General features: G+C 43.3%; 6 protein-coding genes and 1 pseudogene across 15 annotated transcripts in view; 4 read left to right on the top strand and 3 right to left on the bottom strand.

Moving 5' to 3' along the window:
* ppp2r2bb (protein phosphatase 2, regulatory subunit B, beta b) overlaps positions 1–7,953 on the bottom strand; it is a 93,682-nt gene extending 85,729 nt beyond the window's left edge. The window contains exon 1 of the mRNA XM_084170980.1: positions 7,643–7,953. Coding sequence (XP_084027106.1) covers positions 7,643–7,721 — 79 coding nt within the window. The 5' untranslated portion in view covers positions 7,722–7,953. The remainder of the gene's footprint in view (positions 1–7,642) is intronic.
* Positions 7,954–55,148: 47,195 nt separating this feature from the next.
* pcyox1l (prenylcysteine oxidase 1 like) lies at positions 55,149–59,829 on the top strand. Its single transcript, XM_084170979.1, has 6 exons — positions 55,149–55,651; positions 55,934–56,140; positions 56,402–56,576; positions 56,739–56,950; positions 57,339–57,479; positions 57,583–59,829. Exons 1-6 carry the CDS (start codon positions 55,543–55,545, stop codon positions 58,242–58,244), a joined length of 1,506 nt encoding a protein of 501 aa, XP_084027105.1. The 5' UTR covers positions 55,149–55,542; the 3' UTR covers positions 58,245–59,829.
* LOC311136382 (V-type proton ATPase subunit e 1-like) lies at positions 59,281–62,418 on the top strand (annotated as a pseudogene). The gene is made up of 2 exons: positions 59,281–59,340; positions 62,308–62,418. The product of its transcript is annotated as a V-type proton ATPase subunit e 1-like (transcript).
* A 3,710-nt stretch (positions 62,419–66,128) lies between these two features.
* Positions 66,129–93,461, top strand: LOC311136717 (CREB3 regulatory factor-like). Of its 8 annotated transcripts, none has more exons than XM_084170970.1 (11): positions 66,155–66,260; positions 73,172–73,222; positions 73,310–73,481; positions 74,623–74,818; positions 77,031–77,156; positions 77,414–78,668; positions 78,910–79,104; positions 80,692–80,881; positions 83,379–83,452; positions 85,162–85,284; positions 85,700–93,461. In XM_084170970.1, the coding sequence occupies exons 4-11, from the start codon at positions 74,810–74,812 to the stop codon at positions 85,816–85,818; spliced, it is 2,091 nt and encodes a 696-aa protein (XP_084027096.1). In that variant the 5' UTR covers positions 66,155–66,260; positions 73,172–73,222; positions 73,310–73,481; positions 74,623–74,809; the 3' UTR covers positions 85,819–93,461. The 8 variants fall into 8 exon arrangements, with proteins under 8 accessions (XP_084027097.1, XP_084027094.1, XP_084027096.1 ...); XM_084170969.1 differs by lacking the exon at positions 66,155–66,260 and adding an exon at positions 69,651–71,708; XM_084170971.1 differs by lacking the exon at positions 73,310–73,481 and having other exon boundaries at positions 66,129–66,260.
* Positions 93,462–97,640: 4,179 nt separating this feature from the next.
* On the top strand, positions 97,641–104,438 carry LOC311136723 (vesicle transport protein SEC20-like). The gene is made up of 6 exons (XM_084170984.1): positions 97,641–97,746; positions 97,990–98,082; positions 98,186–98,277; positions 98,374–98,478; positions 98,708–98,826; positions 102,575–104,438. Exons 1-6 carry the CDS (start codon positions 97,663–97,665, stop codon positions 102,769–102,771), a joined length of 690 nt encoding a protein of 229 aa, XP_084027110.1. The 5' UTR covers positions 97,641–97,662; the 3' UTR covers positions 102,772–104,438.
* A 100-nt stretch (positions 104,439–104,538) lies between these two features.
* Positions 104,539–109,180, bottom strand: LOC311136722 (stanniocalcin-2-like). 2 transcript variants are annotated; one of them, XM_084170983.1, is made up of 4 exons: positions 108,852–109,180; positions 107,705–107,844; positions 107,055–107,266; positions 104,539–106,908 (listed from the first exon to the last, which is right to left on the bottom strand). In XM_084170983.1, the coding sequence occupies exons 1-4, from the start codon at positions 109,030–109,032 to the stop codon at positions 106,548–106,550; spliced, it is 894 nt and encodes a 297-aa protein (XP_084027109.1). In that variant the 5' UTR covers positions 109,033–109,180; the 3' UTR covers positions 104,539–106,547. The 2 variants fall into 2 exon arrangements, with proteins under 2 accessions (XP_084027109.1, XP_084027108.1); XM_084170982.1 differs by having other exon boundaries at positions 107,705–107,847; positions 108,852–109,179.
* Positions 109,181–135,128: 25,948 nt separating this feature from the next.
* LOC311136724 (biorientation of chromosomes in cell division protein 1-like) lies at positions 135,129–136,855 on the bottom strand. Its single transcript, XM_084170985.1, has 4 exons — positions 136,511–136,855; positions 136,168–136,292; positions 135,729–135,931; positions 135,129–135,590 (listed from the first exon to the last, which is right to left on the bottom strand). Exons 1-3 carry the CDS (start codon positions 136,646–136,648, stop codon positions 135,730–135,732), a joined length of 465 nt encoding a protein of 154 aa, XP_084027111.1. The 5' UTR covers positions 136,649–136,855; the 3' UTR covers positions 135,129–135,590; position 135,729.
* Between the last annotated feature and the right edge of the window lie 7,324 nt (positions 136,856–144,179).

Here is a 144,179-nt window from a genome sequence, read left to right as displayed (position 1 = left end):
ATGTATGACAACCTTGTGTGACTACACTGTCAAAACAGTCTGATTATGACTTATCATAGAAAACAGAAAACCAATTAAACTTTTCTCTGATCATAGCTAGCTACGCCAACTAACATTTCCCATGCTCATCATCTAGGGAACAGAACGTATTGTAATAATATTCAAAAACTCTGATATGGGCTATCACTCACTCCACCAGAATAACTTAAACACTCAAGGCTAAATACATTATGGGAAGTAGAAAAATAAATGAGATGTCATATATGATGAAATTAAACCGAAAAATGATAAGAGCCTGGAACAGACAGGCTGCCAATGAGAGAGACGGATGGAGCTGAGACAGAAAAGCAAGGGTAAACAAGCCTGCATTAAGCCAACGGTCACTTCTTGTAAAGCTATCGATCATGGTGTGGTTACACAGTTTGTTTCCACAGCAGTTTCCCCTGTCTGTCTCTTCTTCTCACAGTGTAGTGTGATTAAAGGGTGCTGTCTCTACTTCTACCTCTTCAAATTCAAATTCAAATTCAGCTTTATTGGCATGAAAAACATTGCGTAAAGATTGCCAAAGCACAATGTATACAATATACATTACATTGTAATAAACTGATAAATAAAAGTGATCAAAAGTAAATCATAAAAATAAATAAATAATAGAAATAACAGCAATAGAATGACAACAGTGGATAGTAATAGAAAAATGTAATAATAAAATGGAGAATTGCAGCAAACAGATGGAAAAGGGTTCTTAGAAAACATCAAAAAACAATCATGTTGAAGTAAAGACCCCTGCCAACTAATATTTAAAGAAAATCTGCCTTCTGTAAGTTTAAGAAACATTGCCTTATCCCTTGAAATTCCATTACCAAAAACCAAAATCTTTAAGATATTTTCTAATGTCTTTCCCTCATGAGGGAGGATAATGAAAGTTCACAGAAGTAACCAGTAAAGGTAGACCTATCAATTAGTTATTCATTTTTACTGATATCAATTTTGTTTATGAATTAATAAGTGATTAAAACCTTTACCGAATCGGTAACGGAATTTCTGCAATTGAATTGGCTACAATAGGAAATCATAGTAGTCACAAACCACAGTTGGGTCACCTGCTAGTGTCCTCCTTTCCACTGGCATACTGTTATGTTATGCTCTCTCTCCCTCTCTCTCTCTCTCATTAATGTCACCTCTCCCAGCTCTTACTGACACCTACCCATGAGCCCCCTGTAACCAACACCCTCACCCACTGAGCACCGACCGACACCGGACGTCCAGCTCAGTACAGTACAGTAGAGCACAATAAAGTACAGTACAGAATAGTAAAGAAAAGCATAGTTCTGTAGAGTAGAATGGAGTATAGTTCCGTACAGTACACAGTAGAGCACACTAGAGTGGAGTACACTATAATGTACTGTGCTGTACTGAACTCATTAACAGAGTTAAGAGTTTTGGGAAAGCATGGTCACCTAAAAAACGGAGGGAGATTTTACCTAGATTTTGTTACCAAACTTTGCATCTGCACAGTTCTTCCAGTAAATGTGTTTTTGTAAAATGTTTAGTGTAAATTGTTAAAAGTTGTCCAAGGCCCAAATATGGCAATATTTCTCTAGAATGTTCAGGTTCTGTTCAAGGCCTTCTTTGATTGGTGATAGAAGAACCAAATCATCAGCACTTCTTCATCTCTCTGGTTTCTCACTAATTTTCTCCTCTTTCAACATGACCTCAGCCTGCTCTCAGACTTGACTTCAGTTTAGTTTACTTAAAACTATACAATGTAATTATACGGAAATGTTTCAATAGATATAATGCATGCAAAACAGCATCTAGAGGGCTTCATGTCCACATATGACAGCCAGTTTATGTTCCACATCTACTCTCCACCTTACTGGATCCACCAACCATATACAGCTGTAGAAAAAATTAAGAGACCACTGCAAATGTTTCTTAAATCAGCATCTCTACATGTTTGACAGCCATTCCATTCCAGTGTCTGTTGAATTCCAACACAGGCACACCTCATTCTACTGAATTAGGTACTGTTTAGGTGATCACATGAACCAAATCTTATTTAATGAGGAAAAGTATAAAAACCACTGCTGTGGTCATCACTATCCTCTTGCAATAGGACCAGCTGGATGGCAAAAACAGTGCTAATAGTACCTCAAAAGTAATATTAATCAAAAAATAACTATTGACCATGCCAAAAGAGTTGAAAAGGAAAGTTTTGAGTGAGGAAAAGAAGGGTTCAATTCTGGCTTTACTGGCAGAGGGATACAGTGAGCGTCAGGTTGCTTCCATCCTTAAAATTTCAAAGACGGCGGTTCATAAGAACAAGGTCAAGCAGCAGATATTGGGGACAACAAAGCTACAGACCGGCAGAGGGCAAAAACGACTCTCTACTGACCGGGATGACCGCCAACTCATTCGAATGTCACTCAACAACCGTAGGATGACATCAAGTGACCTACAAAAAGAATGGCAAACGGCAGCTGGGGTGAAGTGCATGGCAAGGACGGTTCGAAACAGGCTCCTAGGGGCAGGGCTGAAGTCGTGCAAAGCTAGAAAAAAGCCCTTCATCAATGAGAAGCAAAGAAGAGCCAGGCTGAGGTTTTCAAAAGACCATAAGGATTGGACCGTAGAGGACTGGAGTAAGGTAATCTTCTCTGATGAGTCCAATTTTCAGCTTTACCCAACACCTGGTCGTCTAATGGTTAGACGGAGACCTGGAGAGGCCTACAAGCCACAGTGTCTCGCACCCACTGTGAAATTTGGTGGAGGATCGGTGATGATCTGGGGGTGCTTTAGCAAGGCTGAAATCGGGCAGATTTGTCTTTGTGAAGGACGCATGAATCAAGCCACGTACAAGGTTGTCCTGGAAGAAAACTTGCTTCCTTTTGCTCTGACATTGTTCCCCAACTCTGAGGATTGGTTTTTCCAGCAGGACAATGTGCCATGCCACACAGCCAGGTCAATCAAGGTGTGGATGAAGGACCACCAGATCAATACCCTGTCATGGCCAGCCCAATCTCCAGACCTGAACCCCATTGAAAACTTCTGGAATGTGATCAAGAGGAAGATGGATGGTCACAAGCCATCAAAAAAAGCCGAGCTGCTTGAATTTTTGCGCCAGGAGTGGCATAAAGTCACCCAACATCAATGTGAAAGACTGGTGGAGAGCATGCCAAGACGCATGAAAGCTGTGATTGAAAATCAGGGTTATTCCACCAAATATTGATTTCTGAACTCTTCCTAAGTTAAAACATTACTATTGTGTTGTTTATAAATGAACAAGAACTTATTTTCTTTGCATTATTCGAGGTCTGACAACACTGCATCTTTTTTGTTATTTTGACCAGTTGTCATTTTCTGCAAATAAATGCTCTAAATTACAATATTGTCAGAGTGTGCTGATGTGGATGCGGTGGTAGAGTCAAGCGCAGGACACAGAGGATTAGTCAAAACGACTTTAGTATCACTTGAAAATAGAATACAAAATAAACGGCCTCAAAACACTGGAGGCGAACAATTACGCGCAGTGCGTAAACAACTACGTAGAGCCAAGGCACCGAACCTATCTAAACACGACAGGTGGAACAATAACACACAAGATACAAACATAACATAGGGGAACTTATAGGTGACACAATCAATACAGAATACGAAACAGGTGCACTAACTAGACATGACAAAACAAACATCGAAAACATCAAACGGTAGTAGCTAGTACTCCGGGGACGACGAACGCCGAAGCCTGCCCGAGCAAGGAGGAGGAGCAGCCTCGGCGGCATCCGTGACAAATATTTTTATTTGGAATTTGGGAGAAATGTTGTCAGTAGTTTATAGAATAAAACAAAAAAAATATTTTTACCCAAACACATACCTATAAATAGTAAAACCAGAGAAACTGATAATTTTGCAGTGGTCTCTTAATTTTTTCCGCAGCTGTATACGATCATACATACAGTATACTGTATATCAGATCCCCCCTGACTGCTCAGTCTGTCCTCTACTGGGTGAGTCCATATGGGCCCTGCTAAAAAATAGTGCATTATGTAGGAAATAGGGTGCCATTTGGGATGCGCACGTGGTCTCTCCTCATGCTGCCCCACACAGCTTATCTCTGTGGGACTGTCAACACCAGGCACCAGCCCTCCCTGTCCCTGTCTCCTTCGACCAAATCCCAATCGAAAGATCAATCTGTGACGCAGAGCTCTCCTACGTGGCGTTTACCCCTCTATTACAGTATGTCCGACTGAGACCCGGGTGGCTGGGCCGCTGGACCCAGGGGAAAGAGGGGCTGCCAATATCACCATCACCCAATAGCCAGAGGTTGAAGAGTGGCTCATCATGGCTCATAGGAGCAGGCCGCAACACACAGGCTGACAACAGAGGGACTGGTAGAGGTCGAAAGGGGGAGATGAGGCAAAGAGATGTAGCGAAATACATAGAGGAAGACAGAGGCAGAGAGGGAGAGAGAGGCAGAGAGGGAGAGAGAGGCGGAGAGGGAGAGGAGGCCTACAGATGGGACTCAGAATCAAGGATGAGAGATGGCACCCTGCTGAGGCAATCTGAATTGACAAAGGCTCTGAAATATTCACCCCATCCCGCTTTATCCGACCAGAGCAACCACATCGATCCTAGAGAGAGAGCGAGAGAGAGAGAGAGAGAGAGAGAGAGAGAGAGAGAGAGAGAGAGAGAGAGAGAGAGAGAGAGAGAGAGAGAGAGAGAGAGAGAGAGAAAGAGAGAGAGAGAGAGAGAGAGATAGCGAGAAAGAAAGAAAGAAAGAAAGAAAGAAAGAAAGAAAGAAAGAAAGAAAGAAAGAAAGAAAGAAAGAAAGAAAGAAAGAAAGAAAGAAAGAAAGAAATATAATCGCTTCAGGTACCCCATGATATTATACCCCATGATGTTATACCTCCTGCTCTCCCAGACCTCCCACCTTGGCACTAATTAAGGCCCTATTGATGACCGACCCTAGAGGGTTATCTGTGTCCATTACCCCCATCCCCCAGATACGCTGTGATGGCCACAAGAGAAATCTTTCCTCCCTCAAAGCTATAGGGTCCAGTTACAGTGTGATGTGGCAAACTGGAGCTTAGCAAGAGTGCTCTCCTTTTCTCATTGTCTGCTGATGGAGACCTGGGGGTACATTGTGTGTGTGTGTGTGTGTGTGTGCACTGCTCCCTCCCACCCAGGGGGAAATGGGCAAAATGGCCCAGCTGCACTCCTCTCTACAGGGGGAGGGGGTTACACAACTGATATCACCACCTGGTTCCACAAAAGCTAGATGTGATCACGTCAGCCCCCTGGGAGAGGCAGTCCAGACCCACACTATTACACAATGTGCCCATGGAAATCACAACAAACTCCTTTCCGAGCCTTTGCTAAAATTGAGAATACTTTCAGCACAACCTTTGTTGAGAGCCTCTGGTGAATAATTAAATGCAAATAGCCGATAGTCCTGTAGGGTGCCTAATATACAAGTGATGAGCTGTTTTACAATGAGGCTGAACACATTTTCTAGTCACACGGAAAGATCCCCTCAATAGATCAACAACAACAGCAAGACTACTAGACAACCTCCAGCCCCCATCCATGGCTACCAACCACAACACATCTGCCATTCTGAGGCACCCCTTCAATAAGCTATTTGCAATATTGCCACTGGAATTAAAGCCAGCCTAAGTCAGTGGCACAGATGGAACTATCCAAGCATTAGATCTCCTTCAAATGTTGATATTAGGTTGCGTTGACAACCAAACACAATTCCATATCCAGTTTGTCTACAAATTCATAATTGATATGTTGGATTCACGTCTCCATCTCAACCAAAAAGTTAAAGAATAGCACTATATCTAATCTTATCAAACTTTAAATGCACTTTAAATAAAGTTTGCTTTGATTTAGTCCTATTCTTTAACTAAGATCTTTGGTTGAGAAGGACACATGAATCCAACATACAGTATTAATGATTAACTTGAAGATTACATTTGAAATCAACCAAAGCATGAAACCCTAGGTCTATATGTATTGTCTATTTTTTTTGTTGAACCCTTGGATGACTTTGCAAATGCTATGTAGGCCTAAATAGTATCATTGATGATATATGACTTATAAAGTATGGTTACATTTAATTTGCGTTGTTAAACCTGCCCTTTAGAATGACTTCGATACAACAGTGAATATATTTAGTTATTAAGACATCTCTTAATAATAATTCCCACGATAGCACATTGGTAGTAGTCAGTGACAAATATAAAAGCTAAGCAGGGCTTGGTTAAAACCCTGGACCTAATAAATAAATAGTTGTAGATCAACTCTCCAGTAGGAAGTGCTGCCCAGCCTATTGTTTGTTTTATCTGATAGTGCATATAATGTTGAAGATCCGAAGTTGTTTCAAAAGTACAAATTCAACTGTATTTTATACAAGGTTTGTCTATGATGACAGTTGGTTACAATGATGACATAATCCTGAGAAATTGCACTCAAAACAACAGTTTAAGTTGATGAGTTCAACCATTTTGTGCCCTGTGGGATGTTATTGAGACATTCTATGTCAATAAACGTAATTACTTAATAATAATAACTTAATAATAATACATTAAGTTAATCATAAACTTAACCTAATGGGCTCTTATGAAGCCTTACATAACGTTGTTTTGGTTGTTATGGACAGGTGACATGTCCTTGGTCAGCAGCATACCACCCTGCATCCCACTGCTGGTTTACCACTGAAGCTAAACAGGGTCAGTCCTTGGATGGGAGACCAGATGCTGCTGGAAGTGGTGTTGGGAGGCCAGTAGGAAGCACTCTTTCCTCTGGTCTAGAAAAAGATCCCAATGTCACAGCGCAGTGAGTGGGGACAGAGCCTTGTTTAGTGTGCTGTCTTTTGGATGGGATGTTAAACGGGTGTCCTGAGTCTTTGTGGTCACTAAAAGATCTCATGGCACTTTTTGTAAGAGTAGGGGTGTTAACCCCGGTGTCCTGGCTAAATTCCCAATCGGGCCCCATGGCCACCTAATCATACCCAGCTTCCAATTGGCTCATTTATCCCCCATCCTTAAATATTCCCCAGGTCGTTGCTGTAAATGAGAACGTGTTCTCAGTCAACTTACTTGGTAAAATAATCAAAACAATTGACCACCGTGGTTGAACTGACAGAAAGGCTGACACACTTTTCTCTCTTTTCTTTTGAACAGCATACAGTGTTGCAGGCAGCTTATAATTGTCACCAGAGTAGTCTATTCTATTCAGCTTTGGCTGAGGGAAAAGGTTGTATGTCCTGTCTTGAAAGTTCCTACAATTTACACCGACAGGTGCAGACATTAATTATGCAAATAGGCCTACAAAGGAAACCCAGCCAAGTTGAGCCAACTCCAGAGTGGTCCCTCCCGACACCGTCTGAAATGTCAAACCTGACTATGGCTGTTTCGCCTTAGAAACGGGAGGAGAGCAGGGTGATGTGAGTGAGACGAGCCAGTCCGCTGTTCTGTTCCGTTCCATTACATTTCCAGACTCCTCTCTCTCTATAAATAGATGTCTCCCGACCGGACCTAACCTGCTGCTGGCTGCCCAGTGCCCACAAACACACACACAGATACATACGTACGCATACGCGCGCGCGCAATAACATCATAAGTCCGTAGCCTACCTTCAGTGTGACAGCTGGAGGAGAGGATGGTGCTTGAGGGTCTGAAGAGGTAAGGAAGGTACCGGGAGAAGCATTTCATATTTTTTGTTGTTGTTGGCTGCGCATCACTATCAAGTCCACATCGTCTACACCCACTGCATTGACAGAACGGAAAGAAACAGAGCGCTGGAGACAGAGCCCATAGTCTTCGGCATCACTTTTACTCGATTTATATAAACGGGAATCCTTCCTTCGGGGCTATCGTAGCAGGAAGAGAAGAGAGGTCTCCACGCGCAATGGTACTCTCGTAAACCATTCTTCTTCCCCTAGTCGCCAGCAGGACACGAGAATACGTTATTTTGAGTCGGCTGCGAGGGAGGGAGGGGGTTGACGGAGGGAGGAGGACCGAAGCATCAGGGTTATTTCAGGGGAGGCTGGGGAGCACCTGCTCTGTCTGCGGATGGCCGCATGCTGCCTCTGTTGGTCGCTCGAGAATTGATTGGTATGCCTGTGAGTGTCTATTAGTCTCGACAGGAAAGTTTCGAAGTCCCTTTTGAAGAGAGAATATAGCCTACGTGGGTCTGATAAATAAAGGTAGACTATTTATCGGAACCATATCAGTTATCACACCTTATTGAGACGAGACGACATTTAATGATACTGATGATGATGGGTTTATAGAATAATTAGCCTGTGGCGCTTTTACTTTAAGCATATTCTCCATGTAAAACATTTACATTTTACATTACATTTACGTCATTTAGCAGACGCTCTTATCCAGAGCGACTTACAAATTGGTGCATTCACCTTATAGCCAGTGGGATAACCACTTTACAATATGTTTTTATTTATTTTATTTTTTGGGGGTGGGGTAAGGGGGGGTAGAAGGATTACTTTATCCTATCCCAGGTATTCCTTAAAGAGGTGGGGTTTCAAGTGTCTCCGGAAGGTGGTGAGTGACTCCGCTGTCCTGGCGTCGTGGGGGAGCTTGTTCCACCATTGGGGTGCCAGAGCAGTGAACAGTTTTGACTGGGCTGAGCGGGAACTGTGCTTCCGCAGAGGTAGGGGGGCCAGCAGGCCAGAGGTGGATGAACGCAATGCCCTCGTTTGGGTGTAGGGACTGATCAGAGCCTGAAGGTACGGAGGTGCCGTTCCCCTCACAGCTCCGTCGGCAAGCACCATGGTCTTGTAGCAGATGCGAGCTTCAACTGGAAGCCAGTGGAGTGTGCGGAGGAGCGGGGTGACGTGAGAGAACTTGGGAAGGTTGAACACCAGACGGGCTGCGTCATTCTGGATGAGTTGTAGGGGTTTAATGGCACAGGCAGGGAGCCCAGCCAACAGCGAGTTGCAGTAATCCAGACGGGAGATGACAAGTGCCTGGATTAGGACCTGTGCCGCTTCCTGTGTAAGGCAGGGTCGTACTCTCCGAATGGTGTAGAGCATGAACCTACAGGATCGGGTCACCGCCTTGATGTTAGCGGAGAACGATAGGGTGTTGTCCAGGGTCACGCCAAGGCTCTTCGCACTCTGGGAGGAGGACACAACAGAGTTGTCATCCGTGATGGCGAGATCATGGAATGGGCAGTCCTTCCCCGGGAGGAAGAGCAGCTCCGTCTTGCAGAGGTTCAGCTTGAGGTGGTGATCCGTCATCCACACTGATCTGTCTGCCAGACATGCAGAGATGCGATTCGCCACCTGGTTATCAGAAGGGGGAAAGGAGAAGATTAGTTGTGTGTCGTCTGCGTAGCAATGATAGGAGAGGCCATGTGAGGATATGAGAGAGCCAAGTGACTTGGTGTATAGCGAGAATAGGAGAGGGCCTAGAACTGAGCCCTGGGGGACACCAGTGGTGAGAGCACGTGGTGCGGAGACAGATTCTCGCCACGCCACTTGGTAGGAGCGACCGGTCAGGTAGGACGCAATCCAAGAGTGAGCCGCACCGGAGATGCCCAGCTCGGAGAGGGTGGAGAGGAGGATCTGATGGTTCACAGTATCAAAGGCAGCAGACAGGTCTAGAAGGACAAGAGCAGAGGAGAGAGAGTTAGCTTTAGCAGTGCGGAGAGCCTCCGTGACACAGAGAAGAGCAGTCTCAGTTGAATGACCAGTCTTGAAACCTGACTGGTTTGGATCAAGAAGGTCATTCTGAGAGAGATAGCAAGAGAGTTGGCTAAAGACGGCACGCTCAAGAGTTTTGGAGAGAAAAGAAAGAAGGGATACTGGTCTGTAGTTGTTGACATCAGAGGGATCGAGTGTTGGTTTGGGGTGCAACTCTCGCTCTCTTGAAGACGGAAGGGACATAGCCAGCGGTCAAGGATGAGTTGATGAGCGAGGTGAGGTAAGGGAGAAGGTCACCGGAGATGGTCTGGAGAAGAGAGGAGGGGATAGGGTCAAGCGGGCAGGTTGTTGGGCGGCCGGCCGTCACAAGTCGCAAGATTTTATCTGGAGAGAGAGGGGAGAAAGAAGTCAAAGCATAGGGTAGGGCAGTGTGAGCAGGACCAGCAGTGTAATTTGGCTTAACAAACGAGGATCGGATGTCGTCAACCTTCTTTTCAAAATGGTTGACGAAGTCATCCACAGAGAGGGAGGATGGGGGGGAGGGGGAGGAGGATTCAGCAGGGAGGAGAAGGTGGCAAAGAGCTTCCTAGGGTTAGAGACAGATGCTTGGAATTTAGAGTGGTAGAAAGTGGCTTTAGCAGCAGAAACAGATGAAGAAAATGTAGATAGGAGTGAGTGAAAAGATGCCAGGTCCGCAGGGAGTCTAGTTTTCCTCCATTTCCGCTCGGCTGCCCGGAGCCCTGTTCTGTGAGTTCGCAATGAGTCATCAAGCCACGGAGCAGGAGGGGAGGACCGAGCCGGCCGGGAGGATAGGGGACATAGAGAGTCAAAGGATGCAGAAAGGGAGGAGAGGAGGGTTGAGGAGGCAGAATCAGGAGATTGGAGGGAGAAGGATTGAGCAGAGAGAAGAGATGATAAGATGGAAGAGGAGAGAGTAGCAGGAGAGAGAGAGCGAAGGTTGCGATGGCGCATTACCATCTGAGTAGGGGCAGAGTGAGTAGTGTTGGAGGAGAGCGAGAGAGAAAAGGATACAAAGTAGTGGTCGGAGACTTGGAGGGTAGTTGCAGTGAGATTAGTAGAAGAACAGCATCTAGTAAAGATGAGGTCAAGCGTATTGCCTGCCTTGTGAGTAGGGGGGACGGGGGGGGGGACGGTGAGAGGGTGAGGTCAAAAGAGGAGAGGAGTGGAAAGAAGGAGGCAGAGAGAAATGAGTCAAAGGTAGACGTAGGGAGGTTGAAGTCATTAGGGCACTTATAGTGTCTGGGTCTGTGCTCTTGGTAATCCCTGGATAACTGGTGATATTTCCAGTCTGTAGGCTAATGAACTGGGTCACAAAGCATCAGGACTGCCAAGGCCATATAACAGTCCTTCAGTTCACTTAACTCAGGGGTGTCAAACTCATTCCAAGGAGGGCCGAGTGTCTGCAGGTTGTAGTTGTTTCTTTACAATTAAGACCTAGATAGTGGTTCCCAACCAGGGGTACTAGGAGCCCTGGGGGTACTTGGCCTATCCATAGGGGTACTTGAGAAGACTCATGAGACCATAGGCTTACTGATACAAATGCACATGAGGGGGTACTTAAGGGGTACTGCGGGCAGAACAGAATACAGTTGGTGGTACAGTAGCCGAAAAAGTTTGGGAACCACTGACCTAGACAACCAAGTAAGGGTAGTGCCTTACTAATTAGTGACCATTATTCATCAATCAAGTACAAGGGTGGAGTGGGATTAAGATGTCAGTAGCGCGCAAAGGGTGATGGTGGGTTGCACAGGGAGAAATGTTTGGAGAACGGGAGCGATTGGAGAAGATGGCGGAAAAAGAAATAAGAAAGACAGTGGAGCATATTATGAATAAACATGGAGTGGGGAGAGAACAGTGGAAATGGTTATGAGGGAATATGGAATTTCACAGAACCTTTAGAAGAATTTGAGGAAATTGAGAATGATGAGAGTGAGGATGAATTAGATGTGGTGGCAGGTGCAGTGATGATTGTTGAGAAGAAGTTGAGTGTAGAGGGAAGCGATCACTGCCTCATTGCCTGCGTCCGTAATGGGTCCGCGGTCAAACGACCACCCCTCATCACTGTCAAACGCTCCCTAAAACACTTCAGCGAGCAGGCCTTTCTAATTGACCTGGCCCTGGTATCCTGGATGGATATTGACCTCATTCCGTCAGTAGAGGATGCCTGGATGTTCTTCAAAAGTGCTTTCCTCTCCATCTTAAATAAGCATGCTCCATTCAAAAAATTCAGAACTAAGAACAGATATAGCCCCTGGTTCACCCCAGATTTGACTGCCCTTGACCAGCACAAAAACATCCTGTGGCGTACTGCATTAGCATCGAACAGCCCCCGCGATATGCAACTTTTCAGGGAAGTCAGGAACCAATATACACAATCAGTTAGGAAAGCAAAGGCTAGCTTTTTCAAACAGAAATGTGCATCCTGTAGCACTAACTACAAAAAAAGTTTTGGGACACTGTAAAGTCCATGGAGAATAAGAGCACTTCCTCCCAGCTACCCACTGCACTGAGGCTAGGAAACACTGTCACCACCGATAAATCTACGATAATCAAGAATTTCAATAAGCATTTTGCTACGGCTGGCCATACTTTCCACCTGGCTTCCCCTACCCCGGCCACCAGCTCTGCACCCTCCGCTGCAACTTGCCCATGCACCCCCCCCCTTAACCCCCCCCCCCCCCGCTTCTCCTTCACCCAAATTCAGATAGCTGATGTCCTGAAAGAGCTGCTAAATCTGGACCCCTACAAATCAGCTGGGCTAGACAATCTGGACCCTTTCTTTCTAAAAATTTGCTGCTGAAATTGTCGCAACACCTATTACTAGCCTGTTCAACCTCTCTTTCGTATCGTCTGAGATCCCTAGAGATTGGAAAGCTGCCGCGGTCATCCCCCTCTTCAAAGGGGGTGACACTCTAGATCCAAACTGTTACAGTACTATATCCATCCTGCCCTGCCTTTGGAAAGTATTTGAAAGCCAAGTTAACAAACAGATCACCGACCATTTCGATTCCCACCGTACCTTCTCCGCTATGCAATCTGGTTTCCGAGCTGGTCATGGGTGCACCTCAGCCACGCTCAAGGTCCTAAACGATATAATAACCGCGATTGATAAAAGACAGTACTGTGCAGCCGTCTTCATCGACCTGGCCAAGGCTTTTGACTCTGTCAATCACCGCATTCTTATTGGCAGACTAAATAGCCTTGGTTTCTCAAATGACTGCCTCGCCTGGTTCACCAACTACTTCTCAGATAGAGTTCAATGTGTCAAATCGGAGGGCCTGTTGTCTGGACCTCTGACAGTCTCTATGGGGGTGCCACAGGGTTCAATTCTTGGGCCGACTCTATTCTCTGTGTATATCAATGATGTCGCTCTTGCTGCTGTTGACTCTCAGATCCACCTCTACGCAGACGACACCATTTTGTATACATCTGGCCCTTCATTGGACACTGTGTTAACAAACCTCCAAACAAGCTTCAATGCCATACAACACTCCTTCCGTGGCCTCCAACTGATCTTAAACGCTAGTCAAACTAAATGCATGCTCTTCAATTGAACGCTGCTTGCACCCGACTAGAATCACCACTCTCGGCGGGTCTGACTTAGAATATGTGGACAACTACAAATACCTAGGTGTCTGGTTAGACCGTAAACTCTCCTTCCAGACTCACATTAAGCATCTCCAATCCAAAGTTAAATCTAGAATCGGCTTCCTATTTCGCAACAAAGCCTCCTTCACTCATGCTGCTAAACATGCCCTCGTAAAACGGACTATTCTACCGATCCTTGACTTCGGCGATGTAATTTACAAAATAGCTTCCAACACTCTACTCAGCAAATTGGATGTAGTCTATCACAGTGCCATCCGTTTTGTCACCAAAGCCCCATATACTACCCACCATTGTGACCTGTACGCTCTCGTTGGCTGGCCCTCATTACATATTCGTCGCCAAACCCACATGCTCCAGGTCATCTATAAATCACTTCTAGGCAAATCCCCGCCTTATCTTAGATCATTGGTCACCATAGCAACACCCACCCGTAGTATGCGTTCTAGCAGGTATATCTCACTGGTCATCCCCAAAGCCAACACCTCCTTTGGCCGCCATTCCTTCCAGTTCTCTGCTGCAAATGAATGGAACGAACTTCATAAATCTCTGAAGCTGGAGACACTTATCTCCCTCACTAACTTTAAGCATCAGTTGTCAGAACAGCTTACCGATCACTGCACCTGTACACAGCCCATCTGTAATTAGCCCACCCAACTACCTCATCCCCATATAGTTATTTACATTGTTATTTATTTTGCTCATTTGCACCCCAGTATCTGTATTTGCACATCATCTTCTGCACATCTATCACTCCAGTGTTAATACTAAATTGTAATTATTTTGCACTATGGCCTATTTATTGCCTTACCTCCATAACTTACTACATTTGCACACACTGTATATAGATTTTCTATTGTGTTATTGACTGTACGTTTTGTTTATTCCATATGTAACTCTGTGTTGTTGTTGTTTTTATCGCACTGCTTTGCTTTATCTTGGCCAGGTCGCAGTTGTAAATGAGAACTTGTTCTCAACTGGCTTACCTGGTTAAATAAAGGTGAAATAAATTTAAAAATATGTGGTGAATGGATCCTTGCATTTATGCTGACCCATATGTGGTGGTAGGTTGGGTAGAGAAGAGGTTGGGGACTATTGAGTTGGTGAAAGTAACTAGGAGTGGACTAGTGATGATTTATTGTGTTTCTTCGGCCCAAAGGGAGCGGGCGCTGCGGATCACGCGATTAGGGACAATAACTGTGACTTGCTTTGCTCTCCGGAGCAGGGCACTGTTGAAAGGACTGATAACAGGGATGGCATTAAATGTTGAGGAAGTTAAAAGTGAAGATTCCCGGTGTCTGTGATCGCCGTTTGGTGCGACGCAGATCCGGTGGAGAGCATGGAGAAACGGAGAAGACGTTGGCTGTCCTCTCACAGCTGCAGAATGGCATTGAGAGGCCCTTCGCCTCAAGGGCCCTGAGCCCCACTGAACAACGGTACTCTATGGGCGAACGAGAAGCACTGGCCTGTGTCTGGGCGTGTTGTTCACGCTCCAAACCGACCACCAGTCCCTCACGATGCTACTGTCGGCATCAGGAACTGGCCACAAGCCACTTCGGCTGCACAGATGGGCTGACCACCTCAGATAGTATGACTATCAGCTGAAGTTCACTCCGGGGAGGGATAACGTGGTGGCAGACCTCCTCTCACACTCCTTTGACGCTCCTACTCCGACCGTCTTGCCAGATGACAACGAAACAGAGATCGTATAAATGCTCTACGCTCCCCTTCAGTCAGTCGTCTCACTGGAGGAGCTGAAGCAAGCATCGGAACAGGATCCCACACTGTCTACCCTGTGCACCTACATACGCACTGGATGGCCAGCACATGTGCCGGAAGAGTTGGCAACTTTCGTCAGGGTGAAGAACAAACTTTCTTGCTGGGGAGAAGTCTGTGTCTCTCGAGGGTTTTGCACTGTGGTCCCGAGTGGCCTGCGTGCGAGTGTTCTATCCATGGCGCACGAAGTTCACTTGACATAGTGAAGGTCAAACAGCGATGTCGAGACCTTGTGTGGTGGCCAGGCATCGACCACGACAGTGAAGCCCTGGTCAGGGATTGTGCTGCATGCCTCCTCAGTGGGAAAACAAGACAGTCCGCCCCACCCCCCCTGCAGCCTCTCGCATGGCCGTCCCGCCCCTGGGAGCACATCCAGCTGGACATCTGTGGTGAGATCCATGGACACGCAGTCCCTCACCATCAGCGCTTCCTGGTGGTGGCGTATGACCTCCACTCTAAGTGGCCAGAAGTGGTTCCTGTCGGAACTGTCACAGCACAGGCCATCGTGGACATCCTAGACAGCCTGTTCACAAGGTGGGGCCTACCCCTCATCCTTACCACGGACAATGGGCCCCAGCTAACCTCTGCCGAGTTCTCCTCATATCTCAGCAACAAGGGAATCAAACACATCCGCACGGCCTACTACAACCCACAAGCTAACGGAGGGGTGAAACGCTTCTACCAAACGCTGAAGAACGGCATCAGAGCGCACCTGGTCCAGGGGTGCACGTTCCAAACTGCTTTGAATCAAACGCTAATGCACTACAGAGCAAGCAAACACACAACAACACAGGTCTCCCCGGCATCTCTCATGCTAGGTCGTGAGATGGAACTGCCACTGGACAGACTCAGAACACAGAGAGTAGCAGAACCGGCGACTAGGCGCACCCAAGAAAAGCAGGCAGTGACCAGGCACCAAAGAGCAATGAAACAGCGTTTCGACAAGGCACACAGGGTGAAGAAGTCGATCATCCAAGTGTCAGACTGGGTCCGAGCCCGACGGCCTCAGTGGTGCAACAAAATGGCCTCATTCTGGTCGGACCCCTTGCAGGTCAGTCGACAACTGGGGCCCGCCACCTTCATGATGAGCAATGGATCACGCTGGCCCGCCAGCCTCCTCAGAAAAGTCCCTGCCCCTCAAGGAATACGAATGCCCACAAAACGGACATGCAAGCCAGAGACGCCACCTGATAGACCTCCTCCACCACTACCACCCAAGCTCAGCCTCTGTGGGCTCTCCAAGGGCCAGAGCCACAAGCGGTGGCGGTTGAAGAAAGGCCTGGTTCCTGGAGTATCCTTTAGGTGTTCTTCAAATTGAAACTGTGGGGGAACCCTTATAAGTTCTTCAAAGAACCCTTTAAAAGGGTTCTTCAAAGAACCCCTTTTAATGGATCCTCGAATAACCTTTTGAATAACCTTTTGGGGTTGATTTTTGAACTACCCCCCCTCCCCTATTATTAGTAGTAGTAGTAATAATATGCATAAAAATAACACAACATTTTAGTTCTCAGTGTTTATTATGATTTTAGTGGAAAAGCTGAATAAAAAAATCTAAATATGAGGTCAACTCCCAGCAGAGCCCCAAGTCCAATGGGTATATCCTCTGGCATCCTCTGGCAAATAACCTTTTGAAGACCCCCCCCCCCCCCCCCCCATTATTACTACTACTAATAGTAATAATAATACGCATAACCATAGCAACAATAACAAGTTCTCAGTGTTCATTATGATTTTAGTGGAAAAGCTGAATAAAAAAATCAAAATATGAGGTAAACTCCCAGCAGAGCCCCAAGTCCAATGGATATATCCTCTGGCCTGTTGATGTTGATGTGTTGATGTTCTCCGTATCCATAGCCAGAATGATTTAGCAGTGCATGGTGATCGAACAGGTTTCCTGTTATATTCATCAGAGGTGTAGGGAGGGTGAAGTCTGTGAATCCAAAAAATAGTACTTATACAGATGATTAACAAAACATGCACACGACAGAATACATACCTTGGTTTTTGTGAATGAAAAAATATATATATATTTGATAATGGTTTTCTTACACATACCTTGTCCATAATGTAGAGGCCTATGGGATATTCATTGTAGAGGTAAGGGAGGAGGATGGTAAATGTGATCTGCATAACATACCAATGCCAATTGACATACCTTTGTATGCCTCCTCGTCTGTATACCTGCAGACACAGACACAAAAGTGAGCAGATCAGTCATCTGCATCCTTACAGCTAGCCTTCAACATATTCTTATAGCCTACATATTCTTACCTCTTTGTTGATTGATATCCATTGAATTGTGTCCATTTTCTGTTTTAGAAAGATTTGCACAAATATGAAAAGATAGATGGTATCATCATAAAACAATATCAATTAGATAATATAATGGACAAACCCTACCTTAAATTGAGGAGATCTTTACATTTTTCAGTTAAGTGCCTGTACCTGCTGTCCTTTCAAATCGAAATGTTTCAGTTGGGCAGTTAGGTTCCTGCAAGAACCCCCTCCAACTAAGGAGGTTCCTCGATTAACCCCACCTCCTATGGGGTTCTTGGAAGAATCTTTTGGGGGCCATTTTCAGTGCCAAGAACCCTAAGGTTCTTCAAAGAACTTTGAGGATCTTAGAAGAACCCTAGTTGAACTACTCATTTTTAGAGTGTAGAGAAAGAGAGGTGAAGTCAAACTAGCCCGGTTAATTGGAAAAGGTAGATTGCTAATATTTTGTGGTAGCCAGGCTCAGTAAGGGAAGATTCTGCAAATGTGACAGCTTAATGGGAAGGAGATTTAAAAGCCATGTCCCTGGTGCTTATGCTAGGTTGAGGGGAGTCATCACTGGGGTCCCAATATCTATGTCCATAGATGATATTAAAGAGGTATTGAGGTAAAGGGAGGCAGAGGTATTGAGGCCAAAAGGTTGATCAGTAGGAAAGAGGGTCAAAGAAGTGAAAGCTTATCAGTGCTGCTGTCACAGATTCTGCCGAGGCTGCCCCTCCTCTTTGCTCGGGCAGGCTTCGGCGTTCGCCGTCACCGGAATACTAGCTGCTGCCGATCTATGTTCTATGTTTCTATGTTGCACCTGTTGTCTATAGTTACACACCTGTTGCCCATTATGTGATCACTCCTTCCCTATTTAACCCAGTGGCTCCCAATGTGTTTTGTGCGTGTTTGTTTTTCGTTCCGTGCGTCGTTGGTGAGCGGGTTTGTTCCTCCCTGTGTGGAGGTATTCTGTATTGTTGTCTTTACTTATTTCAGTAAAGTACGTTTCATAGAGTTATTTGTCCTGCGCCTGACTTCGATCCACCGCATTACACTGACAGTCGTGACAGCTGCTGATGTTTGAGAAGGTTTTGCCTGGAAAAGTACAGATATGATTCCTTAGTTTCAATGTCAGACAATTTGTCCCATCACCATTGCGGTGTTTTAAATGCCAAAGAATGGGACATGTAGATGTTCAATGTAAAGGAAAGAAAAGATGTGGAGGGGAACATGATTATGGTGAATGTGGGAGCAATGTGAAGGTTAAATGTTGTAATTGTGGAGGGGAACATAGTGCAGCTTTTGGTGGATGCCAGGTGCAGAGAGAGCCTAGAGAGGCTCAGAGATATAGAATCATTCATGATGTACAGTATCATATGCATAGGCTGTAAGACAGATTGGTGGAACTACCATGCGGACTGATGGAGCTTCCATGAAGGAATGTATCCAACGAAGCATATAATAAGGTGTTTAACGCTCTCCTCAGAGATGAATAGTCATCACCATCATTAGCAGCTTGACACCACCACACACACCCTGGCGGGGATCCATCTACTCTCATGACTGGGTTTCCCCTACTGATTAGCAGGCAGATCCAGTCCCCCTCACTACTAACATACCTGTTTTTTTTATATTCTCCAGGTTGTGGAGAATCCGTCTGTTGCTCATGTATATCATCATCATATGAAAGGCCTGAAATCCTGCTGCCTCTGTCAACATAATAACATAATGAACTGGAAGAATGTGTGTGTGTGTGTAATACATTACTTGCATTCTTTGGTTAAGTAATCTACAGAGTGTCAGCTTGGAAGCCAAACTAGAGGGGAGAGGGGAGATACATTGTGGCTGCCCATATGGACACATGCTCTGCTTTACAGTGCATGCAGTCGATAGTTGGGGCAGAAGTTAGGACATGTTTGTTTCTTTGTGCTGGGTGAGTAGTGGTTAGTTAACGGATATTTTTACATGTTTCATGAAAGGATGGTGAGGAAGTTGCACAATGAGTTGTCCATTTCCTCTTCAGCTGTGCAACATAAAAAATATATTTGATAATATGAAAAGTAATTTTACACTGTTACTATTTCTTTGTTAATTTGCACAATCTCATATTAGCTCTCCATGAAAAAAGGCTGACATTGAGCAGAATTAACCGCAACGGTCTTAAGCTCTGAGGAAACCAAAGATAAGATATGTTTGGCTGAAATTGCAGTCTGTCTATTTAGATTAAATGTATGTTTAATCTGCAATATATACTATACTCACTAGAGGGAGCCATGTAACCCATACAGAGACATTAGTCTAGCACAGGGATGGGCAACTTTGATTGGGGTGGGGGCCACAAAAAATCAGAACTCATCATGAGGGGCCGCAGTGGCTTGTGGGTCTGCATACCCACATCCATACCCACACATGCCTTTTGGGGGTCCTAAGCTAAATTTAGTTGCCCCCCCTTGCGAGCAAAACATATTCACCATTCATTCAGGAATCATGGTAGCATCCACATTAATGTAGAAGTGTTTAGAAACCTATTCTATTCTTATTTACAATAAAAGTTACTCCAAAATGACACATTATTTTCTATTGGGCACAAAATACACAATCAAAATACACAACCAAAACGAATTGCAAATGCATCCAACAAGTTTGTAGAGTCACTTTTGACTACATTATTTATATTTTGACCCATAGCTTTTTGAGAAAAAAAGTATTACTTGTTAAACAAAATATCTTTCTCTGAGCAATTGTATTATTATAAAATAATATAATTTCCCAATTTTTTGGTGCATACAATATAGCTCAGTATTTTAATAATTTATTTTAAACAGTCATTATTGCTCATCTTTATCAAGGGTGTCAATAATTTCAGACCCCTGTATATCTGTCTCTGCAAGAGTAGGGAGCATCCAAGTTTAAGAACTGAGCCCCATGGGCTGACTTCAGAAATACAACCCTTGGAATTCAGTTCTCAAAGCCAAGAACTCAGGGTGTGTTCAATGCGCTGTTTTACAGATGGATGCACAGCTCATCCTGCCTGTAAAGTGATAAAAGCAAACTTAACCTTTTACTGCAGCGGGCTAAATCAGGGTGTCTCTTGGTAGTCTTAAACAAATCTATACTTTGAAACAAAAGTATACATCTCACACACATGGTTACGGTCTTAAAAAAGGAATAAAGCAGGAATAAAGTGACAGATAATAAACAGTAGCAGCAGCGTATGTGATGAGTCAAAGTTACTGCAAAAAGGGAGCTATTTGGTTAACTATTTAATTAACTATTTAGCAGTCTTATGGCTTGGGGAAGAAGCTGTTCAGGGTCCTGTTCGTTGCAGACTTGGTTAATCAGTACCACTTGCCGAGTGGTAGCAGAGAGAACAGTCTATGACTTGGGAGTCTTTGACTATTTTTAGGGTCTTCTTCTGACACCACATGGTATAGAGGTACTGGAAGGCAGGGAGCTTGGCCCCAGGGATGTACTGTACGCACTACCCTCTATAGCGCCTTGCGGTCGAATGCCAAGCAGTTGCCATACCAAGCTATGATGCAGCCAGTCAAGATGCTCTCAATGGTGCAGCTGTATAACCTTTTGAAGATCTGAGGGCCCATGCCAAATCTTTTCAGCCTCCTGAGGGGGAAGAGGCGTTGTTGTGCCCTCTTCACGACTGTGTTGGTGTGTTTGGATCATGATAGATCCTTAGTGATGTGGACACCAAGGAACTTGAAGCTCTTGACCTTCTCCACTTCAGCCCCGGCGATGTGAATGGGGGCGTGCTCGGCCCTCCATTTCCTGTAGTCCACGATCAGCTCCAGGTCTCTGACCTCCTCCCTATATGCTGTCTCATCGTCGTCGGTGATCAAGCCTACCACCGTCGTGTCATCAGCAAACTTAATGATAGTGTTGGAGTCATGCTTGACCACATAGTCGTGGGTGAACAGGGAGTACAGGAGGGTACTAAACACGCACCCCTGATGGGCCCCTGTGTTGAGGGTCAGCGTGGGGGATGTGTTGTTGCCTACCCTCACCACCTGGAGGCATCCTGTCAAGGATTCCAGGTTCCAGTTGTAGAGGGAGGTGTTCCGTCCCAGGATCCTTAGCTTAGTGATGAGCTTGGAGGGAACTATGGGGTTGAACGCTGAGCTGTAGTCAATGAACAGCATGTAGGTGTTCCGATTGTCCAAGTGGGAAAAGACAGTGTGGAGTGCAATAGAGATTGCGTCATCTGTGGATCTGTTGGGGCGGTATGCGAATTGGAGTGGTTCCAGGTTGTCTGGGATGATGGTGTTGATGTGAGCCATGACCAGCCTTTCAAAGCATTTCATGGCTACAGATGTGAGCGCTACGGGGCGAGAACTCAAACAGTTTTAAATGAAAAAGGAGACCTTAGTTGTAGCACAGACCATTCATCACAATATTTAAGCAAGCTAGTTACAGTACCTCCTAAAGATATGATTGACATCGGGAAAAGAGGGTGGGCTATCAGCTGATCATTGCTGTTGATGATTGATGTACTGTAAATCTGATAGTTAGGTAGCTTGATGTTTTTTTTACTGATTGTGATTTATCTTCAATGCTCTTAAATAGTAACTTCATAGTATAATATTTATAATCTTCTAACTCATAATATATGGCTGGCTGGCTAGTGGCTTGTGTGGATAATCTACAATGAACAAAAATATAAACGCAACATGTAAAGTGTTGGTCCCATGTTTCATGAGCTGAAATAAAAGCTTATTTCTCAAATGTTGTGCACATATTTGTTTACATCCCTGTTAGTGAGCATTTCTCCTTTGCCAAGATAATCCATCCACCTGACAGGTGTGACATATCAAGACGCTGATTAAACAGCATTATCATTACACAGGTGCACCTTGTGCTGGGGATAATAAAAGGCCACTCTAAAATGTACAGTTTTGTCACACAACACAATGCCACCGATGTCTCAAGTTTTGAGGGAGCATGCAAATGGCATGCTGACTGCAGGAATGTCCACCAGAGCTGTTGCCAGAGAATTGAATGTTCATTTCTCTACCATAAGCCACCTCCAATGTCGTTTTAGAGAATTTGGCAGTACGTCCAACCGGCCTCACAACCGCAGACCATGTGTAACCACGCCAGCCCAGGACCTCCGCATCCGGCTTCTTCACCTGCGGGATTGTGTGAGACCAGCCACCTGGATAGCTAATGAAACTGGGTTTGCACAACTTAAGAATTTCTGCACAAACTGTCAGAAACTGTCTCAGGGAAGTTCATCTGTGTGCTCGTCGTCCTCACCAGGGTCTTGACCTGACTGCAGTTTGGCATTGTAATCGACTTCAGTGGGCAAATGCTCACCTTCGATGGCCACTGGCACACTGGAGAAGTGTGCTCTTCATGGATGAATCCCGGTTTCAACTGTACCGGGTAGATGGCAGACAGTGTGTATGGAGTCGTGTGGGCGAGCGGTTTGCTGATGTCAACATTGTGAACAGAGTGCTCCATGGTGGCAGTGGGGTTATGGTATGGGCAGGCATAAGCTACGGACAGTGAACACAATTGCATTTTATCGATGGCAATTTGAATGCACAGAGATACCGTGACGAGATCCTGAGGCCCAATGTCGTGCCATTCAACCGCCACCATCACCTCAATGTTTCAGCATGATAATGCACGGCTCCATGTTGCAAGGATCTGTAAACAATTCCTGGAAGCTGAAAATGTCCCAGTTCATCCATGGCCTGCATACTCACCAGACATGTCACCCATTGAGCATGTTTGGGATGCTCTGGATCGACGTGTACAAAAGCATGTTCCAGTTCCCACCAATATCCACCAACTTCACACAGGTTTTCAGGTTGCTTAATGAGGCTTAATACACTCAGTGGCCAGTTTATTAGGTTTAACGAAAATAATTCCTCCTACAGACAGTGAGTCACGTGGCCATGGCTTGCTATATAAAGCAGGCAGACAGGCATTGAGGCATTCAGTTACTGTTCGATTGAATGTTAGAATGGGCAAAATCAGCAACTTTGAGCGTGGTATGATCGTCAGTGCAAGGTGTGCCGGTTCCAGTATCTCAGAAACAGCCAGCCTCCTGGGCTTTTCACGCATGACAGTGTCTGGGGTTTACTGATAATGGTGGGACTAGGGCTGTTGCGGTGACCGTATGACCGCCACACCTGCGGTCATGAGTCACGGTAATTAGGCTTCTCCAAGGTCTGATGCTGCTGATGGTAATTAGGCTTCTCCAAGCTCTGATGCTGCTGATGGTCATTAGTAGTCTACCAAACTTGCTAACTGCCTGGTACTCAGCACTCTATTGTCCCTCTAATCACTCTGACATCAATGCAAATGTCATCAAAAATCTAATCATACACTTCATGAGAGCCCATGAGCTCATGTTACGCAACATTTCTATAGGCTATGAAATTGCACGAGAAAACAGAGTGATGGCCTCTATTAAAAAGAGGAGGATCCCATCAGCTTTCTATAGGCTAGGCCTACTATATTTATTTATCAACTTTCCTAATATTAAGCAAATATTAAGCACATTGCTTATCTTTACAACAGGAGTATAGCCTACCTGGCTGGCATGAAAATGAACCACAGGAAAAGCGTCCTCCATTCGCTATTTAAGTGCAGAGATGACATGTATTTTTTTCCCTGCCCCTGTTTCGAGACAGGTGCATGATAATGGTCCATTCTAAATCAAAACGAATTTCACACATATATTATTTAGTATATGTAAAGACAAGATAAATCAAGAATAGTCTGATGGGTGACAATATTAGCTTATCACTTGTGAATTATATATTATCACTTGTGAATGAAGCCCAGCTTAGGGCAAGAAACAATGCCTTTTTTTTTACTTTTTCAAATCATAGTCGCACACCTCATGTAGCCTAGCCCATAGGCCTATACAGTGGGGGAAAAAAGTATTTAGTCAGCCACCAATTGTGCAAGTTCTCCCACTTAAAAAGATGAGAGAGGCCTGTAATTTTCATCATAGGTACACGTCAACTATGACAGACAAATTGAGGGGAAAAAATCCAGAAAATCACATTGTAGGATTTTTTATGAATTTATTTGCAAATTATGGTGGAAAATAAGTATTTGGTCACCTACAAACAAGCAAGATTTCTGGCTCTCACAGACCTGTAACTTCTTCTTTAAGAGGCTCCTCTGTTCTCCACTCGTTACCTGTATTAAAGGCACCTGTTAGAACTTGTTATCAGTATAAAAGACACCTGTCCACAACCTCAAACAGTCACACTCCAAACTCCACTATGGCCAAGACCAAAGAGCTGTCAAAGGACACCAGAAACAAAATTGTAGACCTGCACCAGGCTGGGAAGACTGAATCTGCAATAGGTAAGCAGCTTGGTTTGAAGAAATCAACTGTGGGAGCAATTATTAGGAAATGGAAGACATACAAGACCACTGATAATCTCCCTCGATCTGGGGCTCCACGTAAGATCTCACCCCGTGGGGTCAAAATTATCACAAGAACGGTGAGCAAAAATCCCAGAACCACACGGGGGGACCTAGTGAATGACCTGCAGAGAGCTGGGACCAAAGTAACAAAGCCTACCATCAGTAACACACTACGCCGCCAGGGACTCAAATCCTGCAGTGCCAGACGTGTCCCCCTGCTTAAGCCAGTACATGTCCAGGCCCGTCTGAAGTTTGCTAGAGTGCATTTGGATGATCCAGAAGAGGATTGGGAGAATGTCATATGGTCAGATGAAACCAAAATAGAACCTTTTGGTAAAAACTCAACTCGTCGTGTTTGGAGGACAAAGAATGCTGAGTTGCATCCAAAGAACACCATACCTACTGTGAAGCATGGGGGTGGAAACATCATGCTTTGGGGCTGTTTTTCTGCAAAGGGACCAGGACGACTGATCCGTGTAAAGGAAAGAATGAATGGGGCCATGTATCGTGAGATTTTGAGTGAAAACCTCCTTCCATCAGCAAGGGCATTGAAGATGAAACGTGGCTGGGTCTTTCAGCATGACAATGATCCCAAACACACCGCCCGGGCAACGAAGGAGTGGCTTCGTAAGAAGCATTTCAAGGTCCTGGAGTGGCCTAGCCAGTCTCCAGATCTCAACCCCATAGAAAATCTTTGGAGGGAGTTGAAAGTCCGTGTTGCCCAGCGACTGCTCTAGAGGAGATCTGCATGGAGGAATGGGTCAAAATACCAGCAACAGTGTGTGAAAACCTTGTGAAGACTTACAGAAAACGTTTGACCTGTGTCATTGCCAACAAAGGGTATATAACAAAGTATTGAGAAACTTTTGTTATTGACCAAATACTTATTTTCCACCATAATTTGCAAATCAATTAATAAAAATCCTACAATGTGATTTTCTGGAGAAAAAAAATCTCATTTTGTCTGTCATAGTTGACGTGTACCTATGATGAAAATTACAGGCCTCTCTCATCTTTTTAAGTGGGAGAACTTGCACAATTGGTGGCTGACTAAATACTTTTTTTCCCCACTGTATGTTTTCATTAGGTTTGTATTACAACTAAAGTGGCCAAATAACTTCTTACAATTAAGCACATTAATCCGCTTTACAAGGGGTGTAGAGCCTAATTGGCATACATAAGCAGCGCGTGAGTTTCAAGTTTGGGGAAGATCATTCTCACCATAAAAATGCACCTTTATAATAAAAGCATTACGTGCATAATCGCATTTGTGGTCACTTTTGATAATCGTGTTTTCCCGCTAATGGAACATTCGCGCTTATGGCCTACTGCCATGTGCGCATTGCTGCGCTTATAATGTGAAGAAATAGCCTAATAGTTTATCAACATTTTAGCTAAACGTTCTGATCTGTTGCGTCAGCCTCATTGCATACATTTTTTTTTGATGCTAGTGGTTGTATTAATTTGGGATCTATCACATCCCACAACTATCCCAGACTATGTTTGGAATATTTATTTCTCGCACAGAATATAATAGGTCAACTTTTGTACTATGGGGATAGTAGATTGACATAGGCTAGTGCTTTTGCTGTTCGTTAGGCCTACTCATCTTGTTGGCTGACGAAAAGTAAATGTGGACAGTTCTTCCAATATCTTCAATATGCATCTTGGAATTGGATAAGAACGCGCGCAGTTGAGTCCCCGATGTGTCTGTCTTCACTTGTAGCCTGTGAGAAAGACCAGATCATGTGATGGAGAGCCGTGTGAGTGAGAAGTGCTTCGGAGCAGCCAGCACTCACGGAGAAGGGCTGCAAAAGGCATGGATTGTTTTAGGGTGCATTATGGCCACAAAAAGGGGATGCCGCCAGGAAATTCGAAGCATTATCAAGTGCTTCTCAAATTGTGAATGAGAGACTGACGAAGTGTGTACAGCCTGCGGCAAAAAAAACTAAGCAGAGCTCATGCCTTTCAAGCAACTTTTTAAAAATCATAATTAGAGTCGCATCATGTATCATGCATTGTAGAACAACTAAAGTTACATTAATAACAGTAAATAAAGCATATAGGAGTACCTATTTCTTTGTTAACTGTTCAACACAGAATAGCCGCATGTGCGCACTCCCTCAAATGTTTGGAGAAAATATATTTATATTTTATTCAGCTTTGTTCAATTGTATTCTTCATACTATAAAATAATATAAAATAATGCCACGGAATTCTAAGCCAATCTTGTCTGCTAAATGAACTAGTGTAGCCCACAGCCATATGGCATTGCCAGATCATGACCTAACATAAGGACAACTCAGAGTATGCTATTCTGTTCTTCTGAAATAGACTACATTTTCTTCATATCCAGTTTCTTTAGACCTGTCTAAAATAAATAATGGATGTATTGTGACGGTGTAGTCTATATTACATGGATTTATTAGACTTTTTAAAATGTAGATGTTCCAAAGATCTGCATCAGTGGCGTGTAGGCTGTGTGGAAGCCAGGAGATGCTAAATGTGTTTATGTTAATCAACAGTCAATTACCGTGGGACCGAAAGTTATTTGCTTGACAATCACCAGCTGACGAAATTTCGTGACCGCCACAGTCGGTCAGCGGCAGTCCTGTGGGCGAAAACAGTTTGTTGATGAGAGAGGTCGAAGGCGATTGGCAAGAATCGTGCAAGCCAACAGGCAAATAACGGCACAGTACAACATTGGTGTGCAGAGCGGCAACTCGGAACGCACAACTTGTCAGTCCTTGACACAGATAGGCTATTGCAGCCACACCGGGTTCCACTCCTGGTGGCGGTGGTGTAATGGTGTGGGGAATGTTTTCCTGGCACACGTTAGGTCCCTTGATACCAATTGAGCAACGTTTGAACTACACACCTTGTAGAATCCATGCCTTGAAGAATTCAGGTTGTTATTGAAGCAAAGTGGGGTCCGACCCGGTACTAGATGGGTGTACCTAATAAACTGGTCACTGAGTGTATGTGATTATCCTTTAATTACATTATTGTAGTCTATGCATATTATAGGGTATCACGTGTTGCACTTCAACATTTTAGGGAGATGGGTCCTAATGTTAGAATAGTCTAAACTCTTAAATGCTGTAAACTCACCTCTTAATGCATTCTGCACAAATTAATCTGTTGATTTAAATAGAGGCCCATAGAATAAAATAACAATACATTTTAATCATTACAGTTACAAATGTGCCAACTTAGACCATTCTAATTTATGTCTATAGCCCAGGGCTTTCTCATTAGTTAGTCACTTTCCTTTTGTACTTACCATGGGTTTTTCTTTCGTTTTTCTTTCTTTGGCTTCATCATCATCAGTATGAATCATTTGTGTACCTGTGCTGTCAGCAACACGACCGTGCCACTGCTGAATCATCCCGCGGTGCTGTTTGGGTAAAGAGGAGCACTAGGAGATCTTTAGCCGCCAACTCAAACCTCACAGCTTTCATGATGGGCCTCACATAGCCGTATATAAGAGAAGCAGTTTTGCTCATTTGCATAGGCGTATATTCCATTTAACAGGCAGTGCACACATATAGTCACGGAAAGTCCCTTTTTTTTTCATCCCACTGCACATAGAGAGATTGCAAAATTCTGTGACAATGCAACATGACGCAAGCATGGGCATATCCAAACAGAACACAATGTGTTAGTTAATTGCAAACATTCTCAATAAATGGCAACATCGGACAAATAACAATGTATCTTTTTTAATTTTCATGTTTATGCAGACATACACGACCGTGAGTTTCAACCAATGACGCATTGGTTTCAACCGACATCTGTTGAGGAAAACCCCAACCCAGAGCAGACACAGCGCTTCCGCTCTGTAAACTCCGTGGGTTGCGACGGGGAAATCCTAAATCCTGGTAGGCCTACTAACCACCATAAACCATGATCTATTTAGATCTCGTCTTCACGGATGTTGTTGTTCTTTGGATTTGATCATTTCTAATCAAGGTTAGTCTTGATCAACACATTTCCAACCAAATAAATACATTTAGCACAACTACAATAATTATTGCTTTCTTGTGTGAAACTTATAGTCTTGATCAACATATTTCCAACCAAATTAATTAATTTAGCACAGCAATAATCATTGTGGGTGTGTGTGCATGCGCGTGGAGGTGTAGGTGTGTAAAGTATTGCCGGTATCGAAGCCGAAACTTTTATTTCCACCAAACGACCTAGTAATAATTTCGGTAAAGTTCTTCCTACCGCTTAGTATGAAATGTAGCCGTAATGCTGAGGCGGCTAGGCAGCGCCCGTTAACCATCCTGCTTGATGGTTGCTAGGCAGCGCCCATTAACCATCCTTCTACCAGTTCTCAATCCTTCTACCAGTTCTAAACTTTGCAAGGCATGTCACTTAGCCCATCTCTTCGCTATGCACTGTTTTCTTAACCACAACTGGATGGATCCATAAAGAATTACTGTGGGAATAAATATCACTGAATGACCAAAACATTGGAATAAACTAGGCTAATGCAATTGAAGGCATGTATCAAATTGTTGCTTACTGAAACTCCCAAAGTCATCCAATCCTTATAATAAATGTGAAGCAATAGGATTTCACACTTAAGTGATAATGCCAAAGAAGCCGGTGTTTGGAGGATATATTGGCACGGGTGTTGTTAGGCCCGAGATGAAGTTGAGGGCCGGCAAACCGTGCCAATTTTTATATCCTCCAAACACCAGCTTCACTGATCAGAAACATTTAGCATGCAATAATGTAGCCGAAATCAAGAGTAGGCCTATTATTTTGCTTAATCGCATATAGGCAATTCCAGAAGCCCGCGGAGGTTGTGAAATATGAACGAGACTCGCATGCTTTTGAAAATAGGATTGCTATTAGGCCTATTTCCTATCGGTATCATGATGAAGGTAAGACCCTATGCCTGCTTCCTAACAAAGCAGAGTGAGGTTAGGAAAGAGATGAAATGTGGATCAAAAAAGCATGGGCTTGGGCTCCGTTTCAAAATATAACTTCTTTACAGTGAGGGAAAAAAAGTATTTGATCCCCTGCTGATTTTGTACGTTTGCCCACTGACAAAGACATGATCAGTCTATAATTTTAATGGTAGGTTTATTTGAACAGTGAGAGACAGAATAACAACAAAAAAATCCAGAAAAACGCATGTCAAAAATGTTATAAATTGATTTGCATTTTAATGAGGGAAATAAGTATTTGACCCCTCTGCAAAACATGACTTAGTACTTGGTGGCAAAACCCTTGTTGGCAATCACAGAGGTCAAACGTTTCTTGGAGGGATTTTGGTCCACTCCTCTTTACAGATCTTCTCCAAGTCATTAAGGTTTCGAGGCTGACGTTTGGCAACTCGAACCTTCAGCTCCCTCCACAGATTTTCTATGGGATTAAGGTCTGGAGACTGGCTAGGCCACTCCAGGACCTTAATGTGCTTCTTCTTGAGCCACTCCTTTGTTGCCTTGGATGTGTGTTTTGGGTCATTGTCATGCTGGAATAACCATCCACGACCCATTTTCAATGCCCTGGCTGAGGGAAGGAGGTTCTCACCCAAGATTTGACGGTAAATGGCCCCGTCCATCGTCCCTTTGATGCGGTGAAGTTGTCCTGTCCCCTTAGCAGAAAAACACCCCCAAAGCATAATGTTTCCACCTCCATGTTTGACGGTGGAGATGGTGTTCTTGGGGTCATAGGCAGCATTCCTCCTCCTCCAAACACGGCGAGTTGAGTTGATGCCAATGAGCTCGATTTTGGTCTCATCTGACCACAACACTTTCACCCAGTTCTCCTCTGAATCATTCAGATGTTCATTGACAAACTTCAGACGGCCCTGTATATGTGCTTTCTTGAGCAGTGGGACCTTGTGGGTGCTGCAGGATTTCAGTCCTTCACGGCGTAGTGTGTTACCAATTGTTTTCTTGGTGACTATCGTCCCAGCTGCCTTGACATCATTGACAAGATCCTCCCATGTAGTTCTGGGCTGATTCCTCACCGTTCTCATGATCATTGCAACTCCACAAGGTGAGATCTTGCATGGAGCCCCAGGCCGAGGGAGATTGACAGTTATTTTGTGTTTCTTCCATTTGCGAATAATCTCACCAACTGTTGTCACCTTCTCACCAAGCTGCTTGGCGATGGTCTTGTAGCCCATTCCAGCCTTGTGTAGGTCTACAATCTTGTCCCTGACATCCTTGGAGAGCTCTTTGGTCTTGGCCATGGTGGAGAGTTTGGAATCTGATTGATTGATTGCTTCTGTGGACAGGTGTCTTTTATACAGGTAACTAGCTCCCTTTAAGAGTGTGCTCCTAATCTCAGCTCGTTACCTGTATAAAAGACACCTGGGAGCCAGAAATCTTTCTGATTGAGAGGGGGTCAAATACTTATTTCCCTCATTAAAATGCAAAACAATTTAAACAATGCGTTTTTCAGGATTTTTTTGTTGTTATTCTGTCTCTCACTGTTCAAATAAACCTACCATTAAAATTATAGACTGATAATTTATTTGTCAGTGGGCAAACGTACAAAATCAGCAGGGGATCAAATACTTTTTTTCCTCACTGTATATGACAGCGGTTCCGCACGTTCTCGTGACACAACTTGTGTGGGAAAAATATTTGTTGTATTTTATTGTTGTATTCCATTCTATTCTTACTATAAAATATATGTATGTTGACTGTGATCGGGTAGGTGTGTCATTTGGATGGCGCAGTCATGGCTGCACAGACCCGTAACATAGGCGTAATTAAACTCAAAATATGCTATTTTATTCTTTAGAAGATACATTTTATTCGTTTTATATTGTTTCCTAGGACCTTCCTAAACTAATTAATAATGGATTTATTTTTGATGGTGTAAATTCTCAATGTATTTATTCAAATAGACTACTTGTTCCCGGCATGCTGGCATGCGCACAGGAGGTATACAGTGGTGGAAAAAGTACACAATAGTCATACTTGAGTAAAAGTAAAGATACTTTAATAGTGTCATGTTTTTTCACACAATGTTATGCAAATTAGTTGCTGTATGTGAGGATGCTGGGGCATGCTGAGGGAGAGTTTTTTGGGAAGGCGTTTTGTGCGGCGGGTCAGTGCTGGGGTGCACTGTCTGTGTTCATCCAAATAAAATACAATTTGATTATTTCATGGGAAATCAGTGTCCTAGACTGTTTACGCTAGTCAACAAACTACGTGTGAGTTTCGGTGGCCTTACAGGTTCGTTTTATTAATAGAAAATGACTCAAGTAAAATTGAAAGTCACCCAGTAAAATAATGCTTGAGTAAAAGTCTAAAAGTATTTGATTTTAAATATAGCCTACTTAAGTATCAAAAGTAAAAGTAGAAGTATAAATCATTTCACATTCCTTATATTAAGCAAACCTGATGGCACCATTTTCTTGTTTTTTTAATTTACGGATTGCCAGGGGCACACTCCAACGCTCAGACATCACTTACAAACGAAGCACGTGTTTAGTTAGTCCGGGAGATCAGAGGCAGTAGGGATGGATGACCAGGGATGTTCTCTTGATAAGTGCGTGAATTGGACAATTTTCCTGATACTACGCATTCAAAATGTAGCGAGTACTTTTGGATGTCAGGGAAAATGTATGGAGTAAAAAGTACATAATTTTCTTTAGGAATGTACATTTTACATTTTACATTTTAGTCATTTAGCAGACGCTCTTATCCAGAGCGACTTACAGGAGCAATTAGGGTTAAGTGCCTTGCTCAAGGGCACATTAACGTCATTTAGCAGACGCTCTTAGCCAGAGCGACTCACAAATTGGTGCGTTCACCCTATAGCCAGTGGGATAACCACTTTACAAAATGGGGCGGGGGGGGGGGGGGGGGGTTAGAAGGAATACTTTATCCTATCCCAGGTATTCCTTAAAGAGGTGGGGTTTCAAATGTCTCCGGAAGGTGGTGAGTGACTCCGCTGTCCTGGCGTCGTGAGGGAGCTTGTTCCACCATTGGGGTGCCAGAGCAGCGAACAGTTTTGACTGGGCTGAGCGGGAGCTATGCTTCCGCAGAGGAAGGGGAGCCAGCAGGCCAGAGGTGGATGAACGCAATGCCCTCGTTTGGGTGTAGGGACTGATCAGAGCCTGAAGGTACAGAGGTGCCGTTCCCCTCACTGCTCCATAGGCAAGCACCATGGTCTTGTAGCGGATGCGAGCTTCAACTGGAAGCCAGTGGAGTGTGCGGAGGAGGGGGGTGACGTGAGAGAACTTGGGAAGGTTGAACACCAGACGGGCTGCGGCATTCTGGATGAGTTGTAGGGGTTTAATGGCACAGGCAGGGAGGCCAGCCAACAGCGAGTTGCAGTAGTCCAGACGGGAGATGACAAGTGCCTGGATTAGGACCTGTGCCGCTTCCTGTGTAAGGCAGGGTCGTACTCTCCGAATGTTGTAGAGCATGAACCTGCAGGAGCGGGTCACCGCCTTGATGTTGGTGGAGAACGACAGGGTGTTGTCCAGGGTCACGCCTAGGCTCTTCGCACTCTGGGAGGAGGACACAGCGGAGTTGTCAACCGTGATGGCGAGATCATGGAACGGGCAGTCCTTCCCCGGGAGGAAGAGCAGCTCCGTCTTGCCAGGGTTCAGCTTGAGGTGGTGATCCGTCATCCATACTGATATGTCTGCCAGACATGCAGAGATGCGATTCGCCACCTGGTTATCAGAAGGGGGAAAGGAGAAGATTAGTTGTGTATCGTCAGCGTAGCAATGATAGGAAAGGCCATGTGAGGATATGACAGAGCCAAGTGACTTGGTGTATAGGGAGAAAAGGAGAGGGCCTAGAACTGAGCCCTGGGGGACACCAGTGGTGAGAGCACGTGGTGCGGAGACAGCTTCTCGCCACGCCACTTGGTAGGAGCGACCGGTCAGGTAGGACGCCATCCAGGAGTGAGCCGCGCCGGAGATGCCCAGCTCGGAGAGGGTGGAGAGGAGGATCTGATGGTTCACAGTATCAAAGGCAGCAGACAGGTCTAGAAGGACAAGAGCAGAGGAGAGAGAGTTAGCTTTAGCAGTGCGGAGAGTCTCCGTGACATAGAGAAGAGCAGTCTCAGTTGAATGACCAGTCCTGAAACCTGATTGGTTTGGATCAAGAAGGTCATTCTGAGAGAGATAGCAAGAGAGTTGGCTAAAGATGGCACGCTCAATAGTTTTGGAAAGAAAAGAAAGAAGGGATACTGGTCTGTAGTTGTTGACATCAGTGGGGTCGAGTGTTGGTTTTTTGAGAAGGGGAGCAACTCTCGCTCTCTTGAAGACGGAAGGGACATGGCCAGCGGTCAAGGATGAGTTGATCAGCGAGGTGAGGTAGGGGAGAAGGTCACCGGAGATGGTCTGGAGAAGGGAGGAGGGGATGGGGTCAAGCGGGCAGGTTGTTGGGCGGCCTGCAGTCACAAGTCGCAGGATTTTATCTGGAGAGAGAGGGGAGAAAGAAGTCAAAGCATAGGGTAGGGCAGTGTGAGCAGGACCAGCAGTGTCATTAGACTTAACAAACGAGGATCGGATGTCGTCAACCTTCTTTTCAAAGTGGTTGACGAAGTCATCCACAGAGAGAGAGGAGGGGGGGGGGGGGGGGGGGAGGATTCAGGAGGGAGGAGTGTAGTGAAGTAAAAGTAAAAAGTTGTCAAAAATATAAATAGTAAAGTACAGATACCCCCAAAAACGATTTAAGTAGTACTTTAAAGTATTTTTACGTAAGTACTTTACACCACTGGAGGTATAAAAGGTGTATGCAGGCAAGAATGTGGTAAAAATGGGCCTGCTTGCAAGGGGGTCATATAAACATTGCCCAATTTTTTTTAAAGCCTAAATACCCTAAACCCTATGTGAAAGCAGTAACATACTGTGAGAGCGAGAGAGAGAGAGTGGGGGAGAGTAAACTCTGTGTCACGTTCGTCGATAGATGAAGCGGACCAAGGCGCAGCGTGATAAACGTACATCTTTTATTGAAGTACACCACACGAACAAAACAACAAACGAAACGTGAAGTCCTAGGTTAACACAAACCTTTCGGAACAAGATCCCACAATGACTAGTGAAAACAGGCTGCCTAAGTATGGTTCCCAATCAGAGACAACGAGCTACAGCTGCCTCTGATTGGGAACCACCCTGGCCAACATAGATCTAACCGATCTAGAACGAAAACCATAGCAAACAAAACATAGAAAATCCACACCCTGGCTCAACAATTAAGAGTCCCCAGAGCCAGGGCGTGACAGTACCCCCCCCCAAAGGCGCGGACTGCGACCGCGCCAACCAAACACAAGAGGGTAGGGGCCGGGTGGGCATTCCGCCTCGGAGGCGGATCCGGCTCCGGGCGTGACCACCACACTCTCTCTACCCCCCCGTTGTGCCCCTGGTCTGGTCTGGCCCCGCTGGCCGGAGCTGGACTGAACACCGGTGGAGCGGATTGCTCTGGCTCCGGCGTGGAGCAGCTGACCGGTGCCGGACCAGGCACCGGTGGAACAGGCACGGACCGTGCCGGACTGACGACGCGCACCACTGGCTTGGTGCGGGGAGCAGGAACGGGCCGGACCGGGCTGACGACGCGCACCACTGGCTTGGTGCGGGGAGAAGGAACGGGCCGGACCGGGCTGACGACGCGCACCACTGGCTTGGTGCGGGGAGAAGGAACGGGCCGGACCGGGCTGACGACGCGCACCATTGGCTTGGTGCGGGGAGCAGGAACAGGCCGGACCGGGCTGGCGACGCGCACCACTGGCTTGGTGCGGGGAGCAGGAACGGGCCGGACCGGGCTGACGACACGCACCACTGTCTTGGTGCGGGGAGCAGGAATGGGCCGGACTGGGCTGACGACGCGCACCATTGGCTTGGTGCGGGGAGCAGGTACAGGCCGGACCGGGCTGGCGACGCGCACCACAGGCTTAGTGCGGGGAGCAGGAACGGGCCTGACCGTACTGGGAACACACACCACTGGCCTTGTGCGGGAATCAGGAACGGGCCGGACCGGACTGGTGACACACACCACTTGCTTGGTGCGAGGAGCGGGACTGGGTTTCCTCATAAACCTCCGCTCCCTCTGCTGCCTAACCAGTTCCTCTCGCCGTGCCTCCACACTCTCCTTCTCCCTCGTGACCAATAGCCCCCGTAACCTGGCGGCCTCCTCTGCTAACCGGCTGAACCGCTCTATCGCGGCCTCCTGCTGCTTGCAACAGAAATGTTATTATTACATGCACTTATATTAGCTTTTTCAAAAGCTTTAAAACTGGCAGCGATAATGTTCAAAGTAGTCCAACCTACAGCATAAACCAACAGATCACTTCCAACTACAATAACATTCTCAGTAACGGTTACAGATCTGATTTTCTTGCTATGACTGTGATATATTGGTGTTTGTCTACCTTAATTCAATGCACTGACTGTAAGTCCCTCTAGATAAGAGCATCTGCTGAATGACCAAATGTAAATGTGGAAACAAACACTTGCAAAGCATGCTCGGTATTATTCTAATGAGCTCCGCCCCCAAACAAGTAAACATTTGATTACATTTACATTTTACATTTTAGTCATTTAGCAGACGCTCTTATCCAGAGCAACTTACAGTTAGTGAGTGCATACATTATTTATTATTTATTTTTCATACCGTGGGAATCGAACCCACAACCCTGGCGTTGCAAACGGCATGCTCTACCAACTGAGCTACATCCCTGCCGGCCATTCCCTCCCCTACACGACGCTGGGCCAATTGTGCGCCGCCCCATGGGTCTCCCGGTCGCGGCCGGCTACGACAGAGCCTAAGTGTGGACCAGATCCAAATCATAGTCATTTAGGCGATGTTTCACAAGTTTGAACATCACAGTACAGTACGGCACAGTTTAATTCAGTAGAGTACAGTACATGCTTCATTCTATAGCTAGAGGACTCCTGATATCTCCAGGAGTAATCTGTTGTCGTCTAGTACTGTCTAAGTGCTGCCTGTCTTCCCAGTGGCCTGCTTGGTGTGTGAACTGCTGACTGCTCATAATTTGCAGATAGTTGTTGACACATCAACCAGTGATATGATGTTTTTATGGTATAATGAGGTCATGCCATAGGATTGTGGGGACAGAGTTAGAGTTAATAGATAATTAGTCTGGTGCCAGGAAGTCTACATTCCTTATGTCAAAGTAGATTAGTGATGGTTAGGGTAGTGTGAGTGATGGACAGGATGTAGTGACCTGGGGTAAAGGGTAATAAGAACAGAGACAGGGAGGCCTATGATGGTTTCCAGATGTATGTGAAAGGAGTAAGAACCAAGGCTATATAAGGTAGAGTGTCTTCTTTGTTAAGTTAGTTCAACTGACGAAGGGCAAAGCCATGTCCGTTTGTTAGATGAACCCACGAGCTCGTGATTCAATAAATACTTGGTATGAAATCTCAACAGAATGTCTAAGTATATCCTTGCATTCTTGATTCTTTGATACCTGAGAAACTCATCATAACAACCAGGATCAAGGGGCAGGGCAATTTGTGACTTGTGTTGGGAATCAGTGGCTGTATTGGAGGGGGAGTGGTTTCACCTCTCCTAGGCAATCAGCAATTAGTACAGGGAGGTGTGCTCTCCACCTCTGCTAGGCAATTAGCAATTAGTGTTAGTTCTTCAGTCTCCCCTAGTTTCTCAGGAAGAGAGGAAGGCTCCACACCGCTCTCTCACTTGAGTATCTTACCTAGTTATTTACAGATTCTCATTTTGCGCTTTTGTAGCTTTGTCAACTATGTGTGTGTTTTCTATACTTGTTCACACCTCTCCCTGTAGGCTTTATAGACACTCCCCACCCCTTGGCTGCAACCCTTCTAATTTAGTGTACCCTGCGCACACAACCCATGTTGAATTCCGGGTCTCTGGCAGCGTTTGGAACTGCCGATCTGCGGTCAAGAACGCAGAGTTCATCTCAGCCTATGCTGCCCTTCAGTCCCTTGACATTTTGGCCCTAACGGAGACATGGATCACCCCAGAGAACATTGCTACTCCAGCTGCTCTTTCTTCATCTTGACAAACTCATTTTCTGACGATGGCTCACCGTTCTTCATGCTTGGCGACTTCAACTTCACAACGTCTGCCTTCGATACATTTCTTTCCAACTCTCTTTCCCCTCCTTGGCTCTTTTGATCTCACCATTTCCCAATCCCCTCCAACTCACAAGGCAGGCAATAAGCTCAACTTCATCTTTACTAGAGGCTGCTGGCCTACTAATATCACTACAACCCCCTCCAGGTCTTTGATCACTACTTTGTTTCCTTTTCTGCCTCCCTTTCCTCCAACCCTAACCACTCAGCCTCTACCCAGATGGTCATGCACCATTGCAATCTTTGCTCTCTCGCTCTTCTATCCTCCCTTCTGCTATATCCTTCTCCCTCCTGTCTTCTGATTCTGCCTCTTCGACCATACTTTCCTCCCTTTCTACATCCTATGACTTGCACTGTCCCCTTTCTGCTCGGCCCTCCCCTCCTGCTCCGTGGCTGAGTGACTCATTGTGAGCTTACAGAACAGGGCTGTAGGCAGCTGAGCGGAAATGAGGGAAAACTAAACTTCCGGAGGACCTATCATCCTTTCACTCCCTCCTCTCTACCTTCTCTTCCTCTGTATCCGCTGCTAAAGCCACCTTCTACCACTCTAAATGTCAAGCTTCTGCCTCTAACCCTAGGAAACTAATTTCCACCTTCTCCTCCCTCCTTAATCCTCCAACCCCTCCCTCTCTGCGGATGACTTTGTCAACCACTTTGAAAAAAAGGTTGACATCCATTATTCATTCACTCAGCCTATTGAGTCCACTGGTCTCACTCACACAGAACTACCCTACGCCTTGACCTCTTTCTCCCCTCTCTCTCCAGATGACATCCTGCGACTAGTGAGGTCTGGCTGCCTGCTCGACCACATCCCTCCTCCCTTCTCCAGACCATCTCTGGAGAACTTCTCCCATTCCTCACTTCCCTGACCACTCGCTGCGTCCCCTCGGACTTCAAAATGGCCCGAGTTGCTCCCCTCCTCAAGAAACCAACACTCGACTCATCTGACGTCAAAAACTATAGACCTGTATCCCTTCTAAAACACTTGAGCGCGCTGTCTCTGGTCAACTTTCTCGTTATCTCTCTCAGAATGATCTTCTTGACCCTGTTGGGTTCTACTTTGAAATACTTGCTATACTAGAAGTTAATGGGTACACGTATGAGGAATGTATATTGTGGGGTCAATGGAGGTTGGATATGAGCCAGGGACTTCGAGAGTTACTAAGTAAGGGAAAAGGCAATCACATGGTTGCGGTCACTGATAAGGGTGGATAGCTGTGGATTAGTGAGGAATGTGGGCCGAGGTCAGGTCAGGTCACATGAAGGGAGAAGGAACAGTTTATTACCCAAATCACTTAACTTCCTGCCTAGCAACAAAGATGTAGTGTTTAGAGAAAAGGAGGAGACTCCGCCTAAAGGGGGGTATAAATACTTGTGCTGGTGGAAACATGTCTTTGTCTTATGCAGCTGTGTGACCCAGTGGGTGAATAAACTTGGTTTGAGCTTTACTAGTCGTCCGGGAGTTTTACTCTGTTTATTTAGAATCTAACAGTTGGCGCTGCTAGCAGGGTTCACCACGCTTTACAGTCGAACTAAAGAGTCCGAATCAGTGAAACAGGAGCCGGCACCAAAAACAAGGTAGGCACAGTTCCTACACCTGTTACCACTCATTCTGACATCTTGGGGAGATGAGAGTCGTAGGCTGAACCAATTATAGGATACGGACCTAGAAAGCCTGAGCTTATTCAGTAGTCCCATTGTATTACGACCGGTCGTAGATTTATGGTATATGGTAAGTCCCGGAAGGTAAGCCCGAGCAGGCTGGTACCTGCAGAGGGTAAGTCCTAGGGGGTAAATCCCGAGTGGGATTGGTTCCCTACTAGACCAGTAAAGGGAGGGTGAAAGCCCAGCCGCGGTGGCCGTGAGACCGTAGAGTGTGTGTGTATGGATAAATTGTTATGCTTGTGTACTAGTACGGTAGGTTGTAAAGAAGTAGTCCATGGAGAAGGACAACAGGAGGGAATGTGGATGGTAATAAGAAGGTTGCCTATATGTTCTGGAGGAAAGCCACATTCATGGTTAAAAAAAAGCAAGACGATATTCTAACGTTGTGTGAACATAATATGTGTGTATTAGCAGTAGCAATCAGGAGAGTGGTTGGTTTATGCCCTATTGGGAGGGGGAACCGTGACATGTGGAAATAAGAAGACAACTGTGAAGAATTTGTGTTACTTGTGTTGTCAACAACAGTGATATTTGAGGCGTAACACGGTTATAAGACATCAGGTCACCCGTATTCTCCTGTATTAAATTGGCAGACCTTTAGTATTGGTTCCAATACAAGGTATCAGGTGCCGTGACCAATTAATAGACACAAATACCATAACTACTCTCTGGGGAAGTGGGTATCACTACCTTGGAAAATAGTTAATAGAAGGCGTGTATTAGAGCCGTGGTGGAGGAAATCTAAACACTCTGGACACTGTCGGGAGAGGCTTCGGAATAATAGCTATTGAAATGGCGACCGGCGACCCCGATTCTCCCTGTAAAGGGGGGCTAGAAGAAGAAAAGTTTAACAAAGCCATAGAGGCGCTGAAAGAGGCGCACAAGCATTCTGCCAATTCGGCTCTGAAATTGCGCAAACTGGATAAAATTGGTCAGCATTTCCCTGCTGACGGAAAATTCCAATCAAATAAAGAACTCAGAGGTGCTGTTGTGGTATGGCACAATGACAATATACAAGCGTTTTATCAACAGAAAAGCACAACCGATGGAACCAAAATGTATAGATATACTCAGCATCAAAAGGACTGGGTATGTGAGTATCTTGATAGAAGTTGTACGTCTGATTTGATGGCAGGTTTGAAACCTGTTATCAAAACGACTATTGCGGGGGTAGTGGACCAACATTTTCATTGGGATGAAACAGAGCAGGAGGCTTTGAAAGTGGAATCTAATTCCGATCACTTCGCAGCCGTGCAAGTGGTTAATACAGCCACAGTGAAAGACACAGTGGTTTCAATGGCCAAGGTAAGACAAAGAAACAGGGAGGGAAAAGTAACGAAAAAACATAAAAGCTTAGGGCGACAGATCCCTGTTTTAGATGTGGGGCCATTGGTCATTGGAAGAATGCGTGTAGGGTAGTACTGGAACATTCGGAGGGAATGCTGCGATGCAAGCGTTTGCATCTTTGACAAAAGAACAGCAGCAAACACTCTTGAAAGCAGCGTGGCAGAAAACTTTCACATAGCGGTGTATGGCCTCGGTTCGATCGATAGTGGTTCATAGAGATGACAGTTTCTATGTGAAGGGAGACGTAGGAGGCCACGTCTCACACAACTTTCTAATAGATGCCGGCAATCAAATATCACTGATTCCTTATGATGAGAAATAGGCTACATTTACGACAGGGAAAAGTATTATTCAGCAAGGTAACGGGCAGAATCGAAAGCGATACGACTACTACCCATGTCTCTGACCATAGGACCTGTAACAATACCCAGATATTGTTACATGGCGACGGGTGTGGAACCAATTTTGGGGTTGGAAGAATCTATGCGAAATGCCAGGGGAATGGATTCTAAAAAGGTAACAAATAAAAAATTACCAGGCCAAACACTCCTTGCAAACTCAGAAAACCTTGGGGGGTTTTAATCTCGTGAGACATTTTATTTTGTCTTATTCTGAAATAAATGTATAGAATTGATGAAAGTGAGGAGGGGTCACAAGAAATTAGAGGGGAGTTAATATTGTGAGTAATTGTTAGTAGAGTTTTGACAAATAAATTCTGTCAAGTGACAGCATTTGGGTTACCAAACCTAAAATTACCCTTTAAAATGTTTGTTCATGAACATGAAGGGCATGGTAGTGCGGTGGTTATGTAAAATCATGGGGGAAAGAGAGACCAGTCAAATAAGAGAGTAAATCGTTAGACTCGGTGGCGAGAGAAATGCCGCTGTGTCTAAGGGTTGTACATGCTAAATAAAGGGTACATAAACGTTGGGATGGATTAAAACAAACGATTAATGATTGGAGGGAGGACAGTGGACTTGTTTTATTTGTAATTTAAACTTTTGTGTTGCTGATTAAGATGTAGCATGGTGAGTACTAACGAAATGTACACATTCTCTTCCAGGGGAGGATGGGGTGTCCTTCTCTCTCTCTTTGAAATGTTTCCCGAGACTGTTGTCTTGGGAGAGCAGTTAGTGAAATTCTGCAATTTTATAAAGTATAAAGGTATCCGGATCGGGCCGTAGAGGGAGCTCCCAGATAAGTAAGGCCTGGCCATTTGTTTGTTTGTTTTTGCCCTACGTTTTACCACACACACAACTCACCGGTTATTACTATTTGTTAGTTATGTTAATACTGTCTTTGATTTATTGTGTGGGGTCTTTTTAATTTGGTTGTAAACTGTGTACGCAGAATGATGGAAATGTTTTTAAATGTTTTCTGAAGTATAGGGAAAGAAAAGGGAAAGAAAATACTTAATGGTTGAATGACCTTTGACCTGACTTTCTGGTGAGGCCTGATCAACCTCACTAGAAATGATAGACATTGGGTGAGACATAAGTATAATATGAAGAAGTCTATACACAAGTTTTTGAGCCGTTTCCGCTCTACTTCCTGAACTCCTCCCGTCGATGCAATCCACTTCCGTTCTGCCGGGCTGGGTTTGTTTTGCTAGCTAGCTCCGTTGTGCCGACAAAGCACTGATATCGCAGTGACAAAGAGGATATAAAAATTACAATTACAACATGAAGAAAAGTGGTTCGGGAACGACGTGTGCGGTAGTTGGTTGCAAAAACTCGAGAAAGCACCTGAACGAGTGGTTAGATAGAGAGTGCTACGACCACAAACCAGCTACGAAGAGGCAATGTCCATGCGCTCCATTGTTTACATTTTTTCGCAAGCCTGATACCGACTCGGAATCAAGGACCTGGCTGAAGGCATTGAATCTAAAGAAACCACCCCTCAACGTTTTTGTTTGTTCCTATCACTTTGTTGACCAAAAACCTACCAAGGATAATCCCTTCCCAGAGTTGTGGTTGGGATACAATCGCCCTCCCCAGCCAAAGAGGCGTCAACTCACCCAGCGGACCACTGCCTCCCCCCAGATAAAGAAACGCAGACTTGAATCTGAGGGTAAGTTCAGCAACTTTAGCTATGAAGCTGACAATACTGTTAATTATGAAGAAGTTGTCATACATTAACATTGCTACCGGTATTTTGCTAAGGCAGTTGATTGTTTTGGAGATGGGACAAACAATGCCCACGATAGCTACATCATTAATTGTGTGTGTGTGTGTGTGTGTGTGTGTGCCTGCCTGCGTGTGCCTTAGTCTACATCATAAATACAATGCAAGGTGGCAGGCTGTTGTGATGATGATTGTGTGTGTACGTGTGAGTGCAATGTTGTAGTACACATTTTTCCATTGTGATGTTTGTAGTGAGAGGACTCTATGCCTGCATTAATTTTGGTCCATCCATGTTTTCTCTTCCCCTTTTTAGATGCTCCAGAAACCTGTCAGCCTGTCTGTGAGGCCGAGCCTGCTACACCAAAATTTCGAGATGCCCAGACCCAATGGGAGGATCTGTCACATATTGATCACATTTACTGTTCAACAACACAGTCTGTTAAAGTAGACAAGGCCACACAGTGCGAGGCAGAAATGGGTCCTACTGTGACCAGCACCACGGTCATTGATGATGCTAGGTCCCGGCTGTATACAGGAGTGCTTATGGTTCAATTCTTCACCCTGGTGACGGTGTTGTTGCCTTTCAGTAAGCCATCAATTACCCTTCCTGTTGTTGACCAAATACTTATGACGTTGATGAAACTAAAACTAAACCTAATATTAGGAGATATTGCTCACCGCTTCAATGTGTCTACATCCATGGCAAGCATTGTGATTAGTCACTGGATTGACGTGATGGGTGAACAGTTCAAAGTCCTGATCCCCTGGCTTCCAAGAGAGACCATTTGTGCCACCATGCCCTTGTCGTTTCAGAGGAACTACCCTCGAACCACCTGCATCATTGACTGTGCCGAAAGTGCCATGCAGAGAGCCACAAACCACGACTCAAGGAGTGACACTTTCAGCCAGTATAAATCACGCAACATTGTGAAATATCTCGTCGCTGTGGCCCCTAATGGGCTAATCATGTTTATATGTGATGCCTATGCTGGCAGAAGCAGCGATAAGTTTATCACCATGGACAGTGGGTTCCTAGACTATCTGGGGGCTGGTGATGAGGTCATGGCGGACCGTGGGTTCACCATTCGAGACTTGCTTGATGAGAGAAGGGTCAGTTTGAACATCCCTGCTTTCACCTACAGGCGCAATCAGTTGACCAATGAGGAGACGACACGCACCAGGCGAGTAGCCAATGTCCGCATACATGTGGAAAGAGCAATCCAGAGACTGAAGGTGTTTAAGATTTTATCCCAGAATGTTCCCATCAGCATGGCACCGAAACTGGACAACATCTTAACCATCTGTGCTGGCCTAGTTAACCTGAAGAGTCCACTGATCAGTGAGGTTTAGAATCTTGCCCTGTGTCCCTGTCTACCAACACCCAGCCATGTTGTTCATTAAATACAGATAAACACAACAAATACTGCGTGCATTGTATTTTTTAATATTATATATGAATATTTTCATAGTGATATAATTGTGTGGGCTGCTTTTGTATTTTACTTTTTAATACCTGTTAAGATTAAACACGCAATCTTTCTTGTTGAAGCCATTTTTTTAGTTTCCTCAAAACAATTAATGAATCCAGTGTTATTTATGTACAGTATGAGCTTACTATGAATTATGAACTGTGTTAAAATAAATTGTAGCACTCTAAGGATTGAAATTACATAACTTTATTTTCACTCAAACAGTAGGCACACTGATATATTGCACAGCATAAAGAGATCATGTAAACAATGGACATCTGTTGGCTCCTGTGGGCATGACCTAAATAAGGCAGTTTATTTTGGTTTTAAAATGCTGAGATATTTACTGCAGAACTGTAACCTTCCCTCAACAAAATCATCAACAATTTTCGGGAGCATGTGGGCAAAGTAGAATGTGCGCAGCCTTATGATATGCCCCTGGACAAAGCCTTGGTCGTAGGGTACTTCGATTTCTAGGTGCTCAGTTTTGTTCCAGATCACCAACTTGGAGTGCTGAAGCCCTGTGCAGTGCATCCCAATTTGTACCTGCATGTAGTAGCCTTTTGGACCATTGCAGGCAATATGGTAATCTACCCTATCTCCGTTTGCCACAGTTGTGATTTCGCAGTTCTTTGTTGCCAAAAATTCTGCAAGTGACTTGTTTCCCATCACAGGTGATTTGATCTCCAACAGAATGTTGTTGTTTATCACTCCATCGGGAGATGCTGCAAGCCACGGTTCCTTTTCGCACACCACTAAGCCTTTGGTTTCAATGCTGTTGCCCAGAGTTTCCAAATAGTCCCTTGCAAGTTCCTCCCCCTCCGCTCCTTGACGGGTTGCGGCATTGCCACGGAAGGATGGGTGTAAGTGTTCTGACAAAAACTTGTCAGGCGCCGCCGTAGCCAGTCAAAGTAGTAGAACCGTGTTCCCAAGCTAGCGTCGACATCGCTGTGTTTACACCAGCAGACGTTGTGCAAACAACTTCCGGCGGAAATGAAATGCATTTGTGTAGAGTTATGGCGCCACCCGGGATACAGCGCGTAAACTTGTGTATAGCTGTTGTTGTTTTGGTTCATGTTTTTGTCTTTGTTTCGATACAAATCTCACCAGATTGGATCTGCTGTATGGTCGGGGTTTCTCCCTGAGGGTTAGCTCTCTAACTCCTTGACCCGATAACTCTGCGGTGAGGTCGCCAGTATGATAAGGGAGTATAAGCCAATTTGGAAAATGTTTTCAACAGTGTGTTGGTATGCTCTTTTACATTTGTCTTAGGAATTTTGTATTAAGAAAATTGGGAAGGTAATTTGTCATACGGTAAATAGTTGTTTGGATTTTCTGAATCAGACATGACTCAAACTGTTGTTTTGGTCTGTCCTCTCTCGAAGTTATGGCGATAGTGACTACAGATGGTATCTAAATGCATGGAAGGAATAATATGATGAGAACAGTGTGAGCTTCACCCCCCTAACCGGCTGAAGTAATGGCGTTCACGACGGCCCTGTGCTGCACCACTTCTACTGAGACCTGAGTCCGAGCTAGCAACCTGTGTACGAGCGGCAGGAGTGCGGCATGAGTCCTGAAACCGGGCATGTGGAGTGAGCATGGAGAGGGATCACGTTCAAACTCCTCTCATGCTGCTGGTGCACTGGTGGGAAAATAGACCAGACAGAATGGACTGTACAGAATGGTGGTGGAGGCTCAGGTGAGAGATTCGTTACTGGGGAAAATCTGATTAATTCCCCAGATATTGAAATCGGGACATTATCAAGGGCCATCAACTGTGAAAGGCATGAGTTGCATATGTGCCGTTGGGAAGTTGAACTATAACGCTATCTGAAGAAGAAAATGAAGAATACGCCAGAAGATGAGTGCCGGGAAGGAGGGGGGTGGTCAACTGTGCCTGTAAATTGATTTAGGGTTGCCCTAAACTGTTTATTTGGGGTATCAGGTTGATTGTGGTCTGCACACTCGGAAATGTATGGTAATTTAGGTAAAAAATGCATTGAGAAACCAATCTGTCATTAACATGCCACTCGCTACAGTAAAACAGGGACAAACGAGGGCAGTGATGAGAAAAGTTAATCTTGGTAATATAAGTATTGCATTCTGTCTATATATTTTCCCTGTCTGTAAATGTACATACTAACAGTGTCGGTGTGTGCTAAGTTGAGGGTCTCGAATTCGAGTGATAGACTCAACGTGAAGCACTAAGGACTGTCATTCTAAATTTGAGTTGGATAATGTATCAAATGTTTTAATTATGATTCAGAAAGGAGAGAAAGAGAGAGCGAGCGCTGCCCCTAAGCTGTGAGGAGAGGGTGCACTCTCTAGGGAGGGTTTTCCTCCCTTTAAACCTTATCTTTTCATGTCCTCCGAGAGGGAGGTTATTAGAGAACCCACTAGATGATAGCTTGGGCTAACCAGGAAGGGGTTTCGTTTTACCATGTCATCAGAATCCTAATGTTAAAATGCATCAATACATATGGCTTGCTGGATGATACAGTACAATTTATTACGTACAAGGCTCATAGTCTGTGTCTTGCTTTGACACCCGAGAATGAGGATGAAGGGGACTGGCATGGAGACTAGCACCCCATTGGCATAGAACAGAACGGATGGACAGAGACGGGCATGGAGACTAGCACCCCATTGGCATAGAACAGAATGGATGGACAGAGACTTGCATGGAGACTAGCACCCCATTGGCATATAACAGAACGGATGGACAGAGACTGGCATGGAGACTAGCACCCCATTGGCATAGAACAGAACGGATGGACAGAGACTGGCATGGAGACTAGCATCCCATTGGCATAGAACAGAACGGATGGACAGAGACTGGCATGGAGACTAGCATCCCATTGGCATAGAACAGAATGGATGGACAGAGACTGGCATGGAGACTAGCATCCCATTGGCATAGAACAGAACGGATGGACAGAGACTGGCATGGAGACTAGCACCCCATTGGCATAGACCAGAACGGATGGACAGAGACTGGCATGGAGACTAGCATCCCATTGGCATAGAACAGAATGGATGGACGGTTCTTGCCCCAATCTCATTCGCATCAAGGGTGGTGTGAAATTATTAAACATGTATTTTCTCTCTTCCCTGTTCAAGTCAATATGTTTTCTATGTGTCATGGAACATGAGAATTATCATTGTTCCAGAGGAGGGATTGTTGAAAATTGGCTAATTGACTTGAGAATGTTTTAGTATGTTTATAACTATATAAGTGGATTAGCAGTAGTGACTAACGTGTTATGGGTTAGATGGAATGATTTATGTGCAAATGTTTTGGTGGCCGGAGGCAAGGTACATACGGGGCACGTGTTTGAGACAGAATGTTTGCATAAGGGTGTTAGTTGCAGAGTCTGGCAGGATCAACATCAGTGTATTCTGTAGAGTCCCAAAAACCAAGGCATTAACGTTACAGGGAATTGGGAGAGCGGAATGGAATGTGACTGGAGCGGAGATCTGTGTGGCTCATAAATTAAGGAAGGGGGTATTAGAGTCTGGGGAACGATACCACTCCTCAATGTATATTGTTACAGGGGATAGCTCGTGGGAGAGAAAGGAAAGCTAACTGTGCACAATCTAGAGACTACTATGAAGTTAAATTGAACTTCACACATACCCAGATCAGGGTGGGAGTAGCAGAGATAGTGTTGTCATTTCAGACACTATTGTCAACTTTCAGTGAGGGGTTCGTCAAAGAAGGTACAACGCTTTAAAGAATAGCCACAGATCCCTGTATACAGGAGGCCACATCACTGGAAGGGAAGTTGGAAGGGAAGTTTGCTGTAGTAGTAGCATCACATCTCCTGCAGAGTGTGATTAAGAAACATGTGACTCAGAGTTTTGTAAGGTTGGATACTCTTCCAATTCCACTAATCTCTCCCCCTTTCCTAACAGCCAGCAAACACTTGGCATATCTCCCAGAAGATTGGGGACGAGTGAAGGTAAACGGAAAGTGTCAGAAGGTGGCTGCTTATCAACCGTTGGGACCCAAAGTTTACGCTGTTACGAGGGTGTTCACAAAGGGCTGGGGTGTAGTTCGGCCTTGGGATGAGAGATGTGTACCTAACCTGAGCACAGGAAAGTATTTTCCACAGGTACCGACTGTAGCAGAACATAGGAGGTCATTGGAGATGTTGGTGGCTAGGGAACCGGGTATGAGTTGGGAGACAGGTAGAGGGTATCTGAAAGATTCAGTCCTAGATCTATCAGTGAACCATAAAGGCAATAGGAAATCAGGAGCAGGAGACAGATTCAATGCAATAGCTATTCTCACAGCAGTCACTGTAGGGACAGTAACTGAAGGAGCAGTAGTAGTGGTGAAGGATGCTATAGTAACAGCATGGAACTGGACTACGGAGCAAATGAGGAGTATTTTGAAGTATGCCTCATGGGCAGTGTTAGTGGTAGCATTGTTGGGATAAGTGGAGCGCGGTGGTGGTCGGGAGAGGTTGTGTTTTCTCTAGCAGGAGGTAAGCTTGGCTTCTTATATGATGTTGAGTAAAGCTTAAACCATGTATTTAGATTGTAGGTAGGTATTGTAGTCAGGTATTATAGGTAGTTTACTTAGGTAGTTATTGTAGGTTATTGTAGGTTATTGTAGGTAATTATTGTAGGTAAGTATTGTATTCGGCGGACCCCAGCGAAGCACGAGTGCTAGCTAACCCACTACTTGGACCAACAAAGCTAGCTAGCTAGCGGGTAGCTACTGGTAACTTTTAGCAACTGTGGTTAGTTGTTTCCAATGTTATTTCACGCTTAAGAGTACCTGTAATTGAGCCAGCTAGCTACCTACCATTCAGCTGTATTTCTAACCTCATTATCCGAGGCATTAACGTTAGGTGGTTGGTAGCTGCTGTACTTAATTACAGCTACTGATTGCAGTCTGCCACCCAGTTAGCTGGCGTTGGGTAAGTTTGGCTTTATACATAGCTTGGGCTTTGTCGAGTAAGGCTTAAACTATGTATTTAGATTGTAGTTAGGTATTATAGGTAGGCATCGTGGGCTGTATATTATTAGGTATTATAGGTAGGCATCGTGGGCTGTTGTGGGTAGTTGTTGTATGTAGTTATTGTAGGTTACTTTTGTATTCGGCGGTGCCGGGTGTAGCACGAAGCTAGCTAGCTAACTCACCTCCTGGACTAGCTGGCTAGTAGCTATTAGCAACGGTAGCAACTAAATACAATATCCTTTTAGCCAGCCACATTCGTTCGCAGCGACGCCGTTTTTCAAACAAAGTCAACACAGCAGCCATTGCTAGCTAGCCAACACTACCAGCTGGCTGTACTGTGGTAGCTAAATACAATATCTTTGTGCTAGCTAGCCAACGTTTAATCATTGCTGCGTTATGAAAGAACTAGACACGGACACGAATGATCTGTTTAGTGTGTTAACACACTATTGGTAGTTTGTTGTAACCAAGTATTGGTGCTAAACTGTGTGTTATTGGATGCTAGCATGCTAGTTAGCTATGGCGTCATAGTTAGCTAGCTGAATAAAGTAAGTTGAGTCTAGTCCTTGAAACGCTGTAGCTTACAACAATTCTAATTTCTAAAGTGGAAGTTGGGAGAGTTTTATTCGGGTGGTTCAGTGAAACAATTATAGTTTCTGAGGTGGAAGTTGGGAGAGTTATATTTTTTTGGTGAGGGAGGCCTTGCTCTCTCCTTTCCCAGATGTTTAGTTCATTTCATTCCGATCTCCTCTGCATTATTGTAGCCATCTGCTACAGCCTGTCAACTATGCCTCTGCCTATCCCTGTTCTCTCCTCTCCGCACAGGCTACACAAACGCCTCACACCGCGTGGCTGCTGCCTCTCTAACCTGGTGGTCCCTGCACGCACCACACACCTGGAGTTCCAGGTCTCAGGCAGCCTCTGGAACTGCCGTTCTGCTGCCAACAAGGCTGACTTCATCCCAGCCTATGCTACCCTCCAGTCCCTCGACTTCCTGGCGCTGACGGAAACATGGATTACCACTGAAAACACTGCTACTCCTACTGCTCTCTCCTCGTCTGACCATGTGTTCTCGCATACCCCGAAAGCATCTGGTCAGAGGGGTGGTGGCACAGGAATCCTCATCTCTCCCAAGTGGTCATTCTCAATTTTTCCCCTAACCCATCTGTCTATCTCCTCATTTGAATTCCACGCTGTCACAGTCACTAGCCCATTTAAGCTTAATATCCTTGTCATCTATCGCCCTCCAGGTTCCCTTGGAGAGTTCATCAATGAGCTTGACGCCTTGATAAGTTCCTTTCCTGAGGATGGCTCACCCTTCACAGTTTTGGGGGATTTCAACCTCCCTACGTCTACATTTGACTCATTTCTCTCTGCCTCCTTCTTTCCACTCCTCTCCTCTTTTGACCTCACCCTCTCACCGTCCCCCCCTACTCACAAGGCAGGCAATACGCTTGACTTCATCTTTACTAGATGTTGCTCTTCTACTAATCTCACTGCAACTCCCCTCCATGTCTCCGACCACTACTTTGTATCCTTTTCTCTCTCGCTCTCCTCCAACACTACTCACTCTGCCCCTACACAGATGGTAACGCGCCGCCGCAACCTTCGCTCTCTCTCTCCCACTACTCTCTCCTCTTCCATCCTATCATCTCTTCCCTCTGCTCAATCCTTCTCCCTCCAATCTCCTGATTCTGCCTCCTCAACCCTCCTCTCCTCCCTTTCTGCATCCTTTGACTCCCTGTGTCCCCTATCCTCCCGGCCGGCTCGGTCCTCCCCTCCAGCTCCGTGGCTTGACGACTCATTGCGAGCTCACAGATCAGAGCTCCGGGCAGCTGAGCGGAAATGGAAGAAAACTAAACTCCCTGCCGACCTGGCATCTTTTCACTCCCTCCTCTCTACATTTTCTTCATCTGTTTCTGCTGCTAAGGCCACTTTCTACCACTCTAAATTCCAAGCATCTGCCTCTAACCCTAGGAAGCTCTTTGCCACATTCTCCTCACTGCTGAATCCTCCCCCCCACCCCCCCCCTCCTCCCTCTCTGTGGATGACTTCGTCAACCACTTTGAAAAGAAGGTTGACGACATCCGATCCTCGTTTGTTAAGTCTAATGACACTGCTGGTCCTGCTCACACTGCCCTACCCTATGCTTTGACTTCTTTCTCCCCTCTCTCTCCAGATAAAATCTTGCGACTAGTGACTGCAGGCCGCCCAACAACCTGCCCGCTTGACCCCATCCCCTCCTCTCTTCTCCAGACCATCTCCGGTGACCTTCTCCCCTACCTCACCTCGCTGATCAACTCATCCTTGACCGCTGGCTATGTCCCTTCCGTCTTCAAGAGAGCGAGAGTTGCACCCCTTCTCAAAAAACCAACACTCGATCCCACTGATGTCAACAACTACAGACCAGTATCCCTTCTTTCTTTTCATTCCAAAACTATTGAGCGTGCCGTCTTTAGCCAACTCTCTTGCTATCTCTCTCAGAATGACCTTCTTGATCCAAACCAGTCAGGTTTCAGGACTGGTCATTCAACTGAGACTGCTCTTCTCTGTGTCACGGAGGCTCTCCGCACTGCTAAAGCTAACTCTCTCTCCTCTGCTCTTGTCCTTCTAGACCTGTCTGCTGCCTTTGATACTGTGAACCATCAGATCCTCCTCTCCACCCTCTCCGAGCTGGGCATCTCCGGCGCGGCTCACTCCTGGATTGCGTCCTACCTGACCGGTCGCTCCTACCAAGTGGCGTGGCGAGAAGCTGTCTCCGCACCACGTGCTCTCACCACTGGTGTCCCCCAGGGCTCAGTTCTAGGCCCTCTCCTTTTCTCCCTATACATCAAGTCACTTGGCTCTGTCATATCCTCACATGGCCTCTCCTATCATTGCTACGCTGACGATACACAACTAATCTTCTCCTTTCCCCCTTCTGATAACCAGGTGGCGAATCGCATCTCTGCATGTCTGGCAGACATATCAGTATGGATGACGGATCACCACCTCAAGCTGAACCCTGGCAAGACGGAGCTGCTCTTCCTCCCGGGGAAGGACTGCCCGTTCCATGATCTCGCCATCACGGTTGACAACTCCGTTGTGTCCTCCTCCCAGAGTGCGAAGAGCCTTGGCGTGACCCTGGACAACACCCTGTCGTTCTCCGCTAACATCAAGGCGGTGACCCGATCCTGCAGGTTCATGCTCTACAACATTCGGAGAGTACGATCCTGCCTTACACAGGAAGCGGCACAGGTCCTAATCCAGGCACTTGTCATCTCCCGTCTGGATTACTGCAACTCGCTGTTGGCTGGGCTCCCTGCCTGTGCCATGAAACCCCTACAACTCATCCAGAATGCCGCAGCCCGTCTGGTGTTCAACCTTCCCAAGTTCTCTCACGTCACCCCCCTCCTCCGCACACTCCACTGGCTTCCAGTTGAAGCTCGCATCCGTTACAAGACCATGGTGCTTGCCTATGGAGCAGTGAGGGGAACGGCACCTCCGTACCTTCAGGCTCTGATCAGTCCCTACACCCAAACGAGGGCATTGCGTTCATCCACCTCTGGCCTGCTGGCTCCCCTTCCTCTGCGGAAGCATAGTTCCCGCTCAGCCCAGTCAAAACTGTTCGCTGCTCTGGCACCCCAATGGTGGAACAAGCTCCCTCACGACGCCAGGACAGCGGAGTCACTCACCACCTTCCAGAGACATTTGAAACCCCACCTCTTTAAGGAATACCTGGGATAGGATAAAGTAATCCTTCTACCCCCCCCCCCCCCCCCCCAAAAAAAATAAAAATAAAAATAAAATAAAAAATTGGAAAGTGGTTATCCCACTGGCTATAGGGTGAATGCACCAATTTGTAAGTCGCTCTGGATAAGAGCGTCTGCTAAATGACGTAAATGTGCCCTTGAGCAAGGCACTTAACCCTAATTGCTCCTGTAAGTCGCTCTGGATAAGAGCGTCTGCTAAATGACTAAAATGTAAAAATGTAATCTTCTGAGGGCGTTGATGTTGAAACGTTTATACAGTGCTGATTTACCTCAGGACGTAAAGTTGATTAGGGCCACCGCACATGTATATCGGGTGGCCATGGAGAAAGGAGATGGGAAGCGAAGTGAAAAATGACATGGCTTGGGAACACCTGTGGCCTGACATGGGGAAGACTGGGTGAAAGCATGAGGAGGTTTTTTAGGTCCTTCATTTTTGTGGAACCGAGCAGAAAATTATCTTGAAGGCATAGAGTCAAGCGAGAGAGAGAGAGTGGGAATCGTCATGTTATCAAACTTCGGTTTCTCTCTGCATATATAATTATGAATAGCTTAACGCATTAATAATACTTATGTTTTGTGTATCTTTTTGCTTTTCAAGTCTTGTGCTATCACTCTCTTAGGAACCCGAAGGAGGAAATGGAGAAAGTCAAAAGCTCCAGCTGAAATTGAGGAAGTCAAAAGCTCCAGCTGAAATGTCATTATCAGTTGTACGATGAGAGAAGGATATAAGAGTGTACATAGTGGAATCATAGATCAGAGGCCATAAGTCTCTGAGGTGTAAATATACAAATCAACTGTGAATGTTAATCATGTTTTATTTTTTGTTCATTTCTAAGTCATTTCAAAGTTTGTGATGTTGAACAGTATGGAATTCCTATTCAAATAGGAGGGACTGTTGGGTTCTAGTTTGAAATACTTGCTATACTAGAAGTTAATGGGTACATGTATGAGGAATGAATATGGTGGGGTCAATGGAGGTTGGATAAGAGCCAGGGACTTGGAGAGTTACTAAGTAAGGGAAAAGGCAATCACATGGTTGCGGTCACTGATAAGGGTGGATAGCTGTGGATTAGTGAGGAATGTGGGCCGAGGTCAGGTCAGGTCACATGAAGGGAGAAGGAACTGTTTATTACCCACATCACTTAACTTCCTGCCTAGCAACAAAGATGTAGTGTTTAGAGAAAAGGAGGAGACTCTGCCTAAAGGGGGGTATAAATACTTGTGCTGGTGGAAACATGTCTTTGTCTTATGCAGCTGTGTGACCCAGTGGGTGAATAAACTTGGTTTGAGCTTTACTAGTGGTCCATGAGTTTTACTCTGTTTATTTAGAATCTAACAACCCTAACCAGTTAGGCTTCAAGACGAATGATTTATATATACACTAGATGACTAATAAGGGGTGCTATGTTGAAGCCACCGCACCTCCAGGTTGGCACGCCCCACGTTGTAAAACTATTTTGGAAGCTATAGAAATCCATTCATTAATGTCTACATTCGTTTTTGCTACATTTATTATATTACAGACATCTTAATGCATACTTTTAAATTATATTATGTGAGCTAAACATAATTTTAAAAAAATATATATAACATTTTCCTTAAAGTAAAACAATTTTAGATTACTAATGTTACTGTCCCCACTACAACTACAACACTTATTTTGTCCTTGAAACATTTAATTGAAATACTGTATAATTCCATTCTTTCCTATTGAGCTCCCGAGTGGCGCAGTGGTCTAAGGCACTGCATCTCAGTGCGATTCCAGGCTGTATCACAACCGGCCTGTGATTGGGAGTCCCATAGGGCGGTGCACAATTGGCCCAGCTTCGTCCCGGTTTGGCCCGGTGTAGGCCGTCATTGTAAATAATAATTTGTTCTTAACTGACTTGCCTAGTTAAATAAAAATAAATTGAGGACTGTGCCAATATGGCCGATCGTTGGCTTCAACGCCACTTAATGGCCAGTACATAGCATCCGCAATCCACGGTTTATATACATCACTGGTTACTAGCGCATCACAGTAAACTGAAAAGCAGATAAAGGATTTTGTCTTTCTCTCATGAAAACTGGTTCAAACACCAGCATTTGATTGATCATTTTAATTCAATGAGCACAATGGAAAACTCGGATTAGATTATACTCACAGCATTTTCCCGATCACGTGGTAATGTTGCCGGATATTGAGCCACATCTTGTCAGCGGTATAAATCATTCATAATCGTTTTTTTGTATTAATCTCCAAATTTGACATACTTTACATGTGTCGTTCTATTACGGGGAGAATCATATAGTGCCTCATTCGTTTACGATTGATAGCTAATTTCATTCGCAATTGCCATTGGCGTATTTGAGCGACAGACCACACATGCAGTGACTCGCTGGCTGTCGCATCGCAATTCTAGCATCATGCACTGGTGTCTTCCTTTCCGATTTCTTCTAACATTACTATCGTCAATCTTGGCATTAGGAGACTCAGGATTTGCACAACTTGATGGTGCTCCACCTTCAAAAATAGGTAAAGTAGCTAGCTGGCTAGCTCTATTCTGTGTAGCTAGTTGGCTATAGTTTTTGGGACGTGTGGCTTGCAATGCTGCTAACGTCGTTAGCTAGCTGGGTTTGCTAGCTAATGAGAAGTTAGCCTAGTAGCTGCCTATAGCTCTTTCAGAGGGCTATTCAGTCACAGAGAAATGGAATAACTACCAAAACTGCCATTTAAATTCCCTGGTTTGGGATGACTTGTATTTTTGACAGATCATTAAATTGTAGCCTACTGATGTGTTTCTTCTGATGTGCGCAGCCATTGTAGGCGCTGGGATTGGCGGTACGGCCACAGCACATTTTCTACGGCAGCACTTCGGGCCAGAAGTGCACATTGATGTGTTCGAGAAGGGGACAGTTGGAGGGCGCCTGGCCACAGTCACCGTCAACCATCAGGACTATGAGTCCGGGGGCTCCATTATCCATTCCCTAAACCTGCACATGCAAGACTTTGTCAAGCAACTGGGTGGGTCCATCTCTGTCCTATTCATTCATAGTACATTTTAGTACCACAGCTTTTTATCTGTCCAGTCAGATCCCTCTGAGATAGTACAAGTGAAGACCACAAAGACAAAAAGGTGTTCTGTTCATTGCCATTACATGCACATCAAAGCAGAGGAGAAACTGAGGGTTGTAGAATAATCTTCCATACCCGTAGGCTTACTGCTTTGCTGGTAACTACAGTATGCTATTCCACTCATCACACACTATTCTATTTTTCTTGCAGGACTTAAGTATCGTAAGAATGTGGCAGGGAAGACGGCTGTGTTTAACGGGGAGGAGTTCATCCTGGAGGAGACTGACTGGTACCTGCTGGATCTGTTCCGCCTGTGGTGGCGCTACGGCATCAGCTTCATCCGCCTGCAGATGTGGGTGGAGGAGATCATGGAGAAGTTCATGAGGTGAGCGGCAGCAGGGGAAGAGAGCTCAGACGAGACAGACAAGGAAAATCCTTCTCGCTGTAAATTGATTTACTATTGATTTCAGAGCACTGTCAAGCTATTCAACACACCTTACATCCCCTATACAATCTGTCCCTCTCCTTTCTGTGTCTATGTGTTAAGGATTTATAAGTACCAGGCCCATGGCTATGCCTTCAGTTCAGTGGAGGAGCTGCTGCACTCCCTGGGGGGGTCAGGGTTCCTGAATATGACCCACTGCTCTCTCTCTGAGTCTCTGCTGGAGCTGGGCGTGTCACAACGCTTCATTGACGAAGTCATCGCCCCCATCATGAGGGTCAACTACGGACAGAATATCAGCATCCCAGCTTTTGTTGGTAGGAACTAAGGCCGGGAGGATACCAGTATCACGATACTCGTTAGTATCGTGGCAAGGAAACAAAACACAAAGTGGATTGAACTTCTTTAGGAAAACAGCCCGAATGTTGGAATGTTGAAAACAAACATCCTTATGTTGTCATCCAAGCTATACCATACAATATTTTACATACAGCAGGTTTTTAAAGGACCAAAGAGTTAGGTCCGCTTTGTGTCTTCATTTTTGCCATGGAAAAAATATAACGATAATGGTATTGTCGCAGCCCTAGTAGGAACTGGAAGTACATTTGTAGTTGTGTGCCGTTCAGGTCATAACGTTCTGCCAGTCTACCACTGCAGTTGATCAGCATGATCAATCATGTTCACATGTTTTAATCTGTGTTATAGGTGCCGTGTCATTGGCAGGTGCACAGACCAACCTGTGGGCAGTGGAGGGAGGGAACAAGCTGGTTTGCTCTGGGCTGTTAAAACTGGCTAAGGCCAACCTTATCCAGGCCCAGGTCACAACCATCTCCCCCCATGCAGCTGGTAAGTGACTAAACAATTATGTTTATAACATAGTGTTAACCACAGTGGGCTGACATATCAATTTACTTGCACTAAGCCAATCATTTCTTTATGTGAATTGAAGGAGAGTCTACCCAGTACCAGCTCAACTATGCCACTCTGACTGAGAAAGGATCTGAGTTCTATGACATTGTGGTGGTGGCGACTCCCCTGCAGTCCAGTGTGGGCTCAGGTATCTCCTTCCAGGGCTTTGAGCCCCAGCTGCCTGATATTGCTGGTTCCTACCACCACACAGTGGCCTCCATCGTTCACGGCTACCTCAACTGCTCTTACTTTGGCTTCCCAGACCCCAAGCTCTTCCCCTTTGCTAGCGTTCTCACCACAGACTCACCAGGACTCTTCTTCAACAGTGCTGCTAGCATCTGTCCCGTCAACATCAGCACTGGCTTCCGCCGCAAGCAGCCTCAGGAGGCTGGTGTTTACAAGGTATTCTCCCCCCAACCCTTAGATAAGCCAGCGCTGAAGACATTGTTCAGGTCCTACTACTCTGTGCAGGTGACAGACTGGCAGGCTTACCCACATTATGGGAGCACCCAGAGCCTGCCGCCAGTTGTCCTTCATGACAGCCTGTACTACCTCAATGGCATTGAGTGGGCCGGCAGCGCCATGGAAATGAGCTCAGTGGCAGCTAAGAACATTGCTCTGCTGGCCTACCACCGCTGGAGCAGGCAGCTGGAGATGGTCGACCAGAAAGACCTGATGCACAAGATCAAGACTGAGCTGTGACACCCCAACTGCGCAGACTCAGGCTCCGTAGGCTAGCTGCAGGGATTGTTTCTATGGAACCTTGCTTATAGGTTGCCAGCAATACAATGATGTTGTAGCATGATGCCTAACCCTAAGGAGTTTTGTTTTATTAAGTTACTGCTGCTGGCTGCAATGGAAAATAAAACATGTTTTAATTTCATGCCACGTTGCATTCCATGGTTAAGGGAATTTTATATTGAGTGAAGATGGTGCATTAAGATTGTATAACAATTGTTATTAAAGTGGCTCATTCTCAGCTGTTTGACTTGATGTGCAAATAATATAGGCTTTATTCAAACTAAATGCTTACAGTCAAAAGGCTTACTACTGTATTCTGATAAACAAATACAATATGGTTCGAATTGATTTACTCAACTAAGCTACTTTTATTTCTGATCATCATGCACTGATTAAAGGCCAGTTTTAATATATTTTTTCATTTTCTTCATTAGTTCAAGTGATAACTAACTGATTGTACACGTGTTGTACCTGATAAGAAATGAAAACGGTTCTTTATCTTTTTGCTCTGTCATGTGTTATCCTTTTTAAACACTCAGTGTCATCTTTACTTCTGTTATTTCAATTCACTTTCTGATGCACGATATGGCGATTGTGTGTGTGCAATCTAGTCTTAAACTGAGTTTAAAAACTTAACTTCTCTCTGCAAAGCAGCTTCTGCTGTTGCTACAGTCATTTGCCTGTTGCATTGTTGTTACATAGTTGCGTCTCTGCTGCATAGTGACAAATTGTAACTCTAATGACAAACGTAATACTTCTAACCGCATTCTTTACACATTACTACAATGTATCAACAATAGGCTACATTACACATTGTGATTCTTGACGTAGGCACTTCATCATGTGACCTGACTTCCTGATTTGTCTGTAATTCTCACAGAGATACTGTAATTCTCGTGAAGTTAGTCTAATGCAGTTTTAAATCAACATTCTTAAATCAACAAACAAATCATAAGACGCAACATGGCTTTTCCATTCTTATGGTTGTACTGTATTTACACTGTTTTGGGAATTTGTTGAAGGGGTGGTACCATGGTTTATTCCCAAGGGACCGAGTGTCTAACCTCTAGCATGGCAGAATTACTTTTCTAGGGTGCAGGAAATGTGAAAGAGATGACAATGACAAATAATCTTGGTTAACTGTCGGATTTTATTGTATAATATCGATATTCTATCACAAAAAATTCATGACATGACCAAATGAAGTTATTGTTATTGACAACTTTTTGATGTGATTTTAATCTTTACAAAAATAACATGTTCCTTCCATTGCATTATTGTTTGAATGGCCATCTCTGCTTTTCACAGGGTCATCATTACCATGCTAGTATTGACTGCAGTTTTCTGATAAAAAATCTCTTTAGAAATTCATGGAGGTTTTGCTGTGTATCACAGGCTTCAACTTGTGTGTTTAAATATTTTAAAGACAGAGCAGTGACAGGCAAGCATACAGTGCCTTCAGAAAGTATTCATACCCCTTGACTTATTCCACATTTTGTTGTGTTACAGCCTGAATTCAAAATGGATTAAATATTTAAAAGATTCACCCCACCTACACACCCTGTACCCCAAAATGACAAAGTGAAAACATGTTTTTAGAAAGGTTTGCAAACTTATTGAAATTAAATACAGAAATATCTCATTTACAAATTGTATTCACACCTCTTTGCTATGACGCTCCAAATTGAGCTCAGGTGCATCCAATTTTCTTTGATCATCCTTGAGACGTCGCTACAACTTGATTGGAGTCCACCTGTGGCCAATTCAATTGTTTGGACATGATTTAGAAAGAAACACACCTGTCTATATAAGGTCCCACAGTTGACAGTGCATGTCAGAAAGTGTAATGTATTCATACTACAGAATAGTAGGCTGATACACAGTAGGTGGCGGCATGCACCTATAATATTTGTTTGCAGACTGCCATAATAAGAGACACATGTCAGAGCAGCAACTATGGTCAGGGAGGTGACCAAGAACCCGATGACCACTCTGACAGAATTACAGAGTTCCTTGGCTGAAATGGAGGAACCTGCCAGAAGAACAACAGTCTCTACAGCACTTCACCAATCTGGGCTTTATGGGAGAGTGGCCAGACGGAAGCCACTCCTGAGAAAAAGGCACATGACAGCATGCCTGGAGTTTGCAAAAAGGCATGTGAAAGACTCTGAGAGCATAAAGCAAAAGATTCTGTGGTCTGATTAGACAACAATTTAACTATTTGGCCTGAATGCAAAGTGCTATGTCTGGAGAAAACCAGGCACAGCTCATCACCCGTCTAACAATATCCCTACCATGAAGCAAAGTGGAGGCAGCATCATGCTACGGGGATGATTTTCAGTGGCAGGGACTGGGAGACTGGTAAGGATAGAGGGAACAATGAATGGAGCCAAATACAGGCAAATCCTAAATCCTGCTTCAGAGTGCAAACGACCTTAGACTGGAGTGGGGATTTAATGTACGTTCCAACAGGACAATGAGCCAAAGCATCACTGGAATGGCTACAGAACAAGAATGTGAAAGTCCTTGAGTGGCCCAGCCAAAGCCCAGACTTGAATCCCATTGAAAATCTGTGGAAAGACTTGAAGAATGCTGTTCACTGCCGCTTCCTATCTAACTTAACAGAGCTTGAGAAAATCTGCAAGGAAGAATGGGAGTAAATCCCAAAATCCAGATGTACATACCCAAGACGACTCAGAGCTGTAATCTCCCGCCAAAGGTGCTTCTACAAAGTATTGACTCAGGAGTGTGAATACCATTTCTGTATTTCATTTTCAATAAATTTGCTAACATTTCTAAACATGTTTTCACTTTTTCATTATGGGGTATTGTGTGTAGAGGGGGGAATCAATTTAATCAATTTTGAATTCAGGCTGTAACAACAAAATGTGGACTAAGTCAAGGGGTATGAATAGTTTCTGAAGGCGTGCAATATTGTTCCACCTGTATGCATTAGGGGGCAGTAAATACCAGATCTCATGTGTGTTCATTGGTTCACGTTTCAGGTCATTTAGCAGACGATCTTGTCCAGAGCGACTTACAGGAGCAATTGGGTTTAAGGGCCTTGCTCAAGGGCACATCAACAGATTTTTCACCTAGTCGGCTCTGGGATTTTAACAAGCAACCTTTCTGTTACTGGCCCAACACTAGTCTTCCTGCCACCCATAGCTCTGCCAAGAATGTGAAAGAAACAGAATAGTATTTTGTATATAAGTGTGTGAGAAACCAGTGTGATTCACAAGAGGATCAAACTGGGGATTTGCCCATGAGCTCAATAAGCCACATATTTGTTACAAATCCCCTGTCTTTAATTGGGGTCTGTTCAACTTGCGCAACAAGGCAGTACTTATGTGCCTGTTTGGCCTGTATTCATATTTTACAGAGATCACCACTTAAACCTTGTTGTAGCCTAATGAAACCACTCTTGCCAGTTATCAGGGTTTGATGGATAAGGTAAGGGTCTCTGTGCTTCAGAACAAATGCCAGAGAGTGGGCTTTTAGTTGCTCCCTCTCTCCCCTGGCAACTATGACAGCTGGACTGATTATAGTACAGGCAGATCAAGGAAACACAAGAAACAAACAGCAGCCAGTTCTCTTCACTTTGGATTGTCTGCATCTATTTACATAGCAACACTTTGATAAATATTGAGCTTGTGGAGCAGCCTATGTCTGTGTGTTACTGAGCCTTTGTGTTAATGAACCAGCTGACGACAGTAGCTGGCCACAACATTGAAAGCAAATGTACAAAACAAGCACAGTGCATTGTCTCCTCAATAACATTTGGGGAATTCATGAAGAAGAGAGGTTGGTTTGCTGAACAACACCCTATTTGTTCCCATTTTATTTATCACTCCACAGTACAAATTATAGCATGTTGCATCATTGGTTTTTAATCAATGGATCTAAAAAATTATCCACATTCTAGCTTTGGTCATATTAAAGATGAATTCAATGCAAAGAGAATAAGAGTGCTTGAAGCAGATCAGGAGAGTGCATTATGAATAAGATAATTGAATGGACTCAGAATGTGATCATAATCATGAATCATAATGTGTTTTTCTCATCCCTGAATCCACTGTTTGGACCTTAATTGAGTAATGACACCATTTGGTACCTGCAATTCCACTGGCCCTGACGCTGTCCTCGACTCTGCCCTCAATGACTAAGAAAGGCCTAGGAGGACCAAGAACAAAGGCATCATAAACCTGTCCATTTTGCGTTTTTGAACTTTAAGTCTGATACTTGGTTTACCTAAGATAATAAGGTAATGAATATACTGCAATAGCTTGCAAGATGGAAGTCTGCTCAGCCTGTAAGTCACTCAGTAGCATCTAGTGATGCTGTTTTGGAAGCTATATATGTGTAGGAATCTGAAAATGAGGGGGCAAGTACAGTGCCTTCGGAAAGTATTCAGACCCCTTGACTTTTTCCACATTTTGTTACGTTACAGCCTTATTCTAAAATTGATTTTAAAAAATGTTTTCATCATCAATCTACACCATATCTCCCGAGTGGCGCAGTGGTCTAAGGCACTGCATCGCAGTGCTAGCTGTGCCACTAGAGATCCTGGTTCGAATCCAGGCTCTGTCGTAGCCGGCCGCAACCGGGAGACCATTGGGGCGGCGCACAATTGGCCCAGCGTCGTCCAGGGTATGGGAGGGAATGGCCGGCAGGGATGTAGCTCAGTTGGTAGAGCATGGCGTTTGCAACGCCAGGGTTGTGGGTTCGATTCCCACGGGGGGCCAGTATGAAAAAAATATATATATAATAATGTATGCACTCACTAACTGTAAGTCGCTCTGGATAAGAGTGTCTGCTAAATGATGTAAATGTAATAATGACAAAGCAAAAACAAGTTTAGACATTTTTGCTAATTTATTACAAATACAAAACGGATATTACATTTACATAAGTATTCAGACCCTTTACTCAGTACTTGGTTGAAGCACGTTCGGCAGCAATTACAGCATCGAGTCTTCTTGGGTATGACGCTACAAGTTTGGCACACCTGTATTTGGGGAGTTTCTCCCATTCTTCGCTGCAGATCCTCTCAAGCTCTGTCAGGTTGGATGGGGAGCGTTGCTGCACAGCTATTTTCAGGTCTCTCCAGAGATGTTCGATTGGGTTAAAGTCCGGGCTCTGGCTGGGCCACTCAAGGACATTAAGAGACTTGTCCCGAAGCCACTCCTGCCTTGTCTTGGCTGTGTGCTTAGGGTCGTTGTCCTGTTGGAAGGTGAACCTTCGCCCCAGTTTGAGGACCTGAGCGCTCTGGAGCAGGTTTTCATCAAGGATCTCTGTACTTTGCTCCGTTCCTCTTTGCCTCGATCCTGACTGGTCTACCAGTCCCTGCTGCTGAAAAACCTCCCCACAGCATTATGCTGCCACCACCACGCTTCACCGTAGAGATGGTGCCAGGTTTCCTCCAGATGTGACGCTTGCCATTCAGGCCAAAGAGTTCAATCTTGGTTTCATCAGACCAGCAAATCTTGTTACTTGGTCTGAGAGTCTTTCGGTTCCTTTTGGCAAACTCCAAGCGGGCTGTCATGTGCCTTTTACTGAGGAGTGGCTTCTGTCTGGCCACTCTACCATAAAGGCCTGATTGGTGGAGTGGTCCAGAGATGGTTGTCCTTCTGGAAGGTTCTCCTATCTCCACAGAGGAACTCTGGAGCTCTGTCAGAGTGACCATCGGGTTCTTGGTCACCTCCCTGACCAAGGCCCTTCTCCCCCGATTGCTCAGTTTGGCCATGCAGACAGCTCTAGGAAGAGTCTTGGTTGTTCTAAACTTCTTCCATTTAAGAATGATGGAGGCCACTGTGTTCTTGGGGACCTTCATTGCTGCAGATATTTTTTTTTCCTGTTTTTGCTTTGTCATTATTGGATATTGTGTGTAGATCAATTTCAGAATAAGGCTGTAACGTAACCAAATGTGGAAAAAGTGAAGGGGTCTGAATACTTTCCGAAGGCACTGTAGTTGAGATACACAAAGTGTCATTCAAAGTGAAAGTGTATTCATTTTATTTCTTACTGCTGAGTAATAGTCTCTTAAATTGAGAGAGAGAGAGAGAGAGAGAGAGAGAGAGAGAGAGAGAGAGAGAGAGAGAGAGAGAGAGAGAGAGAGTGTGTGTGTGTGTGTGGCTGGCATGTGTCCCGGGAGCTCAGGAAGATCTAAGCAGGCTGTGCACTGCGGAGTCCTCCAGACTGGCCCTGAGTTCAGACCTCTTATGTAGAAACACAATGTTCCCAAGCAATTCCCGTTAAGGCAGTAGGGAAGACTGGGGTGAAATGTAAAACCTTTTACTTATTTATGAAAAGTTAGATTAAAAATATACATACAAACAACACACATGTGTCAGCTACCATTAGACACTGTAACTACGTTTCTAGGACATACTAGTTGCTTATAATTCAACCGAGAGTGGCGGCAGTGAAATGTTACTATTGTTAAATGTAACAGGCTGCAGGATTAAATGTAACACCGTCTTCAATTGTAAAAATTAGGGGTAATTAAAAAATTGTATGACTTGAAACAGATATTTGGATGAAAATACACCAAATTCACAACAACAACAAAAATATTAGATATTTTAGGCATGTCCTATTGACCTAAATGTAGCCAAAATGTAAATCTTTCACTTTAGGCCTAAAATGTATTTATGGGTACTCCTAAAACTTCTCAGCTATGTAGAGACACTAGCCAAGCATTTGCACATTGAATAACAGATTTCTAGGTGGTTTCTCATTTGAATTATTTAACTTTTACAACTGACCTGTTACAATATCCCGTTACAATATTCATTAATATGGTCAGGTGCAGCAAAGAAAGACCTAGCAAAGTTGCAGCTGGCTCAAAACAAAGCAGCACAATTGCCCTTAACTGCACACACAGAACTAACATCAACAACATGCATGATAGTCTTTCATGGTTGAGGGTTGAGGAGAAATGGACTACTTCTCTTCTAGTCTTTTTAAGAAACATTTGTGTGTTAAAAATGCCTAACCACTTGTATAATCTATTTGCATACACTTCAAACAGACATAAATACCCCAACAGACACACCACTATGGGTTTCTTCACTGTACCCAAACCAGAAACAGATGTAATGTGCCGCTCAGTTATATATAGAGCCATGTCATTGTGGAATACTCTGCCACCAGAGGTTACTCAGGCAAAAACCATGTTTAGCTTTAAAAAGCAGATTAAAAAACATATTGTATCACAGTGCCTCTCTCTCTAAAGATATAATTTAACTGTATATAAGACTATGAATATGCACATATGAATAGTGTGTAAATAGTATTCCAATATATAACTTTCCTTGTTTATAACTGTTTTGTACTTCTTTGTCATGTATTTGTATGTTTTATGTGGACCCCAGGAAGAGTAGCTGCTACATGTGCAGTAGCTAATGGGGATCCTAATAAATTAAACTAAACTAAACCCCATTTTACTTTTAGCCCTGGCCTCCCCTAATGTCCACTAATGAGTTAACCTAGTCTGTATGATTTTCCCCAAGAGGTAACAATAGTCAAAGCACAGTACATAAGAGATAGTATTATGGCAGATCTAATCAAATATTGTATTTATAGTCTTTAATTTGTAAACCTTTAGGAAACAAGACTTGGGTTTCTTGCTGAATAACTGTAACCTAGTGCTTTTGGAAAAATATAATACAAATGTCTGGATAACTGTATTAAAGCATCTGAAGCGTGTGCAATGCTATGCATGGTGTGCATGAGCCTACTGTAATGTAGGTGCAATGTTGTGGGTCAATCCTAAAGCTTTGCTGCAATTGGTCCGTGAAGGACCGCATGACTAGTAAGTCACGCGCGTTCCAGGAACCCGTCAGGAAGAAGATAAACAAAACAAATGCAAGAGGAAGGCAGCGTGGACTCCATTGAAATGGCTTTATTATTGCTCAGATAGGAATAAACACGAAGCGAAACACGACACAAAACTTTCACATGGGGTTTCTAACGGTGAGTTGAACGTTTTTAAAACCATTAGAAAACTTTGTGGATAATGTTTTTTCGCTGGATGCTTGTCACCTCTTGGTAAGCTAACGTTAGCTAGTTGTATCTGCTGCTGTGAGAGGGGCGGGACGGAGGCCATACTGTAGTTGGTAGGGAACAAGATTTAGCTTGTTTCGTGTGAAATCCTAGTGAACTGAAACAGTTTACCTATTTGAAAAAAAGATAATAATAATCACGCATAGGTACTGTATGTGCAGGAACACTGTAGCTCGTTACAAGAGCTTTCTTTTTTTGTGTTTTAGAAAATATTTTTTTTGTGTTTACAAGAATAAAAGTATAAACTTGATTAATTATGACGATGATGAAGCAAGGTGCTGCGAATCATGCATTCCCCAATTAATACATGTATTGGTCAACTAAAATCAACACACATCAAAATCCTCTCAGGGTACACGCCCCGCCTCCCCCTTCCCAACCAGTATGCTGCTAGGGAGAGATCGAGAACATTCTAGGTAAACTGAGCAGAGAATAAATACAACATTTGACCGAGTTTGTTGATAGGTTTGCATTTCGGTGATTGAAGCCCGTCAACTAGTCTGGACGGTCGTCAATGCTTAGCTAGCTACTTTTGTTCAGTCACGGAGATCTCCATGTCTTGTGTTTATAATATTGACTATATGACAAAGCTAGACATACGTGTTTTCTGTAAGATTATGATAAGAGGATAACATAGACGTCAGTAAAATTATCTCCTATGCGAATTCTGCGTGTCATGGGGTCATTTTGCATGTATTTAATTAGCTATTTAGGCCACAAAAACAAGCCTTTAAATTGTTTGTTGTTTTCCGTTTCAACCTAGTTACATTGAGATGGGCTGTGTTTTTCTCTGAAGGATCTCCTACGATTGACAGCAATGTCGACCATTTGCGCATATTTTAAGGCGGGCTATGACTGCGTTTTGACCAATAGGACTGTAGGATTGCGTGGGCGGTGGCCCAGGGTCGTAGTACGTTAGTTTGACGTTGCATTTGTTTGTGTCGGGGGTCCATATTGAGTTCAGAGTGTTGCGAAGTGTTAGTGGGTCAGACTAAAAAACTATATTAATTCAGTTGATTTAGTTATTGTAGTTCGGTTTATTTCTCTACAATCCTGTATATTAATATATGCATTTGGCCATATGCCTCTCCGAAAGTCAGATTTTGCCGAGGCGTTAATTATGTTGTGTAGCTAGGTCCTCATCGCATGTAAGGCCTAAACCTAGTTTATAGGTGATAGATCTGAAGACTTTTAGCCAATGTCTATGGAGGACTAAAAGTGCCACAATTAAATAAATAAATACACCATTAAATAATTACTTAAATGTGTCATTAATTAATTAAAATTAGAATTAAATACATAAATGTGTAATTAAATGTATCATTAATTAATTCAAATACCGATTCATTTTATGTAAAATACATATATAATTATTTCACTATTTACATTTACATTTCATGATCCTGCATTGCAGTGATTCATGAATTACTTAAAACTGTCAAACTGACCCATCAAAGTCAGTGGGCGGGGCTAACGCGAATCTAGTCTGATCCATTGCTTTGGTCTGAAGTAGAGTAGGCCAACCTGGATAGAGACAATGGAGGATCTCCGTGAACTTTCCAGGGAGTTGGTTAGAGACATTTTAAACTTAGCAGAGGATGTAGAAGCAGGACCTGCTGACATTATCCGGAATTGATTTGTCTTGGCTTGATGCAGAGGGTAACCAATCAGGCGTTAGGTTCCGCCTACCAACTTTTGATGGGTCAGTTTGACAGTTTTAAGTAATTCAGGAAGCACTCCAACGCAGGACCATGAAATGTAAATGTAAATAGTGAAATTATTATATATGTATTTTACATAAAATGAATCGGTATTTGAATTAATTAATGACACATTTAATAACACATTTATGTATTTAATTCTAATTTTAATTAATTAATGACACATTTAAGTAATTATTTAATGGTGTATTTATTTATTTAATTGTGGCACTTTTAGTCCTCCATAAATGTCTGCGGTATATTTTTGCGTATGTGATCGATTTGCCGCCGTAAACTTAGGGGTGGCCAGCCTTACAAATTTGATGCAGAATGCGATGCATGCTGAGAATACCACAACCATTTCTGTCTTGGCTCTTTGCGGACCTTTTAATATTACCTTCAATATTCGCAGAATAATATGGAAGTTGGACATATGTAGCAGTGCTAGTGATAGATTTTTAGTGCACGGCAAAGGGGCACAGGAGAGGACCCTGTGGTTCTACAATACTCCTATCCTAGCCTTTTTTAAAGCATATTTCAATATGCCTATATGATCAGTTCTTCCTGTTGACAAGCAAAGCCACAGAGTATGACCAGGTTTCACGTTGAGGCCACAGAGATGAGAACAGCCTGTCTGCTTTACAGTAAGATTCATCCTGTGGCGGGCCTCACACATTTTTTTAGAGGCCCTCTTCTTGAACAAAATGTTGCTGGTTTAAAGCTAATTTCCTTTAATTCTACACATTTTACCTTGGGGCTGAGAGAATGTGTTTGCGTGCGTGCAGTGCGACACATCTCCTTCACATAGAGTTGATCAGGCTGTTGATTGTGGCCTGTGGAATGTTGTCCCATTCCTCTTCAATGGCTGTGCGAAGTTCAAATCAAATTTTATTTGCCACATGCGCCAAATACAACAGATGTAGACATTACAGTGAAATGCTTACTTAGAAGCCCTTAACCAACAATGCATTAAAAAAAGACAAAAGTGTTAAGTAAAAAAAATAAAAGCAAATAACTAAAGAGCAGCAGTAAAATAAAATAACAGTAGGGAGGCTATATACAGGGGGGTACCGGTGCAGAGTCAATGTGCAGGGGCACCGGCTAGTCAAGGTAATTGAGGTAATATGTACATGTGGGTAGAGTTAAAGTGACTATGCATTAATAATAGACAGAGTAGCAGCAGCGTAAAAGAGGCGGGTGGGGGTGGGGGTGGCAGTGCAAATAGTCCAGGTAGCAATGATTAGCTGTTCAGGAGTCTTATGGCTTGGGGGTAGGAGGTGTTGAGAAGACTTTTGGACCTAGACTTGGCGCTCCGGTACCTAGGGTGGCTGGAGTCTTTGACAATTTTGAGGGCCTTCCTCTGACACCGCCTGGTATAGAGGTCCTGGATGGCAGGAAGCTTCGCCCCAGTGATGTACTGGGCCATACGCACTACCCTCTGTAGTGCCTTGCGGTCAGAGGCCGAGCAGTTGCCATACCAGGCGGTGATGCAACCAGTCAGGATGCTCTCGATGGTGCAGCTGTATAACTTTTTGAGGATCTGAGGACCCATGCCAAATCTTTTCAGTCTCCTGAGGGGGAATAGGCTTTGTCGTGCCCTCTTCACGACTGTCTTAGTGGGTTTGGACCATGATAGTTTGTTGGTGATGTGGACACCAAGGAACTTGAAGCTCTCAACCTGTTCCACTACAGCCCTGTCGATGAGAATGGGGGCGTGCGCAGTCCTCTTTTTTTTCCTGTAGTCCACAATCATCTCCTTTGTCTTGGTCACGTTGAGGAAGAGGTTGTTATCCTGGCACCACACGGCCAGGTCTCGGACCTCCTCCCTATAGGCTGTCTCATCGTTGTCGGTGATCAGGCCTACCACTGTTGTGTCGTCAGCAAACCTAATGATGGTGTTGGAGTCGTGCCTGGCCATGCAGTCATGGGTGAACAGGGAGTATAGGAGGGGACTGAGCACGCACCCCTGAGGGGCCCCCGTGTTGAGGATCAGCGTGGCAGATGTGTTGTTACCTACCCTTATCACCTGGGGGCGGCCCGTCAAGAAGTCCAGGATCCAGTTGCAGAGGGAGGTGTTTAGTCCCAAGATCCTTAGCTTAGTGATGAGCTTTGAGGGCACTATGGTTTTGAACGCTGAGCTGTAGTCAATGAACAGCATTCTCACGTAGGTGTTCCTCTTGTCCAGGTGAGAAAGGGCAGTGTGGAGTGCAATAGAGATTGCATCATCTGTGGATCTGTTGGGGAGGTATGCAAATTAAAGTGGGTCTAGGGTTTCTGGGATAATGGTGTTGATGTGAGCCATGACCAGCCTTTCAAAGCACTTCATGGCTACAGATGTGAGTGCTACGGATCGGTAGTCATTTAGGCAGGTTATCTTAGTGTCATTGGGCACAGGGACTATGGTGGTCTGCTTGAAACATGTTGGTATTACAGACTCAGTCAGGGACATGTTGAAAATGTCAGTGAAGACACTTACCAGTTGGTCAGCACCTGCTCGGAGTACACGTCCTGGTAATCCGTCTGGCCCTGCGGCCTTGTGAATGTTGACCTGCTTAAAAGTCTTACTCACATCGGCTACGGAGAGCGTGATCACATAGTAATCCGGAACAGCTGGTGCTCTCATGCATGCTTCAGTGTTGCTTGCCTTGAAGCAAGCATAGAAGTGATTTAGCTCGTCTGGTAGGCTTGTGTCACTGGGCAGCTCGCGGCTGTACTTCCTTTTTGTAGTCTGTAATAGTTTTCATGCCCTGCCACATCCGACGAGTGTCAGAGCCGGTGTAGTACGATTCAATCTTAGTCCGGTATTGACTCTTTGCCTGTTTGATGGTTCGTCGGAGGGCATAGCGGAAGTTCTTATAAGCGTCCGGGTTAGAGTCCCGCTCCTTGAAAGCGGCAGCTCTACCCTTTAGCTCAGTTCGGATGTTGCCTGTAATCCATGGCTTCTGGTTGGGGTATGTACGTACGGTCACTGTGGGGACGACGTCATCGATGCTCTTATTGATGAAGCCAGTGACTGATGTGGTGTACTCCTCAATGCTATCTGAAGAATCCCGGAACATATTCCAGTCTGTGCTAGCAAAACAGTCCTGTAGCTTAGCATCTGCATCATCTGACCACGTTTCTATTAACCGAGTCACTGGTCCTTCCTGCTTTAGTTTTTGCTTATAAGCAGGAATCAGGAGGATAGAGTTATGGTCAGATTTGCCAAATGGAGGGCGAGCGAGAGCTTTGTATGCGTCTCTGTGTGTGGAGTAAAGGTGGTCTAGAGTTTTTTTCCCCCTCTGGTTGCACATTTAACATGCTGGTAGAAAGTACGTAGAACGGAATTAAGTTTCCCTGCATTAAAGTCCCCAGCCACTAGGAGCGCTGCCTCTGGATGAGCATTTTCCTGTTTACTTATGGCCTTATACAGCTCATTGAGTGCAATCTTAATGCCAGCATCGGTTTGTGGTGGTAGATAGACAGCTACGAAAAATATAGATGAAAAGTCTCTTGGTATATAGTGTGGTCTACAGCTTATCATGAGATACTCTACCTCAGGCGAGCAAAATCTCGAGACTTCCTTAGTATTAGAAAATTAAGCTACAGACATTGGCGGGAACTGGAACACGCGGTCGATCCAGAGCATCCCAAACATGCTCAATGGGTGACATGTCTGGTGAGTATGCAGGCCATAGAAGAACTGGGACTTTTTCAGCTTCCAGGAATTGTGTACAGGTCCTTGCGACATGGGGCAGTGTATTATCATGCTGAAACATGAGGTGATGGCGGCGGATGATTGGCACGACTATGGGCCTCATGATCTCATCACAATTTCTCTGTGCATTCAAATTGCCATAGATAAAATGCAATTATGTTTGTTGTCCGTAGCTTATGCCTTCCAATACCTTAACCCCACCGCCACCATGGGGCACTCTTTTCACAACGTTGACATCAGCAAACCGCTCGCCAACACGACACCATACACGTGGTCTGCGGTTGCGAGACCGGTTGGACATACTGCTAAATTATCTAAAATGACTTTGGAGGTGGCTTATGGTAGAGAAATGAACATTCAGTTCAATGGCAATAGCTCTGGTGGACGTTCTTGCAGTCAGCAAGCCAAACGCACGCTCCCTCAACTTGAGGCATCTGTGGTATTGTGTTGTGTGACAACTTTACATTTTAGAGTGGCCTTTAATTTTCCCCAGCACAGGGTGCACCTGTGTAATGATCATGCTGTTTAATCCGTTTCTTGACATGCCACACCTGTCAGGTGGATGGATTATCTTGGCAAAGGAGAAATGCTCACAAACAGGGATGTAAAAAAAATGTGTGCTCAACATTTTTGAGAAATACGCTTATTGTGCGTATGGAAAATGTCTGGGATCTTTTATTTCAGCTTGTGAAACATGGGACCAACACTTTACATGTTGCGTTTATATTTTTGTTCAGTGTAGTTCACAAATATGATCTTATTTAAAAAGATATAGCTCCATTATCTTTTCTACATACTTTTTATCTGGTTTTAGTCATTTAAGTGTACATTGAAAACAGTTTTTATTTTTATTTTTTGCCTGCTGTTGCTAAATGAATATAGGGGAAACACTGATGTTGGTGTTCAGGGTGAATTATATCATTATGTCGTCCTCTTAAATTTTCCATTTGCTGGCAGGCTGGTTCAAATGTTTTTTATGTGCTTGTGAGTGATGTCCTCCCACCTTGTAGTTGGTACAGGAGTGTGGCTGTCTCTTTTATCCCACACAATCAGATTGTAAAGGTGGGCTCATGTTTCCTAATGCCTTTCCAATTGTGTTGAGAGACCTTTGAAGCCAGCCAATGCAGAGTGAAGTTGTGTTCATCAGGAACAGCTGGTGACATCCATTGTGACCCATATCTGTTTAGTGCCCATAGTAAACTGACTTAACCTGTCCGCCTGTGTGCATAGCATACTGAAGAACACATTGTGCTTTAGTCTCTGGTGCTATCCAGTTTCAAAATGTTAATTCATGCGCCAAAAAGGCTAAAACATGTAGCCTACCCTATTCTAGGTGGAATACAATGCTGTCTATACAGGGTGTGTGGCACATAGTTGTTTGTCTGAATTCTTCTATTATTTCTGCCCTTTCGCCTTCCTTTCAGTTCCTTATTCAGCCGTCAACAGAAACCGATCATCAGAAATCTGACTAGGAAGTGAGTGGTCAATCATAAACATAAGAGAGAGCCATGTTAGAAACGGTTGCAGAAGGCAATACATCATGCAGTGTCTTTCATTTCCAGGGGGATGTCTCTGTGTAGAGAGGACAAAGATATTAAAATGGCAGTGCAGTAGCCAGGCAGGCAGTTTTGCATGGCATCAGCACATTGCAGCAAGGGCTTCCCCACAGTGCCTTCCCAAAACACAATCACAGTGCCTCCCAAAACACAATCGCTGTCTGAGTTGCTCTAACAGGTGGGTGGATTTTCACACGACCAGGACTGCACTCATACAGATAGCACACAAGTTTTCCTTTGCATGGCATGTCACGACTGTTCGCTCCTAAAGTGTGCTAGCTGGCTTGGAGAGAGGGAGGGGGGAGAGGGAGAGTATTTTTTTATTATTTTTTCTTCTTCTGCGGGCTGAGCTGTATGCAAAAGCTGCTGTGTGCAACAGCAGACTGAGGTGATAAGCACACCAGGAGGAAATGACGTCATTCGCTAGGCTTGGGCGTTATACCGTTTATTCCAGGGTATTTTATGGGTTGGGGCACCTGTGTGCTACGCCACTGCTTAGAACTATAAGAAATCTAAGATATGTCAAATAAATTATATCCAGCTCATAGCTTCAGCTATGCATTTGGTTTGCTAACTTGCTAGCTGAGTGGCTAGATGTCAAGATCACGCTTCTTGGTTACAGCAGATTCATTCAATCTCCTGTTCTGTTGCCTAAATTGTGGTTTTGTGGTTATTTTTTTTTTTGAGGAGCTGGATTGTTTTCCTTGGTGTCGCAGCTGGCCAGCACAGTGCCCGCGCTCCCCAGCATATTTCTCATGATTTGTTTTGCAAACGGCGCCCAGCGACTCTGCTCCCTCTGTTTTTGACTCTTAGTAGGCAGTGGGAAAAGGTAGCTAGCTAGAGTCGTTTAAAAATAGCCTAGACCCAGTGTTCGTTCAACGCTCATTCTGTCTCGCATCAAACTAATTAGCTGCATGCATTTTCTGGATCTGAAATGCTGCAACTTCACTCTGCTTCGACTAGGTCTCTTTTACAGGAACAAACATGGAAGGCCCCCCAGTTTGCACTGAGCGTCACCAACGCAGTCGTGAATTAAGCTCTCCAACACTAGAGTTGATAGAATTAGGCTGTGTTCTGATTTTAAATGAACAGCCGGTCTTGACAGGCACTTTCAGAAGCAGTGTTTGACAATCTGCACAGAATCTCAGCATGTAGGCGAAGTGACAGTATTCTGTATTAGAGGCGTATCAGATTGTAGGCGTGCCATATGCTGTCAAGTCTACCTAGTATGAAGGTGAAGTAGCAAAATGTGCAAACATATGTAAAATCTTACCAATTTAACACTTCCATTCCCCCTGTGTTCTCTCATCTATCTCCAGACACCAGGGATCAGAAGAGAAGAAGGCGAGACTTACTGATGAGTCACTGAGTTTTACACAATAAAGAAGAAGACTCTTTGTTACTTAACTCATCTATTTTCTACTGGTGGTTGACATCATCCAAAGACGACTGGGACACGAGGTGGAAGAATAATTCACAATAAGGAACAGAGATCGGTGCTCGGCGATGCCTCAGGTAATGGAAGGGAGGGTTCTTTAGAAGTGGTTCAACTTTAGTCACTTGTCTCGCCATAATCTTACAATTGACCATCTTTCAGCACAAGCAACTTCTGAAGCAAAAACAACAAGGTTGCTGGACAGTTAATTACCATTATCCATAACAATGTATCTCAAATGTTCACACATTGTTTTCCTTAGTCTGTAGCTTAAAACGGACAGAACTCAGGCTAGTTGCAATTACACTGTGGATGATATACGCTACCGGTCAAGAGTTTTAGATCACCTACTCATTCAAGGGTTTTTCTTTATTTTTACTATTTTCTACATTGTAAAAAAAAACTATGAAATAACACGTATGGAGTCATGTAGTAACCAAAAAAGTGTTAAACAAATCAAAATATATTTTCTATTTGAGATTCTTCAAATAACCACCCTTTGCCTTGATGACAGCTTTGCACACTCTTGGCATTCTCTCAACCATCTTCACCTGGAATGCTTTTCCAACAGTCTTGAAGGAGTGCCCACATATGCAGAGCACTTGTTGGCTGCTTTTCCTTCTCTGTGCGGTCCGATGGTTGAGGTCGGGGGATTGTGGAGGCCAGGTCATCTGATGCAGCACTCCATCACTCTCCTTCTTGGTAAAATAGCCCTTACACAGCCTGGAGGTGTGTTTGGTCATTGTCCTGTTGAAAAGCAAATGATAGTCCCACTAAGCCCAAACCAGATGGGATGGAGTATCGCTGCAGAATGCTGTGGTAGCCATGCTGGTTAAGTGTGCCTTGAATTCTAAATAAATCACAGACAGTGTCACCAGCAAAGCACCATAACACCACCTCCTCCATGCTTTACGTGGGAAATACACATGCAGAGATCATCCGTTCACCCACACCGCGTCTCCCAAAGACATGGCGGTTGGAACCAAAAATCTCAAATTTGGACTCCAGACCAAAGGACACATTTCCAATGGTCCATTGCTTGTGTTTCTTGGCCCAAGCAGGTCTCTTCTTATTATTGGTGTCCTTTAATAGTGGTTTCTTTGCAGCAATTTGACCATGAAGGCCTGATTCACACAGTCTCCTCTGAACAGTTGATGTTGAGATGTGTCTGGGACTTGAACTTTGAAGCATTTATTTGGGCTGTAATTTCTGAGGCTGGTAACTCTAATGAACTTATCCTCTGCAACAGAGGTAACTCTAGGTCTTCCGTTCCTGTGGCGGTCCTCATGAGAGCCAGTTTCATCATAGCGCTTGATGGTTTTTGCGACTGCACTTGAAGAAACGTTCAAAGTTCTTGAAATGTTCCGTATTGACTGACCTTCATGTCTTAAAGTAATGATGGACTGTCGTTTCTCTTTGCTTATTTGAGCTGTTCTTGCCATAATATGGACTTGGTATTTTACCAAATAGGGCTATCTTCTGTATACCCCCCTACATTTTACATTTACATTTTAGTCATTTAGCAGATGCTCTTATCCAGAGCGACTTAGTTAGTGAGTGCATACATTTTTCATACTGGCCCCCCGTGGGAATCGAACCCACAACCTTGTCACAACACAACTGATTGGCTCAAATGCATAAATTAACATTTAAGAAGGCACACCTGTTAATTGAAATGCATTCCAGGTGACTACCTCATGAAGCTGGTTGAGAGAATGCCAAGCGTGTGCAAAGCTGTCATCAAGGCAAAGGCTGGCTATTTGAAGAATCTCAAGTATCAACATATATTTTGATTTGTTTAACACTTTTTTTGGTTACTACATGATTCCACATGTGTTATTTCATAGTTCTGATGTCTATTATTCTACAACCCTTGAATGAGTAGGTGTTCTAAAACTTTTGACCGGTAGTGTAGCTGTCAGTGGACTGACAGCCTACGGCGAGTTCCCACGTTGGTCATGGGAACGTCCATGGGAACATTCCCACATTCATCATGGCTCACACAACACCACAAATGTTGTATGTTCATAGTTACTGTTCATGCTTAACTAAATGTTTAAAGGGGCAATATAAATTATATATACCCACTGATTATTGAAGAATAGAAATTATAAATGCCGACTGTCATACCCCATCAGTACCTAAAATATAAGCTTGTGTTACTCCATTGTTTGTAAAGCCTAAAATCAGATTGCCTCTTTAAACCACACCTAATAATCTCTGTTCACTCTGAAATGGAATTGCAACAGGTTGAGACAGTTTCAGTAGTTTGGAATGTTTATTTCTCCTTAGCCCAGCATCAGTGGAATGGATCTTCCCTTTGGGGATTTCTTTCAAAATTATACTTTTGCTGACCAGGCACTAACCAGCACGGACCTGTTGGCGAGTAACACAGACCCAGACTTCATGTACGAACTGGTAAGTGTTCTCCATGCAAAGCGGTCTCCAGGCAGGATCACAGTTTACAGAGCTCACAGAGAATCAGGATAGACAGGTGGCCTAGCAGAGAACACATCCCGCTATGGCAATACAATTATAAAGTCTTTATTTACACACAAAATATTGTTGAGTGAAGATGGTTGCATACTTAGCCTTAAACAAATCTATCAAAGGATAGGGCAATAATATAAATGGAATGTACTTTTTAAATCTCTATACTCCCCTTTCCTCTCCAGGACAGAGATATGACTAATCGCCAAAGCCCTAAAGGTGATCACTTCACAGTGGGGGACTGCAAGGAGATGATGGAGTGTGGCGAGTACCTCTTGGAGCTGGTGGACAGCGACCCGGACTACAGCTCTAACTTTGAGCAGTGGGATACGTACTGGGAGGACCTGACCAAGTACACCCGCTTTACCAGCTGTGACATCTGGGGCACCAAGGAGGTAGGTCTGGATGACTTCTCTAGCCCCTACCAGGATGAGGAGGTGATTGGCCGGACCCCCACCCTGGCCCAGCTTAACAGCGAGGACTCGCAACCACCTGCGAGTGACACGCTTTACCACCCTGATCTGCTGATGGGTGGCCAGAAGCAGCACACCTCCCTCCCCCCACTCTCCCTGGGCAAGAAGACGGCAGCCTGCCCAGGCCCCTCGTTCTCCGCCTCCTGCTCCAACCTGGTCAGGGACCCCCTGGGCGACTTTGCAGAGGGTTCCCAGAGCGCCACTTGGCCTGTCCCCTCCAGCACAGAGACTATGTCCAAGGCCCAGGGGCCCAGCAAGATGGCTGCTCTGGGCCACCACTGCAACGACTACGTGCGCAAGGCCAAGGTTCGCGTCAGCATGCCTCGCCGGCCCCTAGTTGACATGCCCATGGCCACCCATCAGATTGAGGCTGAAGACAACTCCCTGTACCGCAGCAAGCCCCCTGATGTGGCCACCACGTCTGGTTGTGCTGCCCCTGTGGCTGCTCCTGCTACTGCAGCCTCTGCCTCTGCCAGCACCCTGGCCTATGAGAAGAGAGTAGAGCTGCCTCGCCGGGAGATGCCCCCTGCCTCAGTGGGCACGTCTGGAGCTGTGCCCCCCATCCTCCACTACCCTGTGGCTGGGGCCAAGGCCAGCGAGACCCTGCTGACTGCCAGTGGGAGTGCCCTGGGACCTGACCCAGTCTCTGACAAGAAGAAGGAAGAGGAGCACAACTACTCCCTGTTCCTAACCCGAGCCAGGCTGGCTGGGAAAACCCTCACTGAGATGGAGGAAGAGGAGGAGGAGGAAGAGGAGGAAGAGGAGGAAGAAGAAGAGGAGGTGGGAGAGATGGAGGATGAAGAAGATGCTGAGGGGGTAGAGCTGGATGAAGATCATGATGAGGGTTTCGGCAGCGAGCATGAGTTCTCTGAGAACGATGATGATGATGAGGAGGATGATGATTATGAGGGGGATAAAGATGACGACATGAGTGACACCTTCTCTGAGCCAGGGAGCCATATATCAGGTAGTCATTTATATTTTTTGACACCCACATTGGCCCCAAGGCCAAAGTCCATGCACCTTGAATTATAGTAACCATTTCGTTTTTCATGTGAAGTTAAGTAAGTCGCTGAAGGTGCCCACTTCACCCTCACCCTTATCTCCCTTTGTAATCTTTTATTTCTGATCCTCTTTCTCTCCATTTTATTGTGTTGTTCCCTCTCTTCTGTCTCTCCCTCATCCCTGTCCCTGTCTGATGTGTTCAGGATGTGACAATGACGCGGTGGAGGACGTGAAGGGGCTGACCGCAGGGATCTCCAGGAAGAGGGGCAAACGCCGCTACTTCTGGGAGTACAGCGAGCAGCTCACCTCCTCCAAGCAGGAACGCATGCTCAAGCCCTCCGAGTGGGACCGACAGACCCTGCCCAGCAACCTGTACCAGAGGAACGGCCCACACCACGGTGAGACACACACTTTATCTCTCTCATAAAGACACACACTCATACTGGTCAGTGGTCACATGTATACTGAACAAAAATATTAACGCAACAATTTCAAAGATTTTACTTAGTTACAGTTCATATAAGGAAAGCAGTCCATTGAAATAAATTCATTAGGCCCTAATCTGTGGATTTCTCATTACTGGGAATACAGATATGCAGCTGTTGGTCACAGATATTTACATTTGAGTAATTTAGCTAAAAAAAATAAAATAAAAAGGTAGGTGTGGATCAGAAAACAATTCAGTATCTGGTGTGACCACCATTTGCCTCATGGAAAGCGACACATCTCCTTCGTATAGAGTTGATCAAGGTGTTGATCAGGCTGTTGAATGTTGTCCCACTCCTCTTCAATGGCTGTGCGAAGTGGCTGGATATTGTCAGGAACTGGAACACGCTGTCGTACACATCGATCCAGAGCATCCCAAACATACTCAATGGGTGACATGTCTGGTGTGTATGCAGGCCATGGAAGAACTGGGACATTTTCAGCTTCCAGGAATAGTGTACAGATTCTTGCGACATGGGGCCATGGATTATGATGCTGAAACATTAGGTGATGAATGGCACAACAATGGACCTCAGGATCTTGTCACGGTATCTCTGTGCATTCAAATTGCAATCGATAAAATGCAATTGTGTTCGTTGTCCATAGCTGATGCCTGCCCATACCATAACCCCACCGCCACCATAGGGCACTCTGTTCACAATGTTGACATCAGTAAACCGATCTCCCACATGATGCCATTCACACTGTCTGCCATTTGCCCAGTACAGTTGAAACCGGGATGCATCTGTGAAGAGCACACTTCTCCAGCGTGCCAGTGGCCATCGAAGGTGAGCATTTGCCCACTGAAGTTGGTTACGATGCCGAACTGCAGTCAGGTCAAGACCCTGGTGAGGACAACGAGCACGCAGATGAGCTTCCCTGAGACGGTTTCTGACGGTGTGCAGAAATTCTTCAGTTGTGCAAACCCACAGTTTCATCAGCTGTCAAGGTGGCTGGTCTCAGGCCATCCCGCAGGTGAAGAAGCCGGATGTGGAGATCCTGGGCTGGCGTTGTTACAAGTGGTCTGCGGTTGTGGCCTGTTGGACGAACTGTCAAATTCTCTAAAAATGATGTTGGAGGCAGCTTATGGGAGAGACATGAACTCACAAAAAAAAAATGCGCGCACAAAATTTGAGAAATAAGCTTCATGCGTATCGAACATTTCTGGGATATTTTATTTCAGCTCATGAAACATCAGACCAACAGTTTACATGTTGCGCTTATGTTTTTGTTCAGTGTAGAAGCACACACCACAAACTACCTATTGAAGTATGAATTCTTACATTTACAGTTGTACCTGATCGAAGCCACATACTTCATAGTTAATTCATTACAGTAGATCACAGGTTATAAATGTAACATTGCTGTTCCATAGTTCATAATGTACATTTATGGGTTTTGGATCAGTCCATTTGGATACAAATGCATCTGACTGTCCCTGCTGACAAAGGGGAAATGTCTCAGTGGTTAACTGGCTCGGTGATTGGGTGTGTGAACAGGGAAGTACAATCTGAAGAAGTCTCGGCGGACAGACGTGGAGGACCTAACCCCTAACCCTCGGAAGCTGCTGCAGATCGGTAACGAGCTGCGGAAGCTCAACAAGGTGATCAGTGACCTGACCCCGGTCAGCGAGCTGCCCATCACAGCCCGCCCTCGCTCCCGCAAGGAGAAGAACAAACTGGCCTCCAGGTACTGGATACTCCCCTTTCAACCTCCATATGTTCAACACTCAGTAGTTACAGTGAGGTCCGAAATTATTGACAGCCTTGATAAAGATTAGCAAAAATGACTGTATAAAATGAATAATTCAACTACCGAGCTATATTGTATGTTAATTTTGGGGGGGAAGTTACATTATTTTATACTAATACAATTGCTTAGAGAAAGATTTTGTTTAACAAGTAAGATTATTATTAATTTTTTTCTCAAATGTAGGGGTAAAAATTGACACCCCTGTTTTCAATACCTTTCAATACCTCACCTCTCAAGCGTAATGCTTTATGAGTTGGAGAACACATTGGGAGGGATCTTAGACCATTCCACCATAAAGAATCTTTCCAGTTCTTCAATTGAAACCACAGGTTTTCAATGGGGTTCAAGTCCGGAGACTGAGGTGGCCATTGCAAATGTAGATTTCTTTGGCCTATTAACCATTTCTTTGTGGATTTTGATTATGCTTGGAGTTACTGTCTTGCTGGAAGATCCGATTACGGCCAAGTTTTAGCCTCCTGGCAGAGGCAACCAGGTTTTTGGCTAAAATATCCTGGTACAGGGTAAAGTTTAGCCTGAGACTTGGCCGCAAGTGGATATTCCAGCAAGACCATAACCCCAAACACACATCAAAATCCACAATAAATGGTTAATTGGCCACAACATCAACATTTTGCAATAGGGCTGCAACAAGGGGTTCCGGACGTGGATTCTCAATCCTTCAAACCCATTGGTGATATCAAATATTATCAATAGTGATATTACTGTGCAACCAAGACCACCTATTTTCTAACGAGATTGCAAAACATTCATATGTTGATGTAGTGCCCATCGGTTATGAACGTTTCAACCTCTGTGTTGAGAAATCGTGTTTTTATCATGTAGTATCATGTAGTAACCAAAAAAGTGTTAAACAAATCACACTTTGCCTTGAATTCAGCTTTGCACACTCTTGGTATTCTCTCAAACAGCTTCACCTGGAATGCTTTTCCAACAATCTTGGAGTTCCCACATGCTGAGCACTTGTTGGCTGCTTTTCCTTCACTCTGCGGTCCGACTCATCCCAAACCATCTCAATTTGGTTGAGGTCGGGTCATCTGATGCAGCATTCCATCACTCTCTTTCTTGGTAAAATAGCCCTTACACAGCCTGGAGGTGTCTTGGGTCATTGTCCTGTAGAAAAACAAATGATAGTCTCACTAAGCCCAAACAAGATGGGACAGTGTATCGCTGCAGAATGCTGTGGTAGCTATGCTGGTTAAGTGTGCCTTGAATTCTAATTAAATCACAGACAGTGTCATCAGCAAAGCACCCCTACACCATCACACCTCCATGCTTCACGGTGGGAAATACACATGCAGAGATCATCCGTTCACCCACACCGCGTCTCACAAAGACGTGGCGGTTGGAACCAAAAATCTCAAATTTGGACTCCAGACCAAAGGACACATTTCCACCTTTTCTTGGCCCAAGCAAGTCTCTTCTTCTTATTGGTGTCCTTTAGTAGTGGTTTCTTTGCAGCAATTTGACCATGAAGGCCTGATTCACACAGTCTCCTCTGAACAGTTGATGTTGAGATGTGTCTGTTACTTGAACTCTGAAGCATTTATTTGGGCTGCAATTTCTGAGGCTGGTAACTCTAATGAACTTATCCTCTGCAGCAGAGGTAACTCTAGGTCTTCCATTCCTGTGGCGGTCCTCATGAGAGCCAGTTTCATCATAGCACTTGATGGTTTTTGTGACTGCACTTGAAGAAACTTTCAAAGTTCTTGAAATGTTCCATATTGACTGACTTTCATGTCTTAAAGTAATGATGGACTGTCGTTTCTCTTTGCTTATTTGAGCTGTTCTTGCCATAATATGTACTTGGTCTTTTACCAAATAGGGCTATCTTCTGTATACCCCTCTACCTTGTCACAGCACAATTTATTGGCTCAAACGCATTAAGAAGGAAAGAAATTCCACAAATTATATTTTAAGAAGGCACACCTGTTAATTGAAATGCATTCCAGGTGACTACCTCATGAAGATGGTTGAGAGAATGCCAAGAGCGTGCAAAGCTGTCATCAAGGCAAAGGGTGGCTATTTGAAGAATCTCAAATATTTTTGGGGTTACTACATGATTCCATATGTGTTATTTCATAGTTTTGATGTCTTCACTATTATTCTACAATGTAGAACAGATTAAAAATAAAGAAAAACCCTTGAATGAGTAGGTGTTTTAAAACTTTTGACCAGTAGTGTACAGTCATTTTTGCTCATCTCTATGAAGGGTGGCAGTAATTTTCAATGCTCACTCTCAAGAACCGTCCCTTTCTGCTTTGTTACAGTTAACATTTTTGTTACACACCACTACTAGCACCACCACCACTACTACCACTACCACTAACTAGCACCACCACTACCACTAACTACCACTAACTAGCACCACCACTACTACTACGCCTTTAAACCACTTGTTTGTCTCTCTGTTCAGGGCCTGTCGACTGAAGAAGAAGGCTCAGTATGAGGCCAATAAAGTCAAGCTGTGGGGTCTGGGCACAGAATACGGTATGTTTTAGGGTGTTCATCCATAAAATGATTATTTCATTCAATGTTTATAAAAATATGTTCATTCAATAGAGAATTGCATCAGAAAACAATAGTCCAAACTCGATGTCTCTACCATATATAGTTCAAAAGTTGGACTATTTACTCCGAGAATTTAGCACAATTAGAGTGAATAGAATGTCATTACAGCCATGGTCAAAAAGTGGTCGCTGCTCCATAGAACTCAGTCACTGCTTCGTGGGCAGAACAGCACTAACTTCGAATGTCAACTGACAAGCTATCTAGTGGCTGCAGGTTCGTATGAGATAACATGGGCTTTTTCTAATTGAAATGCAAAACAAAATTAAGCCTATAGATAGATTGAGTGAGTGCATTCGGAAAGTATTCAAACATCCTGACTTTTTCCACATTTTGTTACGTTACAGAATTATTTTGGATTAAATTATTTATTTTTCTCATCAATCTACAGACAATACCCCATAATCACAAAGTAAAAACAGGTTTTTAGAAATGTTTGCAAATTTAAAAAATAAATAAAAACTGAAATTACATTTACATAAGTATTCAGACCCAGGACTTTGTTAAATCACCTTTGGCAGCGATTACAGCCTTGAGTCTTCTTGGGTATGACGCTACAAGCTTGGCACACCTGTATTTGGGGAGTTCCTCCCATTCTTCTCTGCAGATCCTCTCAAGCTCTGTCAGGTTGGATGGGGAGCGTTGCTGCACAGCTATGTTCAGGTCTTTCCAGAGATGTTCGATCATGTTTAAGTCTGGGCTCTGGCTGAGCCACTCAAGGACATTCAGAGACTTGTCCCGAAGCCACTCCTGCCTTGTCTTGGCTGTGTGCTTAGGGTCATTGTCCTGTTAGAAGGTGAGCCTTCGCCCCAGTCTGAGGTCCTGAGCGCTCTGGAGCAGGTTTTCATCAAGGATCTCTCTGTACTTTGCTGCGTTCATCTGTCCCTCGATCCTGACTAGTCTCCCAGTCCCTGCCGCTGAAAAACATCCCCACAGTGATGCTGCCACCATCATGCTTCGCCGTTGGGATGGTGCCAGGTTTCCTCCAGACGTGACGCTTGTCATTAAGGCCAAAGAGTTAAATCTTGGTTTCATCAGACCAGAGAATCTTGTTTCTCATGGTCTGAGAGTCCTTTAGGACACACCTACTCATGGCAGGGTTTTTCTTTAGTTTGACTATTTTCTAGTTGATTTTGATTGGTCCAAAGCGCGGAAACGCCTCCTAATCTTACCACCTCCCAATGCCGAAATATGGAAGAGATACAACAAAGAGCTGCGCGGTCTAAACTAGCAACGGTCACAACAAACTAATGTTCTTATTTCATCAACACTGTTAAGTACAAGCATATTAAGGTTGTAATATTGTAGAGAAATATCTAATGATTCATTGTGTGTGATTCATAATTACATAGGCTAAAGAAAATTAGGTTTAGACATTAATTTAGTTGCACCCACTTGAGTTTACCAGTTTTTCACTACATTCTAGAGCAGTGAGTGAACACCCTATAGGTTTACCAGTTATGTTGAATAATACACTTTTCTCACGGTCAATTTCCATCTTCATTTCAGTTTTGTACATTGTGTGATTGGTAGTCTGCCATATTTCCTTGAGGTTTAGGGAAGGAAGACTTTTTGCCAACCTCTATCTCTTTAAAAGGAAAAATATAATTGCTGTTTTTTGTTTGTTCCAGATCGGCTTCTGTTTGTCATCAACACCATAAAGGAAGAGATAGTGAACAGAGTGCAGGACCTCTGCGATGACAAGGGAACAAGCATGACTGAAACGCTGGACAAACTCATCGAAGAAACCCTTGGTAAGAAGATGATGATGATGATTTATATTTTGTAAGTAGCAACAGAAATAGTGTTCAGAAGATTATCTTCAGTAGATGGCCGTGAAATGAGGCACAGACAGTCCCGCTCCTGTCCTTAGCTAACCTGAGCATACTGAGTATATCTTTTTGAGTCAGCATTTGAAAGTGATCAAGGTTGCAGAGAGTTTTGAGCCCAAACACAGTTTACAACAGAGTTTTGAGCCCAAACACAGTTTTCAACTGTTTTGAGCCCAAACACAGTTTTCAACAGAGTTTTGAGCCCAAACACAGTTTTCAACAGAGTGTTGAGCCCAAACACAGTTTTCAACAGAGTTTTGAGTTCAAACACAGTTTTAACATGGCTGTTAAAAGCAGCAAAAAATAACCAGCACACTATAAATGTTTCTTTCTGCAGTGAAGTCACCAGTTGCCGGGGAGACTTCTGACTTTGTGAACCAGATCCTGGAGAACACTGGCAAGGGGGATCCCACCGGAGGTCTGGTCGGGCTGCGCGTACCCACATCTAGAGTGTAGACAGGCCCTGTAGAGAGGTCTGGTGATGGCACACTCAAAGCCATCCGCGCCATTCTCGTCCCACACTGTAACGGCACACCCTCTGCATGCCCATTCCATCCGGAAACGCATTCCCAATGCTGAGTGGGAAGACATACATACCATGCTTCAAATGTATGTATGTATGTATGTATTCACACAATGCGCATGTACGGAAATGAAACTAGTAGCTATCTCTGCACTTAGTAGTTTGTTACTTGCCATTTGTGCATGTGGCTAGTGACCTTCACGGGCCACAGCGTTGCGAATTCAAAGCCAATATATGAAACAATACCTCCTGAAATGTTTTATGTTGAGAAGTGAAGCAAAACAGAATGATCATCAGTTCTTGCTGTAGCCATTTCCTGTAGCGTTCAAACAACCCGTTTCATGCCTGCGTACTAGAGTGGGAACGCCAACACAGGATGGACTTCTATTTAGAGTGAGACGACGAGATGGCAGGAGATATTCAATATAAATATTCACTTGTCAAGCCCATGTCCTTTAATCAGCTGCCTTGTTATTATGTCACCTTACTGAACTGTGTTCCCAGTGAAGAACAGCCACTGGGTATTCCATAGTGTATACTGTTAGGAACACCTAATACCTATTGATGCCAGTTGTCTGCTTTCCCATTCTAGTACCACGGTATTTACATAGGAGGAGAAAATGTAACCCTATACATGTCAACCTGCAAACCACATCATAAGGCAACAAAAACACAGAACCACCTGAAATACTACTAATATTAAGAAAAACATTGTCTACTTTGACAGAATTATGCTAAAAAAATAGTAGATGTTTGGGGGATACACATTTAGGACAGGAATGCAGTGAGGAAGGTTTTTTTGCCTGATTGTTCTGTTCCATTGTCCTGTGTTTTTGCAGTTGAGAAGATATTTCAAATGGACTTGAGCAGAAGGCCACTATATTCCATGACTAAGATCCTAAGTCGTCTGACTATAAGCTAGATGATGTGATTATAACAATCAATTTTCTCTTTCGATATACACTTTGGTTGAAGTGTCTTCAAATGAAAATGCCATTGGCTTCTTCAAAAGTAGGGATGAGGGCTAAAAGTTAGAAATTCCTTAGTTTGGGGTGTTCATATTTGTATTGAATAAGAGTACTATTCATTGTGCCTTGTATTTAAAGTGAGATGATTACAAAAACTCCCAGAGGTTGAAGGATAGTGGACCATTTTACAATGAGGGAGAGCAGAACATGGTGCAGGGAAGGTGTGAGTTTGTAATGTATTTCTGCTCTTAAAAAATATTCTGAATGTACATATGAACATGGAACATGTAGATATATGCCACAGAGTCTGTGCATTGTATTATAAGATGGCTCTGACAAACATTTACTTTGGTTATCGGTACTTGGACTTTGGGGCAGGGGATGGGAATGGGAGGGTAAAAAAAAAAAGATTCGTATAGAATTTCAAAATATTTGCACACTATATTTTGATTGTTTTTTTGTACCAAAGACACATGACAATGACACACGCAACAAAAACGGTGACTAGCCAGATAAAGTAAGGTTTTGCACAGCTTACCTGACACCGTATTGAATGTAGGAAATGTGGTAGGGTCAGGGATTTTCATTGAACTGTGAAATTAGCTTGGGTCCAATTATGTACTGAAAGAAGCATTCATTACCATTTTCTAAAAGGCTCTTGCTCTGTCCGTTGGCTTCTCAAGTAGTTCAGTTGCTTTGGATACATTTGATAGATTCCTGAAGTTAATACTCCCACCTCTTTCTATTGTGCTTAGGCACAAAGTAGAAAAGGGAAGGAGCGCAATTGGATAATACGCTTTTATTTTGTCTGTTTGTCAAAACGTCAATCACAAATAACCAAAAGGTATATCACTTGTATAGTTTATGTAGGTGAGACAGATACACATACATCAATGACATATTATGTGATTTATGTTGTGTATTTATAGTACTGTCCATTCATGCATACAGTACACATATGTCTATCTATTGTGAATTGGCACTTTTTCAAATTGATACGTTAAAAAGCATGACATTTCTAAGGTCTATCCTCACATTCAGAGCAACTTTGGGGGGGGCGGAATGAAAAAAACAACATATTTTTGTACTATTTGCCTTGACCTTTTTCTGTTGGTGCGCAAGTATTTCATTTGAGAGATATTCAAAGATATTAATTTCTGGAGGGTGACTGCATGAGATAAGGAGGGGTTCCTCTGTTTTCTGTGAAGAGGGTATAGTTTTTTTAGTGGTTCTGAAAGTAAGGGATTGAATATCATGGATATCATTCTGGTTTCTTTGTGCGCTCAGCCTCAGTTCTTGACACAAAGCTGCTCTGTTGCACTGTCATGAGGAAGATTGGTAGAAAATGTATGGATGATGATTCTCAATTGAGTACTTGCAATTGTAGTCTTAACCTGTTCCAATCTCAGCCCAGACGAAATGAGACGAGCAGCTTTTAGAGAGAGAGAATGCTCTTAGCTAAAGCATCTCTTTGTTGCTGCAACTTGTCAATCTTGTCAATTTGAAAGACACGGTTTTCTAATTCCAAGAGAATATGGTGACTTAAGGCTGAATTTAATCAAACCGGCACAGCTGCAAACCCTCAATGCGGAACAGTAAAACATTGTCCCTATGCTGAAAAAAAGGCATGTTTTAATTGAAAATGTTTTATTTTATCCAGTGAGCATCTTCTTATTTCAGTACTTACAATATCTGAACATACCTTTTGTTTGCTGTAGAGGGACAATGTTATTGTTCTGCAAAGCAGGTTTCCCCGCACTGCATGCCATAGACTGATTTACTCATGTGTTTTTGATTGAATTAAAAAGGGAGAAAATATACTTTCTCTGAAACTAGAATGATACTTTATGTTTATAATAAGATATATTATTCTACTTACTTGGTTAGTGTAGTCAAGATTCTCTATATACCGTCCATGGTTTGTTTTTGTAGTGTTTCATTTTGTAAATAGATTAAGCTGAAATGTATCTTCTAAATGTTATATTTGTATAGTATATTCTATATTATGTGTATGGAAAAAGAAAGCACTTTGTTAAAAAAAAAGGAAAAAACTAACAAAAAGTAAATATTTTTTCCTTCCATTTGCTGCTAAACCGACCTTGTTTGAATGCTGCAGTGAGTGCTTGACTTCTGTAACCTGATCAGGACAGTGTGTTGGGGAGGTCTTAAGAGGGTGATCAACCTTTTGATTACAAGGCCCCTATGTTTTGAATGACTCTGAGTCTAATGTCATGAATTAATTTGCCTTCAGTAGAGATTTCCTATGGAAAAACAAATTCTGCTTTGGGTTTTTCTTCAGGTTGATGTACAGTGTAGACACATTTCTTCTGGGCATTTGCCAGAGTTATATTGTTATAATTTTTTTAGTAATTTGTACTTGTAACTTAATGGGAAGGGGGAGACTGAGGTAATCACAAAGGCCCATGTCCTTTTGTGAGTGCCTCAGAAGGAAAACTATATCACTGTACTGTATGGCAAGTCATTTGCGGTGGAGATTTAATCCGGATACTTTTTGCCTTTTCAAACACCCATCCATTCACATAAGATGGCCAATAGTGGGTTCAATTGCACAGCAGTGTTGCTGTGGCAACCGATCTCAGCCAATATTGTACTGTCTACAACCAAGATCTTCAACCTGGTGATATGCTCAAATCAACGATGGCCTCTCCATTGGGATCATTGATGGCAAGTGAGGTTGTGCTAGGGGAATTGATGTTATGTAAGACGCTAGTAAAACATCTATCTAGAAAGAGTGTTGTGAGGAGCTGATTCCAGCATCAGGGGTGTTTCTGCGCAGGTTTTCACATTTAACATGATGGGCGCAAGCTGTGCAACTTTACATTCTAACCAGGAGACTCTGTGGCATTTTAACAGTCAAGGAAGTGGTTGTCATTCAAAGCCAGTAAATATTCCTTCTGCTCTATTGACATCAAACATATAAACAGATATTAAGCTAATAGATTGTGTAATTATGTGCTACTCTTGTCTGATAATTGAATCCATTATGGTATTTTCTGCAGCGAATCAGGGTAACTACCATTCTTCTATCAGAAATATATGTAATGAAATATTAAATCAAAGGAAAATATATTTATGTAATCCAACTGTCGCGATTATTTCTGCAGTTCAATAATATTGTGTGCGTTAATGGAGAATCAATGTAAAACAAAATGGTGCGATACTCTCTACAGGATAAGAATAGACAAGGCCAATGGACTTGTAAGTAGAAATATTTTTACTAGATTTCCTTTTCGTTATACTCTAACATAACATACTTAAACATACCCCCCAAAAAAAAAATCAAAAGGGAAATTATTTTGCTTTATAGTTTTGATCCAACCTGGGTTTTACCATGCTGCTGGCCATGTATGGTTGGTAATTCATAAGTGTTTATTGTATGAAAAATATTATAGTTTATGATACATTACATAGACCTTTATTTTCTAACAAATGATCACATTTGAGTCAACCTTCTGCTATAGTCTATAGACGTCTAATGACAGCCAACACAGTTGGAGCACAATGCGAAAGTGACCGTACTCGATTTATTCCAAATGGCTACAGTAGACTAGAGAGGAGGAGGCAGGTGTGTTTTGCCCCCTTTTTTCAATTCCTGATATGATTTTGGCTTGCTTTGTATGTGGTGGTTTGTAGTGTGTGATGACATTGTTCTTAAATGGTGCACTATGCAGGTCTTACTCGTGTGAGTAAGACGGTGTTTCTTTAGTTTTCAGCTGTCTCGTGTCTGAGCAGAGCATTTTAATTTACGTTATACAAAGAAATGTACTATCTCCATAACCCTATGGAGTTGTTCCTAGTGGTGATGGGCAGGTGGGGATTGAGTGGAGGTATTTCCTCTGAAATGGAGGAGCAATGTAACGGAGAAAGGCCTGTCCTGTCGAACACTGCTAGATTGACATGTTTTTCTTCTTTTTTTTTACTGTCATTTTAAAGGACCTGTAAAATGCATATACCTTTTCACCTACACCCATAGTGTCTATAGAAACTGAAATACTTTCATAGCAAATTTTCATGGGCTGTATTTTAACATTGCTTCAATGCTTAAGTATTGCAGAAGCATTTCGAAAGCATTATTTCATGTCATGACTTGCTCAACTTCCCATGTTGCTTGTAGAAGTCCTCATACTCAAAGGTTCTATGCTCTAAATGTAGTATATCCATTTTTATGTAATATATTGTTTGATAAATACATGCAGCAAATATTCATAGGGAATGAACATTGTGCATGAAAATCTCACTCATCTATTATATTTGTAAAACATTTACTAGCAATGGGTGCATCTTCACCCTGAGTCCAAGGATTTTGTAAGTCTCAAGGACTATATTCAAGATATTTGAACATAAAAGAATGAGCGCCAAGAGATTTGTTTTGGATGTTGATCAATATATTCAGACCAAACTATTTTCCATTGCTTACCCACTGTTATGAGAACAAATAGTACAAACGGAAGCATACCCACATTGCACTTGGTTTTACAAAATGTCAAACATTATTTTTAATACAATGCCTGCTAAACCAGGTGCCTTACAAAAAAAAATGAATCCAAACTTGATCTACACCGTTCAAAGTCTTTAAGTTTTGTATGGATACAAGATTTACTATCTTTATGCCCACTATGCTAAGAATTCTGACATTTTACTCTGTCTGGTGTTTTAACAGTGTAGAGTGGTGATCTCATGTACATATGAAAATTGTTGCTGCTTTGCCTCAGACAGGTTTCTTATAAATTGAATGTATTCTTCCTTCAAAGGATTCAATTCAATATAAGGATGTGTTCATACTCAAAGATGTCCTAGTGTAACATTGGGTGAGAGAGACTATCCAAAGAGTGCTGCAATCATGAGTCCGAGGATCTTTGTATGGTTAATGTCCTTATTTCTGTGAACCTTTTTATTTCTTTTGTATTTATGCTCTAAATCTGTAAGTTGTTGCACATGTTTGAATTTGTAGATATTTTTTGGGGGTGCCTTTTGTACTTAGTCCTCACCTACTTGCCATACCATTTATTTTATTATTGTTACTTTGAACCTAAAGAAATGACTTTACCTAAAGCAAAGTGGCGCCACCACACAGTTCCCTTTATATGACCTAAGATTGAAGGGAGCACTAATTTGGAGAGTGAGTTTTCAAGAAGCAATGCAAACAGCTGATAGGAGTCGCCACTCACCAGCCATGGTGCTGAATCTCAAAGACGTGCTTGGGCTCACTCGAGCTGCCACTCGACTCCTGTTGCCATGTTTGCACACTGCTTGTGTGCGTTGCAACTCTTTACCAGTTCCCAGATAACTTCTTTGGACAGTGACTGACTGCTTTAAGACCTGCACTAGCCACTGAGGTGTCGGTGCCAATAAGGCCTTGTCCTCAGTAATGGTCACCGACGACCATGTTTGAATTTGATTGAAGTAGATTGTTCGGGAGTGGTGCTTTAATGTAGCTTTGATAGGATTATTTTTACTTCAGGAAAGGCAGAGAGATCAGTTAGGGTCGCTAGGGGTGGTGGGCAGAGATCTCTCATCCCTGAACTGAAGTGTTGAGGTATGTACTCCTGCATGTTACACATGCAGACCAATTCAATAATTACCAATGACGTTGAGAAAACGCATATAACCCTCTTTCCAAGCACCATAAACACATCATATTCACACTGCAATGATATACATTTCCTTCCAAACTTGCCAAATGCATGGAGTGAGAGGGAAATGAAACTAACATTATTTGTGGTTTTAGTAAGATTAACTACAAATTATGTTTGAAAATCCACACAACTCCCAATGAGTTCAATTAAAAACCCATTCTAAAAACTACACAATTCATGCCCTTGATGTAATGCTTCTGATGTTGTATGGTATTTAAATGGATAATTTAGCATGTAGTATTAGTGTGTGTACTCCCCAAGTGTAGAACATTTGTCAAAGTAGGAAGGCTGTATTTCATTGCTAAGTTCTCTGTAATAGATCTCTTGGTAATATTCATAAGAAAATCTGCAGAAGTATATCTTGCTGAAACTAACAGTAACTTGATCCTATTAGCAGCAATGTCTATTTGTAGTTCAAATGCCTGTTCAAATACAATATCTTGACAGTTGTTATATTTGTGTTTAAATGTTGTGCTGGGTTTATACTTTTGTCATTCTCTCTTTCTCTTATTTTTGTTTCAGTTTTTTGGAGGCACAATTAGTTGAACTGCTATGGATAATGAGCCTTGTAAATGTACAGATGTGATGTAGGCTCGGTTCAGTTGTGATTGATTGGGAAATGTGTCTGTGTAATTGTGCCTCTGTTTTTCTTATTTTTTAAAATCCTTTTTCTCACAGCATTGTATCAGCTTGGAGTTGGTACCACAGTTTTGCGGTTTTGGCTAGATGGAGTACAGCTACGGCCAGAAGTGACATTACGTAGCAGTTTTGGAGAATGATGGTAAGGTAAGGGTTAGCTAAAATGCTACAGTTGTCCCCGACGCGACTCGAACATGCCACTTTTGAGCCGTAGCTGTACTCAATCTAGCCACAACCCAGTTTTGCTTGTGACCATGAGTCTAATTCAATTATTGATTTTAATATCAAAATAATAAAAAAACAGAAACCACAGTTTGCCTCGTGTTTTACCATTGTATTTTTGTTTTGTTTAGGATATTAATGTATTTGTATGATTGACACAGACACACATTCATGACCTACAGTACGTCTTTCATAGTTGAAATTCAGTCCAGACATATCTGCCATAACATTGCATAAGCATTGATGTTAGAGGCTGAATCATAATCACATTCTAGTTCTGTGGGCTGACTGACCTACTGTACAGACAAACATGTTCAAATAGCCTGGCAGCTTCACTTTGCATTGTGATTCACACTTCCTTTTTCTGCCACTAACCGTTCTGTCACCTTAGTATATTTATTTTTCATATTTATTGTCTTGGATGGATGCCAGTATCATCTCAGATCTTTTTGGTCAGAGTCAGCATGACATGACACTTTTTTTAAACTCAAACGATAGCAAACAAACGCAATGGTCAAGTTGTTTATAATTATGTCACTCACACAAAGCGCTTACAATGGTTGAGATGCATGGGGACATGCCTATTAGCAAGGAGTCCTTAGGGCAGGGGTTCACACCCCTTGTTGGTGGAGAGAATTCTGCAGGTTTAAAGCTCATTTTCTTGCAATTCTATAAATCTTTCAGTGTATTCATGTAATATGAGTGACAAAGAAACTACAACAATATCTATGGCCTAAAAAAACTGCATAAAAAAAAACATGACCTGTCATAGGCTAGTTGATCTGGACATTTCTGACAAGTTATAAATAGCTCTCTAAGGTATGCAATGACTAACATGACGAGGAACTGATGATGCACTACCCAATTTCGAAATTGCACCTTGTGCATTCTACTATTAAACTTTCAAGAGTAAGTTTAAAGCCGGACTGAGTTCCCTAGGGTTCCATAGTTTGGGAACCACTGACTTAGGTAATTGTATTAGAGTTGATTTACTACAACTCTACATTTTCAATGAGTTTCATGGAATTACATAGATACACACGACGAGGCGTGGCTTAACGTGACCACGCCCCCGAGTGGGGTACTCCCGTTACTCCCATGTTAAATTGCCTACTTTACTCAACCAGACAATGGCTGGTATTCTTTTTTTTAAATTATGCTATAAACATTTGTTATGCTTGGTTGGTCGTTTTTAAAATACTTCCATGTCGTCTTAATCAACAAACGACATAATACCTAAAAACACTGATTCTAAACGTAGAAATGTTAGCATGAACAGAGACTGTCGCATGGAATGTAGCTAACGTTATGTCACTAATCAGTCAAAGTAATGTATTGCCATCGCACTGCCCTATCCCATCTGGACAAGAGGAATACCTATGTAAGAATGCTGTTCATTGACTACAGCTCAGCCTTCAACACCATAGTACCCTCCAAGCTCATCATTAAACTCTGGGCCCTGGGTTTGAACCCCACCCTGTGCAACTGGGTCCTGGACTTCCTGACGGGCCGCCCCCAGTTGGTGAAGGTAGGAAACAACACCACCACTACGCTCATCCTCAACACAGGGGGCCCACAAGGGTGCGTGCTCAGCCCCCTCCTGTACTCCCTGTTCACCCATGACTGCGTGGCCAAGCACACCTGCAACGCAATCATCAAGTTTGCAGATGACACAACAGTAGTCAGCCTAATTACCAACAATGACGAGACTGCCTACAGGGAGGAGGTGAGGGCACTGGCGGAGTGGTGCCAGGAAAATAACCTCTCCCTCAACAAAACGAAGGAGCTGATTGTGGACATCGGGAGACAGCAGAGGGAGCACGCCCACATCCACATCGACGGGACCGCAGTGGAGAAGGTGAGAAGCTTCAAGTTCCTCGGTGTACACATCACTGACAATCTGAAATGGTCCACCCACACAGTGTGGTGAAGAAGGTGCAATAGCGCCTCTTCAACCTCAGGAGGCTGAAGAAATTCAGCTTGGCCCCTAATACCCTCACAAACGTTTACAGATGCACAATTGAGAGCATCCTGTCGGGCTGTATCACTGCCTGGTACGGCAAATGCACCGCCCGCAACCGCAAGGCTCTCCAGAGGGTGGTGCGGTCTGCCCACCGCATCACCGGTGGCACACTGCCTGCACTCCAGGACACCTATAGCACAAGATGTCACAGGAACATCAACCACCCGAGCCACGGCCTGTTCACCCCCCTGTCATCCAGAAGGCGAGGTCAGTACAGGTGCATCAAAGCTGGGACCGAGAGACTGAAAAACAGCTTCTATCTCAAGGCCATCAGACTGTTAATAGCCATCACTAGCCGGCCTCCACCCAGTACCCTGCCCTGAATTTAGTCACTGTCACTAGCCGGCTACCACCCGCTGCCCTATGTACATAGACATGGAATCACTGGTCACTTTTTAATAATGGAACACTGGTCACTTTAATAATGTTTACATACTGTTTTACTCATTTCATATGTATATACTGTATTTTAGTAAATCCCACTGCGACATTGCTCATCCTAATATTTATATATTTCTTAATTTGATAATTTTTTCTTTGAGATTTCTGTGTATTGTTGTGAATTGTTAGCTACTACTGCATTGTTGGAGCTAGGAACACAAGCATTTTGCTACACCCGCAATAACATCAGCTAAATATGTCTATGTGACCAATACAATTGTATTTTATTTGAAGTAGGTATAGATATCGCCGTAGGCTACTTTGGGCCATTTGGTAGGGTTGTCTGCACAGCTGGTCTCCGACAAGTTGAAAGGACATATAGGCAAGCGAACAAGAGTCAACTTTTCTAAATACCTAGACAGTTCAAGGGTAGGCAAAGACTGGAAGTAGTTACGCGGCATATCTAAGACTAGCGAATTTATCTCGCTAGCCAGCCAGCGCACTAGGAAAAAACTAGAGGTTTACAAACAGTGAAGTAAGTATAATGCGACAGCTTTACTAGCTTTATGCCGCATTCGTAACAACTGGGAACTCGGAACTGGGAAATCTCAGACTTCCGTGCTTTCAAAACTGGAAACTCTGAAAAAACAAGCTCCGAATGGGAAAAATAGATTTGAACGGTCATCCAACTCGGGACTCTTTCTAGAGCTCCGACTTGAAGATCGCTTACGTCATGATTTGACCTAGTATTTTCCCAGTTGTTTTGAACGCAGCATTATTATCAGGGTTAGCAGGTCGGGTAACACATTAGTGGCAGAATATGTATCATGCAAATCATTTGTTGTTGTGAGAGTGAAGTATGTTAATAAAGACACGTGACGCTGCTGAAAACGTTTATTGAAACGACAGTGTCAGTAGTTTGTTTAGGACAGGGGTCATCAACTAGATTAAGCCGCAGGCAGATTTTTTCTTGAGTGGATAGTTGGGGGGCCGGAACATAATTACAAATAATTTGTAGACTGCAAATAAACCGCAAGAAGCCCAAACAGATATAATGTTTGACTAAAACATGATCATTTCAAACCTTGCTTACATTTGTACACAATCATGTCTTGTCTTTATTATTCGTGGGAATACTTGGGAAAATATTTCTTAAATTAAAAAACCACTTGGAGCTGATTTCATGTTGTTGTTTTTTTTACAGTCTTTTATGCCCAACAATGAAAATTACACACACATTTTATTTCTCCAATTTTTTTATTTATTTTTTTTGCTCAGAAAACTTGGGGGCCAAATAAAGCCGCCTGCGGGCCAAATTCGGCCCCTGGGCCGCCAGTTGGGGAACCCTGGTTAGGATGACGCCAAAGTTAGGCTAATTACATGGGAGTACCCTACGGCTGTACCCTACTCGGGGGCGTGGTCACGTTAAACCACGCCATGTGTATCTATAGGCCTATAGCAGTGTTTCCCAACCTTGGTCCTCGAGTACTTTCAATAGTACACATTTTTATTGTAACAAGCACACCTGATTCAACTATTCATCAAGCCCTCAATGAGTTGAATGAGGTGTGCTTGTCAAGGGCTACAACGAAACTGTGCACTGTTTGGGGTACTCGAGGACCAGGGATGGAAAACACTGGCCTATAGAACAATTTTAATAGGATCTCTATGTCTAGTTTGCTATTTATGATCACTCAAATAAGTACCTTTTCATATATAGACTATGCACTGGTGCGTATGTTATATATTATTTATTAGATGTGTCCTTTAGTTATTTCGTCCGATTTATATTGAATGAACACCGTCAACGTTTTCATAAAACAACGCGCTTCAAGTAGCGCGCGCTTTTTGGATTAATGGTTTAGTTGCCGTACAAAAACAACAGAAATGGCGTCTTCCCAGGATGTCCACGTCCGTATTTGTGGACAAGAAATAATCAAATATGATCTCGAAATTAAAGCTCTCATTCAGGTACCTACATCTTAACAACTTTTTACATATTTTATTTATCAGCGTTACTTTGTGTCATTTCAATTTGCAGTTGTGAGCCGAACTAGTGTATATTTGGCCAGCTAGCTAATCTAGCCTAGTTCATTTTGGCTGGTCAGCTAACTAGCTAATTGCGGAGAGCAAGCGATGCAATATAACCTGTTTACCGAATGTGGATTATATTGAATGGAAAGTTACATAAAACAACTATCTTATCTTGATTAGGATATTAGAGAATGTCCGGGGCCACAAAGTGTGCTGATGGATTTCAACTCTAAAGTAAAAGAGAAATTCAATCAACTGCGACAGAGAATCCAGGTAGTTATGTAAATCAATGCATTAGTTAAACTTATTTTAGATCGCATTTATTGTGATTAGCTAGCTATGTAAAACTCAACTGAACTATACATTAAATTCACAGAATATGGAACAAATGGCTAAGGAACAAGACAGAGAGACAGACAAACAAGACATCTTGAGTGAGACAGAGAGTCATCGCAGGCAGAATCTGAGGTGAGACTGGGATCCAGATTCCTATTTAACATGCCATTGACCTCACACCTTTTGGAATTCCCTGACTTAATATTTTAATAATATTCCCATCTACAGTAACCAGACAGCTTGGAGGAAGGCAAACCTGGCATGTAAACTGTCCATTGACAACCTTGAGAAAGAGGAACTTCTGAATGGTGAAGACTCTACTGTGAGACAGCGGTGAGTAGTGCTCTTCTCTTCTTCAGGCACAGCTGCTAGCTATTTTATTAATCCTCTATATGTCCAGTTTCTTATTCCTACAATCATTATTCTAAACAGCCCTCTACACTTTTACTCTGAAAAATCATATTTTCAACAAACCTAATGTACAGGGTGAAAGAGACCCCTCCAACAGGGTGACAGGGACAGAATTGCATTGAATTTAATTATAGTGTGTGTGTTCTCTCAGGAAGGCAACTAAGGAGAGTCTGGTCCAGACGTCTGGTGACATCACAGAGAGCCTGATGAGCATCAGTCGTATGATGGCCCAGTCGGTGTCTCAGAGCGAGGAGACCATCGGCACTCTGGGTAAGAGACTACACATTCAGGAAGGGAGAACAGTCACAAAATGGGTGCCAGTGGTTAGGGCTTGAAGACAAATATAAGATACGATAACTTTGTCCATTTACTTGAAAAAAAAAGTTTGCATACAAAGTACACAATCAATACACTAATACAAAAAATGCAATACAAAAATGGCTGTAAAGTGAGAACACATATTCACATAGCCTAGTCCCTTTGGTATACTGTCCTCAGTGTACCTGGGTGGTTCCAGACTTCGTCCACAAGGCTAGCACACTTTGCATTTCCAGCACCTATTCGAATTCACTCTCTTATTAATCTAGGATAAATTACTGTAAAACTTCAATTAAACGCTGAGTCTCAAATAGCCGCCTGTCCCTTTTAATATCCAGGCAACGGCACACATTTCAGCAAATAATCATCTGTTTCAAATAAATGCTGTCTAAATGAATTGTTAACGAGGTTACTATGAATTAACATCAATTGTTTCAGATGTTTAATCTTTGATTTGTTACATTAAATAATTCAGTAGGGACTCAGAAATTATGTAAATCATCAGTTTTTATCGCCAGTAAGAAACTGCTAGCCATTGGCTGCTAACAGCTGAGAACTGCTAGCTAAGTGTCAAGCACAAAAACAGATAGCAACTTCGGGAGTACAGACCCCCAGAAATCGGCTGATCGCCCTCTAGTGGCGAAAGTAATAATTACCGAAAATGCAGTCAAGGAGGAGAATAATTATTCTGTCAAGGAAACCGAAATAGAGGACTTTTTGAATTTATACAGATTACAACTCTTCATTTCCGACTAATTGAAAATGAAACTTTGTTTAAAGTATCGCCCTTTCTTAAACAAGCCATACAAAGCTGGTTACAACTTCAATTTTATCCTCCAAAAAAGATAGAACAAATATTATGGTTAAACTCAAATATACTGATTAATAAAAAAACACTCTTAATGGATTTAATTTTTTTAATGGTATTATATTTATTAATGATATTATGAATAGAAACGGTAGAGTTATGTCACATATGCAGCTATCGAAAATATATGGGAACGTCTGCTCAATCCAAAGTTACAACCAACTGATTGCAGCATTACCACGAAAATGGAGGAGGCAAGTGGAAAAGGGAGAAGGTAGGGAACTTATTTGTTTACCATATATTAAAGATACAAATTGGCTGAAAAGGATTGGCATCAATAGAAAAATATACCAGTTTCATTTGAGGACAAATGTTGACAGCTGCACCATACAGGTTGCAAAATAAATGGGAAGAGATTTTCAATGTACCGATTCCATGGCACATGGTATATGAACTGATACAAAAAACAACACTTGATTCAACACTGAGTTTTTCAATTTAAATTATTATACAAAATTATTGCCACCAACAGAATGCTATACTATATGGGGCATGCAACAATCTCAGCTATGTCGATTTTGCTGCGAAGAGACAGAATCACTAGATCATTTATTCTTGTATTGCCACCTATGTAGCTTGTTTCTGGTCACAGGTTCAGGAATGGCAAAAAAATTCACAACATTCACTTAAAATTAACCTTACAAATAGCAGTGTTGGGTGATTTGGAAAGCCTTAGTCAGTCAATAAATAATATAATAATACTCGTAGGAAAGGTTTTCATCTTTAGCTCACAATCTGTGGATACTATGTGATTAGAAAGGTTCAAAATTCATGTAAAACATCACAGCACATTTGAAAAATATATGGCACATGGAAACCAAACAAGGGTGGTCTATGGTGATAGGTGGGATGGGTGGAGAGTGGCTGAGGGGTGGGATTAAAGAGTTTGTTTGATAATGTATTATTGTTATGGGATTGCTTTGATTAAAAGTACCATGTATGTACACTACATACATGTACACTACCGGTCAAGTTTTAGAACACCTACTCATTCAAGGGTTTTTCTTTATTTTTACTATATTCTACTTTGTAGAATAATAGTGAAGACATCACAACTATGAAATAACACATATGGAATCATGTAGTAACCAAAAAAGTGTTAAACAAATCAAAATGTTATTTGTCATTCTTCAAAGTAGCTACCCTTTGCCTTGATGACAGCTTTGCACACTCTTGGCATTCTCTCAACCAGCTTCACCTGGAATGCTTTTCCAACAATCTTGAAGGAGTTCCCACGTATGCTGAGCACTTGTTGGCTGCTTTTCCTTCACTCTGTGGTCCGACTCATCCCAAACCATCTCAATTTGGTTGAGGTCTGGGGATTGTGGAGGCCAGGTCATCTGATGCAGCACTCCATCACTCTCCTTCTTGGTAAAATAGCCCTTATACAGCCTGAAGGTGTGTTGGGTCATTGTCCTGTTGGAAAAACAAATGATAGTCCCACTAAGCCCAAACCAGATGGAATGGCATATCGCTGCAGAATGCTGTGGTAGCCATGCTGGTTAGGTGTGCCTTGAATTCTAAATCAATCACAGTGTCACCAGCAAAGCACCACCACACCGTAACACCACCTCCTCCATGCTTTACGGCGGGAAATACACATGCGGAGATCATCCGTTCACCCACACCGTGTCTCACAAAGACACGGCGGTTGGAACCAAGAATCTCAAATTTGGACTCCAGACCAAAGGACACATTTCCACCGGTCTAATGTCCATTGCTTGTGTTTCTTGGCCCAAGCAAGTCTCTTCTTATTGGTGTCCTTAAGTAGTGGTTTCTTTGCAGCAATTCAACCATGATGGCCTGATTCATGCAGTCTCCTCTGAACAGTTGATGTTGAGATGTGTCTGTTACTTGAACTCTGAAGCATTTATTTGGGCTGCAATTTCTGAGGCTGGTTACTCTAATGAACTTATCCTCTGCAGCAGAGGTAACTCTGGGTCTTCCATTCCTGTGGCGGTCCTCATGAGAGCCAGTTTAATCATACCGCTTTATGGTTTTTGTGACTGCACTTGAAGAAACTTTCGAAGTTCTTGAAATGTTTCGTATTGAGTGACCTTCATGTCTTAAAGTAATGATGGACTGTCATTTCTTTGTTTATTTGAGCTGTTCTTGCCATAATATGGACTTGGTCTTTTACCAAAAAGGGCTATCTTCTGTATATCCCCCCTACCTTGTCACAACACAACTGATTGGCTCAAACGCATTAAGAAGGAAATACATTCCAAAATTAACTTTTAAGAAGGCACACCTGTTATTTGAAATGCATTCTAGGTGACTACCTCATGAAGCTGGTTGAGAGAATGCCAAGAGTGTGCAAAGCTGTCAAGGCAAAGGGTGGCTATTTGAAGAATCTCAAATATAAAATATATTTTGATTTGTTTAACACTTTTTTTGGTTACTACATGATTCCATATGTGTTATTTCATAGTTTTGATGTCTTCTACAATGTAGAAAATAGTAAAAAATAAAGAAAAACCCTTGAATGAGTAGGTGTTCTGAAAGATGTGTCCTCTGAAGAGGGGGGGGGGGTGAATGGATTAATAAAAAATAAACGTGACGCAGTGTGTAAATTAACACATTAGTGCAGGAAATGAAGAAATTGATTAATATGCTGGAAGTGAATGCTGGAATTAAACAATTAACTATGCAAATTAGCAAAAGCTGTGTGCACTAAGGAAATAGACACCTGGCTCGAATAGAAGCCTGTCTAATTAGCGCCTGTTGTGAATTAAGCAAATAAACGCCTGGGCTATTAATATACATTTTACAGTAGTCATTATGTTTTGTAGAAATGCACATTCACTCATACAGTACTTGTCCTCTATGTAGCTACATCTTCAAGAACAGTCCTGGAAACGGATGAGGAGTTCAAATCCATGACCGGAACCATACATTTGGGAAGGAAACTGATCTCGAAGTATAATCGACGAGAATTGACTGACAAACTACTCATCTTTCTAGCAGTAGCTTTGTTTTTAGCAACTGTCTTGTACATTTTGAAAAAAAGGCTGTTCCCATTCATTTAGAGGAAATTGTAAGCGATTGCCTGTTACTCATTTTCTTTTTCTTTATTACTCCCCAGAACTACGTCTGTAATGTCACTGCAGTCATGCTGCATTTCGAACCTTTCAATATGTCTTTCTTGCCCTACTACAGCCTTGTGCCCTACAGTCTTGTGCATGGCCATTTTGCATCTTCCCCAGACTGTCTACCTAACTGCCTCAGACTGACGTGTAGTATCTATCTATACCACAGAGGAATTACCTTGTTTAATGGTCGACTCAATGAGATGACATTGCACCGCAGATGTTGAGATGAGCGCGATGCAAGACTTTGCTCTCACACGAGTATCTGAGCATGTGCGCTTCACGCTGCTACATCGTGGTAGCTACGGGACCAAAACAGCAGAGAAGTTTAGCCTCGCGCTTCAACGCTCTTAGTTGAAAATGACCCACTGTGTTTACTTCGTGCATGCAATGTCATCTCGCTGAGTCTATCTTTTACTGGTAGGAATGCTTTCTTATTCCATTACCTTGCTTATTCTTACTGTACAGTATAGCTCAAATGTAGACCCAGGCGTTAGTCCATATAAGGAGGAAATGACAATGGTTACTGTGCATCTGAAACAGTATAATAAAGTTTGGAAGTAATGTCAGCAAATTGTTTTTGGATAGAAGTTTGGATAGGGCTAAACTCACCAAAGGAGAGAGTGTGTGTGATTTATTTTAGAATGCATTGTTTTAAATTCTAATGACCCAACTGATGCCGGGCAGGCGGGTTGTCTGCTTTGACGCCTCACTCAATTAGAACGTGTCTCTATTTTAACGTTTTATCGCTGGAGCTGTAGTCACACAAAACAATACAAATGTGGTAAATTATTCACTTTTGTGGAAGAGGTAGCTAAGGGTTGAGGCTTTACCATACATGCTAAATTAGACCAATTCATCAACTTGTGGAAACAACATCGCGATCAGCAAAGATGATTGGAGATATGGACTATCCTGCTAGCATACAGTCACTGCTCTGCCTGTCCTGTCCTTTCTACCCGCCTCCCTCTGCTCGCTCCACCTGCTTCTGGTGAGTTCTTCGCTTTAGTGTATAAAATAATCGACAGTTTACAGCATTTAAGTTGAAAAACAGAGTATTGAATAAACAACTATTTCCTATCTCTTTAATCATTGCTAGCTAGCTGAAATATCTTGCTTTCCTTCATACGACTTCGTTTGATAGTCTGAATAGTCTTTCCTCCAATATGTGTTCTAAATTACCAGTAGATGGCAGTAAGCAACCAAGGTATTATGGCCAGATTTTGGTCTATGTACAGTTAATGTGATTTTGACAAATTAGACATGAGCTATTACCAAAGGTTATAATGACGAGACGGGACTCAATGCCCTAACAATGTAAATATATTTCCACAAAGGCGGAAGGCAGGCGGGAACATTCTAGCCAACCTGACATCGTATCAACCTAAACATTACAAAACGTATATTCGATCAAATTAGCTTCACATAGCAAATTAGAAATACTATTTAGACATTCTCCCATTGACATCCATACAAAAAATCCCTACTTCCACTTTATTTCCGCGCTGACAGATTTTTGGGCGGAGTCTGCCCTACCGCTTCACCTCTTCCTCTGGTATTACGATGTGGTTGACACTATACAACTTTTGCGCAATCATAGTTTTGTTGACTGCTCTGCTTACGTCAAATTGTGTGCGTCTCTGTGTGAGAAAATGTTATTTAAGTCAACTAGTCTCAACTCAATTAGACTTATCATTTGCACTCAAACCAACTAGTAGCATTTTATTCAATTGCTTATAAAATGATTGCAATCAATGCACTATCATTATTATAAAATTGCAACAAAGTATCAAATGTTTAATGTCCAAAAGTACAAAATAACTCATGAAACAAGCGATTTGTATAAAATGGTAGTTTGCTTGTATCAAGGCCTAATGTCATGCGTAGCTTAAGAAAAGCATTCAAAATAAATAAAAAAGGTTTAAATACTTAAAATACAGACATTGAATCAGAGTACAAACAAACTTCATAAGAAATAAGTTGCCTTTTCAAGTACAGACCTTCATTTTCCGGTAGGTAATAAGAGTACGGGAAGGAAATCATCCACTTCATTATATGTAGGTGGATAGTACTGACACACAAGTTGTGTTGAGGGCAGTTGATGCTCTTCCTACACATGTACAACTGGACATACCGAAGAAAATCCATATCATACAAGCCAACTGTACAAAATGAGTGTAAAACTGAATGTGCGAGATAGCTGAGTGTCCGTTGTATTCATACCAGTTCAATGTCCTCTGAATGTGTCCATCATAAAACATGTCGAGCTGGCATGGCTGGTGAGGGGTGAGGTAGGTTCCTTGGAGTACTAATGATGAAGTTAGAACAATCATTCATGATGTACTGTAGCTAGCTATTTGCATCAAAAGCTAGTATAAAGTTGAACTGTCAGTGGCAAAATGTTCTGACAAGACACTGTAGTCATCCTGTGACAAACACTTTGTTGAAAAATACATTATAGTAGACCGTATTTGAGACATACATATTATCAAAGACCTCAGTGAGAATAGTCTAAGGCCCACAACAATATTCTAACCAATAAGTTATGATGGGTCTCATTGTTTGGTAATGAGACATGAGGTTTCCTGATGTTTGCCTTTCTGAGTGAACATGCATAACCATGTTGCAGAGTTGTTACTGTTGTGAGATTTGTTATGAGCTTTCCTGATTGTGGTAGGCCACTTGTTCATGGAGTTGATACTTGTAATTAGTAATCATGCACAATGCATCATATGTGCCAGAGATGGACTTCTCTTGACAGAGTTGATGTGCAATTACTGAGTTGAAAGAATGTAAGCCTGTCTTAGACGTACAAATGAAAATAATCCTTGTGCGGTTCATGTTTGTGCTGCAAATCAAACTAGAAAAATGTTTCCGCAGAAACGTTGAGTGCTTGCAAAAACACTAATCTCTATACAAGCATTTTTTTTAGGTAGTGATGGTAGTATAAATTGGTAAAGCAAATGCAGTATTTAAAACTATTTTACAGAACGTAAAGCATAGTATCACAATAAAGATAAATTATATTTACCTCATCTTCTGGATACCTAGAAATCTATGACCTGGAGTCAGCCATCCAAAATGTGGGTGTTTAAGTATATTAGGAAATTGTCTCTTAAAACTCTTAAAAGTTATAAATCGTAGTATCTAGAAAATCGATAGCTCACTGTCTCAATACATTGAGTGTGTACCAAGTTAGTGTCTAGCTAAAACTAGAATATTGCAGACACAATTTTGAGAAGAAATGGAAAACAACTTCCAACCTTCTGCAAGAGTCCTTGCTATTACAAGCACTCTTAAGTCTTTACTGAACTAATATTGATAATTGGATCTGTATAAAATGTTTATACTGTAAATTGGATATACCCATTCTTTACTTTTAAAAGGAATCCAATTAAATTAATGCTATTTTACAATACAATATTTTGCATTGCACCTGTAATTAAAACAATCAAAAGGAACTACTACTACTACTACTACTGAAAAACAAGTGCATGGCCTCAAATCTACATTTGACCACATATACCCTGTCACCTTTCCAATTTAGGAGAGTATGAATGGAGGAGCATGGTACAGGGCCGTTACTCTTCCTTTCTGTCCTTGTTTGTAACCACACTGAGATCATCAGTAGTAGGGCTGTTTGAGGGGAAAGGGGGTTAGAGGTTAGGGGCTGCTCTGTTGCATGTGTACATGCTAAAGACCTTGCACTCAGTGTTTCACCCCTGGACGGCGGTATTGGGTTCTCGACTGGCCACAGCGAGCCCAGGGTCTGTGGCGTTGTCCAGGGGCTCCTGACTGAGACTCACAGAGGGGTGGAGGCTCCCCCTGTCTAGCTGGCTTGTCTTGGGTTTCTCCTGTTCAGTGGCTGGGAGGAAGAGCTGTCCAGCAGGGGGCAGCGTGTTCCTTCCCTGCAGAGAGGCAGGAGGGACGGTGATGTGTTGGGGGTGGGAGCACAGGCTCAGGCTGCCACACAGGGCCCCCCAGTTCTGCTCACACTGCATCCTCACTCTCTGTGTCATGGCTGTCCTCACCTCCTCACCACAACCCAGCAGGATGTTCACCAGCTCCACATGAGGCCTGAGATTGGAGGAAGTGGAGGAGGACCAATTATATTTCTGAATGCAGACTACTACAGTAATTGAATTTCGGATCATGTGGAGTCTGGACTCTGGAAACATACTACACTGAGTTTAGTATGACATGGAAAAAGGCCTCATGCTCACCCTTTGGGGAAGAGGTCCTGGAAGTGGATCATCTCCACCATGACGTTGATGTTCTCCTGGACGGCGGAACAAAGGTTGTGTTTGACGTAGCACTCTCTCTGCAGCTGGAACACCATCTCCTTCACCGCCAGGCACTTCCTGCTCACACAGCTGAACCGGTGCCTCAGGCCGTGGGCCATGCACTTCAGGGCATCCTTGATGAAGGACTTCCCCTACAGAGTTCAACATAACAGCTGACACATCAGCTTAGGGCTGGCACAATAATTGTATAATCGTGTAACCTACAATTGTGGACAAAAACAGTTGTCATAATCGTTATAATACATTTTATTTTAGGAGGGGGGATTCAACTTTATTTTCAAGTAGCAGTTTTTCATTTTTACATGAAGATGGTAAAGTTGGTAATCATTTTACAAGCAGATAGGAGAACCCTTTGTTAAAGGTAGAGCCCTTTTTGGTCCAGGTAGAACCCTTTTGGGTTCCATGTAGAACCCTTTCTACAGCGGGTTCTACATGGAACCTAAAAGTTTTTTTCTTTTGGAACCCCTTTTTCTAAGAGTGGAGAGCATTTGTGGAATAGAGATACTGGCACTCTATGACAGCAGCACACTCCAGAAGGGTAGATCATAGGTATAGGAGAAGTGGAATACCTGGGAGTCAAATTTGCCGGCGTTGTGCAGAAATGTCATGCAGATCTCATGTAAGCCTCGTATTTCACAGGAGTTGTTGTTGAAGCACTCGAACATGCCACAGCCCACATCCCCAGCATTCACCAGACAGTGCTGGATCTCTGCTGATGTTGAGGGAGGGAACAGGTTACTTAACATGAGGGTGACACGAGGGAGGGAAGCATGTTAGTGGTCTCTTCAGAGGGGAACACTATTGGGGAACAATAGCTTTTTAATAATAATGCAACAGTCAATCTTGTGTCAATGTGCTGGTTCCTAGGGGATGATTGAAAAGTCCTCCAAATCCCACTGTTGCTTTTTCAGTAAAGAATGATCCTGTTATGAAATATACAGCCAACTGTGGAGATGAACCATTTTAAATCTATGTGATCCTTAGTAGCCAACTAAGCAAATACTTGTACAATTGCTTAAGAAATTGCAATATTATAGGGTTAGACCAGTGTTGTCAGGACTTGTCCTGTTCGTTCTGCTGCCCTAGAGGAGACAAAAAAAATGCATCCCTCCTATACCCCGCATAAACAAAAAACCACTGTTAATGACTAGGCACATGGAACGCTAGGACCATGATTTGCGAGTTTTTCACATTCCCGCGATCCTGCGTCCATGTGGCATTGCATTGATGATTGATTACATAAACCCAGGGCATTAAAAAAAGTTGTTGTTGTCAACATAATCCCGGTGGTGTGTGGCTGCGCCGGGGGGTTAGAACACTTTGCTGTCAGAGCTTGTGTTGGCATTTGAACCGGAATGTGCTAGGATAAGAGTTGGCCACTAGGAGCATTGAATTACAGTGAAGTGACAGAACTAGAGATCTCTGCGTACCTGCGTAGGACGACACTATAAAACCAAATTCGACCACAGGTCATTTCGGGGTCATAATTTTGTAAAAACTTTTTAATCCACAATGAAATAGTTTTATGTGGAATAGGCTAAGTGACCTAAGAAAACCTAAGCTAAAGTCACAAGGACATTTTGCAGACCATTTTATGACAACGTGTGTGAAACTCAGAAATAAAGCAGGGAATTTATTAGACTTTATCTGGTGAATGTATAATCCACATTCCTTTTCAGACATACAAGTATGAGGCAGTAACTATAGTCTACATACCTGTGTTTTGCAGTGAGAGTCGTCTTTTCTGCTGGTTCAATTGTTTCTCTTGAGGGGTTTCGTGAAGTTTGTTTGGATCTGTCGCCTTTACTTGCTGAAAGGCTATACAAAGAAAGACCGCTAAAGAAAATTTAAGTAGCATCTCCATTCGCACTATTAAACTCCAAAAAGAAAATAACATTTTGAAATTATTATTTTTTTGTATTAAATTAAACTACATGGATAACTTTCTAGTAGAGACGTGAATGGAAACGCGCATTAGTTTCGAGAGAGTATCGCGGGGGGATGGATGCTGCCTATATTTCCCTCAACTCTTGTGTCAGTTCTGATGAAGGAGCTAAACAGGTGCTGTCATTCGTGGCTGCCGACCAATCACATGTCAGGCATCCACGGCCAAAGTTTAAATGGCGTGCGTTCAATAAAAGTTTGCCATACTGTACTAAAGAATTGGAAGTATTGAAGTCAAAGGCTGTAATACATTTCATATTACAACAACGCAGTGATGAATTAATATAATAATGGTTTTTAATTATTCTATGTAAGACTACAAAGTAAGGGTAGGTTTTTCTTTATGTTCAGCTTCCGAGTTGTTGGTTATATACATGGAGTGTAGTAATTACTGCTGTTGAGGTGGCATTTGAAAAGTACAGAATAAAATGTTGAAATGTAGTTTCTTGAAAAGAGTGTGCATGCACATACAAATGGATAACAAAGGTTTATGGACTACTAGGACAAATAATATTGCCATTGCCTGAATGTATCAGGTGGTACAGGAAGAAAATGTCCCTTACCCCCAAAGAACCTAAGCACATGGTAAGAATGGTAAGTCAGTTACACTGAACTGATTGGATTATCACATCTAGCCTCAATTAACCAGGCAGCTAATGGGGGTGAGAGAATGTCAGTGTGCCGTGACAGCCAGTTTGGCGGTAGGCAGCTGCAAAGTAGTAGCCTTCATGAGGGACATGCTGGAGGGATCCGTTTTTCAATACCCCAGAAAAATGTCACTGTAGAAGTCATTTAGTTTTGAGTCTTTAAAGGAGACATAGTCATTGAGGGGGTGTGTACTGTGAAGTGGTGCTATTCAAAATAGTTGAGTGAAAGTCAGGAGCCTTAGTTCCCATAGCCCGGGCAGTGATTTGCGGGAAACATCCTGCTGTCATGCCTCAAGGTTACAACTGCATGAGAGGCATAGTACATACCATGGGAAAAAAGAATGTGTCAAAGTGGCTTATAGTGCCAAAGGAACATGAGGTGAGAGAGAATCTGATGCCTTTACCAGGGCTCAGTGCCAAGCCAAACATATCCCCTGTCATCCTTATGTTACCACTGTGTGTCAGAGGCACACTTCAGGAGGCCATCAGCGTGTGCTGAAACTTGACTAATGTGGATAATATGCCACAATGAAGGTAAATCACAGCCTCCTTGTGTACTCAGAGCAAGCAACCGAGATATACAGTGCCTTCAGAAGGTATTCACACCCCTTGACTTTTTCCACATTTTGTTGTGTTATAAAGTGAGATTAAAATGGATTTACACCAACAAAAATACTCTGTCAGTGGCAGAAAAATTCTAACATGTGTAGTTATTGTTCTGCTGAAAGGTGAATTAATCTCCCAGTATCTGGTGGAAAGCAGACTGAACCAGGTTTTCCTCTAGGATTTTGCCTGTGCTTAGCTGCATTCCGTTTTATTTTTTTATCCTGAAAAACGCCCCAGTCCTTAACAATTACAAGCATACCCATAACATGATTTAGCCACCACTATGCTTGAAAATATGGCGAATGGTACTCGGTAATGAGTTGTATTGGATTTGCCCCAAACATAACACTTTGTATTCAGGACAAAAAGTTAATTGCTTTGCAATTTTTCTTGCAGTATTAATTTAGTGCCTTGTTGCAAACAGGGTGCATGTTTTGGGTATATTTTTATTCTGTACAGGCTTCCTTCTTTTCACTCTGTCAATTAGGTTAGTATTGTGGAGTAACTACAATGTTGTTGATCCATCCTCAGTTTTCTCCTATCACAGCCATTAAACTGTTTTAATGTCACCATTGGCCTCATGGTGAAATCCCTGAGCAGTTTCCTTATTTTCCGGCAACTGAGTTTCTGTATCTTTGTAGTGACTGGGTGTATTGATACACCATCCAAAGTGTAATTAATAACTTCACCATGCTGAAAGGGATATTCAATATCTGCTTTTTTTTAACCTGTCTATCAATAGGTGCCCCTCTTTCTGAGGCATTGGAAAACCTTTCTGGTATTTGTGATTGCATCTATGTTTGAAATGCACTGCTCCACTGAGGGACCTTACAGATAATTGTATGTGTGGGTGTACAGAGATGAGGTAGTAATTCAAAAATCATGTTAAACACTATTATTGTACACAGTGCAATCTTATTATGTGTTGTTAAGCAAATGTTTACTAATTACCTTATTTAGGCTTGCCATAACAAAGGGGTTGAATACTTATTGACTCAAAACATTTCAGCTTTTTATTATTTTTATTAATTAGGAACATTTTCTAAAAAATATAATTCCACTTTGACATCATAGGGTATTGTGTGTAGAGGCCAGTGACACATAAAATCTAAATCTATGTCAAGGGGTGTGAATATTTTCTGAAAGCACTGTACCTTGGTCCTCTGTAGCTCAGCTGGTAGAGCACGGCGCTTGTTATGCCAAGGTAGTGGGTTCGATCCCCGGGACCACCCATACACAAAAAAAAATGTATGCACGCATGACTGTAAGTCGCTTTGGATAAAAGCGTCTGCTAAATGGCATATTATTATTATTATTATTATTATTACCTTACTTGAGTGACAACTCATTCTCTTCTGGTACAGTTTAGAAATGTGTATATACAGTATATACTGAACAGAAATATAAAGGCAACATGTAAAGTGCTGGTCCCATGTTTCATGAGCTGAAATAAAAGATCCCAGAAATGTTCCATATGCACAAAAAGCTTATTTCTCTCAAATGTTGTGCACAAATTTGTCTACATCCCTGTTAGTGAGAATTTATCCTTTGCCAAGATAATCCATCCACCTGACAGGTGTGGCATATCAATAAGCTGATTAAACAGCAGGAGCATTACACAGGTGCACCTTGTGCTGGGGACTATAAAAGGCCACTCTAAAATGTGCAGTTTTGTCACACAACACAATGCCACAGATGACTCAAGTTTTGAGGGAGTGTGCAATTGGCATGCTGACTGCAGGAATGTTCACCAGAGCTGTTGCCAGATAATTTAATGTTAATTTCTCTACCATAAGCCACCTCCAACGTTGTTTTAGAGAATTTGGCAGTAAGTCCAACCGGCCTCTCAACCGTAGACCACTTGTAACCACGCCAGCCCAGGACCTCCACATCCGGCTTCTTCACCTGCGGGATCGTCTGAGACCAGCCACCCGGACAGCTGATGAAACTGTGGGTTTGCACAACCGAAGAATTTCTGCACAAACTGTCAGAAACCGTCTCAGGGAAGCTCATCTGTGTGCTCGTCGTCCTCACCAGGGTCTTGACCTGACAGCTGAAAATGTCCCAGTTCTTCCATGGCCTGCATACTCACCAGAAATGTCACCCATTGAGCATGTTTAGGAGGCTCTGGATCGATGTGTACGACAGCGTGTTCCAGTTCCCGCCAATATTCAGCATCTTTGCACAGCCATTGAAGAGGAGTGGGACAACATTCAACAGGCCACAATCAACAGCTTGATCAACTCTATGCGAAGGAGATGTCATGCTGCACGTGGCAAATGGTGGTCACTGCAGATACTGACTGGTTTTCTGATACACGTCCCTACCTTTTTTTTAAAGGTATCTGTGACCAACACCAGATGCATATCTCTGTTCCCAGTCGTGAAATCCATAGATTAGGGCCTACTGACTGATTTCCTTACATGAACTGTAACTCAGTAAAATCGTTGCGTTTATATTTTTACATTCAGCAGACGCTTTCATCCAAAGCGACATAGTCATGCATGCATACATTTTAAGTATGGGTGGTCCCGGGAATCGAACCCACTATCCTGGCACTGCAAGCACCATGGTCTACCAGCTACTGAAGACCACAGAAATGCCCACAACCAACACCATCAACTGAGACGTCATAGATACATTTCAAAACAAATTTGTCTTTGCTTTCAGTAGAAAGGTGCTTAATATAAGATTATATTTAATTATTATTACTGGAAATCAGGGGGGGGGGGTCAAACCTAGGTCTGGTTGCAATGCTGACCCAACCCAGGCTAGCACCGTCCATCCATCTAACTGATATAGGATCTGCACTTGTTAACAGGGTCACACATAGATCGCTGGGTCATACTACCCCCGTCTCCCAGGAAACACAGCCATCTGCCTCCATTGCACCACTACTCCCAGAAGAATCAACTACACCCATCTGTAAGCAAACAGGTGGAACGTATCCTTTTTGTGCAGCGCCAGATGTGTTAACTTTTCAGAGGCACCGGCACCTCAATTTACAAAGAAGAAAGCTAATCGTTGCCCAAGCCGTTCAGTCTTGGATGATCAATTACCTGAGGCAGTGGGGAGAGGTTTCCTATTACTCAAGTGATTCAGTATGCTCCTGTCAAAACCGCAGCTGAAATATTAGCCTGGTGGTCAGAGAAGGTGGAGGTCAGGGGAAGGTCACACAGAGAATAGAGTAGGACAAGCTGATGACATCAACACTGACCTCATCCAAATATAATTCTTGAAAAATGGAAGGGGGGATGGATTCCAAGAACCAGGAGAACTAAGTTAAATGGTATGGTGAATCACAAAGTGTTCTGTCAAATATTGCATATATTTAGGTTCCACATCATCCTGCATCCGTCATCCTATAATTGTGTAGAATAGATATTATAATAGTCCCCTGAGCCATAAAGTAGTTGGCCTGTGTTTGTTTTGAGAAGTCCAATTGGCTTAGTTAATATCATTAGCATTACTCCCAGCAGCCTGATAAGGAGAGGGGGGGGGGGTCTGAGGTTTATAAAGCATATCATTCACGGCTGTGTACTGTGGTCTGGGAATAATGATATACTTCCCTCAGTAATAACTGGGCCCTTGAGATGGCCCCAGTGTTTAGTTAGGCTAATATTCATGTTACAGAATGGGGGAGATCCAGTAATGGGATAAAATGAGAAGCTATCTGTCTCCCAGCAGAAGGCAAGTTCAGCAATGGGTTTCACCCTCTGTCCAAAGATGTATGTTCCTCCATGGCCAAATATGGTCAAATGTTATGGTGCTCTTACTTTATGGCCCTCTGAAATGGCTGTAAATGGTTTAGGGTTGAAAGAATTTCGCAAGCTGACTACGCAACTCCAGTTAAACCCAATTGAATTCATTCCCTCGATAGCGCGGGTGCTGAATGTTTAGGCTGTTGAATATACAGATATTTACTTTATCAACAACAGCTCAAGTGTTTACATAGCATAGACATATCACTCTCTAAAATGCTTTCCTTAGTGAAAGTGTTCAGTGCCCTGACGGCGCCAGGAGCATAAGTGACACTGAAGAACAGTCAAATAGGGACATACAGTGCATTCTGAAAGTATTCAGACCTGTTGACTTTTTCCACATTTGTTACGTTTCAGCCTTATTCAAAAATTGATTAAATAATTGTTTTTCTCATCAATCTACACACAATACCCCATAATGACGAAGCGAAAACAGGTTTTGCAAATGTATTAAAAATAAAAAAACTGAAATACGTTATTTACATAAGTATTCAGACCCTTTGCTATGAGACTCGAAATTGAGCTCAAGTGCATCCTGTTTCCATTGATCATCCTTGAGATGTTTCTACAACTTGATTGGAGTCCACCTGTGGTAAATTCAATTGATTGGACATGATTTGGAAAGGCACACACCTGTATATAAAAGGTCCCAAGGTTGACAATGCATGGCAGAGCAAAAACCAAGCCATGAGGTCGAAGGAATTGTCCATAGAGCTCCGAGACAGGATTTTGTCGAGGCACAGATCTGGGGAAGGGTAGCAAAAAATGTCTGCAGCATTGAAGGTCCCCAAGAACACAGTGGCCTCCATCATTCTTAAATGGAAGAAGTTTGGAACCACCAAGACTCTTCCTAGAGCTGGCCGCCCATCCAAACTGAGCAATCGGGGGAGAAGGGCCTTGGTCAGTGAGGTGACCAAGAACCCAATGGTCACTCTGACAGAGCTCTAGAGTTCCTCTGTGGAGATGGGAGAACCTTCCAGAAGGACAACCATCTCTGAAGCGCTCCACCAATCAGGCCTTTATGGTAGAGTGGCCATACGGAAGCCACTCCTCAGTAAAAGGCACATGACAGCCCGCTTGGAGTTTGCCAAAAGGTACCTAAACAAGATTATCTGGTCTGATGAAACCAAGATTGAACTCGTTGGCCTGAATGACAAGCGTCACGTCTGGAGGAAACCTGGCACCATCCCTATGGTGAAGCATGGTGGTGGGAGCATCATGCTGTGCAGATGTTTTTCAGCGGCAGCGACTGGGAGACTAGTCAGGATCGAGGGAAAGATGAACGGCGCAAAGTACAAAGAGTGTTGATGAAAACCTGCTCCAGAGCGCTCAGGACCTCAGACTGGGGCGAAGGTTCACCTTCCAACAGGACAATGACCCTAAGCACACAGCCAAGACAACGCAGGAGTAGCTTCGGGACAATTCTCTGAATGTCCTTGAGTGGCCCAGCCAGAGCCTGGACTTGAACCCGATCGAAAATCACTGGAGAGACCTGAAAATAGCTGTGCAGTGACACTCCCCATTCAACCTGACAGAGCTTGAGAGGATCTGTGGAGAAGAATGGGAGAAATACAGGTGTGCCAAGCTTGTAGCGTCATACCCAAGAAGACTTGAGGCTGTAATCACTGCCAAAGGTGCTTTAACAAAGTACTGAGTAAAGGGTCTGAATACTTATGTAAATATGACATTTCAGTTTTTTTTTTACATTGGCAAACATTTCTAAAAAGCTGTTTTTGCTTTTTCATTATGGGGTATTACGTGTAGATTGATATATACTTTTTTTGTTTTGTTTTTTTTCTTCATAAAAAAAAAAAGGTTGTAACGTAACAAAATTTGGAAAAAGTAAAGGGGTCTGAATACTTTCCGAATGCACTGTATCTACTGCATGTCAGGCAGGGGTGATGGTAACCAACCATGAAGTGGACCACAAGGACCACATAATTATAGCTATGCGTAGTCATGGAATGAGGTTGGTTGTTCCTTACTTTGAGACAATAGAACCCTACAATCGATGAGTTATGAGCTGGGAGTAGGAAGAATACAATGTTTGGTTTAACGTTCTAAAGTGAAGAGCCCAAATTGACCATGTTGATGGATTATTACTACCCTAGTGTTCTGTTTTTCCAAGATCGCTGCTTGAAATCAGGGGATTTTTATCCAAAGTGTTGAAAGAGAGAATATCCGAAACCTCTGGTTTTGCTCAGCCACAGTTTTTCCCCCCAATAATACTTCTCTGTGTGCAATCATGATTGTGAAATAGTCCAATTACATTTTTCCCATATGCAGGTAACCGATACAGGGATACTGGCCGTACTCTGTTGTTCAGTAGTAAATGCATACTGTTTACCCAAAGAATGTGACAACTACTGTGGTCCTCAAAACAGTCTACAGCATATGTCTCTTGTGTAATACCAATACCACCACATGTAAAACCCATGTAACCACTCTGGAGTCAGATTTAACTAAATGACTTCATGAAAACAGTTGTCATCAATAAAAGTGGCTATTGCTGACTGATGGAAGGTATTGAATAGCCTGCTTTTCCAGACTCACGCACATATCCTCATTAGCTGTGACAACACAAATGACATAGGATGAATATTGGTGAAGCACATTTACTGACAGGTTATAACTCATTTTACACCCCAAATTACTATATGATCCATAAATTGGTGCCACTGTATGTTAAGTGATTGTTGTAAAGTCTAGTGTTGACAGCGTGGTTAAGGGGGCGGTGTTCTCTGGGTGTGCTGTGGGTGTGCTGCTCTCAGGCAGCGGGCCTAATGGAGCCGGTCTCGGGTCTCTGGTGGCAGCAGATGCTGACTCTGCAAAGTGAATCTGAACCGTCGGAGGTAAGTGACGATAGTCTCAGCCTCCTACGTCAGGGCACATTTAACAGGCCCTGCATGCTGCCAAGAAATGGAGCAGGCTTCTCAGGAGGGTAGTACGTTTGGGTTCAGGAGGGTTGCTGCTGCTGTTCAAATAAACACCCTTTACCAGGCTGAGAAAAGAGAGTGCAGGCTACAGGGCCAAGCAGGCCTTGCCCTGGGACCAACACAGGGCCGGACTACCGCATTTGGGCCCCCAAATGCGGTAGTCCTACACATTTGAACACATCTTCTGTTTAGTATCATAATGCTATTCTACAGATTTACTCACAAGTCTATGAGAAAATGTTGCAGTTTTAAAGCAAGTTTCCTGCTATTCTACACATTTTGTCATGAGGCTGAGAATTCTGCAGTTAAGGCACATTTCCTGTAATTCTACACTTTTTGCCATGGGTCAGAGATAAAAATGTGCTATTTTATAGCTCATCTCATCCTATTGTTCACATTTTGCCATGAGGCTTAGAGAAAATGTTGCAGTTTTTTAAAGCTAATTTCCTGCAATTCTACACATTTTGTTATCATACACTACATGACCAAAAGTATGTGGACACCTGCTTGTCGAACATCTCATTCCAAGATCATGGGCATTAATAGGGAGTGGGTCCCCCCTTTCCTGCTATAACAGCCTCCACTCTTCTGGGAAGGCTTCCCAATAGATGTTGGAATATTGCTGCGGGGACTTGCTTCCATTCAGCCACAAGAGCATTAGTGAGGTCGGGAACTGATGTTGGGCGATTAGGCCTGGCTCGCAGTTGGCGTTCCAATTCATCCCAAAGGTTTTCAATGGAGTTGAGGTCAGGGCTCTGTGCAGACCAGTCAAGTTCTTCCACACCGATCTCGACAAACCATTTCTGTATGGACCTCGCTTTGTGCACGGGGGCATTGTCATGCTGAAACCTGAAAGGACCTTCCCGAAACTGTTGCTAAAAAGTTGGAAGCACAGAATCATTGTAAGTTGTAGTGTTTATATTTACCTTCATTGGAACTAAGGGGCCTAGCCCAAACCATGAAAGCCCCAGACCATTATTCCTCCTCCATCAAACTTTACAGTTGGCACTATGCATTGGGGCAGGTAGCATTCTCCTGGCATCCTCCAAACCCAGATTTGTCCGTTGGACTGCCAGATGGTGAAGCGTGATTCATCACTCCAGAGAACGCGTTTCCACTGCTCCAGAGTCCAATGGTGGCGAGCTTTACACCACTCCAGCCGATGTTTGGCATTGAGCATGGTGATCTTAGGCTTGTGTGCGGCTGCTCGGTCATGGAAACCCATTTCATGAAGCTCCCGACGAGCAGTTCTTGTGCTGACATTGCTTCCAGAGGCAGTTTTGAACTCGTTAGTGAGTGTTACAACTGAGAACAGACAATGTTTACGCGCAATGCACTTCTGCACTCGGTTGTCCCGTTCTGTGAGCTTGTGTGCCCTACCACTTTGCGGCTGAGCCGTTGTTGCTCCTAGACATTTCCATTTCACAATAACAGCACTTACAGTTGACCGGGGCAGCTCTAGCAGGGCAGAAATTTGACGAACTGACTTTTTGGAAAGGTGGCTTCCTATGACGGTGCCACTTTGAAAGTCACTTAGCTCTTCAGTAAGGCCATTCTACTGCAAATGTTTGTCTATGGAGATTGCATGGTTGTGTGCTCGATTTTATACACGTCAGCAACGGGTGCTCGATTTTATACACCTGTCAGCAACAGGTGTGGCTGAAATAGCCGAATCCACTAATTTGAAGGGTTGTCCAAATACTTATGTATGTATGTATATATAGTGTATGTGCAGGGTCACAAAGCCAAGCTTTGGCACACACATCCATAGTCTCACATCACCTCTCTGAGTTGGGACTAACAATTAACTTGGAAAAGAGTTCTCTGGTCCTGACACTGGACACTCAAACCATGCGAGCAACAGTCTCTCCAGAAAGAGTGGTATCTTTGACAAATTGAAAAAACAGGTGACAGTGCTAGAAAGCCAGAGGCTCCTAGGCCTCCGAGCTGCTGCAGTCCATGTTGTACCATTGGGCTTGCTCCACATGTGGCCAACACAGCGCTGGTACAACAGACACAAAAGGGACAAACAAGCAATACAATGGTGGCGCCTAGCACTTCAAACTCCCAGTGGAGTTCTCCTAGGCCCAGTTCACAACCGGGTGACTTTGACCACAGAGCCTCCCTACAGGGATGGGGAGCAGTCTTGAACCAGTCAGGGGTCCATGTTGTATGGTCAGCACCATGGACAACGGCTCACATCAACATACTGGAGCTCAAGGTGGTTCATCTTGCACTCCAGCACTTACTCCCAATATTGAGAAGACAACATGCACTGATATGGACAGACAACACAACCGTGGTTGAACACATCAACCGTCAGGGCGGACTAAGGTCAATGGGACTACACCAGGTAGCAAGGGCACTACTGCTTTTGGCAAACAGACACCTTACATCCTTCAGAGCAATACACCTGCTGGGGGTGGAGAATCAGGCAGCAGACCTTATCTCCAGAGGAGGCCCTCTTCCTCTGTAGTGGAGATGATCTGGGCGCGATTCGGAATGGACATCGCCGATCTGTTTGCATCGCAAGATTCAACTCATTGTCCTATGCAGTTCTCCATACAGGGTCCAGCAGGCCCACTTGGGGCGATGCCCTATCACACAGATGGCCAAGGGGGCTGCTGTATGCGTTTCCACCAATTCCCTTGCTCCCTGAGGTCTTGAGGAAGCATCACTGGTTTTCAGACCTTGTTCAGCTGACAACCTCCCAACCATGGGAACTCCCTCTTCGCGCGGACCTCATGTCACAAGCGAACGGCAAGCTTTGGCACCCCAAACCAGCATACTGAAGTTGTGGATGTGGCCCCTGAACGTGACCGCCTTGTTGCAGGGTTGTTCTCTTTGGTAATTGATACAATTCAGGGAGCCAAGGCATCCTCTACGCGAACCCTGTATTCCTACAAGTGGAATGTGTTCAGGAAGTGGTGTGCCGGCCATGCAGAATCGCCATCTTCCTGCCCAATTTCTGTCATTTTGACTTTCCTCCAGGAGCTTATGGTTGCAGGGAAGTCCCCATCTACATTGAAAGTGTGTACGGCAGCCATCTCTATGGGTCATGACCAGGTTGCGGTTGCACCACCAGGGGCACACCCTCTAGTATTGCAATTCATGAAAGGAGCCAGCAGGCTATGCCCCCCAAGACTCCTTCAGTACCCTCATGGGAGTTAGATGTTGTCCTACGATCACTTATTAGCCCACCATTTGAGCCCCTGTCTTCACTGGAGCTATGGGAGCTCTCAGTCAGGACTGCCGTTCTATTGGCTATTGTTTCAGCCAAGCGTGTTGGAGAATTACATGCGCTTTCTACCCATCCTTCATGCCTCACTTTAGCAGAAGATGGCTCTAAGGCAGTGCTTTGGCCAAATCCAACATTCTTACCTAAGGTCCTTTCATCATCACATGCTAACCAGCCCTTAATCCTAGCGGCATTTCACCCGCCTCCCCACTCCTCACAGGAGAGTCGTGAGGTTCATACACTTTGCCCTGTTAGGTCATTGAGTGCCTACTTTGTTGTAACAAGAACTATTCGTCAAACAGAACAGCTTTTTGTGTGTTATGGGGAGCTGTCTCGAAGCAGAGGCTGGCACATTGGATTACAGTCACAGGGTGCATAACCTGTTTTTGTGAATGATCCTCCTGGACCTTGTCACAGTTTAGTAAGCCCAAGGGCAGTATGATCATGTGCAGCGCGCCATGATGACATCACAGGGTCCCAGTGGAGTAGTGCCACACAGACATGGTGGTCTCCGGTCTCCTCCCCCTGGCCCTGGGTGATTTGACGATGGGAGGGGGAGCTGTTGTTTTGTTTTTGGAGGGGGTGAAGAGGTCTCGTGTGTGTGTGCGTGTGTGCGTGTGTGGGGGTGGGTTTACACATAGTGGGCCCATGTTTGGACTAGTGACTGTCCTGCTCTCTTTCATCCTCACAGAGAGCTTTCAAAACAACCAAAGACAACACTTCCAACCTTAGACAAACTCTGTGTTGATCACCCACTGAATGACCCCTGCCCTAGAAACATAGACCTACACACAATGTTCATGTGCATTCAAGGTCCTTGTATATCTTTGTAATCAGTGATTTTCAAGGCAGCAACACCAGTGACAAAACTGAGGGACACACATTATACTAGTAAAAAATAGGTATTTTAATAGACTTTGTTTTTATTGATCTATACAATATATAAAATAATTTTATTCACTGACTAGCATTCAAAACAATAGATCAACCCAGTATTGGGGAGGGGGGTGGTGGTGAGGAGATGGAAGATGTGGGTTGAGAATGAACTCTGTGAGATGCTTATATAAAACTTCCTGACAGTGTTGAAGGCACCTGGTTTGTGTTCCACTGTGATACAGTAGGTCAGCATGGCTCAGACAATGCATACAGAGAGAGTATTTGTCCTGTCCCCTACTAACGGCCCCTGACCACGTGGGAAAAGACCACAAGGCCCACTACACACAAAGTCTACTCAAATCTGCACATTGCCTGATATTAAACGTGTGCTTCAGACTCATGCCAAAAACAAGTGGTTAAATCAATGAAATTACACAAGCGCTGACATCTGCAGATGAATAGAATAGCCAAGCTGTGCTCATGTTACTAACTTAATTTCTCCTTTCTCACTCTGAATAAACAGCAGATTGTGCTTGTAATGGGAAATTGCACAATATTTTTGAAAGAAAATGTACAATGAATAGAATTGCCTAATATGTATATAGGCCTGCTAATAATTCTCTCTGTGTAATTCATTTATCATCAAATTATTTTGACATATATACTGTAGCCAGCCACTATCCTCTGTCCTTATTGAATCCTTATTCCACAATTACTTCAAAATATAACGTTCCAAATATGATCTAAATCAGAAATTTGCTAAGATTTTTTTTTTTATGCTAATACATTTGCTCAGAGAAAGAGGTTTGGTTGAACAAGTAATAAAAACAAATCTAAAAAAGATGGGGGTCAAAATTATTGGCACCCCTGTTTTCAATACTAGAGCACCCTCCCCTTGTGGGGATAGCGATACTCAGCCTTTTTCTAAAATGTCTAAAACGCACACCAGTGGTGGGTTTGGTGTCGAAAAACGGAAGCATATGCAGAAAAGTATCTCATACCTACTGTAAAATATGATGGTGGATGTTTGATGTTATGGGGTTATTTTGCTTCTACTGGTCCTGGTGCCCTTAAGGTCAACGGCATCATGAACTTTACCCAGTCCAAGGACATTTTAGCCAAAAGCCTGGTTGCCTCTGCCAGGAGGCTGACAGTTGGATAAAAGTGGATCTTCCAGCAAAACAACAACCCCAAGCACACATCAAAATCAACAAAGAAATGGTTAATTGACCACAAAATCAAAAGTTTGCAATGGCAATCTCAGAAACCTGTGGTTTGAATTGAAGAGGGCAGTCCATAAATGCAGACGAAGGATATCAAGGATCTGGAAAGATTCTGTATGGAGCAATGGTGTAAGATCTCTCCCAATGTGTTCTCCAACTCATAAAACATTTTAGAAAAAGGCTTTTTCGTTATCCTCGCAAGGGGAGGGTGCTGGAGTACTGAAAACAGGGGTGCCAATAATTTTGTATATTACTTGTTAAACAACATCTCTTTCTCTGAGCAATTGTATTAGTATAAAATAATACAATTTAAAAAGAAAATGTGCATGCAATATACAGGTAACTGACAAAATACAGGAAACACCAACATAAAGTGTCTTAATTAATTTGGTGTTGGGCCACCACGAGCCAGAACAGCTTCAATGCACCTTGGCATGGATTCTGCAAGTGTTGTGTCTAGAACTCTATTGGAGGGATATGACACCATTCTTCCATGAGAAATTCCATAATTTGGTGTTTTGTTGATGGTGATGGAAAACGCTGCCTCAGGCACCACTCCAGAATCTCACATAAGTGTTCAATTGGGTTGAGATCTGGTAACTGAGACAGCCATGGCATATGGTTTACATAGTTTTCATGCTCATCAAACCATTCAGTGACCACTCATGCCCTGTGGATGGGGGCATTGTCATCCTATGGGGGCATAGCCATGGTAGCCAAAATCATTGCCTGCCCAGCATTTTATACATGACCCTAAGCATGATGGGATGTTAATTGCTTAACCTCTACGGGATCGGTGTCCCGCATACGGGACGGTTGAGCTAACGTGCTCTAATGTGATTAGCATGACTGTTCTAAGTAACAGCAAACTTTCCAGGACATAGACATGTCTTATATGGGCAGAAAGCTTAAATTCTTGTTAATCTAACTGCGCTGTCCAATTTACAGTAGCTATTACAGTGAAAAAAAGACCATACTATTGTTTGAGGAGAGTGCACAACAACAAAAAACGTATCACGGCAACTGGTTTGATACATTCACCTCTGTAGGTAAATAATGTACTTACATTCAGTAATCTTGCTCTGATTTGTCATCCGGAGGGACCCAGAGATAAAATGTAGCATAGTTTTGTTTGATAAAATCAATTTTATATTCAAATGTAGGAACTGGGTTCTATAGTTTGAACCCTTGCTGTCTCTGGCTCCACACCCACCCCGCCCGGTCATCTAGACCGTATGTATTTTTTTATGTTCTCTATAGTTATGTACTTGAAAATGTAGCAATTGACCAATTAGGCACATTTGGGCAGACTTGATACAAAATAGTCCAGTATTGCAACGCTTCACTGGATCAATCTGAAACGTTTCACACACTGCTGCCATCTAGTGGCCAAAATCTAAATTGCGCCTAAACTGCAATATTATATTGTGGCCTTTCTCTTGCTTTTCAAGAGTGTGATGTAACACATTTTTTATTTTACACATGTTTTTTTGTTTGTATTATCTTTTACCAGATCTAATGTGTTATATTCTCCGACATTAATTTCACATTTACACATAATTCAAAGTCTTTCCTTTCAAATGGTATCGAGAATATGCATATCCTTGCTTCAGGTACTGAGCTACAGGCAGTTAGATTTGGGTATGTCATTTTAGGTGAAAATTTAAAAAAGGGTCAGATCCTTAAGAGGTTAATTAACTCAGGAGCCATACCTGTGTGGAAGCACCTGCTTTCAATATACTTTGTATCCCTCATTTACTCAAGTATTTCCTTTATTTTGTCAGTTACCTGTAGTTCAGTATTTGTATTATTTATTTTATACAGTTTTTTTGCTAATCTTTATCAATGGTGCCGATAATTTTGGTCCTGACTGTATGTCCTCCATTAAACTTTTAAAAGAGGATTGCTTCTGTAGGCCAACCTAATCACTACACCACAGCTTTTAATACCCATTACGTCTGCATATTCCCTGGCTGAAGTGGAGAGTGGAGACTGAGGAACTTGTGCCTAGTGGTAAAAGTGACTTTGCCTAATGCACATCTGGACAGAGTGGTCCTGGATCGGGCAACCTCAGTGTGCCACTGTATGTAATGAATCCCCCTACTAACGTGTGAGAAAAATCTGAGGGGCAATAAAATGAACAGATGCATGAAGGCTTTGCGGAGGAACGGGGATTTAATTGTTGTGGCTTGGGCCTCAGAGAGCCAACTCTGGGACCAATGTGCAGCTGTGCTCTAATGGGGGTAAAGGGAGGGACGTAGGGGGTGACTTTATCCTCCCTCTGTCCCCTTTCAATAACAACACTGGTGATTTATAATGTCCAGAAGACAAATGCAATGCAGCTGAGACTTCCCCACCCAAGGTGTGCAGTGAACACACAAGTTCACACTATATTACCAGTGCTCCCCAAGGACCCCAAATTTAATTGCTGCATATCTGAGGCCAAAAGTGCTGTGTCACTTGGTTCCTTACACAATGCGCTGTTCAACCATGTGTGTCATTTACATTTGACCTTTTAGTCATTTAGCAGACGCTCTTATCCAGAGCGACTTACAGTAGTGAGTGGATACATTTTCATTTGTACTGGTGTCCTCTCTCATCAGTGAGTGATTGGGTACATCTGTGGATTTGTGTTTTTTACACTTGATGATGATAAATGATTGGCTTGCTTTGTCCTACAAATATGATAAAAACCTTGAATTTATTGCTATGATTGTGCAATGTGAACAACTCAGTTTAGGGAGTCATGATTGCATGTCCTGATTTGTGCCCAAGTATAGACAAAATAGTGGAAGTAGCCAGTCCGAGGGCAGAGGCACAACAATTAACCCCACAGGCGACCAGCTATCTCCCAATAAAAGAATACCCCTTCCTGTTGTATTGGTTGCATACCTTGTTCTTCTCCGGCTAGAGGATGATGTCCCTTAGCTAGTTTGGATCACTATGCCCCCTTGTGGGTTTTGCCTTACATTTGAGATACTGCCAAAGCATCTGCTTCAGCACAGCCTTGTGTTGCCCTGTACACTCTACTCTTCCATTGTGTGGGAGGAAGATGCAGTTGTGAGAGTTCTGGAACACAACTTGGTCATCACTTGACCTTTACTGTTAAGAAAAAAATGATTGTGTTAAGACCATCTGTTCGTAAATTGCCATTGCTTTTAATTGAGATACCGGTATTATGCATGCGTAATAAGTGAATTTACTTGACAGCCTAAATGCAATGAGTGTTAATCGATAATCCCAACCACATACTATGACCTGCATAACAGGTACAGACAAGAGGGAGTGAGGACGAGAGACTTCCAGCTAGAGTGCAATGGAGCCAGGGCATTCAATTCCTCACCCTGATTTCTGATTACTCACGCCAGACAGCTGACAATTGTAGCGTTAAAATCAGGACAGGATCGGATTTCCCCAGATGGAGGAACTGAGGCAAAGCATCTTAATTAGCATGAGCAGACACTGACGTCAGGGGGGGCTGGAGTCGCGTAGCCCTGGCCCTGGTCTCTGTAAGCCTGACACGGCAGTAAGACTTCCACCAGGACCTTTATTCAATCTGTGTGTGTGGGGATGTGTGTGTATGTGTTGGGGGGGGTGGTTAGCTTTCAGTAGGTGGCACTTCTCTTAGCAACCAACAAATGAGCTATATTCAATGTCCAATGTGTCACTAGTATCCACTTGCCCTGAATGCCTATCGATTTACTACACTCCCTAACGTATTTATTTGGACAGTGAAGCTAAAACTTTTCATTTGGCTCTATACTCCAGCATTTTGGATTTGCGATCAAATGTTTCATATGAGGTGACAGTACAGAAAGTCAAAAGTTTAGTATTTGGTCCCATAGTCCTAGCACGCAATGACTACATCAAGCTTGTGACTCCACAAACTTGTTGGATGCATTTGCAGTTTGTTTTGGTTGTGTTTCGGATTATGTTGTGCCCAATAGAAATAAATGGTAAATAATGTATTGTGTCATGTTGGAGTCACTTTTATGGTAAATAAGAATAAAATATGTTTCTGAACACTTCTACATTAATGTGGATGCTACCATGATTACGGATAATCATGAATGAATCGTGAATAATGATGAGTGAGAAAGTTAGAGGTATAAATATCATACCCCCCCAAAAATGCTAACCTCCCCTGTTATTGGTAATGTTGAGAGGTTAGCATGTCTTGGGGGATGATCTTTGTGCCCCTGTATATACAGTGGGGAGAACAAGTATTTGATACACTGCCGATTTTGCAGGTTTTCCTACTTATAAACCATGTAGAGGTCTGTCATTTTTATCATAAGTACAAGAAAATCCAGAAAATCACATTGTATGATTTTTAAGTAATTAATTTGCATTTTATTGCATGACATTCAGTGGGGGGAAAAAGTATTTAGTCAGCCACCAATTGTGCAAGTTCTCCCACTTAAAAAGATGAGAGAGGCCTGTAATTTTCATCATAGGTACACGTCAACTATGACAGACAAATGTAGAAAAAAAAATCCAGAAAATCACATTGCAGGATTTTTAATGAATTTATTTGCAAATTATGGTGGAAAATAAGTATTTGGTCACCTAGAAACAAGCAAGATTTCTGGCTCTCACAGACCTGTAACTTCTTCTTTAAGAGGCTCCTCTGTCCTCCACTCGTTACCTGTATTAATGGCACCTGTTTGAACTTGTTATCAGTATAAAAGACACCTGTCCACAACCTCAAACAGTCACACTCCAAACTCCACTATGGCCAAGACCAAAGAGCTGTCAAAGGACACCAGAAACAAAATTGTAGACCTGCACCAGGCTGGGAAGACTGAATCTGCAATAGGTAAGCAGCTTGGTTTGAAGAAATCAACTGTGGGAGCAATTATTAGGAAATGGAAGACATACAAGACCACTGATAATCTCCCTCGATCTGGGGCTCCACGCAAGATCTACACTGTGGGGTCAAAATGATCACAAGAACGGTGAGCAAAAATCCCAGAACCACACGGGGGGACCTAGTGAATGACCTGCAGAGAGCTGGGACCAAAGTAACAAAGCCTACCATCAGTAACACACTACGCCGCCAGGGACTCAAATCCTGCAGTGCCAGACGTGTCCCCCTGCTTAAGCCAGTACATGTCCAGGCCCGTCTGAAGTTTGCTAGAGTGCATTTGGATGATCCAGAAGAGGATTGGGAGAATGTCATATGGTCAGATGAAACCAAAATATAACTTTTTGGTAAAAACTCAACTCGTCGTGTTTGGAGGACAACGAATGCTGTGTTGCATCCAAAGAACACCATACCTACTGTGAAGCATGGGGGTGGAAACATCATGCTTTGGGGCTGTTTTTCTGCAAAGGGACCAGGACGACTGATCTGTGTAAAGGAAAGAATGAATGGGGCCATGTATCGTGAGATTTTGAGTGAAAACCTCCTTCCATCAGCAAGGGCATTGAAGATGAAACGTGGCTGGGCCTTTCAGCATGACAATGATCCCAAACACACCGCCCGGGCAACGAAGGAGTGGCTTCGTAAGAAGCATTTCAAGATCCTGGAGTGGCCTAGCCAGTCTCCAGATCTCAACCCCATAGAAAATCTTTGGAGGGAGTTGAAAGTCCGTGTTGCCCAGCGACAGCCCCAAAACATCACTGCTCTAGAGGAGATCTGCATGGAGGAATGGGCCAAAATACCAGCAACAGTGTGTGAAAACCTTGTGAAGACTTACAGAAAACGTTTGACCTGTGTCATTGCCAACAAAGGGTATATAACAAAGTATTGAGAAACTTTTGCTATTGACCAAGTACTTATTTTCCACCATAATTTGCAAATAAATTCATAAAAAATCCTACAATGTGATTTTCTGGATTTTTTTTCCTCATTTTTTCTGTCATAGTTGACGTGTACCTATGATGAAAATTACAGGCCTCTCTCATCTTTTTAAGTGGGAGAACTTGCACAATTGGTGGCTGACTAAATACTTTTTTCCCCCACTGTAAGTATTTGATACATCAGAAAAGCAGAACTTAATATTTGGTACAGAAACCTTTATTTGCAATTACAGAGATCATACGTTTCCTGTAGGTCTTGACCAGGTTTGCACACACTGCAGCAGGGATTTTGGCCCACTCCTCCATACAGACCTTCTCCAGATCCTTCAGGTTTCGGGGCTGTCGCTGGGCAATACGGACTTTCAGCTCCCTCCAAAGATTTTCTATTGGGTTCAGGTCTGGAGACTGGCTAGGCCACTCCAGGACCTTGAGATGCTTCTTACGGAGCCACTCTTTAGTTGCCATGGCTGTGTGTTTCGGGTCGTTGTCATGCTGGAAGACCCAGCAACAACCCATCTTCAATGCTCTTACTGAGGGAAGGAGGTTGTTGGCCAAGATCTTGCGATACATGGCCCCATCCATCCTCCCCTCAATACGGTGCAGTCGTCCTGTCTCCTTTGCAGAAAAGCATCCCCAAAGAATGATGTTTCCACCTCCATGCTTCACGGTTGGGATGGTGTTCTTGGGGTTGTACTCATCCTTCTTCTTCCTCCAAACACGGCGAGTGGAGTTTAGACCAAAAAGCTATATTTTTGTCTCATCAGACCACATGACCTTCTCCCATTCCTCCTCTGGATCATCCAGATGGTCATTAGGCAAACTTCAGACGGGCCTGGACATGCGCTGGCTTGAGCAGGGGAACCTTGCGTGTGCTGCAGGATTTTAATCCATGACGGCGTAGTGTGTTACTAATGTCCCAGCTCTCTTCAGGTCATTGACCAGGTCCTGCCGTGTAGTTCTGGGCTGATCCCTCACCTACCTCATGATCAATGATGCCCCACGAGGTGAGATCTTGCATGGAGCCCCAGACCGAGCGTGATTGACTGTCATCTTGAACTTCTTCCATTTTCTAATAATTGCGCCAACAGTTGTTGCCTTCTCACCAAGCTGCTTGCCTATTGTCCTGTACCCCATCCGAGCCTTGTGCAGGTCTACAATTTTATCCCTGATGTCCTTACACAGCTCTCTGGTCTTGGCCATTGTGGAAAGGTTAGAGTCTGTTTGATTGAGTGTGTGGACAGGTGTCTTTTATACAGTTAACGAGTTCAAACAGGTGCAGTTAATACAGGTAATGAGTGGAGAACAGGAGGGCTTCTTAAAGAACAAACTAACAGGTCTGTGAGAGCCGGAATTCTTACTGGTTGGTAGGTGATCAAATACTTATGTCATGCAATAAAATGCAAATTAATTACTTAAAAATCATACTATGTGATCTTCTGGATTTTTGTTTTAGATTCCGTCTCTCACATTTGAAGTGTACCTATGATAAAAATTACAGACCTCTACATGCTTTGTAAGTAGGAAAACCTGCAAAATCGGCAGTGTATCAAATACTTGTTCTCCCCACTGTATATGTGAATTTCTCCAAAAATGTATGACAGACACTTTCAAATGGGGGGACTAGATACATCAAGTGCTTTCATTTCTAAACGGTAAAACATATGAAAATACCCACAAATAAAAGGTGACATTCTGTAGTCACCTCATATGAAACATTTGATCTCAAATCCAAAATGCTGGATTAGAGCCAAGATAAATGTTTTAGCTTCACTGTCCAAATGAATACGCAGGGGAGTGTATATACAATTTCCTTCTGACATTCTTTCGACTTTTCTCCTACTACTTGTACAAAGACCAGGAGAGTGTGATAGGGGACAGAATGCGGTTGGACCATCATATAATTGGCATATACATTACTCTTAATGAATTTCCACGTGGGCGAGGATATTGGAAATGTAATCGAAGCCTATTGGATGATAATTTATTTTTAACTAGGACAAAGGAATTTATAACTGATTTTTTCGACATAACATAGGTACAGCAAATCCCTTTATTGTATGGGACGCCTTTAAATGTGCCTTTAGAGGCCATGCAATTCAGTACTCATCTCGAAAACAAAAGCAATTTAGGTCAAAAGAGTTTATACTAACAAAGGAAATAGATGGTCTAACATAGAGGCTCAGAATAAATTAGAGTAAAAAACAAAAATAAATTGAGAAACTTATTCAAGAAAGATCAAGTGTAATATATTATAAAAATAAAGCAAACTGGATGGAATATGGGGAAAAATGCACCAAATTCTTTTTTAATCTTCAACATAGGAATGCTACCAAAAATAATTTAATGAAACTGGTTACAATTGACGGAGTCACCCATGATTCACCAAATGATATTTTGAAGGAGGAAACAAAGTACTTTAAGCATATGTTTTCATTTCAGTTGCCTCCATCTCCTCTAACTGAAGCTAATTGTAGAGATTTTTTTTCTATTGATAATGTAAAATTAACAGCCATACAGAAAGACTCATGTGAAGGTGAAATTACAGAGGAGGAACTTTTGGATGCAGTTAAAGACTTTAAGTCCGGGAAAACTCCAGGGTTGGAAGGCATACCAGTCGAGGTTTACCAAACCTTTTTTGATATACTAAGAGGACCGTTATTAGCATGTTTTAACCACTCCTATGTAAATGGAGATTATCAGACACTCAAGAAGAAGGTCTGATTTCATTATTACTGAAACAGGATACAAGTGAAAAATATAAAGATCCAGTCCATTTAAAAAATTGGAGGCCCCTTACACTTCAGTGTTGTGATGCAAAAATTCTAGCAAAATGTATAGTGCATAGAATAAAAAAGGTATTGTCGGATATTATTCATTCTAATCAGACAGGTTTTTTACATGGAAGATACATTGGAGATAATATAAGGCAAGTACTGGAAACAATAGAACACTATGGAAAATCTGGGAAACCAGGCCTGCTATTCATAGCAGACTTCGAAAAGGCATTTGATAAAGTATGACTGGGGTTTATATATAAATGCCTGGAGCATTTAAATTTTGGAGAATCTCTTATAGAATGGTAAAAATCATGTATAGTAACCCTAGGTGTAAAATAGTAAATAATGGCTATTTCTCAGAAAGTTTTAAACTGTCAAGAGGAGTGAAACAAGGTTGTCCACTATCGGCATATCTATTTATTATGGCCATCGAGATGTTAGCTATTAAAATCAGATCCAACAATAATATCAAGGGATTAGAAATCCAGGGCTTAAAAACAAATGTGTCATTGTACGCTGATGATTCATGTTTTCCTTTGATTCATGTTTTCCTTATCTAGGATCTAGATACATTTTCTAACCACTCTGGATTACAACCAAATTATGATAAATGTACTATATTACGTATTGGATCACTAAAAAATAAAAAATTTACATTACCATGTAGTTTACCAATAAAATGGTCTGATGGTGATGTGGATATACTTGGAATACATATCCCAAAGGAAATAAATGATCTCACTCCAATAAATTTTAATAGGAATTTAGCAAAAATAGATAAGATCTTGCTACCATGGAAAGGTAAATACTTGTCAATTTGTGGAAAAATCACCCTGATTAACTCTTTAGTATTATCCTAGTTTACCTATTTGCTTATGGTCTTGCCTACACCTAGCGAACAGTTTTTTAAATTATATGAGAAAAACATATTCAATTTTATTTGGAACGGCAAGCCAGACAAAATTAAACGGGCCCATTTATATAATGAATATGAATTTGGAGGACAGAAATTATTAAATATTAAAGCATTAGACCTATCACTAAAAGCTTCAGTCATACAAAAGTTATACTTAAATCCGAACTGGTTCTCTAGCAAATTAGTAAGTTTGTCTCACCCAATGTTCAAGAATGGCCTTTTTCCCTTTATTCAGATTACAACCTCTCACTTTCAGTTATTTGAAAAGGAAATCATTTCCCAAATATCACTATTTTTAAAACAAGCCATAGAAAGTTGGTTGCAATTTCAATTTAATCCTCCAGAAACGACAGAACAAATAATGCAACAAATATTGTGGTTAAACTCCAATATACTAATTGACAAAAAAACACATTTTCTTAACCAAAAAAAAAAGAAGAAAAAAAGAAGGTTTTGCTTTTGTGAAAGAGCACAGTTAGAAATATATGGCATATAGAAGCAAACCGGATGGACATCATGAAAATGATCGGAGAGGTTGAGAGTAGAAGTAGTTCAGGAGAAAAAACAAACAAAATATAATTATTGTAAAATTGATTGTGTCCATAAAATTTATATAGTATGTATAAGCTGGAAGTAGAGGCCTAAGCATTGTTGTTCACTAGTTTACTCCAATTAGGGAAAGGGTGGTGGGGTTGGAAAGTAATAAAGGGGAATATATATTTTTTAAAGGATATGTATGTGTATGTACAGTGGGGAAAAAAAGTATTTAGTCAGCCACCAATTGTGCAAGTTCTCCCACTTAAAAAGATGAGAGAGGCCTGTAATTTTCATCATAGGTACACGTCAACTATGACAGACAAATTGAGAAAAAAAAATCCAGAAAATCACATTGTAGGATTTATTATGAATTTATTTTCAAATTATGGTGGAAAATAAGTATTTGGTCACCTAGAAACAAGCAAGATTTCTGGCTCTCACAGACCTGTAACTTCTTCTTTAAGAGGCTCCTCTGTCCTCCACTCGTTACCTGTATTAATGGCACCTGTTTGAACTTGTTATCAGTATAAAAGACACCTGTCCACAACCTCAAACAGTCACACTCCAAACTCCACTATGGCCAAGACCAAAGAGCTGTCAAAGGACACCAGAAACAAAATTGTAGACCTGCACCAGGCTGGGAAGACTGAATCTGCAATAGGTAAGCAGCTTGGTTTGAAGAAATCAACTGTGGGAGCAATTATTAGGAAATGGAAGACATACAAGACCACTGATAATCTCCCTCGATCTGGGGCTCCACGCAAGATCTCACCCCGTGGGGTCAAAATGATCACAAGAACGGTGAGCAAAAATCCCAGAACCACACGGGGGGACCTAGTGAATGACCTGCAGAGAGCTGGGACCAAAGTAACAAAGCCTACCATCAGTAACACACTACGCCGCCAGGGACTCAAATCCTGCAGTGCCAGACGTGTCCCCCTGCTTAAGCCAGTACATGTCCAGGCCCGTCTGAAGTTTGCTAGAGTGCATTTGGATGATCCAGAAGAGGATTGGGAGAATGTCATATGGTCAGATGAAACCAAAATATAACTTTTTGGTAAAAACTCAACTCGTCGTGTTTGGAGGACAAAGAATGCTGAGTTGCATCCAAAGAACACCATACCTACTGTGAAGCATGGGGGTGGAAACATCATGCTTTGGGGCTGTTTTTCTGCAAAGGGACCAGGACGACTGATCCGTGTAAAGGAAAGAATGAATGGGGCCATGTATCGTGAGATTTTGAGTGAAAACCTCCTTCCATCAGCAAGGGCATTGAAGATGAAACGTGGCTGGGTCTTTCAGCATGACAATGATCCCAAACACACCGCCCGGGCAATGAAGGAGTGGCTTCGTAAGAAGCATTTCAAGGTCCTGGAGTGGCCTAGCCAGTCTCCAGATCTCAACCCCATAGAAAATCTTTGGAGGGAGTTGAAAGTCTGTGTTGCCCAGCGACAGCCCCAAAACATCACTGCTCTAGAGGAGATCTGCATGGAGGAATGGGCCAAAATACCAGCAACAGTGTGTGAAAACCTTGTGAAGACTTACAGAAAACGTTTGACCTGTGTCATTGCCAACAAAGGGTATATAACAAAGTATTGACAAAACTTTTGTTATTGACCAAATACTTATTTTCCACCATAATTTGCAAATAAATTCATAATAAATCCTACAATGTGATTTTCTGGATTTTTTTTTCTCAATTTGTCTGTCATAGTTGACGTGTACCTATGATGAAAATTACAGGCCTCTCATCTTTTTAAGTGGGAGAACTTGCACAATTGGTGGCTGACTAAATACTTTTTTTCCCCACTGTATGTATATATATATATATAAACATGGGGGATTGGATGTGATGCAGACAATTACATTGATGGAAGTTACAATCTATCTGCAATATTAAGCTGATCTAACCCCTAAAAAAAAAAGACCAGGAGAGTGAGGAAAACCAATTATGTTGTGTCGGGTGTGTGGAGGTCTCTTATAATTAAAAAAAATAAAAATAAAAACAAGAGAGCAGAAAGGCTTGCCAGTTCTCAGTAATGCAGCACAGCGGGCCTGCTAGTCTGCACGTCCTCAAAGGTGAGGTGGTGAAAGATAGAGCTGCTTCTATCTGGGCAGCTCTGACAATTTAACCTTTGTCCCAGCCAGGTGGGAACACTGCACAGCTCATCCAGAGCCCCTCATCCCCCTTCCTGGGGGCTGCATTTTAGGGCCCTTGAGCTAAGCCTCTCCTACACGGCTGACGTTAGCAAGATAAATATAGCATGGATGTGGAGACACAGCAACATGCCGTGCCCCCAGGCACTCACCTTGCATCCTGCCTGCCCAGAGGAATGGCAAAAACCCTGTCAGAGGCAGCCTGTTGGATCCCCACTGGGAGCTAGTTTCCTAACCTGGGTTGTACTCCAGATGTTAAGTCTCAAATTGGCAAAGACTGTAGCACCCTTTTATGGCTAAGGTTTTGCCCAGGACTGTGTTCTCAATAAGGAACACATTGCACCTCCCTCCCCTCAAGAGATCTCACTGATTGTGCTCTGGATGGATCAAAATTGGATAATAATGCTGAGATCCTTCTAATCCAATAAGAATATAGGCAAATGTAGCAGAGGTATGGATCATTTAATCTAGGCTAACTCAGCAATGAACTCTTAACATGGCCAGTACAGCACATTTTCTATTGACCCAGTTTAAAAATGACAGGGCAGTGTAAACATTTCTACCAAATAATGAATTTGTTGAAAACATTTATTTACAAAATTCACAAAAAAAGTGGCAAAACACTGAGGGAAAAAAAATAGTTAGCAAACATTACGAACAATGGCTACTTCTGGCTTTTAAGAAATAAGTGACCATTCTATTTTTAATTCAATAACCACAAATGTAATTTAAATCAGAGCAATTTGTACAATTTTATCTGGAAGTAATAGATGGCATATTTAACCCATTGTGCTAGCTACACAAAGTGTCATTTGCACGATTCCTCCTGTGACTTGGTACGCATGTCCAGCATTGACAGCTCAAATCCATGGCTTGGTTTCTCCACATGAAGAACGACTAAGAGTTGTGAAAACCTCTTACAAAGCCCTTGCGCCATGATTCCTCCACAGTAGTTTTTGAAGTTGGAGTTCCTTGTCCAGCCTGATGGAGCTCTAGAAAAGTCTACCTTTCGCAGAAGACGTTTCTCTGCACCTGAAGTAAAAGGAGAAATGACAAACTGAAAACCTGAAACATTCTGAAGGATTATAGTTCAATACCCCTAGATTTTCCCATAATTTGTATGTTTTATGTTGATTTCCGCACTCTTGACCACAGGTGTGACACACTGACCTCATGGTGTTTTGGGTCCAGTGTGGCTTGGAGCCTCTTGCTGTTCTGTCTCTGATGGAGTGTTGGATGGATCATCCTCCTTCTTCTCAGCAGACAGGAAGTCGTGAATGGCATCCTCAATGTGGGGCCTGAAAGTGTGATTCAGCTTGGGATCCACCACCTGGGTGATGATTCTGTCCACTCCGGACTCCAGCATGCCTGACCTGACACACCACAGAGACAATACATTGACTGTCACATATACTGGCATCAGCGGGAATACCTGATTGCACCTATTGCAATCCAGACTGGGGACATGAGTTTAACCATTCATGTGCAGATTGCGCTGTCTTTGGCTTGAGAGAAAAAAGTGATTTAATTGTTATGTGTACTGTCAACAATTACAATGCATTAGACATTTACAAGCAGAACTACAATCATATATGAAGTAACTACTCACTGCACGACGCTTTGTCTTAGCACATTTCGCACTTGATTTTTGTTGATTGATGGGTTCCAGTCTTGAGTGTTCAAATGAGTGGAGACGAAGTTGTCAACTTTCTGTCGCAGATTCTGGTAGGCAGGCTGATGATGACAACAATGACAGAAGCACATCATTTACGTTAACCATTGATCAATAGCTGCAACATTTCCAACAGCTGGCTAGCTAGTTAGTTAAGCTAAAAACAACAAGTTGGGACAAAAATAAAGAATGAACTAGTTTGCTAGCTAACGTTAGCTAACTAGCAGGCTTAAAGGAACGTTGATAGCTAGTCAGAAAAAGTTGAAAGCTAGATAGCTACCTTTGTATCCACATCTGCCAGGCAGTCTCTGCGGAACTCGTCGAACAGGCCTCGGTTCTTGAGATGTTCGACGATGAGCCCGATGAGCTGCGGATCTCCGGAGGGAAGATTCAATGCGTTACCGGCACCCTCCGCCATACCGATGTTTGTTGAATTTCAGCCCGTCAATGAGTTTTGTACATATAGAAGTGTAGCACTATCGATATAATTTCAAGAAAGGACACAAAATAACTGCTTGTGGCTCTAAAACCTAGCTAAATTACTCGCTAACTAGCTACAACATAGCAGAATGATTTGGAAGTGTACCAAAATGCTTTGCAGTAGGAAGTCTTCTTCTTCTTCAGTGGGGTTTATCGGTGGTTAGCGTCCAACGTTATGGTGCATTACCGCCACCTACCGTACTGGAGTGTGGGCCAGAGACGGATAAACGAAATCCTACCTGCCAACCCAGTTTCTCTTAAAAAAAGACAACAAAATATGTGATACTATATCTAATGACGTTCTACTCAATATACTCTTTAAACTAATTTCCTGTATACCCTTCTCCCTCATACGTAATCTCATCCTCTCTCTTTCCCTCTGATACTGCCCACACTGTAGCAATGCATGCTCCACAGTCTCTATTTCCTGACAATAATCACATTTTCCTGATGGATGCTTTCCTATCACGGTTAGTGTCTTATTTAACTGGCTGTGTCCCATCCTTAATCTTGTAAATATAGCCTCCTCTCTGACATTTACATTTATGTAATTTAGCAGACGCTCTTATCCAGAGCGACTTGCAGTTAGTGAGTGCATACATTTTTCATACTGGCCCCCGGTGGGAAACGAACCCACAAACCTGGCGTTGCAAGTGCCATGCTCTACCAACTGAGCTACAGGGGACCCTCTTCTGTCCTTTCCTGCCGTCCTCCCCTCCCCGACTTTCCTCTGTACTTGAAATAAATGCCTTCCCTTAATATGTATATTCCACTGCTCCTGCCAGCAGTAGGAAGTCTCTCGCGTTAGTTCTTCTTCTTCTTCTTTAAGATTTTATGGTAGACTACACCTATTGGTGTATTGCCGCCACCTACTGTACGGGATATTGAAAAAAAGATGTTACCTTGCGGGAAGAGGCACATTGCGTCTTGGGAGATGTAGTATTTACTTAGCTAGTTTCACCTTTAGTTTTGGTTTACAAAGGGAAGGAACTGTATTATATTTTCATGGTTACACACAGTTATGCCTAAAAACTACCAAATATGCTGATGACAGTGAGTATGACCAGATCATTTCCATTATCCTGTTTGAGGAAACAGATGATATAGAGTACCACAGTATGAGTCATAATAACCATACAACCTAGCGGTCACACAGGGAAATGGTTCCAATCGTTTTTCCACCATTCATTTTTCCTATATGGGATTTTAGAAACACTTGAAATAAGGCCTGTGTTTCGTGTAGGCTTACCCTGGCGTGATGTTTTGATAACCGTATAGTGAGATGGCGCCGGAGGGGATGGCTGCCGTTTTATGTACTCTTAACCAACCGTGCTATTTTGTGTGTTTTTTCGCATTGTTTGTAACTTATTTTGTACATAATGTTGCAGCTACCTTCTCTTATGACCGAAAATAGCTTTTGGATATCAGAACAGCGATTACTCACCTTGAACTGGACGAATAATTTTTATTTTATGAGTCGGACGGATTTGCTCCAGACACCCAACAGGGCCCTCATTCCCGTCATTCGCAGTAGAACGAAAATGAGATATCGCGGCAGGAGATCGGGTGCTTGGTAAGGAGCCGGCGACGAGTGGCTAATCTGCCTTCGATACTATCGGCCAATTTACAATCACTTGATAATAAAATGGACGAACTACAGGCACGAATATCCTACCAACGGGACATTAAAAACGGTAATATCTCACCGAGTCGTGGCTGAACGATGACATGAATAACATACAACTGGCGGGTTATACACTGTATCGGCAGGATAGAACAGCAGCCTCTGGTAAGACAAGGGGTGGCGGTATATGTATATTTGTAAACAACAGCTGGTGCACGATATCTAAGGAAGTCTCAAGGTTTTGCTCGCCTGAGGTAGAGTATCTCATGATAAGCTGTAGACCATACTATCTACCAAGATAGTTTTCATCTGTATTCTTCGTAGCTGTCTATTTACCACCACAAACCGATGCTGGCGCTAAGACCGCACTCAATGAACTGTATACGGCCATAAGCAAACAGGAAAACGCTCATCCAGAGACGGCGCTCCTAGTAGCCGGGGACTTTAATGCAGGGAAACTTAAATCAGTTTTACCTCATTTCTACCAGCATGTTAAATGTGCAACCAGAGGGAAAACAACTCTAGACCACCTTTACTCCACACACAGAGATGCGTACAAAGCTCTCCCTCGCCCTCCATTTGGAAAATCTGACCATAATTCCATCCTCCTGATTCCTGCTTACAAGAAAAAACTAAAGCAGGAACACCAGTGACTCGGTCAATAAAGAAGTGGTCAGATGAAGCAGATGCTAAGCTACAGGACTATTTTGCTAGCACAGACTGGAATATGTTCCCGGGATTCTTCCAATGGCATTGAGGAATACACCACATCAGTCACTGGCTTCATCAATAAGAGCATCGATGACGTCATCCCCACAGTGACCGTACGTACATACCCCAACCAGAAGCCATGGATTACAGGCAACATCCGAACTGAGCTAAAGGGTAGAGCTGCCACTTTCAAGGAGCGGGACTCTAACCCAGACACTTATAAGAACTTCCGCTATGCCCTCCAACGAACCATGAAACAGGCAAAGTGTCATTACAGGACTAAGATCGAATCGTACTACACCGGCTCTGATGCTCGTCAGATGTGGCAGGGCTTGCAAACTATTACAGACTACAAAGGGAAGCACAGCCGCGAGCTGCCCAGTGACACAAGCCTACCAGACAAGTGAAATTATTATTATTATTATTTTTGTCATTTAGCAGACGCCCTTATCCAGAGCGACTTACATGAGCAATTAGGGTTAAGTGCCTTGCTCAAGGACACATCAACAGATTTTTCACCTAGTCGGCTCAGGGATTAGAACCAGCGACCTTTCGGTTACTGGCACAACGCTCTTAACCATTAAGATACCTGCCGCCTCGCTTCGAGGCAAGTAACACTGAAACATGCATGAGAGCATCAGCTGTTCCGGATGACTGTGTGATCATGCTCTCCGTAGCCGATGTGAGTAAGACCTTTAAACAGGTCAACATTCCCAAGGCCACAGGGCCAGACGGATTACCAGGACATGTACTCTGAGCATGCGCTGACCAACTGGCAAGTGTCTTCACTGACTCTCCCTGTCTGAGTCTGTAATACCATCATTTTTCAAGCAGACCACCATAGTCCCTGTGCCCAAGAACACTAAGGTAACCTGCCTAAATGACAACCGACCCGTAGCACTCACGTCTGTAGCCATGAAGTGCTTTGAAAGGCTGGTCATGGCTCACATCAACACCATTATACCAGAAACAGGTAACAACACATCCGCCACGCTGATCCTCAACACGGGGGCCCCTCAGGGGTGCGTGCTCAGTCCCCTCCTGTACTCCCTGTTCACTCATGACTGCATGGCCAGGCACGACTCCAACACCATCATTAAGTTTGCCGATGACACAACAGTGGTAGGCCTGATCACCGACAACGGCGAGACAGCCTATAGGGAGGAGGTTAGAGACCTGGCCGTGTGGTGCCAGGACAACAACCTCTCCCTCAACGTGATCAAGACAAAGGAGCTGATTGTTGACTACAGGAAAAAGAAGAGGACCGAGCACGCCCCCATTCTCATCGACGGGGCTGTAGTGGAGCAGGTTGAGAGCTTCAAGTTCCTTGGTGTCCACATCACCAACAAACTAACATGGTCCAAGCACACCAAGACAGTCGTGAAGAGGGCACCTATTCCCCCTAAGGAGACTGAAAAGATTTGGCATGGGTCCTCAGATCCTCAAAAGGTTCTACAGCTGCACCATCGAGAGCATCCTGACTGGTTGCATCACTGCCTGGTATTGCAACTGCTCGGCCTCCGACCGCAAGGCACTACAGAGGGTAGTGCGTACGGCCCAGTACATCCCTGGGGCCAAGCTTCCTGCCATCCAGGACCTCTATACCAGGCGGTGTCAGAGGAAGGCCCTAAAAATTGTCAAAGACTCCAGCCACCCTAGTCATAGACTGTTCTCTCTGCTACCGCACGTCAAGCGTTACTGGAGCGCCAAGTCTAGGTCCAAGAGGCTTCTAAACAGTTTCTACCCCCAATCCATAAGACTCCTGAACATCTAATCAAATGGCTACCCAGACTATTTGCATTGCCCCCCCCCCCCCCCCCCCCCCCTATTTTATGCTGCTGCTACTACTACTCTCTGTTTATTATCTATGCATAGTCACTTTAATAACTCTACTTACATATTACCCCAATTACCTCGACTAACCGGTGCCCCCGCACATTGACTCTGTACCGGTACCCCCTGTATATAGGCTCGCTATTGTTATTTTTACTGCTGCTCTTTAATTATTTGTTACTTTACTTTTCGTATTATTTTATATTTTTTTTGTGATTCTTTCTTAAAACTGCATTGTTGGTTAAGGGCTTGTAAGTAAGCATTTCACTGTAAGAGGTCTACACCTGTTGTATTCGGCGCATGTGACAAATAACATTTGATTTGATTTTGACAAGGTTACATTTATCAATATAGGGTTCTCCAGAGGGTGGTGCGGTCTGCCTAATGCACCACTAGTCATGGAACACTGGTCACTTTAAGAATGTTTACATACTGTTTTACCCACTTCATATGTATATACTGTATTCTAGTCAAGGCCTATCCTATTTAACTACTTCTGTACATATACTATTATTCAGATATACTACATATTCTACATTTACATTTTAGTCATTTAGCAGACGCTCTTATCCAGAGCAACTTACAATTAGTGAGTGCATAAATTTTTCATACTGGCCCCCCGTGGGAAACAAACCCACAATCATTGCGTTGCAAGCGCCATGCTCTACCAACTGAGCTACAGGAGGGCAATATTATCCATATAGTGTCCATATTGTCTATACATCCCATCACATATACATACAATATATATATACAGTGGGGAAAAAAAGTATTTAGTCAGCCACCAATTGTGCAAGTTCTCCCACTTAAAAAGATGAGAGAGGCCTGTAATTTTCATCATAGGTACACGTCAACTATGAAAGACAAAATGAGAATAAAAAATCCAGAAAATCACATTGTAGGATTTTTAATGAATTTATTTGCAACTTATGGTGGAAAATAAGTATTTGGTCAATAACAAAAGTTTCTCAATACTTTGTTATATACCCTTTGTTGGCAATGACACAGGTCAAACGTTTTCTGTAAGTCTTCACAATGTTTTCACACATTGTTGCTGGTATTTTGGCCCATTCCTCCATGCAGATCTCCTCTAGAGCAGTGATGTTTTGGGGCTGTCGCTGGGCAACACGGACTTTCAACTCCCTCCAAAGATTTTCTATGGGGTTGAGATCTGGAGACTGGCTAGGCCACTCCATGACCTTGAAATGCTTCTTACGAAGCCACTCCTTCGTTGCCCGGGCGGTGTGTTTGGGATCATTGTCATGCTGAAAGACCCAGCCACGTTTCATCTTCAATGCCCTTGCTGATGGAAGGAGGTTTTCACTCAAAATCTCACGATACATGGCCCCATTCATTCTTTCCTTTACACGGATCAGTCGTCCTGGTCCCTTTGCAGAAAAACAGCCCCAAAGCATGATTTTTCCACCCCCATGCTTCACAGTAGGTATGGTGTTCTTTGGATGCAAGTCAGCATTCTTTGTCCTCCAAACACGACAAGTTGAGTTTTTACCAAAAAGTTCTATTTTGGTTTCATCTGACCATATGACCATCTCCCAATCCTCTTCTGGATCATCCAAATGCACTCTAGCAAACTTCAGACGGGCCTGGACATGTACTGGCTTAAGCAGGGGGACACGTCTGGCACTGCAGGATTTGAGTCCCTGGCGGCGTAGTGTGTTACTGATGGTAGGCTTTGTTACTTTGGTCCCAGCTCTCTGCAGGTCATTCACTAGGTCCCCCCGTGTGGTTCTGGGATTTTTGCTCACCGTTCTTGTGATCATTTTGACCCCACGGGGTGAGATCTTGCATGGAGCCCCAGATCGAGGGAGATTATCAGTGGTCTTGTATGTCTTCCATTTCCTAATAATTGCTCCCACAGTTGATTTCTTCAAACCAAGCTGCTTACCTATTGCATATTCAGTCTTCCCAGCCTGGTGCAGGTCTACAATTTTGTTTCTGGTGTCCTTTGACAGCTCTTTGGTCTTGGCCATAGTGGAGTTTGGAGTGTGACTGTTTGAGGTTGTGGACAGGTGTCTTTTATACTGATAACAAGTTCAAACAGGTGCCATTAATACAGGTAACGAGTGGAGGACAGAGGAGCCTCTTAAAGAAGAAGTTACAGGTCTGTGAGAGCCAGAAATCTTGCTTGTTTGTAGGTGACCAAATACTTATTTTCCACCATAATTTGCAAATAAATTCATTAAAAATCCTACAATGTGATTTTCTGGGAAAAAAATGCTCAATTTGTCTGTCATAGTTGACGTGTACCTATAATGAAATGTACAGGCCTCTCTCATCTTTTTAAGTGGGAGAACTTGCACAATTGGTGGCTGACTAAATAGTTTTTTTCCCCACTGTATATATATACAGTGGGGAGAACAAGTATTTGATACACTGCCGATTTTGCATGTTTTCCTACTAACAAAGCATGTAGAGGTCTGTAATTTTTATCATATGTACACTTCAACTGTGAGAGACGGAATCTAAAACAAAAATCCAGAAAATCACATTGTATGATTTTTAAGTAATTAACTTGCATTTCATTGCATGACATAAGTATTTGATCACCTACTAACCAGTTAGAATTCCGGCTCTCACAGACCTGTTCCTTTTTCTTTAAGAAGCCCTCCTGTTCTCCACTCATTACCTGTATTAACTGCACCTGTTTGAACTCGTTACCTGTATAAAAGACACCTGTCCACACACTTAATCAAACAGACTCCAACCTCTCCACAATGGCCAAGACCAGAGAGCTGTGTAAGGACATCAGGGATAAAATTGTAGACCTGCACAAGGCTGGGATGGGCTACAGGACAATAGGCAAGCAGCTTGGTGAGAAGGCAACAACTGTTGGCGCAATTATTAGAAAATGGAAGAAGTTCAAGATGACGGTCAATCACCCTCGGTCTGGGGCTCCATGCAAGATCTCACCTCGTGGGGCATCAATGATCATGAGGAAGGTGAGGGATCAGCCCAGAACTACATTGCAGGACCTGGTCAATGACCTGAAGAGAGCTGAGACCACAGTCTCAAAGAAAACCATTAGTAACACACTACGCCGTCATGGATTAAAATCCTGCAGCGCACGCAAGGTCCCCCTGCTCAAACCAGCGCATGTCCAGGCCCGTCTGACGTTTGCCAATGACCATCTGGATGATCCAGAGGAGGAATGGGAGAAGGTCATGTGGTCTGATGAGACAAAAATAGAGCTTTTTGGTCTAAACTCCACTCGCCGTGTTTGGAGGAAGAAGAAGGATGAGTACAACCCCAAGAACACCATCCCAACCGTGAAGCATGGAGG

The sequence above is a fragment of the Coregonus lavaretus genome, assembly GCF_964263955.1.
Source record: "Coregonus lavaretus genome assembly, chromosome: 10".
Lineage (NCBI taxonomy): Eukaryota > Metazoa > Chordata > Actinopteri > Salmoniformes > Salmonidae > Coregonus > Coregonus lavaretus.
The sequence above is the reverse complement of the archived record's forward strand: the minus strand, read 5'-3'. Positions and strand labels throughout refer to the sequence as shown.

Excerpts from the sequence above, each read along its gene's own strand:
- LOC311136722 (XM_084170982.1), bottom strand. The coding sequence starts at position 109,032 with ATGTTATTTTCTTTTTGGAGTTTAATAGTGCGAATGGAGATGCTACTT. Across the intron at positions 107,848-108,851 it reads ACTCTCACTGCAAAACACAG|CAGAGATCCAGCACTGTCTG; the intron begins GTATGTAGACTA and ends CCTCAACATCAG. Across the intron at positions 106,909-107,054 it reads CAGGACCTCTTCCCCAAAGG|GCCTCATGTGGAGCTGGTGA; the intron begins GTGAGCATGAGG and ends CTCCAATCTCAG.
- LOC311136723 (XM_084170984.1), top strand. The coding sequence starts at position 97,663 with ATGGCGTCTTCCCAGGATGTCCACGTCCGTATTTGTGGACAAGAAATA. Across the intron at positions 98,278-98,373 it reads CATCGCAGGCAGAATCTGAG|TAACCAGACAGCTTGGAGGA; the intron begins GTGAGACTGGGA and ends TCCCATCTACAG. Across the intron at positions 98,479-98,707 it reads GACTCTACTGTGAGACAGCG|GAAGGCAACTAAGGAGAGTC; the intron begins GTGAGTAGTGCT and ends GTGTTCTCTCAG.
- LOC311136717 (XM_084170968.1), top strand. Across the intron at positions 78,669-78,909 it reads GCCAGGGAGCCATATATCAG|GATGTGACAATGACGCGGTG; the intron begins GTAGTCATTTAT and ends TGATGTGTTCAG. Across the intron at positions 85,285-85,699 it reads ACTCATCGAAGAAACCCTTG|TGAAGTCACCAGTTGCCGGG; the intron begins GTAAGAAGATGA and ends TTCTTTCTGCAG.
- LOC311136724 (XM_084170985.1), bottom strand. The coding sequence starts at position 136,648 with ATGGCGGAGGGTGCCGGTAACGCATTGAATCTTCCCTCCGGAGATCCG. Across the intron at positions 136,293-136,510 it reads TGGCAGATGTGGATACAAAG|CCTGCCTACCAGAATCTGCG; the intron begins GTAGCTATCTAG and ends TGTCATCATCAG. Across the intron at positions 135,932-136,167 it reads CTAAGACAAAGCGTCGTGCA|GTCAGGCATGCTGGAGTCCG; the intron begins GTGAGTAGTTAC and ends GTGGTGTGTCAG.
- pcyox1l (XM_084170979.1), top strand. The coding sequence starts at position 55,543 with ATGCACTGGTGTCTTCCTTTCCGATTTCTTCTAACATTACTATCGTCA. Across the intron at positions 56,951-57,338 it reads CAGCATCCCAGCTTTTGTTG|GTGCCGTGTCATTGGCAGGT; the intron begins GTAGGAACTAAG and ends TCTGTGTTATAG. Across the intron at positions 57,480-57,582 it reads CATCTCCCCCCATGCAGCTG|GAGAGTCTACCCAGTACCAG; the intron begins GTAAGTGACTAA and ends TGTGAATTGAAG.